This window comes from Euprymna scolopes, chromosome 21 (assembly GCF_053919585.1).
Source record: "Euprymna scolopes isolate OS-2025 chromosome 21, ASM5391958v1, whole genome shotgun sequence".
NCBI classification, from domain to species: domain Eukaryota; kingdom Metazoa; phylum Mollusca; class Cephalopoda; order Sepiida; family Sepiolidae; genus Euprymna; species Euprymna scolopes.
Window position 1 is genome coordinate 115,862,358 of NC_136502.1, and position 144,179 is coordinate 116,006,536.

At 32.8% G+C, this 144,179-nt stretch overlaps 5 protein-coding genes across 8 annotated transcripts in view; 3 read left to right on the forward strand and 2 right to left on the reverse strand.

The window, feature by feature from the left end:
- Positions 1 to 17,111: 17,111 nt before the first annotated feature.
- On the reverse strand, positions 17,112 to 31,337 carry LOC145242672 (uncharacterized). 2 transcript variants are annotated; one of them, XM_080105803.1, is made up of 2 exons: positions 31,069 to 31,337; positions 17,112 to 18,658 (listed from the first exon to the last, which is right to left on the reverse strand). In XM_080105803.1, the coding sequence occupies exon 2, from the start codon at positions 18,578 to 18,580 to the stop codon at positions 17,246 to 17,248; it is 1,335 nt and encodes a 444-aa protein (XP_079961929.1). In that variant the 5' UTR covers positions 18,581 to 18,658; positions 31,069 to 31,337; the 3' UTR covers positions 17,112 to 17,245. The 2 variants fall into 2 exon arrangements, with proteins under 2 accessions (XP_079961929.1, XP_079961928.1); XM_080105802.1 differs by lacking the exon at positions 31,069 to 31,337 and adding an exon at positions 25,627 to 25,947.
- Positions 31,338 to 31,472: 135 nt separating this feature from the next.
- On the forward strand, positions 31,473 to 69,522 carry LOC145242670 (uncharacterized). The gene is made up of 2 exons (XM_080105798.1): positions 31,473 to 31,611; positions 66,643 to 69,522. The coding sequence occupies exon 2, from the start codon at positions 66,772 to 66,774 to the stop codon at positions 69,406 to 69,408; it is 2,637 nt and encodes an 878-aa protein (XP_079961924.1). The 5' UTR covers positions 31,473 to 31,611; positions 66,643 to 66,771; the 3' UTR covers positions 69,409 to 69,522.
- Positions 69,523 to 112,780: 43,258 nt separating this feature from the next.
- Positions 112,781 to 113,332, forward strand: LOC145242881 (uncharacterized). Its single transcript, XM_080105991.1, has one exon. It carries the CDS (start codon positions 112,781 to 112,783, stop codon positions 113,330 to 113,332), a length of 552 nt encoding a protein of 183 aa, XP_079962117.1.
- A 3,684-nt stretch (positions 113,333 to 117,016) lies between these two features.
- LOC145242675 (uncharacterized) overlaps positions 117,017 to 144,179 on the forward strand; it is a 98,368-nt gene continuing 71,205 nt past the window's right edge. For 2 of the 3 annotated variants that reach the window (XR_013862801.1, XR_013862800.1), the window contains exon 1: positions 117,017 to 117,667. Coding sequence is in view for 1 of the 3 variants with exons in the window: in XM_080105805.1 (XP_079961931.1) it covers positions 120,467 to 121,186 (720 nt within the window). In the remaining 2 variants the exon portion in view is untranslated. Of the gene's footprint in view, positions 117,668 to 119,651; positions 125,609 to 144,179 lie in introns of those variants that run through there. The other variant, XM_080105805.1, reaches the window with a different exon arrangement.
- The window catches only part of LOC145242673 (uncharacterized), a 24,330-nt gene continuing 7,919 nt past the window's right edge, over positions 127,769 to 144,179 (reverse strand). Inside the window, exon 2 of the mRNA XM_080105804.1 lies at positions 127,769 to 132,779. Within this exon, the coding sequence (XP_079961930.1) occupies positions 129,579 to 132,686 (3,108 nt within the window). The 5' untranslated portion in view covers positions 132,687 to 132,779 and the 3' untranslated portion in view covers positions 127,769 to 129,578. The remainder of the gene's footprint in view (positions 132,780 to 144,179) is intronic.

Sequence of the window (144,179 nt, forward strand, 5' to 3'; positions counted from 1 at the left end):
TTTTGGTAATTCCCTAGATTCAAGGAAAACCTTAGAGGCCGTCGTGATAAGACAATCAGGGAGATGAAAGAGGCTGTGACAAGGATTACTGACATGCTCGGTCAAGAGGACTTCCATGAGGCCTTCCGGAAGTTGTTGGAATGGTACAACAAGTGCATTGCAGCCGGAGGAGATTACTTCGAAGGAGACTAGAGTTTCATGTGTGTACTATCGATAAAAGTGCCCAGAGGAAAAAAAGTCCGGAAACTTATTGCAAACACCTTGTACAAGCAAAATTCAATCCTGTCACTGCAAAAGTCCTCAGATACTGGAAAACTTTCTGCTTCAATAACTTTTTTTTAAGCGCTTGTATTTGGAATTCCCTCCCTGCTCCCTGGATTGTACCAACATGCAGAAATTTAAATGCAATGTCAACAAACATTTCGCTCCACAATTCTTTACTAAAGATGTTGCCTATAAATCTGCCTCACAATAACAGTATCCCTTTGCACTTTCACTGGCAATATGTGATACTTTGCATAAATCATAAGATTTGCTCTATCTAGAAAAGATATTGAGCACTTTATGCCTAATGTCTCTATGTATTATTTGGATCACTGTTCTCATCTTGGGTTTTATTTTTATGATGTTTTGAACAATGTAATCTGCAAACGTCCTCAGATTCATCTTGTCCAAATTCTCACATTTCAGTTGATGTAATTTCCAACCTTTTTTTCGGATGTGCCCTATCGAATTGGCAATGCACCTGGAGAAGGTCAGAGATTATATTGGCCAAAACGTTGTGACAATAACAGCCAACATAAGAACACACTCGAAATAATCCAAATTAACAATCCTCTATATATATATTATTCCTTAATTGGAATTCATTTTTTTTGAGATGAGCATTATATGTTAATTTATTTTTATTTCGGACTATTAGTCTCATCTTTATTAGTTGTTTTTTTTGTCTTTTTTTTTATTGGTTTGTTTATTCACAACGTTTCGGCCAACTATTCCTCTGGCCTTCATCAGGTGGTAACCGCGACGGATAGGAACTTCGAATCTCCTAACTGCATTCTCAGCCATCACTGCCATCCGTAGTTGTTGTCGTCTCACCACATTTTAACCAATTAACCTCTGCCATGCAGCAACAACAATTGAAGATTCAACGTCTCTATCAACTGCGCCACAGGGCCCGTGGTGCAATTGATAGAGACGTTGAATCTCTACGGTTCCAGATGTGCATTGTCTGAAGATAGCGGTTTCAATCCCACCCAAAGCGTGCCAGAGGTTAATTGGTCAAAATGTGGTGAGACGACAACAACTACGGATGGCAGTGATGGCTGAGAATGCAGTTAGGAGATTCAAAGTTCCTATCCGTCGCGGTTACCACCTGATGAAGGCCAGAGGAACAGTTGGCCGAAACATTGTGAATAAACAAACCAATAATAAAAAAGAAAACAATAAAAAAAACAACTAATAAAGATGAGACTAATAGTCCGAAATAAAAATAAATTAACTTAACAATCCTCGTCTGAAAAATTGCAAAACGTAAAATGTCTCCATGTTTCACATTTGCTTATCGTCTTTTATCAAAACTCTCTTCAAATAAATACGAGAATAATATTTACTATCGCAACAGTAGAAGAAACTCGCTTATAAAGCGAGCGATCAACAGAAGATATTGTTGTTTTGAAGAAACGGCTTATCATGTAGACTTGTATGTAATCTTGTTTAGCAGCTGGTGTTCACTTGTGGAGTATTTCATTTCAATCTCCGTATAATATCAGGTCATCAGAAGAGAATATGAGGAGTCATGGAGACAGAATGTATGAAAGGTAGAAATAAAAAAAAAAAAAACAATAAACTACAGAAATAAAAACCAAACGTTTGATTTTTATTTTGCTTGTTTTCCATTTCTATCTTTCGTACATTCTGTCTTTACGATTTTTTATCTGATTATATATCATTCATTTTAAATTCATTTTATTTTCATAAAATTAATTAGGGTTATATATGTCTAAAGAAGCTTTGAATAAAAAACTGCAAAAATAAAAATAAAGAATGCAGTTTAGATTCCCAGAAGGAAAAAAAAAATTAATTTTAACCTATTGCAGACTAAGCGCCTACATAATCCGATTTCTAAAAAGTTTATAATGACCAAAGACAATTCATTTATATAAGGATGAAAAAAGAAAGGCATTAACTAAAATTGTTAAATAGAAATAGACTTAACATTTGCATAAGCCGATTTCGCAAAAATCTTCAATTTTAAAACAGAATTTAACTACATAAGGATGAAAAGAGAAAACCTTAACTAAAATTTTGTAAATAGAAAATGGGGATCATCAGCCTCTTACCATGTAGTTGTTTTGGAGATTGAAATATATATATATATTAGCAGGTCGCCCAGCATTGCCCGGTCATAAAATATACTTAAATATGATATTTTGCTTAATGCAGATTTCATACATATTATTATACTAGCCGAGGTACCTGGCATTGCAGAGGTGTGTAGTAAGGAACACATAGGGTGGAGAGAGGTATTAAAAAAAAAAGTCGTAGTAAGTAGGCAGGCGCGAATCCGTAACGCAAAGGAGGAAAATAAGGTGAAAAAAAACTACCATCTTAGCTGATGCGTCCATTGCGAAACTGGAAGTCACAAGCGTTGGAATTAAGAGTAGTCAATCAAAAGGAGACGATGACTTATGAAAATGTCGACAAATAAAAACGACCCTTCCTTGTAGAAAACTGCCCAGTTGAGGGTGAAGGAATTAATGTTTTTGACCAATTTTTTTATATTTGTCATCCGAAAGACTATTCACTTTTGAATTAATTTATATTTAAGATGCAGTTTTCGTAAAAATATATGAAAGGAAATATGTTTTTTTTAAGTGTCCACCTCCCTCCATATTTCATTTTACGAAATGTGAACAAAATATATTAGAATTGAGCAAAATTTCAAAAATAATAAAATTGAAAGAGTTAAAAAAAAAAAAAAAATTTAATATTTGTTTTTTTTTTTTCACTTGAATTTGTAAACAGATTCAATATCATCATGTTTTCTTTTAAAAAAAAAACGTTATTTCTCAATCTCTTCTTCTCTTCTCTGTCTGTCTCTCTCTCTCTCTCTCTCTCTATATATATATATATATATATATATATATATATATTAGTCCTCGCGCAAAAGCGCAGGACACAAAATGTTTTAAATAATAATAATAGAATAACAATAATAACAAAGTCTTTCGCTAGCGAGGACTACTATTGAGCGTAGCCAGTTATACACTCCTTTTGAAATTTTCATCGCTATTTTTCTCGTTATGTACTGAATATTTTTAATGAAACCTACATGAAATATTTTCCTTATCAAATTGTAAAGATTTTCTATTCTGAAAAAAGTTTTAAAAAATTTAATCTAAAAAAGTTATTTGAAAGTTTTTGTTAAAAAAATTCAGATTTTCTTATTATTCAGACATTTATGACAAAGACGGAGTTGCAAAAAAGAGTGTGGCATGAGGAGAATTACGAACTGAAACAGAGAGAATATTCAGACCTGTAATAATGCAAAGAGGACGTTGCAAAAATGAGATGTGGTGTGAGGAGAAATACAATCTGAAATAGAGAGGCGGAGAGTTTTTATAAATACATACAAAAGCACATTCATCTTTTTTTAAATCCAAATTAATAAATTAAATAAAATATAATCTTAAAAAGATACGATACAAGTTAGAAAAGCATTTCATCCAAGGCATGAAAATTGTTAAACAAAATGTTTTTACTATAGGCTTTAAAAATAAAGGTACAAGATTCAATTTGAAATTTATTTATCTTCAAAGTGCACTTTTATACATTTTACAAAGTAAGGTATTAAATTTTTATACCTTACTTTGTAAAATTTATAAACATGCACTTTGAAGATAAATAAATTTCAAATTGAATCTTGTACCTTTATTTTTAAAGCCTATAGTAAAAACATTTTGTTTAACAATTTTCATGCCTTGGATGAAATGCTTTTCTAACTTGTATATATATATATATATATATCGAACTCATTTTTTCTCGTCTGAGTTTGACCTTAATAGGATTAAAAATTGAGACATTACATGCAAATCTATTACACACAAGCTGCAGCACAATATCTGAGGTGTGTTATAGGCATATTAGCTTTCGATAACGTCGCTGATCGTAGATTCCTATATTTCATCTGGTGAGAATTTGTTGCAAAAATCGCTTAGGATCAATGGAAGTAGTAAACTCTTCTCTCGCTATTAGATTCCTCCTTCCACCACCACCCATTTACACCGGACTTGACCATTCACAGTAGAAAATTACGAGAAAACACCAGTTTGCGTTCATAGTTGCTTAAAAAAAGTGGATTGGCATACAGCTATTCTAATGGTTACTTATTCCATTTTCTTTTCTTTTCTTTTTTTTTTTTTACATTTTTTTTCTTTATTTATTATTCTTTTTCTTTTACTACCTAATCCAATGGATACTTATGCCATCTTTCCCTTTTTTGGTTTTTATTTTATTGTTTTTCTTTTTCTCATTATCGTTTACAGTTTACACAGAGAAAATCGCGTTCATTAAAAAAAATAAATGAAACGAACTAACCATGGATTCCATGTTTTACAACAAACTCTTACAGTCGACAACTACTACTTGCGTATCCAACTGTATTTATGCAACGTTCCTTTCTTTTCCACCATGGAGTTTTATTTTCTCTGTTTAATGAGTTTTTTTTTTTTTTCTTTACCAACTGCGACTGATTTACAGTCAGGCACAGATCGGGCAACACCGGCAATCATTGATGTCACCATCGACGGTTCTTCATATGTTCATACGATTACTCCACTTTATAGTTTCCTTATTTTATTAATTTTCTTTTTCCCTTCAGTTATGTTTACAGTTATTTTTAAGGAGATACTCGACTTTATATTTTTCTTATTTTAGTTATATTTCTTTCCGTCGGCTATGTTCACAGTTACTTTTAAGGTGATACTAAGGTGGAGGGGTGAATTCTTATTAGATTAGTTACTTATTCATTATTTATTTTCTTAACTGGAAAGCTACTATGACAGCGATAAATACTGTCTGTAACCGATATTTATAATCTAAGAAACGAAACGAATTGGAAAATAAACACAAAAAAAAAAAAAAAAAACTACGGGTAAATATTTGGCAAAAACAAAACAAACAAAAAAAAAATCCGAAAAATTACATACTAAAACATATTGGAATTTTACAAGGTAGGTTGCTTCAAGTTTCTTTTTGGAGTCTATTTGCATTGGGATTTTTTTGTTTTGTTTTTTACAAGTACTCTGCGTCTGTTACGATGCTGCTCGGCTGACACCCATGATTGCCAATCTCGCCCGATCCGTGCTTGATGGGAGTTCACTTTCAGTTTTGGTTCACAGTTTTTGCCGGGGAAGGGGGGGGGGGGGAATACAGCTAGGCATCGTTCGCGATGCAATCACTGCGAACGTCCGATTGGAATATCCCCTTTAAATGGGAAGCTGGTTTCCACCCCCATCATCTTCAGGAAGCCAAAACTGACCCGCATTGAAACAAAGTAAACAAGCGCCAAAAGACTGCCCCCGCAGTAATTTTTAAAAAATGACACGTCATCGTAACGACCCCGCGATGACCTCATTAAGCGGCCAACTGTCAATCAAACCTTGGGACTTTTTAACCCTTAATTTAATACGCTTCTCAATTCCTAGGTGGTTGCCCATTTTTCCCCTTTCATTTCCACCTTCGCGTCAAGGCTTCGGGTTTCAATCCGATGTTCCTACTAAAACTTTCATTTTTTCTTTTAACGTTTTTTTTTTAACACACATACCTACAAACACACGGGCAACGCCGGGTACCCACCGCTAGTATAAAATATAATCAGTTAAATTAAAAAAAAATGTTCTCAAAAGTAATTAATTTTTAAAAGATTTAAATTCAATAATTCCAAATGATCAGTTTTAAACAAAGAATTTAAAATAAGGGATTACAAATTTTAGAAAATATTTGAATATAAAATAAAAATGATTGGCATCTGTAAAATATTGAAATCAACATCAATCAAAAAAATATATTAATTGTAAAAATATGATTCATTTTACACAAGTGATTTCAGTTTTTAACAACTTTTTGACCCTCAATGTATAGAAACCCATAACGGATAATTTATATGTTAGCATAGCGTAAAATTTATTAATACGTTTGAATTTACATATTTATTGTATTGGAAAAAATATTAGCCCAGCAGACAAATAAATACATAAATATTTTAAAATAATGTGTATGTTTTAATAAATGTAATATTTGTGTAAATATTGAAATCTAACAAAAAACAATAACAAAAAGACATCACCTCCACTGTTCATTTTTAGTGCTTTTGACTATCCGTCATTTTTACACAATTTAATTTACACACAGAATGATGATGTCACCAATTTTGCATAAAAAAACTTGGTGATTATACACAAAAGAAATGGAAGTCTCCAATCTACACAATTATATGTGAATACTGAAGAAAACTGGAGTGAGGGTGGGCATATCATCTGTGATGTAGTAGAAATACTCCTTTAAAAATGTACTCTTTCTGCTTCTCATAAAATCTGTCCTCATCTATTGTTCTAAACATTTTCTCATACCTGAGGCTATTCTCTATCTCTACAAATCTGCTATCAAACCATTTACGGAGTATTGATGTCATATTAGGCCTGGTGAATCCCTGTCCCATTTGAGGGTTCTTGATATGGTGCAGAAACGTACATGTAATTTAGTTGAACCCACTCTTTTTTCTTCCCTGCAACCTAACAGACGTAATATTGCTTTTTTATAAATACTATTATTGCATGTGCCCCTCAGAATTGTCTGCTTTATTCTTTGCTTCCTTTGTTCCAGCTCGTTTGACTCATTGATCTAGTGGTCTCCATCAATTCGCTGTTTTAATATCTCATAGTAATAAAACTTCTTATTCCAGCAGCTTCTAACGACTGCAAGGTTGTGGAACTCTCTTCTTGCTCCCTGTTTTCCTTCTTCCTATAACCTTGGTCTTTTCAAAACTAACATCCATAGGTATCTCCTGTCTGTACGATAATCCTCTTTCGTTCCTGTTAGTTTCTTACATCAAGTGGTTTTATGCCTTGTCTTAAGCAATTTCCATATGAAACAAATTCAAACCAAAGGAACAAAGGGAAATAATCCATTTTTAATCTTATCGATTTATTCCCCTTTCTATCATTACATTTATCATTAAAAAATCTCTAAATCAAATTGTCATCACTTTTTGTGTCAGTGTTTTTCTCGCCTCTACATGACTTACATATTTTTATTTTTATTATGAAAGAATTACTTATTGGAATCAAAAATTCAAAATGAAATTAAAAAAAAAAAAATATATGACATTAAAGTATAGTACATTCCAATTTTTCGTAAACAAGTCAGCAATTTTCGTCTTTTCATAATAGTTAAAAAAAATTTTTTTAAATTATTTCATGGCCCTTTAAAAATTCCTCCCATAATATAAAACCCATTATTTATTTTTTTTTTTTTTTTGGGGGGGGGGTATCTCATGGGAGCAAAAAATTCAAAGATAAAATCTTTTGAAAACATTTAATTTATTACAAAAACGTGTTTAAAAACGGGAAGAAACAATGGCATGAATAAAGAGGTTTTTATGTTATGTTGATTAATCGGACTATTATTCTCATCTTGGGTGTTATTAGCATGTTTCAGTTGCTGCAACCTCCTTTGGGTTTCGAAAAATGTTTCTTTTTTTTTTTTTTACTAAGGAAAAGAGGGTTGGCTCTGCATTATAAGAATTCGAACCGTGGGTTTGAGGGTGGGTTTGTAGATCATAAGGAAGGTTCAATCTTCAGGGGTCATTAAGATATTTTTAAAGGTTTTCCTATGACTCAATTTTTCGGGATATCTATACTAATTGTGAATATTAGTGAAAAAAGGTTTTACGAAACAGAGGATCGATCCCCACGCATATATATTTTTTAAACTCAAAGCGGGGATGGGGGGGGCAACTCTAAAGAAAAAAGAGTTTTTTGTTTTTGTGAAGTTACCTCCCTTGGGCTGGGCATATGTCATGTTTTCTTTTTCTGTGATTTTGTGATTAGGGGCGTCCAAGTGCAGTTTACTTCGAATTCTTGTAATGCAGAGCCAACTCTCTTTTCCTTAGTAAAAAAAAAAAAGAAAAGAAGCATGTTTTCAACACCCGAGAAGGTCGCAGGTTGTAGCGACCGAAATGTTCTGCTAATAACACCCAAGATGAGAATAATAGTCCGATTAATCAACACAAGCATTCACACCTCATCTCAAAAATTCAGAATTGCATTAAAGAGGTTTTTGTGTCTAAATGTTTTAGATGACGATTGGCAATTCTTATTGCTGTTGCTGCTGGCTCATTATTAGTATCTGGCCAAAATATTATTGAAATCGATGATGAGTATATATATCAGCACAGATCTCCCTGATTGGCACACTAATTACCCCAAATTTATAAGAGAAAAGTGGCAACGACCAGACATTGTTCTGTCGTCGAGAACAAGAAAAAGACTGATCTCGATTGAATTGACAATACATTATGAGAGCCAAGTAGCAAAACAACATCAATACAAAATACAGAAATATGAACATCCAAAAAGAGCTGAAGGTTATTTTGTAATCCTTTGAGCTGTTGAGATTAGAGCAAGGGGTTTCCTTTCTTTCTGTATCAACTTTTAAGCAAGCTTGAAATTAAAGGCTGAAAAAGAGTTGGTCATTAAACACCTCATAGAGATAACCAAACAATGTGGCTCTGGGCAAAAAGGAATACCACATGATGAAAGAGTAGCAGTTCTTTGTGAGAAGATTTATTTATTTCAGTTTTTATTTTTATTTATTTATTGTTTTTATTTTTATTTATTTATTGTTTTTATTTATTTATTGTTTTCTTATTGTTTTTTAATTTATTTCTTTATTTTATTTGTTCATTTTTGGTTCCCCGACAAAAGGAGGGTGGACCTGTAAATTCACCCTTATCCATTCGTTTATCCGCGCTTTTCTCAATAACTGCGACTTGGAATTTTTTGAAATTTTGCATAAAAATTAAACATGGTACGAGTAAAAAAAAGTAACAGAACGGATTTTCCGGGAAAACTCTGGTTCCCCCCCCCCCCAGGGGTGCTTTTCGGGTTAAAATGGCCAAAATTGACACTTTTGTGCTTATTAAAAAAAAGATTGATACCTTGGATTTTTATAACACTTTCTGAAAAATGTAACTAACTGATTTCTATATAATTTTGTTTGTCTATACTTCACGATAACTCTTGGGTTTGCTCCAGGGGCTCTTTTAGGGCTAATAAAAACACTCCATTTTTGGGACTATTTTTCCATATTTGTCCAAATATTTCCGTGTATGTCTATTTGGCATTTTTGCATAGTGCTGAACTCAAATTTAAATATGTTAACGCCTTGGGGACCGTTGGGGCTAAATGGGGGGAGAGGATTATGAACTTCGTCATTACTTACATCATTAACAAAATTGGAAGTTATATTACGAACCCGTTACAGCAGAAGTAAAAACCTGTAGTTCGTAACGTATTAATAGCGCACTATCTTTATCTGCATATTCTAGTCATGCTTTAAAGAGTTAATATCAATACAATACTATTTGGTCCCCCGACAAAAGGAGGGTGGACCTGTGAATTCACATTTGTCCGTTCGTCCGTTTGTCTGATCGCGCATTTCTCAATAACTATGTTTAGGAATGTTTTGAAATTTTGCACAAACATTAAACATGAAATGAGTAAAAAGTAACATAACGGATTTTCCAGGAATACTCTGGTTGCCCCCCCCCCCAGGGGTGCTTTACGGGTTAAAATGGCTAAAATTTACACTTTTTGTGCTTATTAAAAAAAAAAAGAAAAATGATGCCTTGGATTTTTATAAAACTTTATGAAAAGTTGTAACTAACTGATTTCTATATAATTTTGTTTGTCTATACTTCACGATAATTCTTGGGTTTGCTCCAGGGGCTCTTTTAGGGCTAATAAAAACACTCCATTTTTGGGACTATTTTACCATATTTGTCCAAAATTTTCTGTGTATGTCTATTTAGCATTTTTACATGGTGCTGGACTCAAATTTAAATATGTTAGGGTTAGGGTTAGGGTTAAGGTTATGTTAACGCCTTGGGAACTTTTGGGGCTAAATGGGGGGGGGGCAAATGATGGACTTAGTCATTTCTTTTTTTGCATGGTGCAGAACTCAAATTTACATATGTTAAGGCCTAAAAGTGCATCGCCTGTTCATTTAACATCCCCTGGGGACTTTTGGGGCTAAATGGGTGGAGGGGGAGGCAAATGCTGAACTTAGTCATTTTTTTATGCCTCGTTCACTGTGCATTCACGGGGGACCATGCATGCTTCACTTGTTCTTTTTTGTTTCCTTATGAACGCGTCTTAATGAATACGTTAGATACAGCCGCTAAACATTAAAAACGACACATGAAATGCTAAGCTATTTACCGAAATGGGAAAAACTAAATTATTAAACATCCAACTTTTTTTTCTATTGAACAGTTCATTTAAATGCTATTCAGATAATGGGGCCTCACATAAGCGAGGGAGGTCGATAATGCAGAAAAGCTGTTGAGAAGGCTGCGAAATAGTGCATAATCTCTAATGACCCAAGATGACTTTCACGAAAAACACTTGTCTAGTTGTAACTACTATCAATAATTTCCCCCACTCTTTATCTGTGCCTAAGCCTAAACGTAGATTCCATGAACAAAGCTTCTTTCTTAGAACTGGAGGCTGAAATGAAATAACCCCCAAGTGAAAAAAGACGATAAACACAAAGAAAGGCTCTGAAACGGTCCGTATTCTCTCCTTATGACCCAACATTAACTGGAAGCCAAAATGAAATACTTCACAAGTGAAAACAGTTGAAAAACATTAAATTATATACAAGCCTACAAGGTAAGCTGCTTCTTTCAAAACATAATATCTTCTGTTGTCCATTTGCTTCATAGTGATTTTCTGCTACTGTTCCAGTAGCAAATTTTATTTTATTCATCTTAGGTGTTATTCACACAGCATTTCAGTCAATGTAACCTCTGATTTTTTTGAGAATCTGTATGGAATTTCAAGCCAAACTCTTTATTTAACCCATAAGGGGTAACATGCTCTGATTCCGTCAGCCATGACAAGGTAGAAGTCCTAAATAATTGCAATTGTATTTTGAGTGTTGCCAGTACTGGGGATTGAACCTTCAACTTTCAGAAGAGTGAAATTTACAACTGAATGTTTTAAGTACTTTATCCACAGCCATAGGCGACACTCAAAATATAATTTTGAATTACTTGAGACTTCTACCAACTCATGGCTGATGAAACGAGAGCATGCTACCCCCATGGATTAAATAAAGGGTTTCACTTGAAATTCCATGCAGATTCCTAACTTTGATAGAAAGATTCTCAAGTTTGAAAAGATACGCCTGAAGTTCGGAAATTACATTGACCAAAACCGAATAACTATAAAGAAGAGAAGTCCGAACATTTCAAGTAATATGAAAACTGTTTTTTAGAAAGAAATTTGTAACATTTATTAAATTATTATAAAATATTGTATAACACTAGCAAGAAACTTCATCTTTTTCTCAATACTTTTGCATGCACTCTCATTAATATTGATCTTTTTGTTTTTTTAACCAATAAAATAAGGAAAATTTCCAATTAGTATTTCAATGTTTTTATTTCCATTTATCCCAGTGTTCGACTATTTCATTAGCCATCTTCAAAGAATTATATATTAATAATAATTATCAATAACAGCAATAATAATGATAATAATAATAGTCAATAAAATGGTTTTATAAAATAGGATCAAAACATGGTCGCATTTAAATATTTTATTGTTGATGATAGCAGGTATTTTAAATTTTTTCTAGAAAGTTTAATTCATTTATCGTCTTTTTTCTGCATTTATGGAAATAAGAAAATATTAAAAAATGAAAAATTAATAAAAATAAAAACCATAATTTTTTGATTGTTGAAATGAAACTCAACATTGTGTATGTGTGGGTATGTATATATATATATATATATATATATATATATATATATATATATATATATATGAATGTTAAAAATAAAAAAATAACCAAAAATTTAGCCAAACCTCAAATTTATTTCAACCTAATAGGGCCTATTCAATTGAGTAAGCTGTTCAAGGTTTGTCGCTCAAGATTTTTGTCCGGCTATGCATTGAGCTCTCCCACTTAAGATTTCCTACAGAAACTGCTCTATCCTTTATGGGCATAACATTCCAATATATATATATATATATAAATGAATTTATTTGATTGGGATTGTCTTATAAATATTGATGCTAATATTTATATGGGCTTTAATTTTACAGTATTATACAAGCTGTAATCTGAAACTATTTCAAACTATCATATATATATATATATATATATAATTTAACTGAAATTGTGTGCCCAAATTTTAGATTAGCATCGACTATTCGAACTACTGTTTTCATTTTGGATGTTATTCTCTCCCAACACTATGGCCAATGTAAACTCTACTTTCTTCAGTTGCATTGTGGGAATTTTTATGGAATTTTGAACTGAGCCCTTTATTTAATCCACAGGGATAGATTATTCTCATTCTGTCAGCCATGATCAGATAGAAGACTTTTTATTATATTCATAATGTCGTCTGTAGTGAGGATTGAACCTTCAACCTAACCTCACGACAAACAATATTAACATAATAAAAGTTACTCATGGCTGATGGAATGAGAATAATTTCCCGTGGATTCAATAAAAGTTCACTTCAACAAACTAATAAATTAATTTGCACTGGTTCAGTAAATGATATATAATGTTTGCAATGTTTCTAACTGTTTTGTTGTGTTTTTGATTATTTTGTAGTTTGTGTGTCACGCTTACATCTGGGTCATTTGTTATGTATTTTCATTTCTTGTAATAAATAATTTAACCAAGAATTCTTCAAAAGTTTTGGTTTCGATTATAGCTGATGGCACTCAAGCCATTTAATTTTTTTATAAATAATTTTGCTAAGAATTCTTCATAATTTTGGTTTCGGTTTCGATTATAGCTAATGGCACTCCAATAATCTATTATTTAAAAAGAATTTTATCAAGAATTCTTCTTAAGTCTTGATTTTGAATTTAGCTGATGGCACCTTAGTAATCTATTTTTTTATAAATAATTTTATTAAGAATTCTTCATAAGTTTTGGTTTTGGTTTAGATTATAGCTGAAGGAACTAAAGTTATATATATATATATATATATATATATATATATATATATATATATATATATATAGGTTTTATTTTTTATTACAGTATCTTTCTGTTAAGTTACAGTAAAAGTCTGAGGAAGCTACAGACGGCCAAAAAACGGCAAGGTAGCTGAAACAATAATGTAACTTAACAGAAAGATACGGTAATAAAAATAAAACGCATATTTGCTCTTCAATAGTATTGAGCATTTTCTTCAGTTTTTATTAATTAACATTTATAATATATATATATATATATATATATATATATATATATATATATATATATATATATTCATAAGTTTGGGATTTGGTTTCATTTCAAGCTGATGAACCCAAGTCATTTAGATATATTTTTTTTATTTTTGAAATCGCAACTTTATAATATATAAAAATCGATAGAACATTAAATCCATAATAATATATACACAATCTGCAAGAATTAAAATTTCATATTTAAGCATATTTTATGACCTGGCTCTGCCGGGCGTCTATGCTAACTTAGATAAATACTTTCACAATTTTAACAAAATAGCTACAATAATATCAGAATATCTCCTTTTATACTGAACATCTACAGAATGCCAACATCAATATATTATATATGAATCAGTCCCCTGTGGAATGTCCACAGGTCCTGCTAGTTTTGATATTATTTGTTTTATGTTTCTAGTGTAAGATGTGTTTAATAAAATCAAAACTACAAATTATTATTATTTTTTTTTTGTATTCTGAGATGACAATTAATAATTCATATTATTTGGATTCTTGAGACTATATTGTTCTTATCTTAAATGTTATTTTAACGTTTCGATCAATATAACCTTTGATCTTTTTCAGGTTTATCTTGTTGAATTTAGGAATCTTTCTATCAAACTTGTGAATCTACATAAAGTTTCAAACAGAACCTTTTATTTAATCCACAGAGGTAGCATGCTCTCATTCCGTAAGCCATGGCCAGGTAGAAGTCCTAAATAATTAAAAATTGTCTTTTGAGTATCGCCCGGACAGAGGATAGGACTATACTAGAATTATTTGCAAGGACCCGTGGCATAATGGATAAAGTACTTGATAAAATTCAGTTGTAAATGGCACTCTTCTGGAGAATTTATTTTATTTAATTATTAAGACATGTTTTTGTTGTTTTTTTTTTTTGTTTTTTTACGACGTTTCAGCCAATTATTCCTCACGCCTTCGTCAGGTTAAAAAAAAAACAACTAGAGGATGAGGTTAATAGTCGAAATAATTAAATAAAATAAATTATACAAATTTATTCATCTCCAAAATGATTCCAAATCAATTCAATAATACTCTTCTGGAAGTTGAAAGTTTAATCCCCAGCGCAGTCAATACTCAGAATACAATTATGAATTACTTAGGACTTTTATCAGAAATGTAGAGCATGCTACCAACATGAATTCAATAAAGGTCTCCATTTGAAATTCCATGCAAATTCCAGAGTTTAACACTCAAAGAAATTCAATGCCTGAAACGTTGTAAAAATACGACTCAAGATAAGAACAGTAGTCTGAATAATCGAAATAATACAAATGATTAATAAGTTTAATATTCATGATCTCGCGTTGAAACCAAGCACGTGGTGATGACACCAAATAGGTTCGATTTAAAAGTTGTCTTTTTTTTATAATTGTTAATTCTAGGTAAACCTATTTTCTGGAGCAATTTAATTGTTTCTTACGTTTTAAAAAGACGTCATACTTTCATTGCGTCCATCTTTTTTCTTTTGTTATCATCATTTTATGCTTTAGATAGACACAAGCGAATTAAAAAAAAAATTGTTTCTTGAAAGTAGTACATCTGCCAGCTGCAATGATGTCAAACATGTCAGCCCTTGCACCACGACATGCTATAAAAGCCATTTCATTCTGCAAGGCGCATACTTTAATCAAGACAATCCTGACAATCTTCAGAAGAAACAAAATGAAACTAAGGCCAATAACTCTAGAAGTCTCCATTGTTACTGGAATAAAAATGAGTTATTTTTACATCTTAACCAACAGATTCCAGTTCAATTGTTGAGCTAATCAAATGGGGAGTCAAAAATGTACTGCCAAACCAATTTATTATGGCTAATTTATATCTGAGTTGAAAATGACTAAAGATTCAGATGATGTGAATTCTGGTTACTAGGTTCTTTTATAAGAAGTGGTTCTTGCCCAAAATTTCCCCAATACAAAAAAAATATTAAAGAAAAATCAGTATGATGTACGTACCCGTGCTAAAACGAAAATATCATATTCCAAAAATCGTGTAAATTGATTAAGTAGTTTTATATTTATATAAAAAAAAATCATTTTGAAGTGAGTAACAGGAATTCATAGAGGTTATAACATAAATCTCATTTGGATCATTGAGTTATCTCCCTTTGTTTCTATTGGGGGAGGAATTGTTTTCAAAATGGTGGACAAGCCAGCTACTTTTCTGTTACTAATAAAATTTTATTTTTTTATTCAAGCTACTTGATCAATTTGCATCATTCATGAGCTATGATATTTTTGTTTCATCATATGGAGTTTTATTTATTTGTGTTTTTTTTAATATAGGGAGAATTCTTGACAAGAAGCGAAGACGCTATAAAGGTACTAACGCTTTCATTATAACATTTGGCATAATGTTTAGGATGTTTGTTGCTTATCTGAGAGACTGGATTTCAATACTTGGTGTAGTCGAATCAGATTTAAAAAAAAAAAAAAGCTCTGCATTATGATAGGAGAATCAAGGGTAAGTGGAGTAATCCAGGAAAAATAGTGACACCCTCCCCTACACCTCAGTGTAGAAGCTAATGAACAGAGAGAAACTGTGGCTGATCCATTTATTTTAATTTTATATCGTATGTTTTATAGTAAAACATTTAATTTGGAATTTTATTATTTTTACCATTTTAAATGAAATTTAATTCTATCTGGTGTACATGCTCAACCATATATACAGCATAATAACATTGACACACCGGTTCTCATTAGATTATTCAAGTTAAGCAATACTGAACCTGGTCAGCACCAGATGGGTGCACACTGTCATCACCTTGCAAGAACTGCAAAAATCTAATATGATCATCTCAAATGGAGACATACACGCGACTTGGGAGCTGTTTGTGAATTTGTTACTTCCTTGACACTTTCTCCCTTGGAGGAAGCTGGTTCAACCCGTCTAGGATGAATGCTGCTTTGATTCATTACATGTTCAACCAAATATCTTTGTACTATGTAAAAACAGAAAGAAATTTTTTGTTCCTGCCATTTTATAAAACATTTTTTGGTTATAGTCAGTTAACGTGCTTCCTAATTTCCGGTGTAGTGCTACCGGAAGTGGTGACAATTCAGATCAGTTCCTTTGTTATTTTTCTCTGACGACTATATCTTCCCTGTGCATGTACTTTTTTTTTGTTTTTGTTTTTTCCAATTTTCCTTTTTTTATTTTTACACTCTTATAAACATATATTCATTATATAAGTTGAATTAAATGCTTTTATTTTATAAAATTTAAAAAAAAAAAAAACTTATTTTTATAATTTTGTAAACATATTTCTTATAAAATTTCAAATAAAATATAAACTTTTTATTTTTTTGATTTTGTTAATAAAGTGCAAAAAAAGACTAATTGTGTTATATTTATCCGTATAATTTTGTTAATTTTATTGTATATTTTTTATGATGTCATTTTATATAATTTATTTCAATAAATCGCTTCACAATAGAAATACTGAAGAACAATAAAAGCGAAGGAACTTATTTGCCTTGTTATTGCTACCGGTAGTGCCTACGCCGGAAATTAGGAAGTATGTTAGCTGACTATAACCCATTTTTTTTTTTTTTTTTTTACCAATTTGAAAAAAAATAAATTCGGATATTTCCTTCCCGCAGTATTTTTCAATCTCGTTTTTTTTTTGTTTCGTCCAAAGGGATACTAAAGAAATAACAAACAGTTGTAAAAACCTATAACAACCAAAGTTGCTGATTACTAATTGTTGGATAATCTTCCGTGATCTTGCTGGACGTTGCGGCAAGAGCAACCATGTTACTGATAGGAACAGTGCCAGGGCTAGGGCAAGGGCTGGAGGTACTCGTGGGGTCACTCTCAGGACTTCTGGACGTCATCATTGTCTCCCCCTCATTCTTGACTCCAGTACTGCTGGTGACATCACCACCAATGACACCATGCGCTGACTTTTTATGGCGTTTCAGCTTGTTTGTTTGCGCAAACATCTCCCCACAGAATTCACAATGGTATGGACGTTCATTTGTGTGCATCCGTCGATGGACATCAAGTGTGTTTTTCCGTACAAATTTCTGCGCGCAGAAGTCGCATTCAAATGGTTTCTCCCCTGTATGAGAACGTTTGTGGATCTCGACGTAGTCCCGTTGCGCGAATTGCTTCAAGCAAACATCGCAGCTGAATTGCTTCTTTCGCGAATGCGTACGGCGATGGATCTGTAACTTGTCGCGCTGCGCAAATTGCTTCGAGCACACGTCGCAGTGAAATGGTTTCTCTCCAGTATGGATGCGACGGTGAATCTGTAATGTGTCGCGACGTGCAAATTTCTGGATGCAAAAGTCACACTGAAACGGCTTATCACCTGTATGTGATCGTTTGTGGATTGCTAAATAATGTCGTTGCGCAAACGGTCGCAGGCAGATATCACAATGATAATAAACCTTGCCAAACTGGTGGGATATCATTGGAGCTTTAGATTTGCTACCAGTCCCCATTGCCGAAGATATCGATGTTGTTGCTGTTGTTGTTGTTGTTGAATTTGACGGGTGAGAATTCTGCCGATGATCAGCAGCGTGATTGTTTTTTGTCACAACTGTAGTTATTTGGTCCGACATTTGGCTTTGGGGATGCTCTCTTTGATAGCCAGTCTCATTGTCATTAGTACATCCCTGGAAAGATTTTGGATGGATTTCTGCCATTGGGGTGTTTGTGTTAATATGTGTTGTATTATGTTTGGGGTTTGAGATATTATCATGGCCGGTTGGTGTGAAAATATGATTTGCATAAAGTTCAGCTGTGTTGTGTGATGTGGTCGGACTTGAACTGCAGACAGATGTAACATTATCTGAGACATGCAATTGTGAGTCAGTATGGGAAACAGCAGTTGTAATAGTAGAGGTAGGTGGTCCAGCTTGTGGTGGGTTTTGACTAGTAGTCACATAACACAGTTGACCAAATTGGTTTGTGCCATACATTTTACTGGAAGGAAAAATGGTTTCATTCGGCTGAATTAATTTGGAAGGAAACTGGTTATTATTGTTGGTGTATTCTTCCATAATACAACTTCATTAAATCATCAAATTCAAAGCGTTCGTCTGTTACTGCATGCTCTCTGTTTCAGTTTGACAAAGTTTCTGTTAATAAAAGAAACAAAATATTAGTTTACGAATAGATTTTTTTTGTGATTTTTATCTTTCGTGGTTTGTCCACTTTTTAATTTGACTTTCTCAATATAATTTGTTATATTTTTTCCTTGGGAGTCACCACTTATCAAGGCCTGAAGGCCACTCGAGTATAAAGGTTAATAAATGTAAGGTGGTAGTGTAGTAATCGTTAATAGCGTAAATTGGGTAGAATTTAATTATTTATGGGGACGGCTCAACAACAATTTGATTACATTGGATTTGAAGGCTACCATGCTGTATTTAACCGGGAAGCAAATTTTCTGATATCAATGTGTGCAGAACAAGACTCTGATGATATGGTCACCTTGAAAGAATGGATGAGAATTTTTGGTAAAGTAGCTATAAAACAATTGAGGTAACCGGTTCAATTCGCAGGAAAAGGCCAAGGAAATCCTTGGAGGAAGTGATAAGGATGGACTAGAGAAAGAGGGATTAATAAAAACCCAGCCAGAGTTAGGGTTAGTTTGAAAGTCAATTTCTAAAAGCCGTCCAAAACATGCCAGCATGGAAAATGGCCGTTAAATCGAATATGATGATAATCAATTTTAAACTTGGTATATTTTGTGATTTCTATATCTATATTCAGAATGTTCAAATATTTTTGGATTATAATAGTGATATTTGCTTATTATCATCAATGAAAGTGTTACTAACTGGTGATGAAGGAAATTTTTCCCGAAATATTATACAATACAGAAGTTAATACAACTATGCTGATCCAAGTAAGAATACAATGCAAGTATAAAATATGAAAAAAAAAAATTGTATTAATAAAGGTGAATCTGCATAGCTTTTTCTACCATTTTATCTTGATTTGCTTCAGTTTGTGTCAATCTGTTACATCTCTGCCTTCTATAAATTAAATTAAATATAATTTATTATAAAAAATATACTCAGAAAATACCAGCTGCAAACAAACTATACCAGATGAGTGTTTTAAATAAGATTGTTTTTTTTTTTTTACTAAAACATTTGTAACATAGTGTATATGAGCGCATGGAAAAATAGCAGCAGCAGTGAAGGATAGCTGGTTTGTGAAGAGATTAGCAGCAGCAACAGTAGCCGAAAAATGCGCATATGCAACTTAGGAAGTGTGCGCAAGAAGAAGAAAAATAAAAAAAAAAGGAGAAAATAATTGCCCAACATGATCGAGGGAAGCAAGGTGCATGTTGAAGAAAATGGACGTGTAAAGTCAAGGACAAGAAATAGCCGGCGTGGGGTTTGAGAAGAAAAATGTACACCGGGCGAGATGACTTTTAAGTTCTATTTTTATTTATTTTTATATTTTTACATAGGCATCACCACATATCAAGGCCAAGAGGTCACTCGAGGATAAGGGTTAAAGAGTGTACAGCAGAAATTGGACAATATAGTAATCGTTAATAATGGAAATTCGGCAAATTTGTTAACTTATATGGAACGGCTTATCAAAAACTTGTTTACATTATACTTGAAGACAACCATATTGTAGTCAGCTGGAAAGTAGGAAAACGGAAGACAATTCCATACGCGTGCAGTTCTAAGAAAGAAACTTTGCTCATGGAATCTACGTTTAGGTTTAGGCACAGATAAAGAGTGTGGGAAATTATTGATAGTGTTTTCTGCTCGACGGGTGTTTCTTGTGAAAGTTTGGCAAAGGGGGATCATAGATTGGAGCTCAGCCGAGCACTTGCTTGTGGTGTCGAGATGAGAGAATAATGGTAATAAATGCTTATGTTCAAAAAGAAAAAAATGCCGACCTGGATTTTTATTTCTTTCGTTTGTTGCCACATTAGATATTGTTTAAAAGAAATTAATTTTTTTTTTTTTTTTTTAAATAATAACTCCAAAGTGATTATAATAAATAGTATACACTGGTTCTCAGCCAGAGATTCATAGTTTTATGGCATTCTAGTAAGCAAAATAATAGATTGAATTTCTTTTTTCTTCTTAAGATTTATTTATTACTTATATTTGCAAAAGCATTCATCCTGTTCGGTTGGAGCAGGCTTCTTTTTTAAATTGTACGGCATCACAAATCATTGCAGTTCAAACATAGCAGTGAGGTTGCAAGAGACATTTTTTTTTTTAGACTGTTTGAGTTTTCCAGTTATTTAAATTATAAATTGACAAATTTTCATATAATTTGCGTGCTTGGATAAATCTTCAGTCTCTCTCTCTTTCTCTTTCTCAGCTCTTCAAAGACGATGGCTATCATTCTGAAAGTGCCTAAAATAGAACAAAACCACAATTATTACAGCATCATTAGCTATTCTACATAAAATAATATTAATATGAAGTTCATAGTTTGTACTTGAGATGGGGAGGGAGCTCGGAGCATGAATTAAATAAAATAAAATATTTCTGGATTGTAGGTTTTCCTATCACTTAATATAGTATGACATCATGAAAAACATTTAGTATTTAATTTTATTATTATTATCAGGTCTAAATAGATAAATAATTTTATTATTATTATCAGGTCTAAATAGATAAATAATTTTATTATTATTATCAGGTCTAAATAGATAAATAATTTTATTATTATAGATAAATAATTAATGAGATAGATTGTCAGTTGAATAATGAAGAATATTATGAGAGGATTGGAAATGATGAATGGAATGCACACAATTTGATTACTTATGAGAGCAGTTCTTGATTTGCCATCCCCTTGAGTAATTTGATTTACCAAATTTCCACTATCGACGATTGCTACAATATTGTCTAATTGACTATCATAAACTTATTAACCCTTATCCTCGAGTGGCCTCCAGGCCTTGATTAGAGGTGATTCCATTGCAAAAAAAAAAAAAAGTTTATGGCAAGTATTTGTTGGCATTGGACTTGAAGATGGCCATGTCGTAGCTTACATGGAAGCAATCCTGTGACAATGTGTTCCACGGATGGGTAGTTCTTAGAAATTCTGTTCATGGAATAGCGTTTGATACAGGGGTTATCTACATATATATTTGCTTATTTGTTAACCTATGTAATGTACGAGGGGGCATTCCAAGAGTAATGCCTCCTATTTTTTTATTCTGCCCAAATGTATCAGAGGGGATTGCAAATTGTATTGTTATGATGACTGAACTTATGCATTCTTTAGCTGAAAGTTTCATCTTTCTGTTGCAGATATTGACAATGTGAAATATCTGTCATGGAGGTGCATCAAAAACAGAAATGCATCATTGAATTTCTGGCAAAAGTGCATTGAGAATGGTGGTGACTATGTAGAAAAATAAATTCTGGAGCACAAAAGGTCGCTCGTTTTAACGATATCACTCCAATCTTCGTAGTTCTTTAACTTTTTTAGAAAAAAACAAAAAACGTCTTTACTTTTGGAATGATCCTCATACTTATACCTGCACTAAAAATCATTGCACCAATTTTTATAAGATTTGGAGCAAGGACTCCATGTAAATTTTAAATGTACTGTAAAATACATGTCATATATATGTTCATTTTACATGCTGACATGTTTTTTTGTTTTTTTATTGCCTCTTCACCCCAAACAAGGTATAGTGCCACTTTGATGTAGGGGCCACTATCTAGGACATGATTTGCAGTAATACTATGTAGAGAGTTGAGCAGCAAGATGTCTGCTTATATTACACTTGCACTTCTGCATGCCAGTACAGTCAGAAGGGAATTCCAAAGTCTAGCAGTCCTAGGGAAGAAACTATTAGAGTAGAAGGCTTTCTGGCATCTGGGGATCTCTACTTTGTAGGGGTGGGATTTTGCTACTTGTTGGGTTTGTTGAGGGTATTTACGTCGAGAAGGTCCAAGAGTTTGTAGTTCGTCAGAGCAACTATCATTCAAATACTTGTAAAACAGGCAGAGGGATGCAACATTTCGTCAACAAAGGTTGAAGCCTAGCTGACAATTCGGGACTTATTAGGTTGGCGACTTTTTTTTAACCCTGTCCAGGAGTGAGAGACTAGTAGCAGAGCGAATGGTGGCTTGGATACTCTCAGGCGTAACTTTCTAGCACGGTAGAGGGAGCCTACTTTCCTCACAGAGATTCAATGCCCCCTATCCACTGCGCCATGGGCCCCAAAGGGTGATCAAGGTAGGAAGATAACTAAAGGTCTGCAAATAAATATATAAATTACTCATCTCAAAGGATTTCATTAAAAAAATAATATATAATACGATTCCAGAGTCGGACAGTTTTTGTATTTAAAAGTCAACTAGAATACGAAGGGCTGGTCATGTATGAAGGGCTAGCCACGTCTGACCATGTATAAAAGGCTGGCCGCGTACGAAGGACTAGCCACGTTTGGCCATGTATGAAGGGCTAACCATGTTTGGCCATGTACGAAGGGCTAGCCACGTCTGGCCGTGTATGAAGGGCTAACCATGTCTGGCTGTGTACAAAAGATTAGCCAGGTCTGGCCATGTGCGAAGGGCTAGCCACGCCTGGCCGTGTGCGAAGGGCTAGCCATGCCTGGCCATGTGCGAAGGGCTAGCCACGCCTAGCCGTGTGCGAAGCGCTAGCCATGTCTGGCCATGGACAAAGTGTTAGCTGTGTCTGTCCATGTATGAAATACCAGGGATGTAAAGGCATGTGTTTATATGATATGAAATGATCATGAAGGTGTGTGGTTCCAAAATATAATTTGCATATGAGAGGAGTGGCTGCGATAAGAAGGATGAATTGTGAAAGAGTCGAGTGTTTGGCAGCGAAGAGAACACGTCCAAGTTTAGAAGTTGTACTAATAACGTGAATGTCGTGGGAGTGATGTCATGTCAATTTCTTTATAGACTATAAAATAAAAACTAATTTAATTTTAGCACCACTACTAAAATAAATTCAGAATATTTTTCTTTGCCATTCTATTCATACGAAATGGGTATTGGACTTTTTTTTTTTTAAATATAAAGTAATGAATTTTTACCATTGAACGGATGGTCACATTCAATGCTGCCAAGACCAAACTTGTTTCCTTCAATAATTACAAGAAACCTTCTCTACCACCAATAGCAATGGCCAAAGACTCTTTATCTGAAGGCCCTGTCGGTGGGGCATTAGAATACACTGACTGATCCCCTGCAGAGGGTAAAAGTCCCTCAATGGGGGTCCTGGATATGACCTTAAACTATATCCAGTGGTGAGGCCCCAGCTTGTGGGCTTTGGGGAGTGTGGAGCCACCCTTTAATTACCATTGCTCCTAGGTCCACTCTGACCCGGAGTGGTAGTACCTGTTAAGGTTCCAACTATGGGTTAAATAGAAACCGACTTGAAAACAACAAATATATTCTATTAAAAATTTTTTCTTCAAAATCTTTGGATTCGGCATTAAATAACCCGAAAAGGGTTGATATCCCGTAAAACAAAAACAACCAACCAACAATCTTTATCTGAAAGTACATCTTTTAAACTCCTCGACCTAACGTTCACAGGAAACATGAGTTGGAAAAATTACATTGAGAGCATTGCCAGGACCGCTGCAAAGAAGGTAAGTTCTCTCTACCATGCTAGAAAGTTACTAACGCCTGAAAGTATTCTGTACCTCTATAAGGCCACCATTCGCCCATGTATGGAGCATTGTTGTCATATTTGGGCTGGTGCATCTGCTGATAGTCTCTCACTCCTAGACAAGGTTCAAAAGAGAGTCGCCAATCTGATAAGTCCTGAACTGTCATCTAAGCTTCAGCCTCTGTCCCATCGACGAAATGTAGCATCCCTCTGCCTGTTCTACAAGTACTTTAACAGTGAATGCTGCGAACTGCAAGCACTTGTACCCTCTCGACGTAAATACCCTCGACAAACCCGACAGGCAGCTAAATCCCACCCCCACACAGTAGAGATCCCTAGCTTTCTACTCCAGTAGTTTCTTCCCCAGAACCGCTAGACTTTGGAATTCCATTCCAGGTCCCTGCTTCCCCAACTGTACTGATGTGCAGAAGTTCAAGTGTAACGCGAACCGACATCTTGCTGCCCAACTCCCCACATAGTACCCCTGTAGTAGCCCCCTACATCAAAGTGGCAATAATGTGCCTTGTTTATAGTGAAAATGTAATTTTAAAAAAAATGGAAATTTTGTTTATAAAGAATGAAAAACATAAATGAAAGTTTCATTTTTATAAACAAATTTTCGTTGCGTTCGTTTTCAACGTCTCAAATAAATAAAAATACTTTTTCAAAAAATAAAAAAAAAGACGTAATTGCGATTATTATTGGATCCGTTTTAAAATAACAGAAATTTAAGGTGGGACAAAAAAACTGTTTAAATATCTAATTTAATATCGATTATTCGGACATTTTTAAGAAAAAGGCAACAAAACAAAAAGGATGAAAAATTAAAAATATAACATATATATATATAAATTTTAATCGGATAATCATGAAGAATAACGTTTTATTATTTATTTATTTTTTTTTTAGCGAATTTGGGACATTGAAACCGTACAATGAAAATTTTGTCCAATAAATAATAAAAACACAAAAACCAATTTAATTTTAATTTTTTACGTCATTTGTTTTAAAAACGGGAAAATCAAAATTAATTTTGGTAAACACAGACATAAAAACCTTTTTAATTGTTAATCAATTTTGAAAATATTTATTGTCCGCATAAAAATTAAAGCAATTCTCTTTGTTTTTTTGTTTTTCTTATTTATTTTCTTATTTTACCTCAGGTTCCATTGTCTCAAATCAGAGAAATAAAATAAATAAAAATAAACCGGAGAAAGTTCCAGCTTTGGACATTCTTAAAAAAATTACGTCTTTTTTTTTTTTTTCCCCCCAACCATCAAAACAAAAGTAACACATTTAAAAATGTTTGTTTTAAAAACCATAACAAACACCGAACATAGGTCGACATGAAATGATAATAATTAATTTATACAGTGCTAATAATATAAAAAAATAAAATGAATTTTTAAAAGAAAATGAGATTATACGTAACAGCGTGGAAAAATGAGCTTTATACCTCGGATTTGTGCGAAATGACGGTCAAAAATGAGAAGGGGGGGGGGCTTCTTAATTTCGTGGTCATCCTAACTTTACAAGTACAGAAAACTCAGTTTTCAACTGTGAGGTCCTCACAAATAACTTCCATTCTATCAAACAATAAAAACAATCAGTAAATTACTTTCTTCTAAAAATAATTTCGTAATTTTACGTAATGTCATTTTAAGTGTGCGTGTATGAGGGGGGGGGGCTACAAAGGAACCGGTATTCAAGTTATAATTTCCCTGGCAGTTGAAAGATCCGGCTTTCGTTGCTTCGAAATAAAAGTCAACCTGGAAACATACACACACACACACGTGTGTGTGTGTGTGTGACCCAAAGACACTATTTCGCTGTATCACAGCTCTCCAGTGCGGCTAGACTAGCACCCACCCCAAGTCAGAGATTGAACCTTCAACCATGCTACGCATACGCATTGAGCTCTTCCACAACAGAATTGCTTCTGAAATTGCTTTAGTCTTTATGAACTGATACTCTCTCTCTCTCTCTCTCTCTCTCTCTCTCTCTACAAACTTAGTCACTTGTTCTAAACATGTCCCAATAACTCTGATTACTAAACTCGACTAATAACCATTTTCATACTGAGTTTTACTAATTTGATTTTCCGCTCCAAACTATTTTTTTTTTATATATTTAAAGATTTCCAGAATGTAATCGCCTAAAAAGGTAAAATCTTTTCAGGGGCAATAATCTGCAATAATACTAATTTATTACCTACTAATAAAATCTAAACTAATTTTGGTGCTTCTCACACTATCGCTGAAACTGGAGACGCCATTTTAATTCGAGCACCTGTCGATTAGAATCAGAGGGACAGGGACATATCAGTATTTTAAACTATGGCCGAAGTTAGAAATGAATAAAAAAATTACTAGATAAAATTCCGGAAAAGACTATGAAAAAAAGTAAATAAAGAAAGTGAAAGAGAACATATATCCATAATTGTTTATTTGGAAATGTTTCGATTTAATTAATGAAAACGGGAAAGATCTCATTTAAATGAAATCTCTTTTAGGTTAATTTATTCTTTCCGGAAGCAATCGTTCCCCAGTTTAATTTTTTTGTTATTTATTTCATGCTTCGGCCATAGTTTAAAATAATGATTTCTCCCTTGAATTTTACCAGCAGGTGTGCGAAATAAAATGGCGTCTCCAGTTTCGGCCATAAAGTGTAGAAGTACCCTAATTTTATATATATTTATGTTTACTTCGCAAGTTTCTCCAGTGTTTCCCGGAAATGAACGAGAACCATGCATAGTCCTACTCCAAACTCTCAACTTTACAAAAAAAAAAAAAAAAAAAAAAAAAATTATATATATATATATATATATATAATAAAAATTACAATTAAATTTACCAAAATAATCCAAGATGGTAAAATTAAAGTATAAATATTAAAGAATTAATATTTATAAAATTATCTCAGCCAGATGTAAAAGCTCGATAAAACCAAATAGGAAATAGAGATTATAATATGAGCAAACAGTTAATAAAATATGTTAAAAAAACACTTTGAAATGAGTTAAAAACATATTTAATCTGAAAAGGAAACATTAGATAAATGGATAGTCCTTAATCTGCGGAGTTTCGAAGAAATACTTTCCTTCTCATCAGAGGGTAGGAATTAGCAAAATGCGGGATCAGATTTTGCATGCAGAAGTATTTGATGAAACAACAAGTAAGTCAAAGATCTTACTTGAAAACAAAAAGTGAAGCAGAGGGAATATGGTAAAGAAAAAGGTGATTACACATAAATGGATAGTCTGGTGGAAGATAAAAAATCCAGTGACGGTCAAATCCAAATGTAAAACTTCAAGAAAGTTAAAAGAATTTCCATTTGTACAAGTAAAATCCAAGGAAATCCCATAATTGGAAGAAGATGGTCTATAATAATCCAAAGGCAGAAATCCATGGAATAATTCACAAAAATGTGTACAAGGAAAAAAGAAAAGATTCCAATAATATTAATAAAAGAAAAATAAGATATGCTTTTTACTCTACTTCTGAGACATAAATATAAATAAGAAAGATCAGGGAAGAGAAAGAGGAGAGAAAAAATATGATGATAAAGTTAAATATAAAATATAAAATAAAGGGAAACAAAAGTCAAAATGACCCAGACAGGAAATGTTAAAGGCGCGAAAAAAATATAAATATATAGGGCAAAATAATATAGGTCAACTGAAATGTACAAGTCATCACTTAAAAAAATGTCAGCAAGGGTTGTTAGACGACACTGAATGGAAAACAAATGGAAAATAAATAAATTAATTAATAAATAAATAGAAAATAAATAATAAAAAAAGAATAAATAAATAAATAAAGATAAAAAATAATAAAAAATAAAATATAAAATCAAAAAATAGAATAAAAATTATTTAAGGGGAGAGGATAGCCGGTATCTGCAAATTCAGGAAAAAGCAAGAAAAAAAAAAGTAAGTAAATGCATATAGTAAAATATAAGTAAATATACATACAAGATATGAAAGTGTGGGTAGATTGATATATTAGATAGATATGAAAGTTTAAAGAATAAAACAGAAAATGCAGATAAAAAACCGGCCATGCAAAGAAGAGATAAAGAATTAAAATAAAAGATTATTACATTATAAAGTATTAAAAAGTATGTTGAAAAACGATAAAGTTAAAGAAAAATCTTTATATCTATATAAAGGGTAAAAGTAATAACTATGTAATTTCAAAATTGCCATAATTAAATTTGGACTTATGTTTACAGAAAGAGATCAGTTCATTTTTAGAATTTATTATATTGTTACTTTGAGGGGAAGTAATTATAGTTATAGCTTCGGTTGTGCAGAGGCGACATGACTTAGAGCCTGGAGTATAAGACTTAACTTTTTTTTATGATAGTCCATTTGATTGAGAAGGATTTCCTTGGATTTTACTTGTACAAATGGAAATTCTTTTAACTTTCTTGAAGTTTTACATTTGGATTTTACCATCACTGGATTTTTTATCTTCTACCAGACTATCCATTCATGTGTAATCACCTTTTACTTCACCACATTCCCTCTGCTTCACTTTTTTTTGTTTTCAAGTAAGATCTTTAACTTACTTGTTGTTTCATCAAATACTTCTGTATGCAAAATCTGATCCCACATTTTGCTAATTCCTACCCTCTGATGAGAAGGAAAGTATTTCTTCGAAACTCCGCGGATTAAGGACTATCCATTTATCTAGTGTTTCCTTTTCATTTAACATATTTTATTAACTGTTTGCTCATATATATATATATATGTATTAAAAACAATATATATTTGTTTTTAAAATATGATATAATCTATTATATATATTAAAAACAATATATATTTGTTTTTAAAATATATAATCTATTATATATAAAAAAAAAAGTGAACATGTATGTGTGCGTTTGTCTGTGTACATTTTCATACGCAATAACTCTGTCAATTTTCAGCCTACAGACTCAAAATTTGATATATAGGGTACTGAGATTTGGGAAAATCTTTGTAATCTGTTTTCGGCCAGAAATTTGTCTGTTAAGGGGTCAAAGTTCAACGATTTGACTTTTGAGAACTCTACCAAACTCCTTCGCCAATTTTGTATCTAAACATTTGAAATTTTAGATATATGTTCCTTGAACATGGATCTAACTTAATAACTTGATTTGGCCCCAAAACAAATGTTAAGGGGTCATAATAGGGGTCAAAGTTAAAAAAAATTGACCGCTTTTTATTTTTTATTTTTTTGCTCAACATACACCTCCAAACACCCGGGCAATGCCGGGCTAAAATGCTAGTCTATTATATATCTATAAAAGTGAAAGTGTGTGTGTGTGTGTGTGTACATTTCCATACGCAATAACTCTCTCAATTTTAAGTCTACAGACTCGAAATTTGGTATACAGAGTACTGAGATTTGGGAAAATCGATGTGATTGGATTTCGACCAGAAATTTGGTGATTAAGGGGTCAAAGTTCAACGATTTGACTTTTGAGAATTCTACCAAACCCCTCCGACAATTTTGTATCTAAACATTTGAAATTTTAGATATAGGTTCCTTGGACATGGATCTAACTTTATAACGTGATTTGATCCCAAAACAATAACTGTTAAGGGGTCATAATAGGGGTCAAATTTTAAAAATTGACTGCTTTTTTTTTTTTTTTGCTCAACACACGCCTCCAAATACCCGGGCAACGCCGGACTGAAATGCTAGTATAATAATTATATATATATATATATATATATATATATATATATATATATATATAGGTATTTATAAAATATATATGACGATTAAGCTACACTGAATATTCCGCGTTTCATCCATTCTAGGATTCCTCAGGCTTATGCGCTAGAGTGAATGGTGTGCGGAATATTCAGTGTAGCTTAATCGCCATATATATTTTATAACTTACTAACTAGCTTTACCTACGTATTGGGCACTTTAGAAGTAAATACTTAAAGTTTACGCATAAATTTATACTTTTGTATATCAATTTTATGTGAGTAAATGAAGTAATTATATATATATATATTTACTTCATTTACAACGAGGATGTTAAATAGTGCTCAATAAAAAGAGCAAAATATTATTTATCATTTGGGGTAAACTGTTTACTCCCAAATAATATATATATATATATATATATATATATATATATATATATATATATATATATATATATATATATATATATAATTTCTTATATGAAGTAAATTATTATTTGTATTTCCTTAGTTTTCAATGGATGTCAGGGCGCAAATCTGTACCTCACTTGGATCAAAATTGAGTAATGTAATATATATATATATATATATATATATATATATATATATATATACACACACACACACACACACACACATACAAAACCCCTAGAGTTTGAACAGATAAAAACAGATTCTAAATATCCAGAGTTATTCTTCAGTCAAAATTGTCAAATGAATTAAAAATATCACTGGGTTATCTCCCTTGTGTTTACATGTGTTTCAAGAAATAAAAAAAAAAAAAAAAAAAAAAAAAAGAACTTGTTTAACAAAATAGTAGCAAGCATTCTGGGGGGAAGCCAGAGAGAAGGATATATTCAGCATTCTCATTTATTCATTCTTTTTTCTCATGGGGGTTTGATTACTTTCATTTTCCTCGTCCCTGATTTGTTTTGTTTTGTTTAATCCCATTGTTATTTCTTAAAAAAAAAACAAAAAAAACTAAAATATTTCCTTAAAAACAAGAAAGGATCTTGTTTTACTTAATTAAAAAAAAAAAAATCCAGCATTAGTTATTTATTATAGAATACAATATTTGTATAGGCCAGTCTTTTTTTAAAAGAGAAAAGAACACGTCTTTTGTTTTCCTACGGTTTTTCTTGTCCTGTGTCCACGGCGGATCTTGTCTGATCCGTACGTTTCCGAACTTACCTTCTCTCTTTCTCGCGGAAAAACAACATCAGAAAAATCAGTGCAAGAAGAAAGGACTATGGCGAAAGTGAAAAACAGATTCAGGTTATTGGAAGCAGCTGCAAGAAAAACCTCACGTCCTTTTTCTGGCCTTCTCTCTTGCGTGAACACTTATTCAACATCGAACATTCAAACATCACGAAGAATAACAACAAACAATGCTATCTTTAACAATAGTAACAAAAACACTCGAGGACCCATCATCGTCATGGAGTCACCTCGATTATTGTAAAAAAGAAAAGACAAAAAGATTTTGTGTGTGTGTGTGCTTTCGTAGAAGTTTTCATACCATTTTCATTAAAAAAAAAAAAAAATAATAATAATAAAATAAAGAAATAGAAAATTGAAATTTATTAAAAGTAGAATATTTTTCAGCCAGTAACTCACAAACATTTCGACAGTTGTTGGATACTCCCCCGCTTAAGTTTTGTAATATCTGGATAATCGAGTTAAAAAAAGGCCTGTTTTTCGGGTTTTCAACTGGACACTCTTTTTTTCAAAACGGTAAGTGTATTTTACACACACACACACACACACACACACACACATAAAGAAAATTAAAATTGGAAGTTGAGCTTTCACCGAGCTTTTTTATTCGGCTGGGATTAAATTATATATCTATCTATATATATATATCTATATATCTATCTATATATATATATATATATATATATATATATATATATATATATATATATATATATATATATACTGGTATTTATATTAGATTAAAGTTTATCATTGCATATATCAAGTAAACACTACATCTTTTTGATTTCATTACTAATGTATATATATATATGTATATATATATATATTACAGTACTTTTTACCAAAACCTGGTTATAGTCATATGGAATCCGATTATGTAAGATTTATAAGTGTATCTTGTGTGGTTTCTGAGTTTTAGCCGGACGCATAGACGTATATGCGCGTGTGTGGATGTTATATATATATATATATATATATATATATATATATATATATATATATATATATATATATATATATATATACACACACACACGCACACCCATACGCTATTGTCTACCTTTACCTTACATATCCATGATATAATTGGTTTTAATTAAAAATTGAATTTTTTAAGAAAGACATTTTGTGATGAAAAAATTGAATTAATTTTAGTTAAATCAATAAAAAAAAATATTGTGAACTTAAAATCGATAATTATGATTTTTTTACGTAATTGATTTTGAAATCTTAAATTAAAATTATGAATTTGGATTTTCAATTATTAGACAAACGGCGGGGAGGGGGGAGCAATCTTTTATTTTTACCATTGAACAAAATGTTTCGTTTCGGTAATTTATTTATAAACTTTCTAGAATTAAGTAATTTTTAAAAAAAAAACGAAATTTAAATGATTAAATTTTTTTTTTTTGATTATCAAAATTAAATAAAATCTCAATTGTTAGGGTAAAAAATAAACATTGTCATTTGTTCACATTCACAATGAACTTTTATATTGTTTTTTTTTTTTTTTTTTTGCTAATGAGATAATAAAGATTTAATTTATAAGATTTAAACATTTTATTTATTTTTATTTCTATGTACCCGGTTTTGCCCGGGTGGAGAGTTTAGAAAAAAGTAATTAATAATAAAAAGTCCTGTTTGCAATTTTCTTAAGATTTTTTTTTTTTTTACCCAATTTCATTTTTTAGTGTTTATTAAATATTTAACTAAATAAAAACATAATTTCATGTGTATTTATTAAAGTTACTAGAGACTATAAACAGAAACACACACGCTATTTTGTTTGATAGTTTAAATAGGTGTCCAAGAAGAGACTTAGTTGCATAATAATTAAAAAAAAAAAACGCCATTATTTAAATTTTGTATTGTAAATAATTATATTATTGCAGAATTTGATTAAATTCCCACCTAAATGCAGATAATCGCATTGTTTTAAATAATTTCGATTATTTTAATTTTTAATTTGTTTCTTATTTATTTAGGGAGAAGGGAGCCGAGAAATTTGACATTTCCCTATAATCTCGTGTTTTTAAGCCACGCCTCCTTTTACTCTTATTCAAATTATATATATATATATATATATATATATATATATATATATATATATATATATATATTTAATCGGTTGAACATTTTTTTTAAATAAAGTAAAAATATTGGGCTTTATTATTATTATTATTATTATTATTATTATTATTATTATTATTTTATGTAAGTGTTTTTAAAATTTTGCCTACGTGCATTTTTCTTTAAGATCTGTCGTCCTATATGAAAATTTGATTTACAATTCTTAAATTAAATTACAATTTTAAATGTCCTAACAAAATAAAATATTCATAAAAATGTCGATTATCTTCCTAAGAGGATTTTTTTCTTTTTGCATATTTTTTAACCAAGTTTTAAAATTTAGATAAATCTTCCACCGGTTAATTTGTTACTTAAAAGTCCTTTTAAAACAAAACACAATATTAAGTTTATTTAACAAGAATTAATAGTTATTTATTTATTTATTTATTTTTTTTGTAATATTTATACTTTGTTTCGCTATTTACAATTGTACTTTTTAAAGTTACGAACAAACAGTGGACAAAAAGAAAAAAACAAAAAAAAAAACATTTGGGACGCTAAAAACGTACACAGTCCATTTTACACAATAAGCGCGAAAAATTTCCCATTAAAATTTCTTCGTTTCATTCTTAACATTTATTTATTTTTTATTCGTTGTAGATCAAGAAATTTAAAACTACCAGCTGTTAAAAAAAGAAAAACGTTTTTAAAAGCTTTGAAACAAGTTTTAATGTTATTTCAGTGTGCACAGTTAAACTGCTATTACAATTTTTTTCTCTTGTATAAAACAAAATCAGGAATAGAAAACGTGGTCAAAAAAACATATAACAAATAAATGTTACCAAAAAGCAAGTTACGTTTGTATTACATAGATTCGAAAAAGTTTTTTAAAAAATAAATAATAAATGTTATCAAAGACAAGATAAGTTACTTTTCTAACTGGATAATTTTTTAGTGTTTTTATTCAATGTTAAATGTTTATTCAGTTCGAAAAACGTAGCGTTTACCATTAAAAATGGCGCCGGGGTTTGTATTACTGTACACATAGATTCGAAAAAGTTATCAAAACAAATATATAACAAATAACTGTTATCAAAGGCAAGATAAGTTACTTTTCTACCTAACTGGATAATTTTTTAAACATATTTATTCAGCTAGAAAAGCAGTGTTTACCGATGTATTGGAAAATTAAAAATGGCGCCGGACTCTCTGTTGAACACGGTAAGTTTGGGAAAATGAGTTAAAAAATAAAAAAGAACTATACAAAATACTGTTAGAAACTTACTCAATATATGTTACCGTGACATAGGCTGACATATATTCGATGGATTTGTGGGTTTGTATTACTGTACACATAGATTCGAAAAAGTTGTCAAAAACAAATATATAACAAATAAATGTTATCAAAGGCAAGATAAGTTACTTTTCTACCAAACTGGATATATTTTTCGTGTTTTTGTTCAATGTAACATGTTTATTCAACTCGATAAGCATACAGTGTTTACCGATGTATTGGAAAATTCAAAATGGCACCCTACTCTCTCTTTAACAGGGTAAGTTCGGGAAAAGGTGATATAAATAATAAACTAGACAAAATACTGTTAGAAATTCGCTCATTATATGTTACCGTGACATAAGTTGACATATAATCGGTGGTTTTTTAATAGTTTTTTGTCTGGTTCATTATTTATAACACCTTTTCCCAAACTTACCGTGTTAAAGAGAGAGTCGGGCGCCATTTTGAATTTTCCAATACATCAGTAAACACTGTATGTTTTTCGAACTGAATAAACATGTTATATTGAATAAAAACACGAAAAATATATCCAGTTTGGTAGAAAAGTAACTTATCTTGCCTTTGATAACATTTATTTATTATATATTTGTTTTTTGACCACTTTTTCGAATCTATGTGTACACAGTATACAACCCCCCACATTCTAAAATTCCACAATTTACACTTTTGCCCGCTTTTTTTTACTTTAATCTCATCGATTACAAACTTAACTTTCAGATTAATAAAAAAAAGTTTTTTTGTTATTTTAATTTTTTATGACTGTCGAGGATTAGTTTTCAATTATAACGTTGTACTAAACTGAACACCTACTTTGTGGCCATCTCTCTCACGTGACCGGTGAATATTTCCGTCTAAAAAGGGGGTTGGAGTAAATTTTTACTTTCCAACTTTTGCAAGTTTTTGAGTATGCTGAAAATGAATATCACAGTAATGTTCTATTTTAGAGACGGAAAAATTTCCAAAAATATTCAATTCAAACAAAAATTTGAATACAAAGCTTAATTGTATAAAGAAAAAAAACACGTTTTGGGGTTTATGAGTAAAAACATCCGATAATTCAACGGGTCACACTTTCAGCATTTGATACAAATAATATTTCTGTTTACTTTAAATTAACGGGTTTGTATTACTGTACACATAGATTCGAAAAAGTTGTCAAAAAAACAAATATATAACAAATAAATGTTATAAAAGGCAAGATAAGTTACTTTTCCACCAAACTGGATATAATTTTCGTGTTTTTATTCAATATAACATGTTTATTCAGCTCGAAAAACATGCAGTGTTTACCGATGTATTGGAAAATTCAAAATGGCGGCCGACTATCTCTTAAACACGGTAAGTTCGGGAAAAGGTGTTATAAATAATAAACTAGACAAAATACTGTTAAAAATTCGCTCAATATATATTACCGTGACATAGGTTGACATATATTCGGTGTTTTTTTAATAGTATTTTGTCTAGTTTATTATTTATAGCACCTTTTCTCAAACTTACCGTGTTTAAGAGATAGTCGGCCGCCATTTTGAATTGTCCAATACATCGGTAAACACTGCATGTTTTTCGAGCTGAATAAATATGTTACAATTGTTACATTGAATAAAAACACAAAAATATATCCAGTTTGGTAGAAAAGTAACTTATCTTGCCTTTGATAATATTTATTTGTTATATATTTGTTTTTTGACAACTTTTTCGAATCTATGTGTACAGTAATACATCCCCCCCCCCCAAAAAAAAAGGACGGTGGGGGGGGGGTCACAATTTCTTGTACTTGGGATTCTTTTAAACGAGGCGGCGGGGTTGAAACAGATAGAGGGAGGGGGGAGGGTAAAGAAATTTCCCCCTTTTTTTTTTAGACGGGAATATTCACCGGTCACGTGAGAAAGATGGTCACAAAATAGGTATTCAATTTAGTAGAATGTTATAATTGAAAACTGATCCCCGATGGTACAAGTCATCATTTCTTTTATGTGAGAGTTAAGTTTGTAATCGATGTAACGTGAAAAAGAAGGAAGGAAGCGTAAATTGCGGAATTTAGAAGTGTGAGCCATTTCCTAAACACCCGCCTATATTTGTTTTTGTTGTTTTTAACCACTTTTCGTTTTGTTGTCTATACTTTAAAATACCAAAGTCATATTTCCGCCTGTGTGTATATGCATATGACCCAAACTAAAATTCGGAAATTACAAAAGCTTTTCTTTAAAATCTGACATCAGATTCCGTATGACACCGACGAGTTGATTTTGATAAAACAATACTGGGTTCTCCTGGTTCTTTTGTCTCCCAGTTTTTCGTCTGCTAAAATTTTAATCGCATGATTACTGTGTAGCAGCGACAAATGGGATTGAGATGTCAGCGCCCTTGAGGATGGGCTCCGACATGCCAAATGTGCTTGGGCAACCCCTTCGGCATTCTCAGCTAAGGGCATTTCAGTCGCTTAGCAAACCCTATCCTTAAAAGAGAGAATGCAAAGCCTGGGAGGGTGACCACCTAGAACTGCACAGAACTAGTATTACATTGCAATCAACAGCGACCAGGTAATTACAGGAATGGTCTAATCTCTGTTGATTTTGGAGGCCGCCCCAGCTATTTATTTTTAATTTAATTTTTCTATTTACTTATTTTTGGTAAATTTTTACTTGGTTTCCACCTTAACATTTTCCTTTAAAATGGTGACTTATACAGGTTTCAGGTATGCTGAAAACGAATATCGCATTTAAATTTTATGCAAATAAGTAGTTTTCCGGATATTAAACAATGTAATTCTTTATGTTATAAGCAGGGGGGAAATTCAAAAGGCAAGCAGTTTGAGTAACTCAGCTATTGTAAGAGCGGAAAGTTTTCCGCCATTTGGTGATCTCTACAGTGAAATGGTGGAATTTTGCTGATTGTCCAGTTGGACAGGTGTATTTACGTGCTGCAAGTTCATTAGATGATATTTGTTAAAGGGGCGCAATGTTGCTGTGATAGGATATGGGTTGGAGTTTCATAGACAGTATAGGACCTTAGAGACTTCTTTTTGGACTCTGCCTAAAGGAGATGCTAGTGGTTGGTGCACCAGCCCAGATGTGACAACAACACTCCCAACATGAGCAAATGGAGGCATTGTAAAGATGTTGGATAGTGGCATATGAGATAAGTTATCTAATTCGATAATGGGAGACTACCTTCTTTACAGCAGACTTGTCAGTATCTTCCATGTATTTATTTCAATTCGTGTTGTTTCTAAACAACACTGAAATTAGGTCATTCAGTCAGCCACTGATGATTTTTCTTTCTTGCCATTCGATTAAAATCAGTATTTACTCACAAGATTAAACATGGTGCCAGTTTGAATGTGGAAGGAAATCAGCTCCCCCAGCAGAGGTAAGAAATAGCTGATAATGGATCTGTCGTAATTCTCCGATAGGGGGCATCTTAAACAACAGGCAAAATAAAAAGGTGGGGTTCAGGACAAACCCCATGCTGCTAGAATACTGCCACGGTAAACCTCGGCTGACAATTTTATTTTATTTTATGTTTGGGTTTGTTACTGTACACATAGATTCGAAAAAGTTGTCAAAAAACAAATATAGAACAAATAAATGTTATCAAAGACAAGATAAGTTACTTTTCTACCTAACTGGATATGTTTTTAGTGTTTTTATTCAATGTAACATGTTTATTCAGCTCGAAAAACATACAGTGTTTACCGATGTATTGAAAAATTAATTTTTTTACAAACACTTCCAACCTCCCCATTTTAAGAACAGATTTTAGAATAAACACCCCAACCTTGAAAGCCGTTCTTAACATGGGGAGGTTGGGGGTGCTTATACTATGCTGGGTACTGTTGTAAAAAAGGCCATTCTGCATTATGCGGCCAAGCACCATTGTTAGGGGGCAATAACTCCAAATTTTTCTTTGTCAAATAAATAACAAACAAGATTTTTTTTCAAACATAAATTTGAAAACGAAAACATTTATTGTATAAAAATGTATCAAAATATAATTGTAAAGACATTTATTGAAAAGTCTGCGTTAGAAAATATAATTTTAACAAAAGAATTTTGGGCATTTTTGTAATTAAAGCAAAATAGTTTTTTTTTTTTTTAACAAATAAATAATTTTGATGAAATATTATTCCAAATTAAAGCAACAGATTTTTATAAAATAAATAGTTTTTTTTGAGCAAATAAATAATTTTCATGAAATATTATTCCAAATTAAAGCAACATTGGATTTTTTTTTTTTTTTTTCCAAAACATTTTTTGAATTGAAGTAACAAATAATTTTAATCAAACATTTATCATCCCCTATTCTTTGACAGAAAAGCACCACCTGGCGACACTTTAGTGAAACACCAAAAAACATGGCGCTTGGCTGCATAATGCAGAAGTGCCGTAAAAAATACCAAAAAAAGGATATTTGTAAAAAAGCAGAAAACAAATTAATATTTTGACACAAGTACACTTTAACTCTTCAGAAATATTTTTTTCATTTTCGGAAGAGTTATACTAGCAAAAATGGAAGACAATCCAAAATTAATGCTTGTTTTGATGTTTTCTAACCAAACTTTACTAATAATTCAAAATAAGTTCAATAAAATAACAAAGTATCACAACAGATAATGAGACATTTATTTAATTTATTTATGAAATAGATACTTCCATTTTTAATAGATACGACTTTCCGACATTGTTGTACCAGACATATCCACCTGCACTTGTCAATGTTGTTGGTTTTCACGTCCATCCTGTCCGTGCCACATTCATAAAACTCTGCAGAAGACACTAACAGTGAGATTAAAATGCTAGGCATTCTGGCATATATCTCAAAGCATATAGTGCTTGCATTACTTCCCCTGATTTCTAGATGGTGATAGTTGATTTGGCATCCCTGACGAAATATCGTCCGGCCCTCTTGCAGGTTGGATAAACCAAAATATGAGGAAAATACTGGGACATATTTGGGAATACACTGCCTTTAAGAATGTAATTTGAAATTGATGTAATTATTGTAAATGAATTTTTAAAAAACAATTATTGTTAAAGAACAAATAAACAAAATATGACTTCTTACTATCAGCCAGTTCTTACTATTGCAAGGTTGGGACATATTTGGGAATACACTGTCTTTAAGAATGTCATTTGAAATTGATGTAATTATTGTAAATGAATTTTTAAAAAACAATTATTGTTAAAGAACAAATAAACAAAAATATGACTTCTTACCATCAGCCAGTTCTTACTATTGCAAGGTTGGGACATATTTGGGAATACACTGCCTTTAAGAATGTCATTTGAAATTGATGTAATTATTGTAAATGAATTTTTAAAAAACAATTATTGTTAAAGAACAAATAAGCAAAAATATGACTTCTTACCATCAGCCAGTTCTTACTATTGCAAGGTTGATTTTGTTTATCAGATTCTTTATTCTTTCATCTTGGTTTAGTCACGTAAACACACAAAAATAAATAATCTTTATATTTCTGAATTTTTTAAATGAAGATTAGTAATTTAGATTATTTTTCTTATCTTGAGCATTATCCTAACATTCTGTACGACATAATCACGTTGACACACCAGATAGAAATTCAAATATATATCAAATAAATGTTACCAAAGGCAAAATAAATTACTCTTCTCCTTACTTGGATAAGCCCAAAAATAAACTGAGTTATTGGGTGAATTTTGATCAGTATTTTTGTTTCTTTTTTTAACTTTTCCCCTATTATTGATGCTCTGAAGACGGCGTTTTCGTCGGCCATCTTGATTACCGATTTAACTTACACGCTCGACACTACTTGTTTTTCAAACCAAATGAAAGCTTTAAATTCTGTGAAAACACAAAACTTATCCAGGTAAGTAAAAAAGTAACTTATCTAACCTTTGGTAACATTTATTTGTTATATATTTAAATTCTTTTACGATTTTTTACTTTCTTTATTTGTTCATACCCAATTTTTCTTATGTTTTTGATTTTTTTTAATTGACGCTTGATAATTTGTATTTGTTCTCATCTTGAGTGTTATTCTGACAACATCTCCATCAATGTAACCTCCGACCTTTTTAAGGTGTGTCTTATTGAACAATGCAATCTTTCTGTCAAACTCTGGAATTTGCACAGAATTTTAAATGAAACTCTTTATTCAATCAGCAAGGGGTAGCATGTTCTTGTTCCATCAGCCATAACTGAGTCGAAATGTTAAGTAATTTGCAAACGTATTAGTATCACCCGCACTGAGTATTGAACCTTCAACTTCCAGAAGAGTGTCACTTTAAAAATTATTTATTATGCCATGGATAGAACTAAATTTTATTTAGTACTTTATCTGTTTGTTTTTTTTTTTTTTTTGTTTTTTACATGGAAGTCACCATTTATCAAGGCCCGGAAGCCACTTGGGGATAAGAGTTATTGCGTGTACAGTAATCAATGGGATAGTACCGTAGTAATCGTTAGTATTGGAGATTTGATAAAGTGTCTTACTTAAAAAGGCGGTTTATCAGGTATTTGTTTATGTTGGACTTGAAGAAATCTAAGTTGTAGTCAGGTGAGAAACAGGCAAACGGAAGAGAGTTCCACTGGCATGCACTTCTGAGAAAGAAGCTTTGTTCATAGAATCTATGTTTTGATTTAGGCACAGATAAAGAGTGGGGAAAATTACTGACAGTGGTTTCAGCTAGACGAGTGTTTTTTGTGAAAGATTGAAAATAACGATAAAACAAAGACAGGTTGCAACGTCCCTCCTGTGGGAGAGAGATTGCAGAGAAGAGAAAAGGGCATCTCCCACTAAGCCACAAAGTTATGTCACAGATGGAGTCATTGTCGACCCAAAGAACTTGTGGTGTAACGGATAAAGTACTAAGTATGTTCATTCCCAAGTGATATTCTTCTGAAGGTAGTTTGAATAATACAATGTTTTGTTACAAAGTGACAAAACAATGTTTGGATTATTTGGATGATAGAGTATACATGTATCTCTTACATATCTTGACGTATGAAAATGTGTTGCTCAAAATGCTGTACACATTCTTTATACTTGTCCTAAGATGGGTGTTCTAGTAGTAGTGCATATATATATATATATATATATATATATATATTATACTATACTATATATATATATATATATATATATAATATATTATACTATATATATATATATATATATAATATATTATACTATATATATATATATATATAATATATTATACTATATATATATATATATATAATATATTATACTATATATATATATATAATATATTATACTATATATATATATATATATAATATATTATACTATATATATATATATATATAATATATTATACTATATATATATATATATATAATATACTATATATATATATATATAATATATTATACTATATATATATATATATAATATATTATACTATATATATATATATATATAATATATTATACTATATATATATATATATATAATATATTATACGATATATATATATATATATATAATATATTATACTATATATATATATATATATATAATATATTATACTATATATATATATATATATATAATATATTATACTATATATAATATATTATACTATATATATATATATATATATATATATATATAATATATTATACTATATATATATATATATATATATATATATATATATAATATATATATATATATAATTGTTATTACTATAATAATTTTTAAATGCCTACTCACACTAGTGTTCCATCCTTTCGGGAATCATCAGTGCACAGTGTCACGATTACTGCCATCTTATAAGTTATTCCTTTAATTATAATGACATTTATAATTCTTGACAGTATCTGTTTCGTAGCACAAAATCAATCACTTAATTATTATATCAATTAGTGAATCTATTTTTCCCTGAACTCTTCAGAAGAAATAGCAACAATCAATCCATCAAAAGGAAATAAAATGCGTTTTTACATAATTAAAATTCGAAAATTGGAAGAGAAGCTGCAAATACCTTATAATATGTTTCCATTACGCCATTTTGAATTTAGAAATAAAGTCATTAAAACCCATCTATTCGTACTAACAAATTCTATTAATTTAGGTATATTCTGCTAGAAATGTTCTATTGATTTATTATTTATGAATTAATGCATCCATTATTTATTATTTATGAATTAATGCATCCATATTTATTATTTATGAATTAATATATCCAAATTTATTATTTATGAATTAATACATCCATATTTACACAAACAACAATAATTATAATATATTACACATGTTTGCATATATTAAACTAAAAAAAAAAATGATATAATTATACTATAAATTATATAAATTATACTGTAATAATTTTTAAATACTTACAGACACTAGTGTTTCATCCTTTCGGGAATCATCAGTGCACAGTGTCACGATTACTGCCGGTCAGGAGATTCGAACCTGGTCACGAAGTCATCTCTAACCCAATTAGCAAGAAACAAACCCACATGGCCAACTTTAACCACGAGAAATATCTTTGAAATTTTAACATTTACTTTTAAATGTCGAGACGTCAAGGCGGATTTAATTGTTGATTTGTATGCGGTTGAAAAATCCTAAACATGTGATGAAGCCAGTACCTCACTGAGGACGCACCTCAGAGCATCTTCAAGATTTTCAAGCATTAAAATTTGTATTCTTGATTTTATTATATCTAGTATTTGTCGGATCCTTTATATCAAATTTGGGCAATTTGACAAAGATTTGATGATGAGTTTTAAACATGACGTACATCGGCAAGTTCATGTGTGTATATGGACGTAGTACACAGTATTTATACTGGGCAGGTTGAACTGGTTTCCTCTAAAGGAGGAAATGTAAATGGAATATTAAATTTACAAGCTGTTCCCAGTCGCATATGTATCTCAGTCACAGGAGTTGATTACATAAGGATTTTCAGTTCAGCGATGTTTCAACATCCTCGTATATACAGTGCCAAAAGGTCACCCGTCTGGTATTGATCAGGCTCAATGTTGCTTAACTTCGGTGATCTAGTGAGAACTAGGGTCAATGAGATTATACTGTATACACCTAGTACAAGTATTTATGATGGCCTGAGAATATTTATGGTTTTTGAGATAAGTTTTTATATATATATATATATATATATATATATATATTTTACTCCTGTTCATCCCTAAGAAAACTTGGACGTAAGGGGTTACTATTTGGGGCCATGCCTAGGAAAGATTAACAAGATGTTGGTTTACATTACATTTAAACTTCTGCATATCAGTACAGTCAGGGAATCAGGTAACAGGAATGAAATTCCAAAGTTTAGCTCTTCAAGGGAAGAAATGATTAGAGTAGAAAGCTTTCTGGCATTTAAGGACCTCAACAGTGAAGAGGTGTGTTGTTGTTGTAGGGGGTATGTACGTCAAGGGGGCACAAGTGCAACGAGTTCATCAGAACACATTCCATTAAAATATTTGTAAAACAGGCACAGAGATGTAACATTGCAGTGATGGGACCAGGGTTGGAGCTTAGTTGACAAAGTGGGACCTAAGACTGAAGACTCTTTTTGGGCCCAATCCAAGAGGGAGAGACTAGTGGTATATACACCAGCCCATAAGTAGTAACAATACTCCATGCATGGATAAATGAGTATTAATGAGTATCACTTAAGTAAGCATGAAATAAATGAGTATTAATGAGTATCACTTAAATATAATGTGCCACAGCTGAGATGTAAGGCCACCTTGGTCATAGAACCCCAGGAAGAGTAAGAGGGATGATGCTTTGGATTGTATAAATTAAAATAGTGTATTTTACTTACATATATGTTGTTGAAGACTGTATTTAAAAACTAGGAACAAATTGTTTACTTCTTGTTTCTGAATTTTTGAGATGAGGGTTGGTTATTCGTATTACTCGGATTCATCGGCCTATTGTTCTCATCTTGAGTGTGATGAAAAAGAAACGAAAATCACACTCAAGATGAGAACAGTAGTCTGATGAATCCAAATAATCATAATTTCTTATTATTCTGTTCTATTCTTCATATTTCTCTTTCATTTTTCAATGAATAAACAATTTATCTACTCTCCATTAAAAAAAAAAAGCGGGGGTGGGGGGTACAAGGGACTTATTAGTATCTACTTAGTGTAAGTCCGGTGCTCGCTCAATTATCAATTCAGGACGCTTTTGAAGATAATCTCCCCTCCCATATTAATGGGTGGATGTTTTTGGTGTTATCTATCTCGAGTTTGAATCATTCGAGCTTCACCTCATAATTAAAATCCAATAATGAATTTTTATCAATTTGTGAAGTCGGCTTAATAATTTACATTTGAGTTTAGATAATTATTCAAGGTTTTAATTTGGGAGGTTCTCGTTTTCATAGGTGACTTTTTTTTTCTTTCCATTTTACATGTAACAAGACAATATTGGATAATAGCATATTTGACAAAAATTTCAGAACAAAAAAAAAACAAAAAAAAATAAAGCAAGACAAGATAGGTAAAATTTAGTTACGAGTTTTTAAGTCAAAGCTGTAATAAGAAAACAGCAGTAATTCGCACAAATTAGGTTCAAAAGTTAGATAGAAACATTTTTTAACCTATAGCTATATATACCTATACATGTATATAGCTATATATACCTATACATGTATATAGCTATATATACCTATACATGTATATAGCTATATATACCTATACATGTATATAGCTATATATACCTATACATGTATATAGCTATATATACCTATACATGTATATAGCTATATATACCTATACAGGTATATAGCTATATATACCTATACATGTATATAGCTATATATACCTATACATGTATATAGCTATATATACCTATACATGTATATAGCTATATATACCTATACATGTATATAGCTACGGATAAGCAGTGATATCATCAAGCCGTTTTCTGGCGAGGGAGATGTTGTAACGTGGCTGAAAAAAGTGAGACTTGTCGCACAACTTCAGCAGGTGGATAATGCAGCGAGTCTGCTACCTTTATATCTGGAAGGTGATGCACTGGCCCTCTACATGGAAATGGAGGAGGACAATCAAAAGAAGATAGACCAGATTGAGGCCCGATTAAAAGAGGCATTTACTGACAACACGTTTGCAGCATATAGAAAAATAACTATGGTCAGATGGGCTGGCGAACGTGTGGATGTTTACGCCAACAAAATCAGGCAGTTGCTAGAAATGCAAGGTGAAGGATCAGGCGACTCAAGAAGGCAGCACATATGCTCAAAAAATAAAAATTACTAATGTTAAAGGCTAGTAATCTAAGTTGATTTTTACTTTATTATTACTTGTATTGATCGGACTATTGCTCTCATCTTGAGTGTTATTTGTGCAACGTTTCGGTCAGATTGTCTTGGCCGTCTTTAGACATAGTGGTTGCGGTTTGGAAAAGAGAAAAGTTACTGGCTCCATAAATGTTTTCATATTCTATGAGCTAGTATCTATTTTATGATTTTAGTTTCGAATTTTAAAAATTTGGTGATGGAAGGGAGATAATCCCCTATCGATTTTTATTAGAATTGCCTCCCTTTTGTCAATCAATTTTTTTACAAATTTTAAGCTAAAACCATAACTCGAAGAATATGAAAATATCTACGGCGCCAGTAACTTTTCTCTTTTCTTTTCCAAACAACAACCAACATGCCTGAAGACGGCCGAAGGACAATTCAACCGAATTTGCATAAATAACACTCAAGATGAGAACAATACTCCGATCCATACAAGTAATATAAACAATCAACCCTCATCTCAAAAATTCAAAACATTTAGTTACATATATGAAATCAAATGTATGAAAACGGTCTGTTGCTCCTGCTGCTTTTTCAAGTATTGTAAAACCTTTTTCAACCTTATGTTCTGGTGATGGTGAGCGACTTGTTTTGTATGTCAACCTTGTAATGACCCTTTCCTTCCTGATTGCACTCTTGAAGGACTTACTTTTTGGCTAGTCTATTTGAAGTCAAGGGATTGAATGATAGTGAGGTTTCTTTCTGGCCTGGTTTATCTTGCGAGTGATTCTAGCTTCCGCTTTCATTTTATTATTGTGATTAGCTCTTTACTGCAATTGGCTTCATGTCTTGTCTGAAGCATGTTCAATAATAAAAAACCAATATCGCAAGTAACTTCTATAAATTCTTTTCTCATTTGCGGATACTATAAATTCTAAAGTGAATTTTTCACAGTCACATAGTCGCGATGGAAAACATACACACATCTTTTGGATATTATATTACAAGGGGTGTTCCAAAAGTAATGCCTCCTATTTTTATTTCGCCCAAATGGATCAGAGGGGATTACAAATTGCATTGTTATGATGACTGAACTTATGCATTCATGACCTGAAAGATTCATTTCTCTATTGCAAAATCTAACTGTTCCTTCTTTAATTGGACTATTTTTATTTTTGATACTTATCAAAGACATTCCGATACAAAACCTATTTAAGTGAAATTTCAAAAAAACTCTGCCCAGTCATTTCGGGGTCTATAGAGAAAGAACTCACATACACACAGTGCATTTTATTTATAAGTAGAGATTGAGATTCTAGTTTTCTGACGATATTATGTACCAGAGTTTGGTTAAAGAAAATGAATTAGATTTTGCTTTTCCAAAATTTCAATAAAATTATACATAACTTGATCGTAAAAATGAAAAATGTCTTAAGTTGAATCATTTGAAAAATCACAAAAAACAAGCTTCTATCTTTCCATCATTAATGCTCTGATCCCCATCTGATATCAATCGAAATGAATAGCTCTCATCTTGGGGAGGCTCCATGTTTTGACAAGCTGAATTTTACTCCCGATCTGAGATGGAACATGTACATCAAATCCATTGCCAACGTTGCTGCAAAAACCGTGGCATCATTCTACCGCTCCAGTAGATATCTCACTGCTGATGCAATTCTTTACCTGTATAAGACAAGTATGTCCAAGGATGGAGTACTATTGCCACTCAAACAAATTCACCGGTTTGCAAACTTAAACTGCTTAAGGAGTAGATAGGTTCTGCCTATTGCCCGGCTTCCATACTCCTTCTTTGCCTATTAGTCAAGCGCAGAGACACTATCTCAGTGATTCGACAGAAACACCCAGCGGTAGATCTTGTTTCCTGTCTAGGGCAACGAACGCCGTTTTTCCCCATTCCCAGCACACCCCACCCCTAAAACTGGACATTTGGGAGTGCTTGAGTATGATATATGCCTGAGCAATTAGATTGGGTTGACCTTCTTCTAATGGGTTGAGGGTTCCGGATTGATAGTTCCTGGCTGCTGTTCCCGACTGGTAGTACAGGTCCCCTAACTCTTTGGTAGCGCTTGGAGCAGCTGCTCCATCAACAGTTGAGTAATATCGGGTTGTTTGTAGTGCCATGATGCGCATGGAAAGGGACCCTGCACTCATCCCCGGTGGGCTTTCCTGAGGCCACAATCCTAATTGGAGAAAGGTCAGCTGATGGTCTACTTGTGATGCATGTCTGATGCTCTGCATAACCTCTTGTTTAGCTCCCCCTTACTTAAACCGAAACTCTTTTAAAAAAAATATGACGACAGTACAATCTAAAAATAAGCTTAAACCAGGCTTAAGGACACATAAATTCAACTTGCCTCCTCCCTTGAGGCTTGCATTCACAAATATCCGTGGGCTTAGAACTAATTTAGCTGATGTTGAAGCATTTCTTTTAACAAATACCCCGGATATCTTAGCACTAAGTGAGACTAACCTACACTCCTCCATCCCCTCTAACCACTTTAACATGCCTAGATATCTCCCACTCTACCGTAAGGACTCTGACAGACACATGCATGGACTTGGAGTTTACATTCATAATACCCTCCCCCTGACTAGAGAAACAAACCTAGAAACAGATGATCAAGCCTTTATGTGCTTTAGACTAAACATGCAACACAATATTAGCTACTATTATTTTCTCTACCGCTCTCTCTTGACTCAGGACTGCACCATAATAAACAAACTAGCGCACCAATACATGTATTTGGTGACTTTAATGTCCACCACAAAAACTGGCTTGGATTCTCTACTTACACAGATGCAGCGGGCAGCACAACTCATAGCTTCACTATATCTCACTCCCTATCACAAATTGTTACGTTTCCAACCCATTTCCCTAACCAGGAAGAACAACACGCTTCACTTCTAGATCTGTTTTTGACCACAGTTCCCGATGGCTGCATAACGAAGGCCCACAGCCCACTCGGGAACGCTGATCATGCAGTGATAATGGTTGAAATTGCCCTAAACTCTAGAGCCAAAACTGAAGAGCCAGTGCTCAAAACAACAAGATATTATAAAAAGGCTGACTGGGAAGCCATCAGGGAACTAATCAGAGATGCCCCATGGAGAAATATTTTTTCTCTCCCTGCTGAACAGTGTGCAAACGAGACCACTGACTGGTTCAAAACTGCAATTGAAGCGCATGTTCCCATGCGAAAATTTTATAGTAAGCCCCACTCTCCCCAATGGTTTATGTCGACTTGCGCAACTGCCATTGCTCAAAAGCAGCATGCATACCGTAGGTTTAACCGACATAAGTCCAGTTCAAACAGACTGAAGTATATAGAAGCTAGAAATAACGTTAAGAAAGAAATAGCGACAGCTAAGAATGAATTTACGGAAACCACTAAAAAGCACATCGAAGCACAAAAACTAGGAACTCGAGACTTCTGCAAAATCTACAACAGTGTAGTAAATAATGGACACTCAACAATTCCCCCACTAACCAACAATCACGAGGTTGTCTCCTCAGCAACCGACAAGGCTAACATGCTTGCCAGTCGGTTTGCCTCAAACTCCACACTGGACCCTTCCAACCACCCCCTACCTGACTTTCCTATGCGGACAGACGCCATGCTAGACGATCTGAAAACCACCCCTGCTCAGGTGCATGCTATCATAAAAAACCTTGACACTTCAAAAGCATGTGGACCCGATCTTATCCTAGCTGTGCTATTAAAAAAGTGCTCAGCCGAAGTAGCTCCAGTTCTCCCAAACTCTACAACAAATGCCTTAATGAAGCTTGCTTTTTGGGTTGTTGGAAAACTGCTTCTGTTGCACCAGTATTCAAGAATTCTGGCGAAAGGACTGACCCATTAAATTATCGCCCCATTAGCCTCCTCCCACTTTTTGCCAAAATATTTGAGACCGTAATTAACCATTCTCTAGTCCATCACCTTACAGATGCTAAACTTCTGACTGACAAACAATATGGATTTAGACAAGCCCGTTCCACAGCAGACATCCTAACTGTAATCTCTGAACGTATATACCATTCACTGGACAAAGCGGGGGAGGGCAGAGCGGTAGCTCTAGATATATCTAAGGCTTTTGACAGGGTATGGCATGAGGGTCTCCTCAGGAAAATTAGATCATACGGTATCACTGGTAGAATACTTTACATAATTAAATCCTTCTTAGATAAGAGAAAAATCCAGGTTGTCCTCGACGGTCGTACATCTAAAAAATATGATATAAATGCGGGGGTGCCCCAGGGTTCTATCCTTGGACCTCTATTGTTCCTGATATTCATAAATGACCTCCCCGACAAAATTGCCTCTGAGATGGGTATATATGCTGATGACACTACACTCTATGGCAGGCACGACAGGAAGACGAATGAACACATTTCTAAAGAAATGGCAGAAACACTAGAGGAAGACCTTCAATCTGGTGGAATGGGGACAAAAGTGGTTGGTCGCATTCAATGCTGCCAAGACTAAACTAATTTCATTCAATAATTACAAGAAACCCTCTCTACCACCTATAGCAATGGCCAACAACTCTTTATCTGAGAGTACATCTTTCAAACTCCTTGTTCACAGGAAACATGAGTTGGAACAATTACATTGAAGGCATTGCCAGGGCGGCTGCAAGAAAGGTAGGCTCTCTCTACCGTGCTAGACAACTACTAACACCCGAAAGTATCCTGTACCTCTATAAGGCCACCATTCGTCCATGTATGGAGTATTGCTGTCACATCTGGGCTGGTGCATCTGCTACTAGTTTCTCGCTCCTTGACAAGGTTCAAAAGAGAGTCGCAAACCTGATAGGCCCTGAACTGGCATCTAAGCTTCAGAAATGTTGCATCCCTCTGCCTTTTTTACAAGTATTTTAGTGGTGAATGCTCTGACGAACTGCAATCACTTGTGCCCCCACAACATGAGCACCCTCGACAAACCCGACAGGCTGCTAAATCCCACCCCCACACTGTAGAGATCCCTAGATGTAAAAGATCTTTTTACTCCAATAGTTTCTTCCCCAGAATCGCTAGACTCTGGAATTCCATTCCAGGTCCCTGCTTCCCCAACAGTACTGACATGCAGAAGTTCAAGTGTAACGTGAACCGACATCTTGCTGCCCAAATCCCTACATAGTACCCCAGTAGTTGTTGCCCCTGATAGTAGCCCCCTACACCAAAGTGGCAATTTGCCTTGTTTGGGGTGAAAATGTAATTAAAAAAAAAAAAAAAAAAAAAAAATCTGGGCAGAGGCTGCTAGAAGAACCTCAACATTAAGAATACTATTTTAGAATAATGATGATGCTTAATAATAATAATAAGCATTAATCAGTAACTTGGATGCTGCAATAGTAGTAACACAAACCGGGAACCAAAAAAACCGAAACTGCAAAATACTAAACCCCCTCCCCCTACGTGAGAATTCCTAGTGGGTGAATAATATAGATTAATCACTGAAGAAAAAACACCAAAATTTCTTGACTTAATAAAATGAAATGTGACATAATTCATTCTGTTCTGTAAAAGAAACAAAAATAAATTATGAAAGATTATTCTTGCTCAATTTTTAAGCCAATTGTGGTTTCAGCCTGTTCTTATTGAAGATTTTATTCCTTTTTTTGATTGGCTGATGATATTGCAGTCAAATGCGATGGCTGGTCCAATAAATGAAGCTGATTATTAGTGTTTTCAGAAGTAGAAGTCCAATAGTTTCAGATTTGAAGATGGCATCCGAAATTACTTATATACTTTTAATGAAATCTCTTACCAAGACGTTTTCTGGTGTTCTTTTATGCCTTACAAATTGGAGTAGATTAATCTGAAAACTGACAAAGAAGATATATTTTGCATAGGAAGAGGATTTATGTACTGTTTGTCGTCTGTTAAATAATAAGAATTAAACAAAAAAACTGTGCAATTTTAGTAAATCTTAGAGTACATTTATTCATACACTTCTATCTCCATTAAAACCAATGAAAGTTTTTGTTTGATAAAAGGTAAACATTGAATTACCAATTATTTTTTCTTAACTCCATTAAAAAAAAAAAATCAATTTGGGAATCTAAAGTAGGACAACTCATGGAGTGAATGTGGTATTATGGTGATTGATATATTTCTAGTTAAGAGTAGGAAAGACAATTTGAAGTATTTGAGACCAAGGATGACCAACAACACCCAATATCCCCACACTTTTGATTGGCTTTGGGCCTAATTTGTACAAATTGTAATTATATTTTGCACAAATAAATATTTCAGAGTGTAGTATCTGTGACAAGGATAACTATAGACACTCCTCTTCCCCAAGACTTTTGAATGACGTGATTTTGTATTTTTCAGAAATAAATAAATTTTTCAAAGTGTAGTAAAAAATGATTTATTATGTATATATTTATTATATAAAAAAAAAACGATTTGTTAACCTTAAGTAAAATGAACCTTGGAGTGAATGTGGTATTATGGTGATTGAGGAATAGCTTAGATAACTATAAGATAAAGTGACAAGGATGACTATACACCCCACTTCTCCATACTTTTGAATGGTGCTGTGGTTAATTTGTTCTTTGATCATGGTAAATTTTCATAAATAAATAAATTTTTCAAAGTTGTGAGGCTATTTTTTTTTTTTTTTTATTGGTGGGAGTAGGGTAGTTATACTCGGATTACTTCTCCATCTTGAAATTAGACATGCAATACAAATCTCTGCCAGTCTCACACACTCTAAATTTTTTTTATGTAGAATCTAGTCCACCTTTCACTGGTAATTAGGTCAAAATTTTACCAAACTCTTCAGGAGCCAAAAATTGATAATGTGTCACAATACCAGAATTTTAACTTATCTAACATATAAAATTATCTTGAGGGATTTTAGAGTCACATCCAAATAACATTTCAACTGATGAACCAAACTTTGTTTCTGGTTAGTCAATTTTCATTTGTTATTGTTGTACTATATTATAACAACACATTGTATTCTGTTACAATTTATTAATAAAATTAGTTTGTACAGTCCAGACGACTTGTTATATGAAATGTTTTTAATTAATCATCTAAAAATCTAAAAAATAATCAACAAGAACTATAACTCTTTTTATTTGAAGAATAGAACAGGAGTCGTTTACAACTAAAATTTTATTTCTTTTTCTTTATAAGTTTAAGAATGTAACGTATTAAATTAAAATGACTTCACTGAAAATTGGACATCGCCACATCAGTATAGATACTACTAGGATAAAACTGGCACAATTTCTATAATAATATCAGGTTGAAAAGAAATTTCTTGTGGTTTTAACTTTTAAATTCAGATGAACATATCTCAGCTCAAACAAAAATTTATTTATAGAAATAAGCACCATCAGAATCAACACACTTTTGCCAACGCAAAACAAGTGTATTCATGCCAATAATGTGAAAGTTTTGCGTTTTGGTGGCGATGAAGTTGTTGAAGGTATTTTTGGTTGGTTGGTTGTTTTTGTTTTACGGCATATCAACCCTTTTCGGGTTATTTAATGCCGAATCCAAATATTTGGAAAAAAAAAAAATTTTAATAGAATATATTTGTTGTTTTCACGTCGGTTTCTATTTAACCCATAGTTGGGACCCTAACAGGTACTACCACTCCAGGTCAGAGTGGACCTGGGAGCAATGGTAATTAAAGGGTGGCTCCACACTCCCCAAAGCCCACAAGCTGGGGCCTCACCACTGGATATAGTTTAAGGTCATATCCAGGACCCCCATTGAGGGACTTTTACCCTCTGCAGGGGGGCAGTCGGCGTATTCTAATGCCCCACCGACAGGGCCAGAAGGTATTTTTGATATCGCTTAGGTTTTTGAAGCATTTCTCACTCAGAAAGTTGTTGAGATGTTTGAAAAACTGGTAATTAGTAGGTGAGAGGCTTGGAGGCTGATAAGGCAGAGTTTTGTAGCTCAATTCGTTTAACTTCTGCAGGGTCAGTTTAGCAACGTGCAGACGGGTATTGTCATTGAGGAGAATCGAGCATCTTCTGTTGACTAATGCTGGGTGTTGTTGTCGAAGTTTCTGATGCATTTCATCCATTTGTTGACAGTACTTCACTGTTGTAATTGTTTTGCCTGCATTCAAAAATCTAATGGATGAGACCACTCGCAGACCACCAAACAATCAGCATGACCTTCTTTTGGTGTAACTCTAGCTTCATGAAGTGTCGTAGAGCTTCGTTGGTATCTAATTACTGAGCTGAGCATCGCCAGTTGTCGTAAAGAACCTAATTTTCATCACAAGTCACAACCCAGTCGAGAAACAAGTCGTTCTTGTTGCGTAAAAGAAGAGAAGATGACACTTTGAGGCACCCATTTATCAAGTTGTTTTGTCTTTCCAATCTCGCAAGTGATTGGAAATCGTATGTGTTATGTCTGATTCAGAAGTAAGTTCTCAAACAGTTGTGCATGAATTGGCCTCGACCAAGACTTTTAATTGATTGTTGTCAACATCCGATGGCCAACTACGACACTCATCATCTTCAAGACTCTTGTTGCCACCACAAAATTTCTTAAACCACCATTGTGTTGTGTGCTCAATAGTGGTTCCTGAGCCAAATACTTTGTTAATATCGCGACCTGTTTCAGCAGGTTTTTGGCCTAGTTTGAATTGAAATAAGAAAATTGTGCGAATTTGCTTTTTTTTTTTTCTATTTTGTATTTAAAGTTCTGAAAAGAGGACATGATTGTTTTAAAACGATTGTAACTTAAACGATTAGATAGAGCAAAAAACACTCTTTAAAACGATGTATTAATTGAAGTTATTATAACAACAATTTATTTGAAAATACATCATCTATAATATAAATGTCACTTGTCTGTTTAAATGTATGTATGTATGTTTGTATCTCTCGCAAAAACTTTCGACAGAGGTGATGGATTTTCACGAGATTGGTATCATTTTGAAGCTCGACCCTTCGGACGACAACCCTCAACTAGTCACTTTTCTACAGCGAGGGTTCATTTTTTTTTTTTTTTACCGATATTTTCGAAAGTCATCCCTTCTTTTCGATTGTCTAGCCTTAATTTAAACATACATCATTTCTAGTTTAGCGCTGGGCGCAACAACTAATGTGTCACATTTCTTTTTCACTTTCTTTTCCTCCTTCGTGGTATGGGTTCGAGCCTGCCTTCCTGCTACCACATTTTTCTCTTTTTTTTTGCTCAACCAACACCCTTACACACACCTCCACTTTCTTTTCCACTTTTGCATCATGGGTTCGAGCCTGCCTGCCTGCCTACTAGTACAACTTTTTTTTTTTTTTTTTTTGCTCAACACACACCTGCAGACACCCGAGCAATGCAATGCCGAGCACCTAGGCTAGTTCGAAATCAAAATTAAAAATTATGCAAGAACCTTCTTGTCAACGTAATACAATTGCTAAATAGCCGCATATCTATTGCATACCATCCAGGCTTCTGAATAATTTCACTGACAGGGCTTTGTTAGCCAGTGGAATGCAGTTTTCAGACACATACATGCACACATATTGCACATTGGCGACTATTCTTGAACCAGACAGAAAACAAACGATAATAGAGAAAGAAGAAAAATGAGAGAGAAAGAGAATTGGAATTAAAATAACACAGTTGAGTCAAAGATCCAGTCATAAGAGAGGGAGGGCAGACTACACAGTAGGTAAAGAAACAAATAAAAAACACCTAAACAAAATAAAGAATTTGAACTGTAATATGTTAATATATGTAAAATCAATATTAATTTTTTTTAATTTTCATAGCATAAAAATTTTCTCTGGCTTTCACATTGAACATAACATATTCTAAAAGATTTAATATTGAAAAATTGTGAAGCAGTAATATTTTTGATGTCACTTTTAGCAAATGTCTAATTCTTGGAATTTATGATGGTGTTTAAGTAACATTGATACTGACTTGCTGCCCACCTCAGCAAGATGTGACATAAGGTCAGAAAGTGACAGCCAGCGATCTTAAAGAAGGGGTACTCTGGCCTAGCAAAAACTGCCTGAGTATTGCCATCGGCATTTACTGGTAGGGGTGCCTCAGGCTACAAGAAATAAACTTGCCCTATTGAAAGCTGGCTGGCAAGGCCTGGGAGGGTGGACCTCCTAGGTAATACCAGGCGGCATACCTAGTTCTAGCTGATTGTTGAGAATGGATTCTTGAGTGGTACTTTCTACTTATGTCTCCATGCAACCGAAGTGGCGAGCAGACCAACCCTGCAACAGGAAAAATAATGAGAGAGTATATTAAGTTTAAGAATCAAACAGCCACACAATTATCATTTGTGTCTTTTTGAAAAAGGGCAACGGACCTCTTTGCAAGAAAATGTATATTTAGAAGGAGTGAGTCCCATCTTTTGAAATCAAAATTTTATAAGGTTAAATTTGAAAACTTTAGAAAACCAACGAATGCTGTATAATTTTTTATGAAATGCAAAAAAGTTTTTCATTTATTTTCATTTTATTTTTTACGGCTTTTAGTGACATTCAACCTAATCATAGAAGAAAACTAATTTTGCTATTTTTTTAAACAAAATTATAAAGTCTTCTTCTATAATTGGCGTGGATGCCACCAAAAGTTTGAGAAAAAAAAAATAAGCATTGATTTTTCATTTAATAAAAAATTATACATCATTACTAGTATACTCTACTATGTAAAAGGCTAGATGTCTGTCTGTCTCCATATTTTCAAACTCTATCTTCTCCGAAACTAAAAGTCGCAAAGTGGCCTCAAATGATTGGATTTTTTACGGGCCGTTTTTTTAAGGGTCTTTAGCTGGTTAAAATAGTTTTTAAGGGGTCAAAAATGGGTCAAAATTGAAAAAAAATTATTATATATTTTGTACATTTATTTATTTATTTTTTTTTTAATTTTTAATCAATTCATATGCGTGTCACGTTGGTACAGTGGTAACGTCACCAGCTTTGAATGCTACAGTTTTGCTTCCGGTTTCGATTCTAGCTGATGGCATCCAAATATCTTTTTTTTACTTTTGAAATCACGACTCTACAATAATATATACAAAATGTGGACAAATTAAAATATCATATTTATGACTGGACAAAGCTGAGTGCCCCCCTCCACTAGTCTATATAAATAAAATAGTAGATGTATGTATGTATGCGTGTCTGTGTGAAAATATTTAACCAATAAACTCTTAAACAACTGGTCACATAACACTGAAATTAACAGGAAGTAATCATACACCAAGAATGGTTTATAATGAGTAAAATCTTTGTTTGGATGGATAAATAATGCGTACAGACGGCAAATGAAAATGTAAAATGTTCCTTTCAACTTGCCGACATATATTTCTTTTACTTTTGCACATGCACAAATTCATTCATAGCTTGAAGTAGTTTAATTTTAAAAATTTTTTATCTCTGTCGAGAACTCAAATTGTAGGGAATGCAGCTGGAGCGCTAAATGTTTTGGTTTCAATTCTAGCGGATGGCACCCAAGTCCTTTTTTTTTTTTAATAATTTTTGAAATCACTACTATATATTGGGTAAATATAATATTCAATAGAGAATTGGCTCTGTAATCTATATATATAGAGAAACGAAGATGTATGTATGTGTGTCTGCTAAAAACTTTCGACAGACACGACGAAAATTCACAAACTCGTTATCATATTGAAGCCCTATCCTTTGCTCGAAAAATATCGAAAAATTGGCCAAAAACGTTCATTTTTTTCACCCCCGAAATCGACAATTTTCGTCAGGGGGAGGGGTCAACAAAAACAGTCTTCTCGTGACGACGAGCGGTTCTACGCATGCGGCAGATGACGTCATGACCTGATTTACTTTAAATAGTTGAAAAACTGAACAAATTTCATGTATGTCGCATTAGGTCATTTGATTAGCGCGTTGGTTCATTATCTAAACGTTTTGGGTTCAAATCGTGGTGTGAAATGTCTTTTCTTTTTTTTTTTTCGATTTTTTAAATTTAAATATTGAACCAATGTTATTTAAGCCATTTTTCACGTAACGTTTGTTTTTTTTTACTTCGCTTATCCACCCCCGACCACACACCCAAAAACACCCGGGTACCCACTGATTTTTAAATTTTAATATCGAAACAGGCTTATTTAATCCATTTTCTACGTGTTCGTTTGTCTGTTTTCATCGTTCGTTTGCCTTATGTTAGTTTTTTTGTGTTTTTTTTAATGTTTTGATTACCCCCCCCCTCCTTCGCTTAATTAAAACGTTGTTTTCTTTTTTTACTTCGCTTATAACAAACAAACCTGGTCATTGACGTCGTTGTCAATTTGGTTCTTACTTAAATAAATTCAAACATCTTTCTTTCACTAACTCATTCTGGCTGGCCGATTTTATTTTCAAACTTTGCCTCAGGGCTTCGGGTTCGATCTTAAACCCTCCCCCCTCCCCCCGGTTTCTTTTTTTTATTTAACACCACACACACCTACAAACACCCGGGCAATGCCGGGTACCGTCGCTAGTCTATAATATAAAAGCGAAAATGTGTGTATGTATGTTCGCTGTTTGTGTATGTCCAAGAAAGGCTTTTTTCAGAGAAGCGGTCGGTCGGCTTGCAACTTCTTAAAACTTTTTATATCACATAGAAATTATAATATTTTCGAGTTAACAACAGAGCTCGCCTGTCTATTTAATTTGCTCGACTTCGGGAAGATAAATATTTAATATTTGTTGCTCGCCGCATGTGGATTAGTCTTTTTCCTATAATAAAAGCGACACTAATTCTGGCGGTATTTTCTGTCTATCGGCGGAAATGTCCGAAAGCAATCAGATTTGATCAATGTGGAAATATTTTCCTTATATCAAACAATTGCTATTCAAATTCGACAAGGGGAGCTGGTCCCCCCCCCCAACATCTTGGGAAAATAAAAATAAAAAAAGCGTTCCCGCACTAAATGAAATACTATCCCGCAGCCAAAGTTGACCTCATTAAGTCATTAAAACGTGCACCTGTCAAATCTAAGTAATTAAATAAATTCAAACGTGTTTCCATTAAGTATCGCGCGGTGGCCCAATGGTTAACGTCACAGGGTTTTTTCACATTTTCATTTCCAACTTCGCCTCAAGGGTTCGGGTTCGATCCTCATACTCACCTACCAAAACTTTTTTTTTTTAACCCCCCCCCCCCGAGTTTTGATTTACCCAAAACCACACACACCTCCAAACACCTGGGCAACGCCGGGTAACCTCCGCTAGTCTATTATATAAATCTCACCTGTCTGTTTAAATGTATGTATATATGTATGTATGTCTGCCTAAATCTTTCAACAGAGGCAGCAGATTTTCACGAGATAGGTATCCTTTTGAAGCTCGACCCTTCGAACGACAAATATCGAAAACTTGGCCCAAAACATTTCTTCCTTCACCCTCAATTGGGCAGTTTTCTACAGGGAAAGTCGGTTTTTTCACTGACATCTTTTGCAAGTCATTCAAAACTTGCATAAACGACTTCGCATAAAAGGCATTTTTTCGGCCGGCCGTGATGTCACAACCACGATAGCCTCATTGTTAAGAGCGTTTGTTTTTTTTTTTTTTTTTTTTTTTTTCTCACCTCTTTTTCCTCTGGCATGTTACGGGTTTGAGCCAACTTACTACTCCTATTTTTATTTATTTATTTTTTTCGCGCTCGCAATTTTCCTTTTATTTATTCATTTATTTTATTTTTTTGCTGCCTACTACTTTTTTTTTTTCTCAACACACACCTCTAAACACCCGGGCAACGCCGGGCATCTAAGCTAGTAATAAATATGAAATCTGCATGAATATATATAACTAATGGATCAATTTATGTGATTTTTAGAATATGATATTTCCGTTTTGTCATAGGTATATACATCATACACATTTTGGAGCAGGGTGAATATTTGTGTTAAATTGATTTTGATTGGTGTTTTCTAAAGTACTGTTGTCTGAACTTGTCGGAGGGATGTCATGATGATCACCATTATTAAGGTTATTGGGTAGATTACTATTATTGTAAGTTGGAGAATTTGTTGATTTTTATATATGATCAGGCAAGGTTGGGCGTGTATCCCCCTTAGTCTTTAATAAATTCTTCTAAAAAATGGGCCAAAATATGGATCTCATCATTTTAGGAAATTTGGTAATTTCTGCACAATTAATTTATTTTTAAATTAAAGTTACACTCATAAAATTTGGTATTCTTATGTAAAATTATGCATTTTTTCTGATTATGTTTAATGTATCTCTTTACCATGAATAATTAAGACGTGTAAAATTAAAAATTGTGAATCTCAATTCATGAACTTAATTTTGTAAATAGGAAGAGTCTTTATCATGCCATTCTTTAAAAAAAGATCAAAGAGGATCCAAGATCCATCTTCAAATAAGAAACAAGAATATTTTTCAAAATAAAAATGAGACAACAATTTTTAAACCTGGAAAGTTAGCAAGGATTTTTTTTTTTTTTTTTTTTAAGAGAATAATTTTTTTTATTAAATAATTTAATAAAAAATAATTGAATTATGTTTCTTAATTTTTGAGAGAATTATTGATTATTGGTATTATTTGGTTTCTTCAGACGACTGTTCTCCTCTGGAAGTGTTATTTTCACTGCATTTCAGTTGATGTAACCTCCAACCTTCTTCAGGTGTTTCTTGTCAAACTCAGGAATATTTCTGACAAACTCAGAAATCTGCACGGAATTTCAAACAACACTTTATTTAATACACAGAAATAACATGCTTTCATTCCGTCATCCATCTTAAGAAGAAGGTCAGATGTTACATCGACTGAAACGTTGCGACAATAACACTCAAGATGAGACCAGTAGTCCGAATAATGCAAATAATATGAAAAAGAAATAAAATTCAACAATTCAAGGCAATTACAACTTTTAAAGCATCCACATTATGGAAAAGTGTTTTTAGTTTTCAGAATAGTTTTAATATGTATTAAAAAAAATGAAAAACAAGGAAAGAGAGAGAGAGAGAGAGAGAGAGAGAGAGAGAGCAAACAGTGATACTAAAAAAATGTTCTTGTCGAACTCGGGAATCTTTAACGTGACCCTTTATTTAATCCATAGAGGTAGCATGCTCTTGTTCCCTCAGCCATGACTGGGTAGAAGTCCTAAGCAATTTGCAATTGTATTTTAAGTGTCGCCTGCACTGGAAACTGAACCTTCAACCTCCAGAAGAGTGTAATTTACAACTGAGTTTACCAAGTATTTTGGCCACTTCGCAACAGGGTCTTTGTAATATGTATTAAAAAATGAAAAACAAGGAGAGAGAGAGAGAGAGAGAGAGAGAGAGCAAACAGTGATACTAAAAAAATATTCTGTTGTTTGTGTTCAATGTTTTTATTTTACTTTTTATTCAGAATTTAACAAAATATCACGTTTTAAAGAAACGTGCATTCTATTAAAAATTATTAATAGTTTACATAAAATAATGTTGAAACTATTAAAAATATTAATAGTTTGCATAATGTTGAAACTATTAAAAATTATTAACAGTTTACATAAAAATTTAAAACTATTAAAAATTGTTAATAGTTTACATAAAATAATATTTAAACTATTAAAAATTATTGACAGTTTACATAAAAATTTTAAACTATTAAAAATTATTAAGTTTACATAAAAATAATTTGGAAACTATTAAAAATTATTAACAGTTTACATAAATGTTAGCATGGCAGACAGTCTCTTATTTTAAATGCATGGATGCATTTAAAATAAGATATGTCTATTCAATTTGCTCGGTTACCAATGGAAAAGCTGTTTCAAATAATAGTACGACAGACTGACTAACAGAGTATCTTTTAGAGATGGGTGGATGCATTTAAAAAAAAAATGAATTCAATTTCCAAAAGGTTCATCATTCTCAAATAATATGTAATTTAAAAAAAGATATTTTGTTTTTTTCGATGAGACGAAATTTCTACAATATTCAACCTAAATTTACCCATGTGCATTTTAATCAAAATATGATTATAAAATCTAAAAATTTAAAAAAAAGTTTCCAATTCTGTTATCATCAATTTTCATTATTTTTTTTTTTCCTTTTTAACTTGGACGATAAAAATATTCAGTGTATAAAGTCACACAAAATTAACATCATTGCAATGCTTTTTTTATCTATTTTCATCTATACACCTGCGACGATATACAGTCATATTAGATCCTCTGCATCGGTACAGTGTTTACTGTACCAATGATCTCTTTTCACATTGTGTTCTGCAGTCCTGAATGTACTGCCTCAGTATTGTGTCAATGAACTTTTATCATTATAATATTTTCGGAGTTCTGTATTGGTTATCATGATATTCCTAAGTTTTATACATTCCCTAATTAGCTTAGAAGCCTCTGTCTATTGCTAACGGTTTATGGCCATCTATATATATAAAAGCGAAAATGTATGTATGTTTGTGTGCCTGCTAGAAACTTTCGACAGACACAACAAAAATTCACAAACTCTGTATCATATCGAAGCCCCATCCTTCGCTCGAAAAATTGGCCAAAAACGTTCATTTTTTACCCCGAAATCGAGAATTTTCAATGGGGGGGGGTCAACAAAAACGGTCTTCTCGTGACAACGAGCGGTTCTACGCATGCGCCAGATGACATCATGACCTTATTTACTTTAAATAGTTGAAAAACTGAACAAATTTCCTGTGTGTTATGAGTAAGTTGCTGGAATCCATATTAAATAGAGAAATAGTCAACCACCTCAGCAGGAATAACCTTCTTAGTGACACACAATATGGTTTCCGCTTTGCAAGATCTACCGCAGATGTGCTGACGGTTATATCCCACAGGATTAGTGAATCTCTTGACAAAGGCTTCCTTTCTAGGGCAATTGCTCTTGACATATCAAAGGCCTTCAACAAGGTATGGCATAAGGGTCTACTTCACAAGATTTCCAGCTACGGTATAACTGGAAATGTTTTCTCAATCATTAAATCATTTCTCTCCGATAGGCTCATAAGAGTAGTGGTTGATGGACAAAAATCGGAGGCCTGCAATATAAATGCTGGAGTCCTTCAGGGGTCAATCCTGGGCCCAACTCTCTTCCTGATCTACATCAATGACCTCCCTAAACACATACTTAAATCATTCGTTGACATCTATACTGATGACACGACCATCTACGGCAACACATCAAAGGCTGTAAATGACAAAGTTCTCTCTGATTCTCTCTCCTCTGATTTCGAGCGCGTGCTTCAGTGGGGGAAGATGTGGCTGGTTACCTTTAATGCATCTAAAACCAAACTCCTATCCTTACATCATCAACGCTTTGATCCCCATCTGGCATCAATTGTGATGGATGGCTCTCGTCTGGGTGAGGCCCCGTGTTTTGACAAGCTTCTGGGTTTGACCTTTACTCCTGATCTGAAATGGAACATGTACATCAAGTCTGTTGCCAAGGTCGCTGGAAAGATGGTGGGATCCTTCTACCGCTCCAGAAGATATCTCACTACTGATGCAATTCTCTATCTATATAAAAGCCAAGTACGTACAAGGATGGAATACTGTTGCCATATCTGGGCAGGAGCTGCTAAAAACAGCCTATCCTGCCTTGACAGAGTACAAAATAGACTTTGTGACTTAGTGGGGGATGCCCTTTTCTCTACCCTGCAACCTCTCTCCCACAGAAGAGATGTTGCGAGCCTATCCTTTCGTTATTTCCATGGCAGGTGCTCATCTGAACTCCAATCTCTGGTCCCCCCTCGCCAATCTTTCAGGAAAAACACCCGTCTAGCTGAATCCACTGTGAAAAATTTCCCCCACTCTATATCTGCGCCTAAATCAAAACGCGGATTCCATGAACAAAGCTTCTTTCTTAGAACTGCACGCCTGTGGAACTCTGTTCCGTCTGCCTGCTTCCCACCAGACTACAACTTGGATGTGTTCAAGTCCAATGTTAACAAATTCCTAATGAACCGCCCCCTTAAGTAAACACTTCATCAAACCTCCACACTAACGTAATGTACTTGTAATAACCCTTATCCCTGAGTGGCTTCCGGGCCTTGATAAGTGGTGATCACTGTGTAAAAAATAAAAAAAAAATGTACGTCGCGTTAGCTCAGTCGATTAGCGCGTTGGTTCATTATCTAAACGTTTTGGGTTCGAATCGTGGTGTGAGATGTCTTTTTTCTTTCTTTTTTTTCGATTTTTTAAATTTATATATTGAACCAGTGTTATTTAAGCCATTTTTCACGTAACGTTCGTTTTTCTGTTGTTTTTTTTTTTTACTTCGCTTATCCACCCCCGACCACACACCCAAAAACACCCGGGTACCCACCGATTTTTTAAATTTTAATATCGAAACAGGCTTATTTAAACCATTTTTCACGTGTTCGTTTGTCTGTTTTCATCGTTCATTTGCCTTACGTTAGTTTTTTTTGTGTTTTTTTTTCCCCGCTTAAGTTTTAACGTTGTTTTCTTTTTTTACTTTGCTTATAACAAACAAACCTGGTCATTGACATCGTTGTCGTCACGCTCGACGACTTCTGTGCGCGCACCTGTCAATTTGGTTCTTACTTAAATAAATTCAAATATCTTTCACTAATTCATTCTGGCTGGCCGATTTTATTTTCAAACTTCGCCTCAGGGCTTCGGGTTCGATCTTACACCCTCCCCCTCCCCCCGGTTTCTTTTTTATTTAACACCACACACACCTACAAACACCTGGGCAACGCCAGATACCCCTGCTAGTGTATAATATAGATCTCATCTTTTCTGTTTAGATGTATGCATGTATGTATGTCTCGCAAAAACTTACGACAGAGGCAATGGATTTTCACAAGATCAGTATCATTTTGAAGCTCGACCCATCAGACGACAAATATCGAAAAATTGGCTAAACACATTAATTCCTTCACCCTCAACTGGAGAGGTAGCAAAAAAATCATTCCTTCATGACAATTTAGCCAAACCCGCAAAAGACGTTCTTTCTTGAATTAGTTTAAATATAAAAAAAAACAACCTAATTTCGCTCACTCGGTCATAGACCAGTCGTTATAGTAGCAGCATCATTATCTTAAGATTGCACGTTCGATCCAAGATATCAGATATATTTTTTTTTGTTTTTTAAAGTTTTAATATTGAAACAGGGTTATTTATGCCATTTTTTTTGTTTGTTTTTATGTTTTATTTTTCCATCACGTTCGCTGTTTTTTTTGTTTTTGTTTTTCTGATTTTAAAAAAAAAGTGATAATATCATTCATAATATTTAAACAGCGTTGTTACGTTCACTTATTCTTTATTTTCCATTTTGTTTCGATTTACCCTCCCCCCTCCCCACACACACTTCATCACACCTGGGCAACGCCGGGTAGCCCCACTAGTGGCTTAATAAAGTAAAAATATATATATATATATATATATATATATTTATAATTATTCAGAATAAATAGGAAATATATTTTACTATACCGTATTTTTTGTCTTGCCTACAATAAAATTTCTATATTTGAAATTTAACATTTCAAATCACAAATTTTAAATTTTAAATTAAATTATGATATATATATATATATATATATATATATATATATATACATACATATATATATAAATGCGATAGTGTGTGTGTTATTTTGTGTCACACTTACGTCTTCCATTTCTTGTAATAAATAATTTTACCAATAAGTATCTTCATAAGTTTTGGTTTCAGTTTTGATTACAGCTGATGGCACTCAAGTCATCTATTTGTTTTATAAATAATTTTACTAAGAATTTTTCATAAGTTTTGGTTTTGGTTTCGATTATAGCTGAAGAAAATCGAGTTCCTATTTACAATGCCTCCCCACGGGACAGAGTTAGACACCAGGGTCGTTTTTTAACGTGGAGAAAAGGAACAAAAATTAAAAATTGTCTCAGTCGTGAAGGACTTCTCCTCCACTGACAGAGAACAAGAAATTGAAGTGTAGCATCTGAAGAACAGATACTACACTGTGATCTCGGCCCAAGCCAGAAAGTTGAAGAAACTCAAGTTATATATATATATATATATATTTTTTTTTTCTTCATAAGTTTTGGTTTCAGTTTCGATTCAAGCTAATGCATCCATGTCATGGATTTATTTTGTATTTCAGAAATAGGTTATTGCAAAATGAGCAAAGATATCCTAATTTAATATTTTCATAATGCATAGTTATATTCAATTTTTATATGGCTTTCACAAAACAGATATTCAATTAACACGCATTCGCTTTATTTGTATATATAAAGAAATAAAATAAGTGAAACAAAAATGTCTGTTTTGATATGGAAGCAATTAAATTTTGAAACTATAACAGTTTACATAAAATAATGTTGAAACTATGAAAAATTATTAACAGTTTACATAAAAATTTAAAACTATTAAAAATCATTAACAGTTTACATAATAATTTAAAACTATTAAAAATTATTAACAGTTTACATAAAAATAATGTTGAAACTATTAAAAATTATTAACAGTTTACATAAATGTTAGCATGGCAGACAGTCTCTTATTTTAAATGCATGGATGCATTTAAAATAAGATATGTCCATTCAATTTGCCCGGTTACCAATGAAAATGCTGTTTTTTGGGTTTTTTTTTGCTTCCATCGCATTTCTTTTGTTGTAATTTTTAGATGGTTTTTACCTTCAGCATTTTGACGATCTTTCGACTTGTCTCTTTTAATATTTTCATTTCTCCTTTTTTTCTTTCTCTTCCTTTCTTTTTTTTATCTCATCTTCTTTTTTGTTTCTGTTTTTTTTAATCTTTTATGTGATTATATTTTTTCTCATTTCCTCAATATTTCCAAAATATATAATTGTTTTAAAAATTGACCCATAAATAAGACAGATATGTTTTTTTAAATACATCAAGTTTGAAATCTGCTTGTAAAACCACTTTATATGTTTGAATATTTATATGTATTTATGAATTTAACTATATATTTTTTCTTTTTTCTTTTCAGATACTACTGCACATTGTCTGCCTAATGTCTCCTCATCTACTACCAGACTCTTTAGTTAACAAAGAAATATTCCAGTCTAGCTCTGTACCCTCAGACTCCAGCCTAAGATTCCGCTTCCGCCAATGAAAAATGTACCCAGCCCAATTTGTCTACACAGCTGCTAACCCTTACAATATAGATACGCATGCCTTCTATCAGAACGAACATCTTCACAGTTCCACTTCATCTTCTTCAAAGCCGCACCACCTCAGAAATAACAGTGATGGCGCTAACAGTGGTAACATCTCGGAGGAGAAGATTCACAGATGTGAAGTATGCAGAAACTGCTTTCCGCAGCGTGCTGCACTTGTGAACCATCTCTGTCCAGCAGCAGCAGCAGTGTCCTCCGCATCTGCATCCATCTCTTTGCCTTTATCCATACCTGCTATACCCCCTCCTTTATCAGTTCCAATAATTGGAGGATCAGCATCCCAGGTCAATTCCTCATCATCGTCATCATCACTTCACCTGCCATCTTCTGGAATTGATATTTCAAAGGCGTTGGCCAAAGAAAAGACTTTTGTGTGTTCGTATTGTAATAAGGCGTTCGCGCAGCAGATATTTCTGCGTAACCACGAGCGTACTCATACGGGTGTGAAACCTTTTATTTGCAACACTTGCGGCAAAGCGTTCACATTGCTTGTCAACTTGAAAAGCCATCAAAGGGTCCATACTGGTGAGAAGCCATTTCACTGCCACGTTTGCTCGAAATCGTTCAGCCAACAAGGCAACTTAAAGATTCATATGCGAACACACTCTGGGGAGAAACCTTATAATTGCGATCAGTGCGATAAGTGCTTCACGCAAAAGACCAACCTGGATAGCCACCACAGAGTTCACACGGGGGACCTTTTCACGTGCCAGACGTGCTCCAAATCGTTCACGCTGGAGATCAACTTGCGCAACCATGAACGCGTGCATACGGGTGAGCGTCCGTTTGTGTGCACGTACTGCAACCGGCAGTTCTCACAGCAGAGTGCACTGCGGAATCATGAACGGTTGCATACTGGGGTTAAACCCTACCATTGCACCTACTGCACAAAGTCGTTCAGCCAGCAGGGGACGTTGAAGGCGCATCTGTGTTCGCACACGGGCGAGAAACGTTATCATTGCGATGAGTGCGACCGGGCTTTCTCGCAGAGAACGAACTTAGACAGCCACAAACGGATCCACACCGGCGACTTATTCAAATGCACGACCTGCTCGAAGGCGTTTACGCTCGAGATCAACCTGCGTAATCATGAACGCGTTCACACGGGTGAAAGACCGTTTGCATGTAGCTTTTGTAGTTCTCGATTCTCCCAGCAGAGTGCGCTTAACAATCATGAACGCCTTCATACTGGGGTTAAGCCCTATCATTGCACATTCTGTTCAAAATCGTTCAGCCAACAGGGAACGCTTAAGGCTCACCTGTGCTCCCATACAGGTGAGAAGCGCTTCGAATGCGACCAGTGCGACCGCAGATTCTCACAGAAGACTAACCTTGACAGCCACAAGCGGATCCACACTGGGGACCTTTTCAAATGCACGACGTGTCCGAAAGCATTCACGCTTGAGATAAATCTACGAAATCACGAACGTATACACACTGGGATAAAACCGTACAAGTGTACGTTCTGTCCGAAAGCGTTCTGCCAACAGACGGAGCTGAAATCTCATTTAAGAACACATACAGGTGAAAAGCCCTTTCACTGTAAATATTGTCCAAAAGCTTTCAGTCAACAAAGCAACTTAAAGATCCATGAACGTATCCATACTGGCGAAAAGCCATACCGATGTGACGAATGCTCGAAATCTTTCAGCCAGCGCGCAAACCTGGAAAACCACAGGCGACTGCATTCCGGCGACCTCTTTAAGTGCTCATTGTGCAACAAGTCGTTCACGCAGCTGGTCAATCTGCGTACGCACGAGCGGGTGCACTCTGGGGAGAAACCGTATCGTTGCAACACTTGCAATAAAATGTTCAGCCAGCTGAGCAACTTGTATGCACATGAACGCGTACACACCGGTATAAAACCTTTCTCTTGCGATATCTGTCCGAAATCATTTGCCCAGCGTACCACTCTTATCAACCACAAACGATCGCATGCTGCTAAAGCGCACAATGCATCCCTAATGCTAGGGAAACAAATGTCACCGGACAGCATGAGCATGCATCTCAGTAACATCCCAGGCACAATTGGTAATAGTAACACCACAGGCAGCAGCTTGAACTGCAATATCAAAGTCCCTTTAGCAAACCTCAGTGATCGAGGATCACTAAGTATGAATTCGGGTAGCGGTGGGACAAACAACAGCAGCAACCGAGATATGTCGGCATCAGAATGCAAACAGAAAACTGACGAAAGTGGAGAATGCTTGATGAATTCTTCTCAGACCTCCTCATCCCATAATCAGCATCCTCATCATATTAACCCACTTCATATTCCCACCCCATCAGGCAGGCTTCCACTTTCGACCATGTCTTCACCACCATCATCATCATCCCCACCAAACATACCGACCACTTCACCATGGCTGAGTTCAGCAAACTTGAATGAAATGTCGCAGCGCTGGGAAAATAATTATTTGTGGCCACGGGCATTTCCCATGGCCCCTATTCCCACGACAAACTGGGCAAATATGCCCAGTGTTTTCCCCTGCACACGAGTGGGCCACCCGTCGCCACCCAGAAACAATTCAGCATCAAGTAAAACCCGGACTGAACCTCATCAGAATGCAAAATAGTAATCTTGCAGATGAAAACCCGATTTCATTCACTTTTATCAAAAAAGATGCAATTGTGATTTTTATTCAGTTTTTCCAACTATTTTAGTTTTATTAATATACAAACTTTTATTTATTTTTTTATTTTTTATTTATTTTTTTTTTTTTTTATTTTTTTTTTTATTTTTTTTTTTTTATTTTTTTTTTTAATTTATTTTTTTTTATTTTTTATTTTTTTTTATTTTTTATTTTTATTTATTTTTTTTATTTTTTTTTATTTTTTATTTTTTTTATTTTTTTATTTTTTTTTATTTTTTTTATTTTTTATTTTTATTTATTTTTTTTATTTTTTTTTATTTTTTATTTTTATTTATTTTTTTTTATTTTTTATTTTTTTTAATTTTTTATTTTTATTTATTTTTTTTATTTTTTATTTTTATTTATTTTTATTCAGTTTTTCCAACTATTTTAGTTTTATTAATATACAAACTTTTATTTATTTTTTCCCCCATCAAATTTTTATCTAATTAGACGAAGCCTGGCATAAAGTTATACATGAGCATAGGATCCAATTTTCTAAGCAACTTGTTTTTTGTTTTTTTTAATATTTGAAATTGATTTTCCATAAAACTGACCAGAACACGTTTTTTAATATAAGTTTTTAAATAGATTTGTTTTTAGAATTGGTAAACCGAAAACTATGCATCAGATCGTTTTAAAAATACAAGATAAAATCTAATTCAGACTTTAAAATACATGCCAAAATACTTCCATCAAAGATAAGTTTCAGTCATTAGGAATGTAATTTAACTAAGGAAATTGTTATAAGGCTATTTTAAACGGTGTGTGATTCACTTAATGGATACCATCAAAGGATATGTAATTAGTTATATCGAGTTCAATTACCTCTGTTCCAAAATCATAATAAATTAATTAGTTTATGAGTCAATGCTATACATAAGAATGTTATATATATATATATATATATATATATATATATATATATATATAATTTATGTATTTATTTTTGGTATTTACTTTGGCAGTTCTTGATACCTAAGTAGAGCTAAGTTTTTAAAATAATATGGCAACTAAGCTACACAAAATTAAAAAAAAAATTTTTTTTATTACATTTTCACCCCAAACAAGGCACATTGCCACTTTGGTGTAGGAGGCTACTATCAGAGGCAACAGCTACTAGGGTACTGTGTAGGGAGTTGGGCAGCAAGATGTTGGTTCACGTTACACTTGAACTTCTGCATATCGGTACAGTTGGGGAAGCACGGACTCAGAATAGAATTCCAAAGTCTAGCGGTTCTGGGGAAGAAACTACTGGAGTAGAAAACTCTTTTACATCTAGGGATCTCTACTGTGTGGGGATGGGATTTAGCTGCCTGTCCGGTTTGTCGAGGCTGTTTATGTCGTGGGGGCACAAGTGTTTGCAGTTCGTCAGAGCATTTACCATTAAAATACTTGTAGAACAGGCAGAGGGATGCAATGGGACAGAGGCTGAAGCTTAAATGACAGTTCAGGACCTATCAGATTGGCGACTCTCTTTTGAACCTTGTCTAGGAGCGAGAGACTAGTAGCAGATGCATCAGCCCAAATATGACAATACTCCATACATGGGCGAATGGTGGCCTTATAGAGGTACACGATACTTTCAGGTGTTAGTAGTTTTCTAGCACGATAAAGAGAGCCTACCTTCTTCGCTACGGTCCTGGTAATGCTGTCAATGTAATTGTTCCAACTCCTGTTTCCTGTGAACATTAGGCCGAGGAGCTTAAACGATGTACTTTCAGATAAAGAGTCATTGGCCATTGCTATTGGTGGTAGAGAAGGTTTCTTGTAATTATTGAAAAATTGTTTCAACCTTGTGAGGATTCATAAGACTATTTCCTCTGTGTGTGTGTGTGTGTGTGTGTGTGTGTGTGTGTGTGTGTGTGTGTGTGCGTATATATATATATATATATATATATATATATATATATGGGTACAACTGCAACACAAAAAGTACTACCACTATATACACTCTTTTAAGTTAGACCTAAGTAGCATTTAAGCTGGCATATCAAACTCTTATTCTGACTAGTCAATTCTTATTTATTATTGTTGTACCATGCTATGATTTATTTTTTAAACTTATCTTATCCCATCTGGAAAACTATTAATATGGAAACATTTTTCAATTATGCCCAAAAAATCAATATCAGCAAAGAGAATTAGTTATATTTCATAAAGTTTTATTTGTTTTTCTACAAATAAGTTTTAAAAACATGCAAACAGATAAAAACCGAAACTAAAATTACTTCATTACATATTAGACAATGCTAGATATATACGACTAGTATAAATATTATATATGATTAATTTCATATTTGTAATTTCTTTTAATGCATTAACCTGCAAAATTTATTGTATATTTTGCAAATCTCTTTCCTCTGATGAAAAGAATTGCATTTTTCAAAACTCCACGGAATAAGGTCTTTCAAGTTTATTTGTACTCCTTGTCGGGTAATTAAAATTTTGTATACCTTCTCTATAGGTTTATAATGTTTTTTGGAAAATTTGAATAAATTTTCAATAGTAAGATTTTTCTATTATATATATATATATATATATATATATATATATATATATATATATATATATATATATAGAGAGAGAGAGAGAGAGGGTGTTCCACAAATTATGAACACATTTGGACGTTAAATATTAAAAAAAACTATTAAGGATATAAAAAGCATGCTGATATATAATCATTAATATTAAAGTTGAACTCGATAAATTTAGTCTGCAACTACTGTAATTTCATTTAACATATATACTTCAGTAAATATAAAGTCTTGAAATTTGTCCCAAACTTCTAGAATACCCTATATATATATATATATATATATATATATATATATATATATATATATATACCTGTCCCAGTACGGGTAAAATTAATTCTCCAAAACGAACAATTTTGCACCAATTTTACATTCCCTTAGGATGATTAAAATCAAAATATAATGCTATTCAACCTTATATCTAGACTCCTTATTCTTATTTTAATGAAAATCCATTACATGATTTTAGAAAATGTCTAATATTTAAGGCTAAAGCTTAAGGGGTCTTAAATATTGAAATTAAAGAAATTTTCATAATTGCTATCCAATGACTGGATCCAATTCACTTCAAATCTGCTATATTTAAATTTTCAAATAAAAAGTTTTACCCATATTATAACTTAAAGAAACTGAATTTATCTTTAGCAGTGCAGTTTGAAAATTGATAATGATTGGTTAATTAGTTTAGAAGTGAATTTTGTACATACAAATATATAAGCATATACACATATGTAATTTTATATAAATAGTTATATCAAATGTGTATATTTAAACATATACATATAGAGTTAAATCAAATGTGTATATTTAAGCAGTTTCTCGTTCAGATTTGATTGAACAAAATATACAACTTTTACTCACTATTAATTCTTTTATTCTGTAATTCTTTTATTCTGTAATTCTGGGATGTGCTTTAAGATGAAGATTAAAGTCTTTAACAGAAAAGCACTAAAATTATATACAAATTTAGTAATTTAAATTCATTTAAGAATTAGCTTCAGACCAAAAGAAAAATGTCAAAAAATAAGGCTTTTTTCTTTTTTTTTTTTTTTTTTTCAAAGCCAAAAATTTACTCAAGGATATAGGTAATGAGTTTCAGCTGGTTGGAGAGACAACATCATTATGATCGGTAATGATGAATATTGGGCAGAATTTCATTATTTAAGAGGACAGCTCAATAAGAGCTTGTTTACATTAGTCCTAGCAACTTTCGATTGTTTCATTCCTGTCCTCAGTCAGTTGAACATCTTCTGCTACATCCACTTCTGCTTCTGAACCACTAGAGACTTCCTTAAGGTATTTTAGCCATCAGCTGTGTTTTTTTTTTTTTTTTCTCTCTCGACACCAAAGCCAACAATCTCCGCCATTGTTAAGATGACACGTTTCCTGTTGACTGAGATGTGTCTCTGGGCCTGTGCAATTCTAGGAGGTCCACACTCCCAAATTTTGCCTCCTCTCTAAGAAGGGTTTAGTTTTTTGCGAATCCCCTGGGACATCTCTACCAGGGAATACTGACGGGGCTGCCTAAGCATTTTTAGCAGGATAGAGTACGCTTCATCTAGAGTACTGGCTTTTCAAATCCCATCTGACCCTTGTGTCATATCATCCCACCATGAGTTGGAGATAAATAACTTTTGGGGATACAGGGGGGGGGCATACTAGTAAATGGGTTAGGGGGCATTCTCAATTCCTTTGGTTCACAACTGCAATCTGGTCTTTTCCCCGAGATGTTTTTACTGACTTAACATGACTGAGAAAGCTTTTCCTAGACTTCAGCTGTTCATTCATGTCCATGAAAGAGATGGCATTCATCACTGATAGCCATTGTGATATCTACTTCCTGTTTCACATCTCATATTTGAATTACTAAGAACAATTACACAAATAATAAGAAGAAACAGATATAGTTTTAAGCAAATGTCGACATAACCATGGAAGACATTTCAAAGCATAAATTAAATTCAGTGCAGATTTTATTTATATTAACCTGTTTTACTCTTAAAAACAAAGTACGAAAGTTTTTATTTGATATTCCATGTCATTTCATATATCTAGTTTGTCACAATTAACTTTTCTTCAGTTCCTCCACTTGGGATTGAACTCACAATCTCTAAGTAGCATTAATCAGAATAACTTTTGGTGCACATTTAGAACTAGCAGGGAGACCCAACGTTGCCCATAGTTGAATAATGATCAACGAATGTTTCACATTCTCATATTTTTATTGTCATTGAAATCAGTGAAATCGCCCATTTTTCAAGCAAATCAATTGATTGCCTGCTCTAGTTAAGGACCCATCGCAGTGCACCAGGAGAAAGCTTCACATGCCTCTCACAGTGACTTAATCCACAATACATTTTACTCTACATTGCACTGTAGAGAACCTACTGTTGAGTTTATAAAATTATTTTTTATATATAATGGCTTGAATTAAAGTTTATTATGCCAAAGTTAAGTATCATGCTCTGAACTTTCACAAGAAACACTCGTCTAGCTGAAAACACTATCAATAATTCCCCCCAGTCTTTATCTATGCTTAAACCTAAACGTAAATTCCATGAACAAAGCTTTCTTTCTTAGAACTGCACGCCTGTGGAATTGTCTTCCTGCTTTCCAGCTGACTGCAACTTGGATGTCTTCAAGTCCAACATAGGCAGATTCCTGATGAACCGACCCCTTAAGAAAGACACTTTATCAAATCTCCAATACTAACGATTGCTGCGGTGCTGTCCCATTGATTGCTGTACACGCAATAACTCTTATCCCCGAGTGGCTTCCGGGCCTTGATAAGCGGTGACTTCCATGTAAAAAAAAAAAACAAGTTCTTGATGAGCTGTTCCACTTAAGTTAACAAATTTACCAAATTTCTATTACTAACGATTACTATATTGTCCAATTGACTACTGTACACTCTTAACCCTTATCCTCGAGTGGTCTCTGAGCCTTGATAAGTGGTTATGCCTATGTAAAAAAAAAAAAAAAACATTCATTTTGAATGCTCCCCCGTCATATCAAAGAACCTACAGTTGATTTTTTTATGCTGCTTGTGCAGTGATAATAGCTTGAATTTAAGTTTAAAATGAAAAAGTCAAGTATCATGGTGCAATTGTGCTTTAAACAGAAACATGTCCCTATCATATCAAAGAACCTACCGTTGATTTTGGCTTGTGTGGTAATAAAACTTCTCAAATCCATTTGTGATGTTAGGCTGTGTAAGGTGTTAACTTTGATCAAAATCGCCTGTTCCTTCTTTCATCAAATTATTTTGATTATCACTACTTATCGAAGACATTCCAATACAAAACCTATCTAAGAACACTGCCAGGCACATAAATTTCATAAAAATCGGTCAAGCCATTTTCAAGTCCATAAGAAGAGAACTCACATGAACACACACACAAAGTTCCTTTTATATTTATGTAGAGAACATTACACATTTAAAAAACAAAAGTACTGAAAAACCCTTATTGTGTACATACTACTCATGGAACGAAGATGTCATATTCCCAAAATCACGTAAATTAATCAAGTAGTTGTCTTTTTATTTAAGAAAATAAAATTTTACGATTTTTAGTGATTAAGTATTTTGGCAGTCATTGATAATCTCTTCTAGAGAAATAGATAAATCTCATTAGTCGAATTGAGTTGTCTGCCCTTGGATTTTAATGCATCCTAAAAAAAATAGTTACTGGCTACTTTCCTATCTGACACATAAAATTTAATTTTCTTAAATAAAAAAAAACTACTTGATCAATTTACATGATTTTTAGAATATGGTATTTTCATTGCGTGACAGTTGCATACATCATAAAGATTTTTCTGCAACATATTTTTCAAAATAAGTGTAATTCTAAATAAGCAGCTAATCTATATAAATAAAACAGTTGATGTATGTACGTGCATGTGTCTGACTGTGTGTAAATATTTATCCGATAAACTCTTAAACTACTGGTCACATGACACTGAAATTAACAGGGAATAATAACCATACACCAAGTATCGCTTATAACAAGTTTGTTTGGATGGATAACACGTACAGAAATATGTCAGCAAGTTGAAATGCAAAATGTTCATTCCAACTTTCCAACATATTTCTATTTCTTTTACGCATGCGCAAATTTATTCATAGCTTGAAGTGGTTTTATTTCAAATCTTTTTCATCTATCTACTGATAGCTTAAACAGTAGGGAACACGGCTGGAGTGCTAAATGTCTTGGTTTTGATTCTAGCTGATGAATCGAGTCAATTTTTTAAAAACTTTTGGAATCAGTATTATATATTAGGTACAATATAATATTTAATTTGATTCTGTAATAATAACTATGAAATCTGCATGAATTAAAATATGTTTACGCATATTTTACGACTGGGCAAGACTGGGTATCCCTGCTAGTTTCTCGTCTGAGCTCCAATCTCTCGCCCCCCCCCCTGCCAATCTTTCACGAGAAACACCCGTCTGGCTGAAACTACTGTCAATAATTTTCCATTCTTTATCTGTGCCTAAATCCAAACGTAGATTCCATGAGCAGAGCTTCTTTCTCAGAAGTGCACGATTGTGGAACTCTCTTCCGTTCGCCTGTTTCCCATCTGACTGCAACTTGGATGTCTTCAAATCCAACATAAACAAATTCCTGACAAACCGCCCCCTTAAGTAAGACACTCTATCAAATCTCCAATACTAATGATTACTACAATACTATCTCATTGATTACTGTACACGCAATAACCCTTATCCCTGAGTGGCTTCCAGGCCTTGATAAGTGGTGACCCCCATGTAAAAAAATAAAGTTTATCTCCTTTTGAGTATGTGTCTAGTCAGATAATCTATGATACTTATATCAGTCTGTTATATGCTGATATTTTAATTAATTAGTTCAGTGCTCGCATAGATTGGTGATCTTTTAAATCAACGCATTTCAGGTGAAACATTATTATGTATGTGTCATGTCAAAATTAGTATAAATTCAAAAAATTGATTCAGTAGAAAAATAATTACAGTGTAAAAATAAAAGTTAGTGAGTTCAGCGATTTATAGTTTTATATTTTAATGTTGGACAGTTCGCAAGATCCATGGGAAGGTAACTGCAATTGATAATTTGACTAAATAAATGCGTACCACCATTTTTAAACTCAACATCTGGAAGCATAATTACGGTTGATTTTTTTTTTTTTTTTTAATTTAAAATACTTCTAGTATATCATTTATTGTATCATTTTTTTTTTTTGTAATGTTTGTTAATTTATACTAATTTTGACATGGCACGTAAGTATGTGATAATGTTTTCACCTGAAATGCGATTACCAATTTACATGATGTCTTGTTGAAGGTGAAATAACAGTGAAAATAAAAAAGTGTTTACTTACCCTTAAAAAATTCTTATTCATCAATTATCAAAATCTTTTTCTTTTTTGCTATTAACCCTTCATGCTTTTTACATAATGCTAAATTTCTAATATTTAAACAACTCTACTCTCTTACGTTCAAGCATGTGATTACAAAACTGCAAACCATAAGTATATCTCAAAGAAAACAAAAACAGTTTGCAGACTAAATTTTACTTGATACAGCAATATGGTTTGCATTGAAAGAATGTCGGACATTGTACTAAAAAAACTATGCTTAATCAAAAAAGTGGTTTAATATTTGAATTGAATTGTTTAGAAAATAGGTGCTTGCTAATATGCAGTTGACAGATCGATTTTTTATTTTAATATGTTGTTTTAACCAAAAACAGTTTTACATACTTAATTGTCATGCCGAAAATAGTAATATATCCAAAAATTACGAAAAATCATTGAGTAGAAATTTATTTCTAGTTAAAAGTAATTTTTATGAAAAATTGGGTAAAATCATATTTTCCTTAGGCATTATAAAGTAGGCAGTAGGAGTCTACATGCAGAGGACATAACTCCAAAACGAATATTTTAAATTACTTGTGTCATAGCTGCAATATTTATTGTATATAGCGATAGACATTTTTTTCTAAAAACAATAGCAGTTGTAAAAGATAAATATTCGTAATTTTTTTTATATATTACTATTTTCGACGTCACAATTAAATACATAATATTGTTTTTGCTTAAAACGAGTTTTTTAAAAAAAATCGTTTTGTCGACTTTACCTTAACAAGCGCCAGAAAATATGTTCAAAATTGATAACAATTCTGAATTCTTAAACATCATTTTCTAATACATCAGTGGGATTGGTTCAAAAAACAAATGTGTGATATGATTGGTTGATAATAAAACTGAATGCACAAAAGTAATTGGCTAATAATTCATTCATTTATTGCGTCATAATTGATTCATAAAAAAAAGAAAAAACAATACAATTAAAAACCTATTTACACACAAAAGTCATTGGTTATTTTTCAATGAATACTCATTCATTAATCAATCTACAATAGAAACTAATATATATAACATTTTTATTTATTATTTTTAAAACAGTAATCTACATACGCGCGTGTTTCACGGTAACTACCTCTCATCAGCGTAGCTCGACTATTTCTACAGCTACGCTGATGAGAGGTAGTTACCTCGAAACATGCATGTACGTAGATTACTGTTTTAAAAATAATGAATAAAAATATTATATACGTCCAAACAAATTATGGGCGACTTTCTAAGTAAATAAAAGATGAGCTTCAAGGCGAAGCCACTATTAACCGTATTTATCGATTGAAAAAAAACAACAAATATATATATATATATATATATATATGCTTGTTTCCTTTGATAATATGAACAATCAATACATAATTGGCCATTATAATTCATACAATAGATCGAAAATGTTGATTCGATAATCTCACTGACCAATCAGTTTTTACAAATAATGGCTATGTAAATAAAGAACGGAGTCATACTCTTGAGAACTTTATTATTTTTTTAAATTCTAGTATAATTAAATAAGGCAAACATTTTTAAAATCTTGTTGCTGACAATTAAAAAAAAAAAAACAATATTGTAATCAAAAAAATTTTTTGAATGAAGAAAGTGAATTAATAAAAAAAAAATATTGAAAATTTTAAATCAATTTCTAATAACAATGAAAAAAAAAAGATTTCACTGAATCTCCATTGAAGCGGTTTGTTTAAAATTGCATATTAATCACAGAATTTCTAATATGTTTTTTTTTTTAGATTGGATTTCTAATAAAATGGTTAGGGTTTTTTTTTTTTGTGTTTTTTTTTTTTAAATAAAATCGTTGAATCTTTATTGTCCCTGTCTTGAAAAAGACTCATTTTCTAATAAATGTCAACGTTTGACCAATAACATTTGACTTGATCGTTTATCCCTGCTTCACAAACTATATTTTATCCATTATCTCCTGCCACAAGCAGACACAGACACAGCTGATTTCTAATATATAGCTTACTACCTTCAATAAACAATTGTATGAAAAAATGCACAAGGTAGTAGACCATTTCTAATAAAACACCATTCATTGGTTGTTAGCGGACAACTTACAAATAACTGGCATTAAAAAAAGTAGCAAGAATTCTTTTTGAATTCACTGACCAAATTCTGATTACTGCTGACCTTTACATAATTTAGGCCCTCCTGGTCACTTGGCCTTACTTTCTTGCAAAAAAAAAAAAAAAGCAACACTTCTGTACTGAATCATTCTCAAATCATGAAAAACAGAAAAAAATTGAGTTTATTATTATTATTATTATTTTTATTTTTATTTTTTTTTAATGTATGTTTGTCCGTCCGGTGTATGTATTTTATTTTATAGATATATATTTTTTTTTAATTTAAAAAAAAAAAAAAAAAGGAAAAATGTTTTTTGTCAACATGTCCATTGTCTTTATATTTCTATCTCAAAGTGGTGGAAAGCCAGAAATCAAGATTGTTTTTCTTGTTTGTATTTTTATTACCAAAGAATGAATGAGGAAATTTTTTTTCATTTAAAAAAAATTTCTCCTCTTTTAGCTGATGGCATTTGCTGATTTGGCATTGGCTGCTAGAACAGTGTTTGTCTGTCCGTCCAGTGTATGTGGATGTTCCATGGAAATATAGACCAAAAGCATTAGGTTTTAAATAAGTTACTAGACGTTATCTCCGTTTATATATATATATATATATATATATATATATATATATATATATATATGAAAAGAATGCAATAATTATTTTTAACAGTGATCTAATTATGTTTAAACTTTTAAAAACATCCAATTGGATCAGTCTCACTTAATAATTGAAAGATTATGAAGTATTTTTGTGAGATAAAGTAATAATAATAATAATATATACATATATATGGAATCAGTGGATAAATATGTAAACAAACTAGTTAAAATTACACTAATACATCTCAAAAGCTGGCTGATATTTCAGTTGTAAATCTGACCTTAATCTTAAGTTATTTTATTTACGTCCTTTCCAGGATATCAGGTTTGGGTGTTATGAATGAAAGTGTTTCTGTGGAGCAAACTGGATTCGAACGTGTGGTTAACTGCTTAGCCACAGTCACCCCAAAGTTATTATAAAGATGGATACATTAGTTAAACAATATATATATATACCCAAGTTAATATTTTCCAGAGGTGAAGCAATGGGCTTCACTTTTATTGCCTGAAGAGATCTCTAGTTACTTGTAACTGCCTGACTGAAACATGCTCATGAATATGTAGCAACATATTAATACTTATATAAAACAAATAAAATGTGTGTGTGTGTGTGTGTATATATATATATATATATAGATATATATAGATATAAAAGAAATAATGAAGTCAAAGGGAATAAAATGTTTACCCGATGCAAGCAAGAATAAACTTCAATCTAATATAAATACCAGTATTTATATATAGATATTTTAATCCCAACCAAATAAAAAAGTTCAATACAAACACAATAGAGAATAGAAGTTATTATAAGAGAAAGAAAATTAAAACTGTAATCTAAAATTTACAATTAAATTTATTGTTTGACTAAATACTCCAAAAAACAATTTTCAAAGTCTTTATTCTGCAGAGTTTCAAAGAATGCTATTCTTCTCATCAGAGGAAGCTGTGAAATAAGGACTATGAAAATTGTTTTTTGCAGCATTCAGTCGAATTTAATTGTAAATTTTAACTTACAGTTTTAATTTCTTTTCTCATATATATAAATAAAAGATGTAAATTCAAAAAAAAGAACTTTATTACATTATCAAATTAATTAAGGAAAAGGGAAAAAAATCAGCTCATTACATATTGGACTATTATTTAACTTCCTGGATGCTACTTCATGGAATTTACTTGGAAAATCCAATAAAGTTTGGACCTTTTTTCTATTTTCTTATTTATCTCTCTCAATACTTTTTATATTTGTTTTTGCTTTTCTATACATTTCTCCCCCTATATTTTTCACTACTCCCTTTTATTTGTCCCCATTTTTGTAACTACTTTTTTAACATCTTTCCTACTGCTATATACTTACAGCCTTTTTCTAGCTTTTTTTTCAAAACAAATATCTTTAAGCCAGTGTTTTTGTAAATGTATATTCCTGGCTTTTCTCTTTTTCTGATGAGAACCATTTAGTTTCGAAATGCCATGACCTTAAGAGGTTCTTGTTTTCCTTTTCCTTATTTATTTGATGATATAATAAAGTTTTATTTCACTTTGAATTCTCATCTTTTATTTCTGATACTAATTGCTCCACTTAACTTTGTAGAGCTTTCACTACCTTAATAGGCGTTTTTTGCTTAACAGTTATTTGTATCTATAAAAACTAAGTTACTGAACTAATTCAATTGCAGAGTTATCTCGGTTGAGATTAAATTCTTATACATCCTTTACTTAAATGTAATTTTATTAATAGGGATGTTTTTTTAGAAACATACATACATACATATATATATATATATATATATATATTTATATATATATATATATATATATATATATATATATATATATATACTTCGGAATAGTTTTTATTTAACAATCAGTGGTTATGTAAACGTGAGATTGTTGGTTTACAAAATATTACTGGCAGTAATCTTCTGATAAATGTATTATTTTCACTTTGACTTTCCATGTCTCACTGACTTTAGCAAATAGGGTGCATACCTTTATAACTATTTGCTAATATTTTCACTCCCCTGATGAGATGGTAGACATCGAAACCCTATAGGTTAAGGAGATAAACTTTCTAAAACATTCTTTGTCTTGCTTAGAATAATAAAAATTCTTTGATATGAAACTCAACCACTTCATTTCATTTCAAGGAGAGTTTTTTGAAATTCATTGAATTACAATTTAATATATATATATATATATATATATATATATAAGAGTGATATGGTTGATTATTTGTTCTTAGAGTATGGTTAAAATATTTGAAATCATAATTAATATGGTTTGAACTTTTGAAATGCACACACACACACACATATATATATATTATTATTATTATTTCATAGATCCACATGAGATGTTATAAGGTGATATATTTTATGTATCGATTTTCAGTATTTACTTCAACTAAGTAGTAAGTTATGAAAATATATATTTTGTCAGGTTAAAATGCACAAAATTTATGTTACACAACGTTTTTATGCATACAAGTGGTGTTTAGTTAACCAATCAGATTCATTGCTATTCCTTCTCACAGATTAGTGTTTCCATTAGTCAATAAATAAAAACATCTATTAATTCGACACATTCAAGAAAAAAAGGGTGCATCATCCCTATACAAAACAGAACAAAAGAAGAAGTAAAAGTCAGCGAAACCCTTATTGTAGAGAAGTCGTGCAATTGGGTAATGAAAACATTAAACTGTAGAAGGGAATAACAATGAAGCTTAACTAGCTAGACTAAATACCAGGAGTACATATATATATATATGTAAACCCAGTAACACAAAATTGATGCATTTTAGTCTGACAATCCCCTATGAGGATGAAACGCAGAAACTTCTGTGTAGCTTGAAGGCCATAAATATATTGTCATAACTTTATAAAAAAAAATGGCTTCTTTCAGTCTTGACAGACTATGGATACCCACTATAAGGGTGCCTGCGTGTAAACTTTTTTGTGGCAAGAGTTGCGCAATCTTCAACCAGACCTCTCCTGAGTCGGCATTGTTTATTTCAATTGGCAAGTAGAAATTCAAGATGACTGGAAACAATGCTGAGATAAGCAGAGAGCACATACAGTGCCTAGTGTTCCCAAATGGCCACCCATCGGGTACTGGCCAGGCTCATCGTTAACTTCAGTGATCTGATGAAAACTGGTGTGTGAATATGATTATGCCACATGTCATAATTTACTATCTATATCTCTCTCTCTATATATATATATATATATTATAATTTTGCAATAACCAAGACAACAATATATTATGACATGTTTATGATAAAATGTATTTCAGTAGTGTTACAATCGTTTTATAACCATTTGCAGACATCTTATGATAAACCTGTTGTCATTGTCTTGATTGTTGCAAAATTATAATGTATATACTTGATTATTAATGCTGATAATCGTTGAGCTTAATTAACTGGGTCAATTAATATTAACTTTGGTTTAATTGGTATAGGAATATTACTGCAATTAAAAAAGTAAATTTTGGTTAAAAATTATAAATTACACACACACACACACGTGTGTGTATGTATATATATATATATATATATATATATATATATATATATATATATATATATATATATATATATATATATAATCAAGTGTCTTGTGTAGGAAAATTAAACCAAAGTGCTCTATTGTAAAATGAGAGCAGAATATTGAGAATCAATAATACACATATACATATATATTCAGAATTTAAGATGCCAATCAATTGACTTACCTGATGTTGATACATCGTTATTGATTCTAATACTATTTTTTTTTTTTATGTCTGTCTTTCCTCATCCAACATTTACGCATTTTTTTTTTTTTTTTTTTTTTTTTTTTTTTTTTTTTCAATCCAAAAAACCTGAAGTGGATAAATAATATAAAATTATTTTCTTGGTTGAAAAAAAATATCAATTTCTGTGTGTTAATTAAAGTAAAATTTATTTTATTATTTTTTTATTTTTTTTTGTGTGAAAAATTTTTTTTTTTTTTTTTTTTTTTTTTAAAAACATGTGTATCATCATTACTGTTATTATCATCTGTTTTATTTTTTTGTTTGTTTTCATTAAATGGATTTTCGTATTGTAATTTGTAACAATTTCATTTTGTTTTAGAATCTCATATCATTGTAAGCTAATGCACGAAACAACATGAATTCCTCAATCACTGACAATCATGTCGTAAACATTTCTAATATAAATTTATCACTTTATCTGTATGTGTGTGTGTGAAAGAGAGAATATATATATATATACATGTGTGTGTGTGAATGATCAGATATAGTATTTTATTTATTTTATTATAATTTCTGAAGATGACTACAGATAGTCACATGCTTGAAATATTAAAGAATAAAAACAGAGTCAATACAACATGTGACGTCAACCAATTTTTATTCATTTTACAGCCTGACTTATAAAGTTAATCAGACGTTTTGAAAAAAATTTATGTATAAATTAGATATAAAATATATCATTCAACAAAATCTGAAGAAACAACCCAATTATACACCCACGCTCACATATATATTATATATACACATATATATGTGATTATAAAAACATATTTTTTATGTATATGTTCAATACTTTTTTTTTTTTTTTCAAATTGCTACAATACGGTTCAATAAAATTGAATTTATACTTTCAAAGCATTTGGCTTTGGAATGTTTACTTGCGAGATATATATATATATATATATATATATATGTATAATGAAATCAAAGGGATGTACTGTTTAACTGATATATGCAATGGTAAACTTTAAACTAATATAAATAACTGTATTTATATATATATAGAAAATTTAATCCCAACCGAATAAAAAAGCTCAATATGCAATAGAGAGTAGAGCTTCAACTTGCAGTTTTAATTTTCTCTCTCTTATATATATATATTATGAATAATGACTGGGAAAAATGTGGAATGGGCTTTATTGAATTCATGACATTTCAATATGTGTACTTTTTTTAATGAAACTAAAATATCATATGAGCTGAATAAAATCTATTTTGTATTAGATTTTCCAGTCATTATTTATAACAGACTGCTTAATATTTTCCCACTTTTTCATACATAAGGGATAGACATTTACAATGAGAAGACATTAATAAAACAAATAATAATAACTAAAAGCATGTGACTGTTTCAACACAAAAATATGTGAAAAAAAAAAGTTTCTAACATAAAAATTACAGTCAGGCAGTGATTAAATGGTGGTTACTTAATATTATAATATAAAAAAAAAATCCCAGCAAAAATTAAAAGAAAAAGAAATTTGGTTTTGAAATTTTAAGTCGTCTGCATCTGCTCAACTCCAGATGTACATCTATCTGGAATCCATTTTTTTTTTTTTTCTTTCTCCATTTTAGAAATAAAAGTTGTCACTCCCCGAGGAAGTTTCCATAGAACAGAATACCAAAGACAATCTCCGAAATTTTGCCTGTCTCTCACACACACACATACAATGCAGCAGTTTATATTCATATGCACCTTTTTTAATCATTTTCAAATTAATGTCTGACTTTTTTTTTACATGAACCTTCAGGTTCAATACTGGTTTAATATTTCCAAAGTTTTCATTAATTTAAATAAGGATTCATTTCAGAGCAAATGTTAGACTTTTTGTTTATTGGAATCCTTTGAGATGAGTAATTTGTATATTTTTTTATTTATTTGCGGACGGTTATCCTCATCTTTATAGTTGTTGTTTCACAACGTTTCGGCGCAGTTGAATCTCTGCGGTTCCAGCTAAGCATTGTCTTAAAATAGCGGTTTCAATCCTACTCAAAGCTAGCCTGAAGATTAGTTGGCCAAAAACGTGGTGCGACAACAACAGCTATGGAAGGCAGTAATTACTGAGGATACAGTTTAGACTCAACATTCCTATCCTTCGCGGTTAACCACCTGACGAAGGCATAAGGAATAGTTGGCCAAAATGTCATGAAACAACTATTAAGATAAGTATAATAGTCCGCAAATAAATAAATGTTAGACTTATTAAGCATTAAATTTTAGATTTCTGGCTACATAACTGATTCAAGTTTGAAAAGCATTTTACAACTTGAAGTACATTTCCTGTTCAATATTTTTAACATTATTTGTGAAATTTCAAATTATTTTTTTTGTGTCATCACATATTTGAAATTTGTCGAAATTCAATGATTTCTATTTTTGTTTTCAAGTATTTTTTTTTAATGTGTTTATAAGTTTTATTTCAATATAATTTTAAAGCAAGGTTGAAACAATTTTGTTTTAACTTAAAATTTTGATGTTTAAAAATTTTATAAAAACTATATAAAACACATCTTTATATGAATTTTTTCTTTTTTAAGGAAGGGGGTAAGTTTAGTTATTCTGTTAGCTATATTAAACGATTTACAAATTTGTAAAATTAAAGCCATTCTTATTATCTACATGCCTACCTATGTCAAACTTTGAAAGAAATTGAATAGTTGTTGATTAAAAAATTTAATGGATTTTGAATGTTGCCTTGTTTGGTATGAAACGAACATAACTAAAAAACAGAATCTGATATTCTCTGAGCATTTTCCTAGAAAAACACAAATTTCAAAGGTTTTAGTATAACTAACCTTAATTATAATCAAAAACCCTGAATTCTTTTGCTTTTGTTGAGTGAATCAAAATTGTGCCTAAGGATTATTTGGTCTGTATTCATTCTATCTGCAAGATAGTAGGTTGTAACCCTTACACTCAAAGCAACAAGGATCAGTGGTTGCATATGAAGTCAGGGAAGGTTTTGCCCAGAGCACAATTAACGTCTGTGTGCCCAACATACTTTCTTTTTTTTTTTTTTTAATCATACTATACCTAGAGACAGAAATACCCAGAGGATATCAGATCCTTTTTTGTTTTTTAGTCATGTTCACCCCAAACCAAACAAGGCATATTGCCACTTGGATGTAATGGACTACTATTTGAGACCATGTTTAAAGGAAATGAGCAAGATGTTGGTTTACATTACATTTAAACTTCAGCATGTCAGGAAAACAGGTAACAGGAAGAGAATTCTAAAGTTTAGTAGTTTGAGGAAAGAACCTATTTTAGTAGAAGGCTTTCCGGCATCTAGGGACCTCTACAGTGAAGGGGTGGGATTTTGTTGCTAAATGCTAAACAGATTTGTTGGGGGGTACAAGTGCGATGAGATCCTGATGTTACATTGTCGCGTATGCATTTATTAGTAGGTATGGCCAAATTTTTTGTACATTTCTTTTTTTTTATCTTCATCGCAAAAATAAAGCTAAAATTCATAAAATAACAAGTGATGGCAACCTTCTGTCTAAGGAGACATTAGCGTTCTGCATCTCGTCTGATGTACTGCAGCATTTGCTGTGGCTATAAAATCGAAGCTGGAGTTACCTCTCTAGATGCAGGCCTCAACAGGCAATAAGGAGACCTAGGTTTGCCCAGTTACCCGGGTCTCCCTCTTGGCATTGCAGACAAACTCTGATAGAAAGGCAAGCCAATATGGTCGGGGTCAATGCAGCTGCAGGAGTTGTCGGAAAAGTGTTGCAGTGCTTCACCATCCACAATCCATCTATCAAGACTCCAAACCGGATGTTTTTTCAGGGTTTACTCCCTTAGCCTTTGCCGTTCTCAAAACATCCACAAGGCAGTGGAACTATTTGTGCCCATAACTGGTGAAAATATTTCCAATTTTGACAAAAATAACGGAGATCCTCATTGTAGTTATGATTGTATCGAAATAAAAGCAAAATCCTTAAGTGATTCTTCTTAAAAAGAAGCGGACAAAAGACAAGCAAATTCCGTTATGGTGAAGAATTGAAAATATTTCTAATAACGCGAAAGTAAAACTTATCTTGAGGGTTAAAACATGTAAATGATGAGGGGGGGGGGGGAGAAAATAAGGAGGAGTAACTCACTTGTTGATATATATATATATACATGCATACAAGAATAAGAATGAGGGTGTTATATCAGTTGACAGAAAGAAAGGAAGATAATATTAAATATTCATATTTAATTAAAAATAGTTTACAAAATGTATTTTCCTTTATTGATTACATTTAAGTTATACTGATGGTTGTCTCTTAATGAGGTTATAAAAAATTTGATAGAAATCCATAATAGCAGGGTTTTACGAACAAATTTATCTTTAGTTGACCTTTAACAACTAAATATTTTCGTTTACTAGCCAATTAGAAAAGTTACCATTCAAACCCATATGATTTTTGGAATATGATGTCTTTGTTCCATGATGAATAAATACCTCAAAGATTTTTTTAAATTTTTTTAAATAAGTAATTCTTAATATGCACTTTTCCAATTTTCTCAAATCAACTGTTTAAGTAAAATTTTGTTTGGAGAAAAATGACAAAATACTACCTAAAATAATGATAATCAAGTAAAAAATGGAATTTACCAAACATTTTTATTAGAAGAGAATCCAGTTAATGTTCAGATATTTAATATTCTTCAAAAGAATGTTTTTGAGTACATCTAACATGGAAGAGGATAATCTGTTTGCATTTATAAATATTTTCTAACTTGACATTTTTCAACTGGGGAAAATGTCCTATCATCAACCAGTGTCAATGTTATGTCACTGTGTAGGTACCTCCATCTTGTCCCCTTTGTCAGTCTCAGGAGACAATAGATACCTTCTGTAAGAGTGCCTGCAGGAAGAAATCTACTGTGAAACAAAGGTTGTGCAATCTCCAACTGCACATCCTGAATCAGAATTGCTTCAGTCTAGTGCCAACGATAAGTCAAGGATAACTGAAAACAAATTCAGGATAAGCAGAGAAAGACTAGTGTAAATTAGGAGTTTTCCATCTCTTAGATTGGTTGTACAACCAAGGATTGAGTTTTTTTTTTGTTTTTTTTTTTACTTATATTTACCCCAAGCAATGGAAATTGCCACTGAAAGGTAAAGGGTTACTGTGAATTAAACGGACATTCTGGGTAGGGGGTTGAGCAGTGGGATGTTTGTTTGCATTACAGTTACATTTGTGCATATTAGTACAGTTGGAGAAGCAGGATAGAGGGAAGGGATTCCAAAGTTTAGCAGTTCAAAGGATGAAACTATTAAGAGTAGAAAGCTTTCCAACATCTTGAGACTTCTACAGTAAATAAGATGGGATTTGTTGTTTGTCGAGTTCGTCGGGATATTTATGTCAAGCAGTACTAATACTATGAGTATAATCTACCTCACAATGTAATTCATAGCTGGAGTAGGAGAGTCATACTCATATTAATGGAAGTTATATAGTAGTCCCGAATAAAAACAAAAAACAAACCTGGCATGCAATCACTACAACACACCACTTGTGTTTGTGTAGGGACGTGCATAATGAAAATGGTTTGAATTTTTTTTATGATAATTAAAATAATCAGATTTGTGAAAATATTTTTTTAAAGTATTTTTTTTTTTTACTATTAATTTGGTAATGTCTTTTTTTTTACTATTAATTTGGTAATGTCTTTTTTTTACTATTAATTTGGTAATGTCTTTTTTTTTTTTTACTATTAATTTGGTAATGTCATTTTTTTTTTACTATTAATTTGGTAATGTCTTTTTTTTACTATTAATTTGGTAATGTCTTTTTTTTACTATTAATTTGGTAATGTCTTTTTTTACTATTAATTTGGTAATGTCTTTACAAAACAACCAATTTTGTTTAGATTCATTACCGTGTTGCCGAAAATAGATTGATACAAAAGTTGTTGTTTTTTTTTGTTTTTTTATGGAAACTTTCAAAATTATTTGTACTTTTCGTATTATTTTGATTATTCGGACAACTGTTTTTATTTTCAGTGTCATTCGCATTTCGGTTGATGTAACTCCCAACCTTCTTCGGGTGCACCTTGTTTAACTCAGGGAATTTGTACGGAATTTTGAATGGAACCCTTTATTTAATCTCGACAACTGTAGCATGCCATTGTTTCGTCAGCCATGACTAGATAAAAGTCTTAAGTAATTGACAATTTTATTCTTCATATCCGTCATGGCTGATAGAACAAGAACATGCTATCTCTGTGGATCAAGTAAAAAGTTTCATTCAAAATTCTGTACAGATTCCTGAGTTCGACAAAATACACTTGAAGAAGGTCGGAGGTTATCTCAACCGAAACGTTATGAGAATAACACCCAAGATGAGAACAGTAGTCCAAATAATGCAAATAATCCTCATCTCAAAAATTCAGAAACATAATTTGTATTTTTTATTAATTTTTAAAAAATGTTGGTTTTTATACTGATCTCTGTAATATTAAAATGTAAAAATGATTAAGAATGCTGTCTGTAAACATATTTAAAAAAAAACAGACTTCTTTCTTAGAATTACGTGTCAAAATATTCACTAAATTAAAGGTTAAAAAGAAGAACTGGTATTCTAAAAATGCGTCCATTCTGTCCACACATTTATGGAATCATCATGAATCGCATCTTCCGCTTGCGAACTCACATGACTTGTTTTTCGCTTTTACTTTCGAACCAGGGCAAGTTGGTTGATGGGCATCCAACTGTTGAGAGATGTCCAATCAAAAACCATTCTCTTTCCACCTTTCTCTTGTCTTCCCTCTGCCTCTTTTGCCTTCTAACATACCCTCAAAACATAACTTTGACAGACCATTGGTTGATCATTTGACATGACCAAAAAGTTTAAGGGTTTTACTTTCGATTTTATCAAATAGAGGGGTTAGGGAAGTAGTTTGATGGAGGGTTGATATTTTGTTTTGTTTTTTTTTCTTCAATTAGGCGATGTCCAGTAATGAAACGTATTATGTGATTTTACAACACTAGTTGTTTAGTTCATGTGATACAATTATGAAAATGCGATTTCAAATGTCAGCATGGCAGACAGTCTCTTATTTTAAATGCATGGATGCATTTAAAATAAGATGCGTCCATTCAATTTGTGTAATTAGCAATGAAAATGCTGTTTCAAATAATAGCATGACAGACCAAGAAACAAAATATCTTGTGGAGATGGGTGGATGCATTTAAAAAAAAAAAATGAATAAAATTTCCAGAAGGTTCATCATTATTTCTACCATACTCAAAGAATATGTAATTAAAAAAACAAAAAAAAAAACCATCTTTTGGGATGAGAGTCTTAAAGCAGGAAAAAAAATCCAATCTGAAGAAAAAAAAAATGTATTTGAAAAGAAATTAAGGACAAAAAAGACAAACAAATTTTAAATCTTTTTGTTTTTCTTTAAAATGACAAAAAAAGAAATGTTGTTGAATCAAAAATGTTTGTTATTTTTCATGATCATAAACAAACTCAAATCAATTCAATAAAAAAAAAAAACTTGCTTTTGTCAGTTGTCACAATGTATACAAAAGGAAGCAACATTGTTGACACCATTTCTAATAATACAATTCTAATAATAATAATCTCATGTTTTCTCATCAAAAACATTCATTTGTTCCGTGTTATTATTCAATGTTTATTTTAAATTGGGATCTCCGGTAGCAAATTTCTCCCTGGTTTTTAATTTTGCTTTATTTTTTTTTTTTTTCTGCTCACTTGTCCCTATTCCTAATTCGTAAAACGTGAGCCGACATTCAGTGGACTTGTATTTTTATCTCCTAAAACGGTCATTAACAATATTTTTTTTTTATGTTTAACATATTTTAACCTGATATAAATTATTGCACACTAAAAATAATGAAATTAAAACAAAAAAATCATTTTTTTTATTTCTGATTATTTAATCAGGTAAAAATTCCAGTTTTTACTTGATTACTAAATTTAAAAAAGCTTCTTTTTTTTTCACAGTATTTTACAGTTAAATTCAGTTTTTACGATATATTTGTTTATAAAATTGTTAGGTAATTTGCGAAAATAACTTTTTAAATAAAAAAAAAGATAGAAAAATGCTGGCTTGCTGCTATGAATTTCGGAATAGGAGCACATGAACAAGAAAAGCAAACGTAAAAATCAAGGAGACATCTGCTATAGGAGATTCCAAAATTGATTTAAATGTTCAATTGCAGTTGTGGCTGTTGAAAAACTAACAGTTTTGAATCCAACTTAATTTTAAAAAAAAAAAAAAAAAATCAAAAATACAGAAAAATATTTTTGATATATGTACTTGTCATGGAACGAAGATACTGTATTCCAAAAATCATGTAAATTGATCACATGGTTTTACTAAAAAAATAAAATTTTATAAGTATCTGAAAAGCTACTGTCTCGCCTTCCGTTATGAAAAAAAATGTCAAGAATCATAAGATAACTCAAGATAAATTCATAACGAGATTTATGTTATCAATTGATGTTCAATGCATCCATTCAGTCTCAAAAGACAATGGATACCCTCTGTAAGGGTAGCTGCACAAACAATTGTGAGTTAAGGGTTGTACAATCTCCAACCACATGTCTCCTGAATTGACACTACTTGAGTCCAGTGACAAGGAGATGTGCTTAGATGACTAGAAACAATGTCAAGATAAGTGGAGAGAACATACAGCACTTGAAATCCCCAAATGGTCACAAATATTAGTACTAACCAATATTAGTACTAACCAATATTAGTACTAACCAATATTAGTACTAACCAGGCTTAATGTTGCTTAATTTATGTTATAATCTTGGTGAATTCGCATTAATCGCTTAAAAATGATTTTCTTTTTAAAAAATATTTACTTAATCAATTTAACTGATTTCTGGAATATGACATTTTCGTTCTGTGATATGAAGATTTTTTTCTATATACTTTTTTTTTAATTAAGTGTAATTCTAAATAAGCACCAAACATACGTTTTAGTGGGAGTTTAACCATTTATGACCTAAATTATGATGTAGATGGTTTAAAAAATATTTATTGCTAATTTTAGTTAGTTCAATCGTTTATGACCTAAATTATGATGTAGACGGTTTAAAAAATATTGCTAATGTTAGTTAGTTTAACCGTTTATGACCTAAATTATGATGTAGAAGGTTTACAAAATATTTGTTGCTAATTTTAGTTAGTTTAACTGTTTATGACCTAAATTATGATGTAGACGGTTTAAAAAATATTTATTGCTAATTTTAGTTAGTTTAACCGTTTATGACCTAAATTATGATATAGATGGTTTAATAAATATTTATTGTTGATTTTAATTAGTTTAAAGGGTAATCATACTATGATTGTCTTCAAACTGCAAAAATTATAAAGTTCAATAGTTAAACTACCACTGAAAATATTTGCATTTCATAAAGTTGATTATTATCCATAGTATTTGAAAACTGTATGTTTATGACAACAAGCAAAATCCTCCACTTTCTGAGACAGATGGCGGCATACTGAATGTAAACAATACACAGTTGCAATCTAGAGGTACCTGACATCTACCCAGTTTCTGAACTAATACGTACAAGGCGTGTTTGAATCAATTCCCACTTTATTTATGCCATTATATTCATTTATTTATGACTGAATGAATTAGTTCAACCAGGTCATAAAGAGTTAACTGATAATAGCAACTAACAAGATCCTTGTATTGCTTATTTGTTGTATAAGGGTCGTTCCAAATGCAAAGCCCTCTATTTTATTTTTATTCAAAAAGTTAAAGAGCTATGTAGATGGGAGTGCTACCATTAAAAAGAGCGACTTTTTATTCCAGAATTTATATTTTACATTGATACTACCGTTCTCAATGCATTTTTACCAGGAATTCAATAATTCTTCCTCGCTTCTGACGCACGCCTATGACAGGAATTACTTTCTTATAGTCTCACACCGTCAATATCTGCAACAAAGAGATGAAATTTTCAGGTCACAATGCATAAGTTCAGTCATCATGACAATGCAATTTGCAATCACCTCTGATCCGTTTGGGTACAATAAAAAAAATAGCTGACCATATCTGGAAAGAAAAGGAAAACCATCTACCATTATGGGACGAAGTAAAAATTAGACAGAGAGGAACGGTGGAGAGTAAGACGACTGAAAGAAGCAGCACATATGCTGGGGAATAACCAACTGCTAAATAGACCTAGTATAGAATTCAATACGATATGGGAACCAGTCATTATAAACAATAGATAATATATGCAAGTAATAAAAAAAAAAAAACGCTTAGTATATATAAGTAATAAAAAAAAAATAATGCTTAATATATATAAGTAATAAGTATAAAGATAGATATACAATAATATATAATAATAAGTTGTGATAAAATGGTGATATTTACAACTAGAAATACAAAAGTAGGTTTAAGGCTCCTAAAATACGTACTAGAATTATCCGCAAGGACCCGTGGCGCAATGGTTAGAATACTGGGAAAAATCAATTGTAAAAGTGATATTAGGTTGAAGGTTCAATCCTCAGTGTGGCCGACTGAAATATACATTTGCGAATTACTTAGGACCTCTATCCAGTCACGGCTGATGGAACAAGAGCACACTACCCCCGTGAAGTAAATAAAGGTTCCGCTCGAAATTCCATCCAATTCCCAAGTTTAACAGAAACATTCCCGAGTTCGACAAGAAAAAGGTCAGAGGTTATATCGACCGAAACGCTGTGAAAATCACACTCAAGATGAGAACAGTAGTCCGATGAATAATAGTACAAAAAAAGTAGGAGGCATTATTTTTTTTATTTTTACACGGTGGTCACCACTTATCAAGGCCCGGAAGCCATTCAGGGATAAGGGTCATTGCAAGTACAGTACGTTAGTGTGGAGATTTAATGAAGTGTTTACTTAAGGGGGTGGTTCATCAGGAATTTGTTTACGTTGGACTTGAAGACATCCAGGTTGTAGTCACGTGGGAAGCAGGCAGACGGAACAGTTCCACGGGCGTGCAGTTCTAAGAAAGAAGCTTTGTTCATGGAATCTACGTTTTGATTTAGGCACAGATAAAGAGTGGGGAAAATTTTTGACAGTGGATTCAGCTAGACGGATGTTTTTTGTGAAAGATTGGCGAGGGGGGGACCAGAGATTGGAGTTCAGACGAGCACCTGCCATGGAAATAACGATAAAACAAAGATAGGCTCGCAACGTCTCTTCTGTGGGAGAGAGGTTGCAGGGAAGAGAAAAGGCGTCCCCCCACTAAGCCACAAAGTCTATTTTGTACTCTGTCAAGGCAGGATAGGCTGTTTTTAGCAGCTCCTGCCCAGATATGGCAGCAGTATTCCATCCTTGGACGTACTTGGCTTTTATTTTTGGAACGCCTCTCATATATTCCTGCTGTGCTTAAAGATATTTACATTCTATAAACGTGCGATATTGCATCAGCTTGATGCAAAAAATATAAAAGCATATAGTGCTCAAACAAATCTGTTTTTATCCTATTTAAGAAAATAATTTAATTTAAAAAAATTTAATCCACCAAAGTGCATTTCCATTTTTCTGTAAACCACTAGACTGTTCTAATCGTTTGTTAAAATAAATAAATGAATTACTTTATGATCCTTCAAGCATTTAAACTTTTGAATAATAAGTTATTTTTGGTTTTAAGATTCAAAGCAAACCCTCATGTGTTGAAAGCAATATTGTAAGCTTATTTACATCCAATAATTTTATAAACAGATTAAAACATCATCTTAATTAAATTAGTTATAATTAGTTATAATTTTACATTCGATTAATAATTGGATGACCATTCATTCTATATTAATCTGATGATTCTATGTCTGGCATTGGTTTCCTTGATATGTCCATATTTAGAATTATTTCTAGAAAAACATTGGGTACTTACAGGAGGCGTAACGTTGCAGTTACAAACAAACAAAAAGAAATAAATAAAAATCCGGGTCGACATTTTTTCTTTTTTAACAAAAGTTTTTATAACACGTTACTCTCCCATCTCGACATCACTTAAAAAATCTCTCACTGGCATATGTTCATCTAGCCTGGCTCACGTTTCTCTTCCGACCACATGTTGGCCACAGCCGGTCCATTCTCATCTTTGACCTTACATGTTCATTTTCTTAGCCATTCACTTTTCTTCTCTCACTAGCATATAATGTCCTTTTTTCCCCCTTTTTTTGTTGCATCAACTCGTGCACACATCCTAATTTGCATACGCACGTTTTTCGGCTATTGCTGCTAATCTCTTTGCAAGCCAGCCATCCTTTGCTGCTGCTGCTATTTCCCCACACGTTCATAAGCACTATGTTACAGAGGGACCACATGAAAGTTGCCAACATTCTAAGTGAAAGTGTTTCTGTGAAACCAACTGCATTTGAACTTGGCATATCCAGGTTATCAGTTCGTGTCATTAACCACTGAGCCACTATCCCCTCCTAATGATCAAATGATGTTACAATAATCTAATATATAAAAAAAAGCTATATGTCTGTCTCTATATTTTCAAACTCTTTCTCATCTGAAACTAAAAGTCACATAGCGGCACTGGGAGCCTCAAATGATTATATTTTTTTATGGACCTTTCACGGGTCTTTAGCAGATTAAAATAGTTTTTAAGGGGTCAAAATTTAAAAAATCGTTATACATTTTGTACATTCATCTTAGTTTATTTTTAATCAGTTCATATGCATGTCACTTTGGTAAGGTGGTAACATTACCAGCTTGGAATGCTAAAGTTTCAGTTTCAATTCTAACTGATGGCACCCAAACACTTTTGTTTTACGACCAGGCAAAGCCGGGCGCTCCCTCCCTACTAGTTAAATTTAATTTTCAAATTCCTATTTAAAAAAAGGGAAAAAAGTATTTAAAAAGACAAAACTATAATGAAGTAAAACCTCACGGGCAATGCTGAAGATGTAGTTACTAGTGATTGTCTTTCTTTTAATGTTTCTATATTAATTTATTCATTAGAAAAAATCGTTTGAATTATTTTTTTAAAACAGCATTTTTTCTTTTAATAAATGCAAAAAATGTGAGGCATGACTTAAATTTAAAAAATAATCGACATTTCAATGTCATATTTACATTAAACTTAAATAACTGATTTCAGGATTTTAAAATTACTATTCTATTTTTAGACTTAAATTTAAAGAGGCAACAATGAAGTCTAAAGTACAAATATTTGCTATATCATTTTAGCTGAAAACGGTTTCTTGTTTTTTTTTGTGTGTGTGTTTGTTTTTTACTGTGAAACAAAAAGAGAATTCCAAACTCCAGCAATCTGAGAGAAGAAATTATTACGGCATCTAGGAACCTGAACAGTGAAGGGGTGAGATTTTGCTGCTTGTCAGGTTAGATTGAGGAGACACAACTACTGCAAGTTCATCAGAATACATTCCATTAAAATAATTGTAAAAAAAGAGCATAAGGATGCCACTGTTATTGTAATTCGCTATTTCCATGGCAGGTGCTCGTCTGAGCTCCAATCCCTCGTCCCCCCCTCGCCAATGTTTCACGAGAAACACCCGCCTGGCTGAAACTACTGTCAACAATTTTCCCCACTCTTTATCTGTGCCTAAATCCAAACGTAGATTCCATGAGCAAAGCTTCTTTCTTAGAACTGCACGCCAGTGGAACTCTGCCGCTTGCCTGTTTCTCACCTGACTACAACTTGGACGTCTTCAAGTCCAACATAAACAAACTCCTGACAAACCGCCCCCTTAAGTAAGACACTCTATCAAAACCCCCAATACTAATGATTACTACAATACTATCTCATTGATTACTGTACACGCAATAACCCTTATCCCTGAGTGGCCTTCGGACCTTGATAAGTGGTGACCTACATGTAAAAAAAAAAAAAAAAAAAAAATTCTAGTTCTCTCCCACTACAAGAACTTAGATACCAGGGGTCGGAAAGTGGGATTGAGAAGACAGCAACCCAGAGGAGGGGCACTCTGACCTGCAAAAAATGCTTGGACAGCTCCGTCGACATTTCCCGATGAGGGCACCTTAGAATATTAGCAATAAACTAGTTCCTTCTCAAAGATAGAAGGCAAAGCCTTAAAAGATAGACCTCCTAGCACTGCGCAGAACTAAACTTTCACCGCAAAATCAACACAGACCGGATCAATACAGGAATGTTCTAATTTCTGCTGATTTTGGGGGTCCAGGATAAAAATTCTTAGCTTCATTATTGTGTTATTGTTGTATGGACAAATCTAATTTATAAAACCTACTATGTCTGTCTGTCCACATATTTTCAAACTCTATCTTTTCAAAACTAAAAGTCACAGAGCAACGCTAGGTGCCTCAAATGATTGAGTTTTTATGGACCAATTTTTTATGGGTCTTTAGTCGGTTAAAATAGTTTTTAAGGGGCCAAAAAAAGGTCAAAATTGAAAAAATCGTTATACATTTTGTACATTCATTTTAGTTTATTTTCAATTTTTAATCAGTTCATGTGCGTGTCACGTTAGTACAGTGGTAACGTCACCAGCTTTGAATGCCACAGTTTTGTTTTCGGTTTTAATTTTAGCTAGGCACCCAAATACTTTTTTTTTTTTTTTACTTTTGAAATCACGGCTCTATAATAATATATAAAAAATCTGGGCAAATTAAAAATATCATATTTAAGATAAAATAAACTTGTATAACATTTAATATTCAATTACAAGTTTTGCTGAACAGATAAGGAAAGGTGGTTGAAGATGTGTAAATATATGAAAATTCTTTCTTAGAACGGCACGCTTATGGAACTCTGTTCCGTTTTCCTACTTTCCAACTCACTACAATATGATCGTCTTCAAGTCCAACGTAAATAAATTCTTAATGAATCCTCCCCTCAAGTAATCCAATTTATCAAATTTCCACTACTAACAATTCTTTTTTTATTCCATTTTCACCCCAAATAAGGTAAAGGTCCACTTTGAAGTAGGGGGCTACTATCAGGGACATAAGTTGCAGGGATACTATGTAGGGAGTTGAGCAGCAAGATATCTGTTTATATTACACTTGAACTTCTGAATGTCAGAACAGTTGGAAAAGCAGGAACTCGGAAAGGAGTTTCAAAGTCTAACACTTCTGGAGAAGAAACTATTAGATTAGAAGGCTTTCTTACATCTAGGAATCTCCACTGTGTAAGGGTGGGATTTTGCTGTTTGTCGGGAGTATTTACGTCGAGGGGTACAAGGATTTGTAGCTCATTGAAGCATTCATCATTAAAATACTTGTAGAATAGGCAGAGGAACGCAACATTATATTGATGGGACAGAGATTGAAACTTAGATGACAGTTCAGGATCTATCAAGTTGGCAACTCTCTTCTGAACCCTGTCCAAGAGCGAAAGACTAGTAGCAGATGCACCAGCCCAAATGTGACAACAGTACTCCATACATGGGCGAATGGTGGCCTCGTAGAGATACAGGATACTTTCAGGTGTAAGTAGCTTTCTAGCACGGTAGAGAGAGCCCACCTTCTTTGCAGCAGCCTTGGCAATGCTCTCAATGTATTTGTTCCAGCTTATGTTCCTTGTGAACGTTAAGACTCTCCCCAATGGTTTACTTCGACTTGCGCAACTGCCATTGCTCAAAGGCAGCATGCATTCCGCAGGTTTAACCGACATAAGTCCAGTTCAAACAGACAGAAGTATATAGAAGCTAGAAGTAACGTTAAGAAAGAAATAGCGACAGCTAAGAGGGAATTTACGGAAACCACTAAAAAACGCATCGAAGCACAAAAACTAGGAACTCGTGACTTCTGGAAAATCTACAACAGTGTAGTAAATAATGGGCAATCAACAATTCCCCCACTAATCAACAATCACGAGGTTCTTTGCTCAGCAACCGAGAAGGCTAACATGCTTGCCAGTCGGTTTGCCTCAAACTCCACACTGGACCCTCTAAACCACCCCCTACCTCAATTTCCTATGCGGACAGACGCCACGCTAGACGATCTGAAAATCACCCCTGCTCAGGTGCATGCTATCATAAAAAACTTGACACTTCCAAAGCATGTGGACCCGACCTCATCCCAGCTGTGCTATTAAAAAAGTGCTCAGCCGAAGTAGCTCCAGTTCTCTCCAAACTCTACAACAAATGCCTTAATGAAGCTTGCTTTCCGAGCTGTTGGAAAACTGCTTCTGTGGTACCAGTATTCAAGAATTCTGGCGAAAGAACTGACCCATTAAATTATCGCCCTATTAGCCTCCTCCCACTTTTTGCCAAAATATTTGAAACCTTAATTAACCATGCTCTAGTCCAGCACCTTACAGATGCTAAACTTCTGACCGACCATCAATATGGATTTAGACAAGCCCGTTCCACGGCAGACATCCTCACTTTAATCTCTGAACGCATATACCATTCACTGGACAAAGCGGGAGAGGGCAGAGCGGTAGCTCTAGATATATCTAAGGCTTTTGACAGAGTATGGCATGAGGGTCTCCTCAGGAAGATTAGATCTTACGGTATCACTGGTAGAATACTTAACATAATTAAATCCTTCTTAGATAAGAGAAAAATCCAGGTTGTCCTCGACGGTCGTACATCTAAACAATATGATATAAATGCGGGAGTGCCCCAGGGATCTATCCTTGGACCTCTGCTGTTCCTGATATTCATAAATGACCTCCCCGACAAAATTGCCTCTGAGATGGGTATATATGCTGATGACACCACACTCTATAGCAGGCACGACAGGAAAACAAATGAACATATATCTAAAGTAATGGCAGAAACACTAGAGGATGACCTCCAATCAGTAGTGGAATGGGGACAAAAATGGATGGTAACGTTCAATGCCACCAAGACAAAACTGGTTTCATTCAATAATTACAAGAAACCTTCTCTACCACCTATAGCAATGGCCAACGACTCTTTATCTGAGAGTACGTCTCTCAAGCTCCTTGGCCTAACGTTCACAGGAAACATGAGTTGGAACAATTACATCGAGGGCATTGCCAGGGCCGCTGGAAAGAAGGTGGACTCTCTCTACCGTGCTAGAAAACTTCTAACACCCGAAAGTATCCTGTACCTCTATTCGCCCATGTATGGAGTATTGCTGTCATATTTGGGCCGGTGCATCGGCTACTAGTCTCTCGCTCCTTGACAGGGTTCAAAAGAGAGTCGCCAATCTGATAGGCCCTAAACTGGCATCTAAACTTCAGCCTCTGTCCCATCGTCGAAACGTTGCATCCCTCTGCCTGTTCTACAAGTATTATAATGGTGAATGCTCTGAAGAACTGCAAGCACTAGTGCCCCCACGACGTGAACACCCTCGACAGACCCGACAAGCTGCAAAATCCCACCCCCACACTGTAGAGATCCCTAGATGTAAAAGATCTTTCTACTCCAGTAGTTTCTTCCCCAGAACTGCTAGACTTTGGAATTCCATTCCAGGTCACTGCTTCCCCAACTGTACTGACATGCATAAGTTCAAGTGCAACGTGAACCAACATCTCGCTGCCCTAATCCCTACATAGTACCCCAGTAGATGTTTCCCCTGATAGTAGCCCCCTACACCAAAGTGGCAATGTGCCTTGTTTGGGGTGAAAATGTAATAAAAAAAAAAAAAAAAAGTTTGAAAGAAGTACTTTCAGATAATGTATCTTTAGTCATAACTATTGGTGGTTGAGAAAGTTTCTTGTAATTATTGAAGGAAACAAGTTTAATCTTGGCTGCATTGAATGTGACCATCCACTTTTATCCCCATTTGACCACAGATTTGAGGTCATCCTCTAATGTTTTTGCCATTTCCTTAAATATGTGTTCATTTGTTTTTTCCTCGTGCCTGTTATAGAGTGTGGTGTCATCAGCAAATATACCCATCTCAGAAACAATTTTATCAGAGAGATCATTTATGAATATTAGGAATAATAAAGGTCCAAAGATCAACCCCTGAGGTACTCCCACATTTATGTAATATTGTTTAAATGTATGACCATCGAGGACAACCTGAATTCTTCTCTTATTTAAGAAATATCTAATTATGTTAAGTACTCATCCACTGACGCCGTAAGATCTGATTTTCCTGAGAAGACAATCGTGCAAAACTCTACCAAAGGCCTTAGATATATTGAGGGCTCTACAACATTTTCCCAGTGACTATTGTACACTCATTAACCCTTATTCGTGCGTGGCCTCCGGGTCTTGATAAGTGGTGACTCCTTTGTAAAAAAAAAACAAAAAAAAAACACTAGGAAAAACGAATACTAAGCAAAAAATCTAATGTCCAATGACAATGCAGAAAGTACAAGAGTTAGGGGGACAAAATAAAAGTGTGAATAAACAGAAAAAAAGTTATTTAAATCTTTCAAGAATGGTAAAATGTCATCCAGAGTAAATATGAATAATGTTGTTTGGTTGATTGAACATTGTCTGAAAGACAGTTGACTCAATCATTAAGGTTTAAAGAGGACACTGAGAAGCAGAATGGTTTTCAGACATAGTTCAACTATTTTTTATTATTTAACTTTAGGTTAGTTTTATAAATCAAGGGAGCTAATTCCGTCCTGAAGCTAACACTTGGTTTCATTATGATTTGGATTTATATCCGAGGACTCTTTTAAGAATAGACGGTGTTCGCTTTATGGCTGCTATCTGTATTTCATGCCAGCTTGGTCTTCCAGGGATTGTTTCTAAGTATTTCTTAAGATTTATTTTCATTATGTCAGTTGCTCCTATCACAACCGGTATAATGTTCAATTCTCTAAAGAATCTAAATTGTCGTTTTTATATCATTCTTATGAGACCATAATTATTTGGGACAGTAACATCGATAATGAGTGCAGTTCAATCAGTTTGGAAGTTGCAGTGATAAGAGATGGTTTCTTCTGAATTTATGATCACATATAGGAGGGGAGGGGGGACACAAGAGTATTAAGTCATTTACACTAGCACGCTTTAGCATTATAACCACTTATTTCCAAATGAGATACCTTTGAAAATTATAGAAATTATGACGATAATTTTGCACACAAAAAATTAATTATCTTTTTTTTTTCTTTTTTTCTTTTTTAATGAAACCACTAAACTGTAATTGAATTGATTTATGTAATTGCAATTTTGGTATTTTCTTTTAATGAAATAGAGACATATCTGAAAATTATTACTTTTCTTTCGTTTTGAAAACAAAATGTTCAGTGCTACTGATTTAAAGCCGTAATATTATTCATTATTTCCAAATACCAACATACATAAAAAAAAAATACAAAAGATAGGAATAAAAATATCGAAATTTTGTGTAATAAAAGAAAAGAAAAAAAAAACTTTATTTGGTCAAAATAAAAAAAATCAACAAAAAATAAATACTTCCATGCAAAAACAAACAAGAATATTTTTTAATACAGAAAAAAAGTGCAAATTTGACTTTTTTGTCTTAGAAATTATTGTTTCAACGTTTTGTAATACATGCAGTGACCAAATTGCGGCAATCATTGCAAAAGCATTAAATTTCACGAACTGTTATTCATACTTTGGCTGCTAGCTATTCCTCCTATATGCAGCTACTTAGTGATCCTATCAGACCGGGCGGGGGGGGGGGCATTGTTTTATAATGAAAGCTCTTTCATGACTTCAAAGCAAATAGCAGAACATTTACTCGACATGATCTTCAATCTAAATCACTCGCCAGTCAATAAGAGGGTAGACAGAAAGATCAAAAGCACAAATTAATTATATTTTGTCAGGCCGTGTCATATGCATGTAAGAAAGCCTTGCATGCTTCCCAACAGACTGTCTTTTCTTATCACACTCTCTCTTTGATTCATGTGATGTCGCATCCATTTCTAGTACATTTCTACTGCCAAAACAACTTTCTGTAATAATGGATCTGCGGCTGCAGCTTCCTGGATCATCTCTGAAGTGACGGTAGCGATCCCACTGTGGAAACAAGCACAGAGACAACTTCAGGTTCCACAAATATAGCATTGATGACTGTGTCTTCCACTGCTTTTTGATGAGAAGAGATGAGTCCGGATAATACATCTGCCTGACCAATTTTGCTGTCTGTTGGTACTTTATACAAAAGTCGTAATCTAAAAGCATAGTTTCCAATCTTTGTAAGTCGTTTGCTGTATAAACTGGAATTCCTTTTCTGGAATCAAAAATACTTATCAAGTTTGTGAGAGTAAAATGCCAGTCATATAGGATTTTGTGAAATTTCTTTACTGTGTAGATAATTGCTAGAGCTTCTTTCTCAATCTGGCTATACTTTAATTCAGTAGGCGTCAACAACTTTGATGCATGTGCAATGGCTTTTTTGCTTCCATCAAGAAAAAAATGTGATATTACTGCTCTGACTACATAGTCTGAAACATCCGTCACAACAGTAATGTCTAATGATGGATTGTAGTATGTCAGCAATAGATCAGAACCAAAAAATGTTTTGATTTTCTCAAATAAGTCTTTGCATGTGCTTGACCAGTTCCATTTGGTATCTTTTTGCAAAAGATTATTCAGAGGCTGCCGTAACTTGTGTAGTTCAGGTAAAAAGGAACAACAATAACTTACAAGATGCAGAAAGGATTGTAGTATTGCAACAATAATATCATCAATGGAAGGCGGTTAAATTGAAATAATCCCTTGTGGGTGTTAATAGTGAGAAGACTTTGGAATCTTCATCAACTTTCATTTGTAGATATGCATCTGCAAGGTCCAGTTTTGCAAAACAAGTTCCACCGTTGAGTTTTGAGAACAGATCTTCTGGCATGGGTAGAGGATACTGATGTGTCTCCAGTCTACTATTTAGCCCTGCGTTGAAATCCACGCATGGGCGTACTTTTCCGTTAGCCTTCTTCACAATGGCAATAGGTACTGCCCAGAATGAGTAATTTGTAGGTTGGATTACTCTTTCTTCTAGGCAATGTAATTTTTTTTCTAAAAGCTGCATATGGTACCGGACACTTTGGTTTGGAGACTGGCTTTGAATCTGCCTTCAGTTTTAAAATCGCTTTAACTTTAGAACAGTATCCAAGACCCTCTTGAAAAACATTGCTGAACTTTTCCTTAAGTATATTCTTAAAACATGTTTTAGCATTTGCTGCAGCATTAATATTGAACGAATTGAAAATTGAGTTTAGAGGAATATTGAAAATATCAAATTCTTCAATAAAATCCAAACCAAGAATATTCAGGGTTGATGCATCAGAAACATAGCACACATCTGAATTTTTTTTTCCTTTAAAAGAGACATTGCATGTCAACTCACCAGTTGTATCTTGTTTCCTGATGAGTTGTCTTCTTAAGAGCTAATTTTCCCAACAACTCCCATGTTGGGTGTGAAATTAAAGTGATATCCGAAGTGGTATTGAACTGAAAGTTCACTGGTTTGTTGTTTATCTCAACAAGTATATATTTTCTCTGGCTTCAAAATTTATGTTGAAAATGGCAAAAATTGAATTTGAAGTGGCTTTCCTGGCGTCTTTCTGTGGTTTTTATCTCTTAGCTATGCAGTAATCATCTTGGAAGTGTTGCAGCTATTTTTACCACAAAATCCGTCCTTGTATCCATGACGTGAACAATGTTGACATGTGTGTCTTTTAAATGGGCAAAAATGAGCATGGTGCATCTCCTCACACGACCAACAGGGTATTGGGGGGGGGAGCTCCTTTCTATTTTCAGTCGAGGATTTCTCTACCGATTTGATATTGTTTGAAACCGATGGGCTTTGTTGTTGCATCATTTTAGATTGATTAGTTGTTGACATTCTGTGATTAGAATTTGTACTGTCATTTCATTGTCTTTTCAAAGTTTAAATTAAACTGTTTAAAAATTCTTCTTGCTGGTTTTGTAATATTCTTTCAATAAATTTGGATTTATGACGTAAATAACTCCGCTTTTTTCTTTTTGTTTCTGTTTGTTCGCAAAAAAAATGTTTTTTTTTATTTTTGTGTGTCACAGAAAAAAAGAATTTATTGTGGAAAAAGGTTTTTTCTCCGTGTGTTCAGAAAAAAATTGTTGTGGAAAAGATTTTTTTTCGTGTGTTCATAAAAAAATTATTTTGGAAACGATTTTTTTCTCCGTTTGTGCAAAAAAGAATTCTCTGACAAAATTTTTTTTTTTTAGACATGTACGTTTTTTTGTTTGGAGATCTGTTATTTAATTGAATCTCATCCTCGTCTTCAAATTTTGTTGTGTTCAGAGAAATTGTGATATCAGGATCATTGGATAGCATAGAACAAGTAGATAAACTCATTGTCTTTTAAAACACAATTTATTCGTGGCAGAAACATTCAATTAATTACAGATGATATTGAATGTCCAGCGATGTTCGCTATGTTGCTTTTCTCTTTCTGGAACTATCTAGTCTTTTCAAATATCTATAAGGGTCGATAACTCTTACTTTCTTTATTTAGAATTATTCTCCCTTTTATTGCTATAACAGTCAAGAAAGTGGCTATTCAAGCAAAAGCGATAACTTGCACCTTTAACTATAAAATTATGATAATAGTGTAGCAAATTGTTGTTTCACAAACAGATTCACTATATACGTTCAAATGGAAATAACTCAACTGCAATTATTTCAAGTTTTAAAATAAACGCTAGATCTAAAGGAACACTGTTTTGCCTACACAAACATATGGCAGAATGTTCATTGCATGCTTTATTCCAAAGTCATGTGAATTCTACAGGGACTAATTTTGTCTTCTCGCATATGGGTAGAGTAAACAAGCCAGGAGCATTGCAATTTTGATTATAAATACGCTGGAAAAATCAGATCAGTTTGGTGAGAAACATCTGTCCTCCTAACTCCATCACGAGATATAAAAATTACTTACCAGGAAATGTGCATGCTAAGATGATTCACGCCAATGGATTTCTATTTATGCAAGTAGCAATGAATGACTTACTCTAAATCTTTCTCTTTTATCCAAACATCAGGATTTATACATAGCCATCTACATCAAAACATTTCTAAGCCTGTCCTATAAAAAATATAATGGATTTTAATTCCATATTGATGAAAATCAACCTTCCTAATTTCGTAATAGATTACCAGTCAAAAGATAATTAATACTCCACATCATTAATAAAAAAAAAACTATTGCGTTAAATGAAAGTATTTGTTAATATATATAAATGCTGTGTTCGAGTTGTTATTTGTTGGTGTTGTTCTTGAGTGTTGCATTTTATTTTTATATTATAAGGGAATCTATAATGTTTCAATGAATATTTAAATGTCATCGATAAATTTAATTGGAATTCATTATTAAAATGAGTATTATTTATTAATTTATTTTATTGCAGACTATTATCCTCATCTTTCTTAGATGTTGTTTTATAACATTTTGGCCAACTATTCCCTCTGGCCTTCATCAAGTGGTAACCGCGACGGGATAGGAACTCCGAATCTCCTAACTGCATTCTCAGCAATTACTGCCATCCATAGTTGTTGTCATCTCTTACAGTTCCAGGTGAGAATTGTCTGAAGATAGCAGTTTCAATCCTACCCAAAGCCGCTTACTTGGCCAAAAACGTGGCCAAAAACAACAACTATGGATGGCAGTAATTGCTGAGAATGCAGTTAGGAGATTCGGAATTTCTATCTGGTCGAGGTTACCACCTGACGAAAGCCAGAGGAATAGTTGGCTGAAACGTTGTGAAACAGCGTCTAAGAAAGATGAGGATAATAGTCATTGATAATATTCTTTGTTATATAAGGACTAGATCCGTGCAAAATGAATGCTGAAGCTCAAAATGTACAAACATGCATTAATTAATTACTTATAAATTACATTTAAAAAGAACAAAAGAAAACAACACGATTCGATTTATAGTAAAACTCAAATTTATCCAATATAAATAAAACATGAATGTTTGAAGCAGAAGAAAATCAAATGTTGCAAAACATGAAACATGAATTTAGGCAATAAACAAGCATTAATTTATTGAACAATCAACTTAAAATTAAACGATAAATATTTTTTTAAAAATAAAACGAACAGCATTATATATATATTTAGTATTGGACATTTTTCATTGAGTAACGTATACCACAACACAATAACAAAAGACAAAGTAATTATTTCTTCCAGGACACGCTGATCTATCTAGGATATTGAGCACTTTTATAATCTCATATCATCCCCACTTCCAACAATGATTTAATGGAATAATGTCATAACCGAAAATAACCCTCAACCCTCTACTTGAATAAAAAGGAGGCATGAATTATGAGAGAATTGTCTAATTTAAACATTCACCAATCCATGTGATGATAATCTCAAGTAATCCCCAAATAAACACCATAATTGTAAGAGGTATGTCGTCATAACTGGAAGTAAACCCTAGCCTATCACCCCCCCCCCCATCGACAAAAAAAGAAGATAATGTCTAGGAGAATTGTCTTATTTAAACATTCACCAATCCATGTGATGATAATCTCAAGTTGTCCCAAACTTAAGAGCATAATTTGAACAGGAATGATATTATCACCGGAAGTTACCCCCTCTTCTCTGCTTATACTGTAATAAACATGAGAAAATAATGTCTGGGAAGATTGTTTCATTTAAGCACTCACCAATGTATGTGAGGATAATCGCCAGTTGTCCCCCACTTTGAAGAAAAATGACGCCATCACTGGAAGGTACCCCTCTGCTTATCATCCCCTACTCGAAAAAAAAAAAGGAGATAATAACTGGGAGGATTGTCTCATTTAAGCATTCACCAATCCATGTGAGGATAATCTTCATTTGTCCCCCACTTTACGCCATAATTTAAAGAGGGATGATGTCATCACCGGAAGGTACACCCAATGCCTATCGCCCCTCCACTACACGAATAAAGAGGAGGAGATAATATCTGGGAGGATTGTCTCATTTAAACATTCACCAATCCATTTGAGAATAATCTAAAGTTGTCCCCCACTTTACACCATAATTTGAAGAGGAATGACGTCACCACCAGAAGGTACACCTTATGCCTATCACCCACTACACGAATAACGAGGAGGAGATAATGCCTAGGACGATTGTCTCATTTAAGCACTCACCAATCCATGTGAGGATAATCTCCAGTTGTCCTCCACTTTACACCATAATTTTAAGAGGAATAACGTCATTATCAGAAGTAAACCCAGCGCCTTTCAGTCCACCCCTTTACTCGAATAATAAATTATCAAAACTGCCCGCAATGCATGCGATGATAATTTCACGTCATCCCCACCCACACCATGTAAAGAGAAATATCGCTGAATGACTCAGCAGTTTTTCCTGATTACTACATAAATACAAAGGCTTAATAGTAAACAACCTGTATGAATGAATTGAATTTGCCCATGCGCACAAATACAAACATGGTGGCTTGTTTGAATGAATAATTTGGAGATTCTGTACGCATTATCCATGCATGTAAACAAAGAATTTACTAGCTATAAACCATCCTTGGTGCATGAATATTATTTTCTGAGAATTTCAGTGTTATGTAACCAGTAATTTAAGAGTTGACCTGTTAGATAGGCAAGAAAATAAATCTATACATGTTAGAAAAAGAAATGAAAACATAGATGATGCAGACAATCTCATATTGTCAGGAGAAGAAATTGCTATCCCCCAAAATGAGGTGCAAACAATTGTAAACACAAATGTTTGCTTAAAAAAACATCGTGTGTAATGGATGGTTTCTCCTGAAAATGTACAAATGGTATGTGCCACCAAAAGATCTTGACTGAACAACAAGTCTTGAAAAAAAAAAACTAAATAAATAAAATAAATAAATAAACAAGAAAAAAAAATACGGTTACAAAAAAGAAAAGAAAACAAAACAAAACAAAAAGTTTTGTACTTACGCCTAACAATTATACGAATAAAAAATCTTTTCTTAGAGAAAAAAACAAAAAACAAACTTTCTGTTGATAAATATTTTGAAAAAAAAAAAAAATTAAATTCTAAAATGAAATAAATATTTTTCAAGGTAAGTTTTTTTTTTTTGATTATTTGTATTTTTTTCCGTTTTTTTTTTTTTTGCTAATGCACTTACTGATCCGCGCTATTTTTTTTAAATAGTATTTCCAAGTTTAATAAAAGTTTTCTGATATGTTTTTTCGGTGCTTCTACACTTTATTGCCGAAATTGGAGACGCCATTTTATTTCACGCACCTGCTCTCCAAATTTAGGGGAGAACATTATATTGGCCGAAGCATGAAATAAATAACAAAAAATTAAACTTCCGGAAAGAACTATTAAAAAAAGTAAATAAAGTGAAAGAGAACATATAACGTAATTATTTAATTGGAAATGTTTCGATTTAATTCATGAGAACGGGAAAGTTTTTCATGGGACATTTTTTTTTTATTATTAAAAACAGAAAATGAAATGACATATAATGGTTTAAACTGGGCGAGCGCCATTTGAAAACAAAACCAAAACATTTATTGTATAAAAATTTATCAAAATATAATTGGAAAAACATTTATTGAAAAATTTGCGTAAAAAATATAATTTATAAAACAATTGGTAAAAGTATACAAACACCGTGACAGCGAATTAACCCTACCCCTAACCCTAACCCTAACCCCTAACCCTAACCCTAAACCTAACCCTAACCCTAAACCTAACCCTAACCCTAACCCTAACCCTAAACCTAACCCTAAACCCTAACCTTAATCCTAACCCTAACGCTGTCACGGTGTTTGTATAATAATACCAAACAATTTTGTAATGAAAGCAACATTTATAAAATAGGTTGTTTTTTTTTTTTCGAACAAATAATTTTAAACATTTTTTTTTAATTAAAGCAACTTTGAAAAGTCAACAACAAATTAACTTAAATGATTGTTTTTTTTTTTCTTTTTTTAACGGGTAGGTGGGTTTTTTCTTAAATTTATTTTTTGTTTTAACTGCAATCGTTTTCCAGTTTAATTTTTTATTTATTTCATGCTTCGGCCAGTCTCCCCTGGATTTGGAGAGCAGGTGCGTGAAATAAAATGGCGTCTCCAATTTTAGCAATAAAGTGTAGAAGCACCGTTTTTTCATTCAATTGTAAGGTTAAAGTACAGAATAGGTACAAAACACCCTCCCCATGTTAAGAATGGCTTTTTAAATAATAACGTTATTATTTCAGCACGGATCAATAAGTGCATGCATGAGTACCGTTTTTTTTTGTTTTTTTTTTTTTCATTAGTCTGCGTCTGTTACGACGCTACTCTGCTAACACCGATAATTGCCAGTCTCGCCCGATCCATGCTTGACGGGAATTCACGAGAATTCGGATCAAATTATGCAAGAGTATCTTTAATTTATTTGCAAGAAAAAAAATAAATATTTCGGTAAATATAGGGTTACGTAACAACAGAACACTCTAATTTATTTATTTTTTTTTAAAGGGTAATCGAGGTTGTTGACAACGAATCTGATACTCAAACCGACGGCAAATTTACAGTTTGCATGGTGTAGCGTCTAGCCCGGAACTAATTAAGCCCAGTTATACGTAAAGACACCACGGGACGGATCCGTATACAGATTTGCTGCGAGGTTTCCCGGAATTAACTCGTCCTACGTTTAACGGTGACAAAGTTAAACACAATGTCACTCATCATATCCAAACAAGGGGACCCCGGGACCGCCTGTGAGCGCACGCCCGCGCAGACTTAAATCCGATCGTTTAAGGGCGGCTAAACAAGAATTTCAGCACATGTTGGATTTAGGCATTATTCGACCCTCTAATAGCAACTGGTCATCGCCACTCCACATGGTGCCAAAAAAATCAGCCGGCGAATGGCGCCCTTGTGGGGATTACCGCGCACTTAACAGTCGCACTACTCCGGACAATTACCCTATTCCGCATCTGCATGACTTTTCTAACTCGCTTCACGGAAAAACAGTGTTCTCCAAAATCGACCTTGTTCGCGCATACAACCAGATTCCCGTACACCCAGAGGATGTTTCTAAGACTGCGATCACAACTCCTTTCGGCCTTTTCGAATTCTTACGCATGCCCTTTGGATTATGTAATGCAGGGCAATCTTTTCAACGCTTTATCGACGCAGTTTTGCGAGGATTACCGTTTGTCTATGCATATATCGACGATCTCCTCGTGGCAAGTGCATCAGAACGTGAACACTTACGGATCACAAGCCGTTATCGCATGCTTTGCTTGCCAAGCCTGGAAAACACTCACCCAGTGAAGCTCGCCATTTGGATTTCATATCACAATTTACTGCGGATATCAAGTATATCAGAGGATAGGAGAACGTAGTTGCAGATGCATTGTCGAGAATGTACATCGATGCCATTCAAGCGATTGATGAGATCGACCTCCACCAGATCGCCATCGACCAACGGGATGACGAAGAACTAAATCGCTTACGTCACTCCGAAAATCTAACTTTCAAGCAAGTCCCAGTACCTTGTTCCAACGAGAAGATATGGTGCGATGTTTCAAATGGTAATGAGCGCCCCTATGTACCCCTTAAGCATAGGCGAGCTGTCTTCTTTCAATTACACAACTTGTCACATCCTGGCATTCATTCCACGCAGAAGCTGGTGACTTCTCGTTTCATCTGGACAGCCATTAACCGAGATGTTCGCGAATGGACCAAGAGTTGCGTCCCTTGCCAGAAATCGAAAGTACAGAGGCATATTGAAAGTCCCCTTGCTACCTTAGCAACCCCTGAGGCACGATTTCAACACATTCACATAGATTTAGTTTGTCCACTCCCACATTCGAGAAACTATACATACTTATTGACTTGCATCGACAGATTCTCTAGATGGCCTGAAGCCATCCCCATCGCAGATATTTCCGCAGAAACTGTTGCCCGAGCCCTGGTTACACATTGGATATCGCGTTATGGTGTGCCTCACACCATCACAACCGATAGGGGCAGACAATTCGATTCCTATCTTTTTTCTGAGTTGTCTCGCCTGCTGGGAAGCAAACACATAAGGACTACCTCGTACCACCGGGCAGCAAACGGCATGATCGAGCGTCCCGACCCTAACAGGTGGACAGAGTACCTCCCCTTCATTCTATTAGGCATCAGATCCACCATAAAAGCAGATATTGGCTTTACGCCCGCCGAAATGATTTACGGAACAACGCTGACTCTCCCTGGACAGATGGTCGCACCGACCACTCCTACACGCATGCCTGACCCAACAAGTTATACCTCTCGTGTGAGGGAATACTTGGCGAAACCTTTTAACGTTGCCCCGAGAACACAGAACACACGCACTCACGTCCCCAAAGACATACAATCGTGGACTCATGTGTTTGTTCGGAACAATGGAGGCACAGCTCGACTGCAAACACCGTATTCCGGTCCCTTTAAGGTATTGAAACGCTACTCAAAGTTCTTCAGTGTTGATCGCCTGAAGAAAGCTATTCTGGATGACGATGTGCTAGCACGCAAACGGACACAAAACACTGCAGTTCAGAACGGAAACTTCGATTCACCAGTAATTACAACTTCTACCAGATCGGGCAGATCAGTGCAACGTCCTCACCGATTTGCTGTGTATACCCAGTGACTTTTCCACTTTCTTTTGTTCGACATACTGTCTAGTAGGGGGGTATGTAGCGTCTACCCCGGAACTAATTTTGACAGTGACATTGAACATTCACCGTTTCCGGAGAGCTCCAAAAAAGACAAAAAAAAGCCGTGGCGCTAAATTCGATGAGTATCTTGCTCTCTTTTTGCTCGCGAATGCCGGAGGAGTAAGACGCGTTACTGCCACGCTCTCTGTCGCTCGTGCGCAACACACCCTGTGCCGGTTCCAATGGTGAAACCACACAAAAAAAAAGAAAAACATTCTTCTTATCTATTCACTCCGCTCCTTACCCGAACGGCTTTTCTAAAGAAAATTAATTTATCGTTTCTTTCCAACTTAACGCCAAAAACATTTGACCAGTCGGGAAGGATTTCTTCTTCTTTTTTTTTCGGATTCAAAATAAACACGAGTGTGATACACCAGGGCAAATAAATTTACACCTCTTATAACAAGCCAAGTCTGATTATTTGTTTTTAATTAATTTTTCTAAATATTTGTTTTCTTATTAATTTTTTTGAAAAATTAATTTTAAGTGAGCTGTTTGTTGTTTTGCCCAGCGAGCACCTCGCTTCACATGGTATTAACCCCTGAACCCACGAACTACTTTCCGCCATTTTTCAGCTTCTGTGCGGCAGCTTGCTTTACCTAGCAAACTGCCTTCTCACATGGCGTACCAATCTTCCGCGGAAAATTTAAAATTAGATGAAAAAGAAATAAAGCAAGAAAAGAAAAGCACACCAAATTGTGTGTGAGGGGGGGGGTTGTAATTTAATTTTTTTTTTTTTTTTCAGAACATAGAATTTTCTGCAGTTTAGATTATAGCACTTTTCGGGTGGAAAATTTAAAATTAGCTGAAAAAGAAATAAAACAAGAAAAGGAAAGCACTCCAAGTTGGGGAGGGGGGGGGTAATTTAATTTTTTTTTTTTTCCTGGAACATAGAATTTTCAAATTTTCAAAAAGTAACGCGCCAACATTTACCAATTAGAACACCATTTAACATTTTTCGAAGATTTTACTGTTTACATTGGAAGCGCGAGGGAGGGGGGGGGAGAGGCGGTTGTGGTGTTGGGGCGCGCACCCCCAATGTAAACAGTAAAATCTTCGAAAAATGTTAAATGGTGTTCTAAATGTCGGTGCGTTACTTACGGAAAAACGGTTAACTAAAATGCAGAAGATCTTATGTGACTTTATAGGTGCTTATGAGAAGCACCTATTAAGCCACATAAGATCTATACAATCCGCCTCCCGAAAAAAAAGAACGAAAAACATACAAATATTTGGTGCTGTTATAAACTGCATTAAAAACTACGTGTGACAAAAAAAAAAGTCCCAATTTGTTGTACTTTTCTTTAATTGTAAGTCATTAAGAAATGTCAGTCCGTAATTTTTTCCACCCAAAAAGTGCTTTAATGTACTTTTTGAAAATTTGAAAATTCTATGTTCCAGGAAAAAAAAAACCCAATTAAATTACCTCCCTCCTCCCCAACTTGGAGTGCTTTCCTTTTCTTGTTTTATTTCTTTTTCAGCTAATTTAAAATTTTCCGCGGAAGATTGGTACACCATGTGAGAAGGCAGTTTGCTAGGTGAAGCAAGACGTCGTTTATGCTGCAGCGCGCACGCACGTAGCGTAAACGGAAGCTGAAAAATGGCGGAAAGAAGTTTGAAGGTTCAGGGGTTAATACCATGTAAACGGTAAATTTGCCCCAGGTTTGAGTATCAGATTCGTTGTCAGCGACCTCGATTACCCCTAAAAAAAAACAAATTAGAGCGGTTGGTGTTCTGTTGTTACGTAACCCATATTTACCAATATTTCATTAAACTTACGGTACTCCTTAGGCGTTTAGTTCCATGGCGACCAACAGAAAAATTTAATGGGTAAATGTTTACTTTAACTACAACAGAACACCGACCAATAAAATTTGTTTTTTTTTTGCGGGGGGGGGGGTCGCTGACAACGAATCTGATATTCAACCTGTTGCGGACCAGGATATAATAATACCCTAACTCGCTACAAGAAAATAATGAAACGAATTGAATGAAGAAAACAAAGAACTCAAATGCTGGAATAAAATAAACATGTTTATTTCTTGTTGAGAAATGAAAGTCTTCGGCGTACACGTGTTCATTCAGCCGTTGGCAACTACGCGCGTGGAAATAAAGGGGGAATGCAATAGAGAAACGCGAAGTGGCAAGCCGTCTGTAGAAGGAAAGGGTTAAACTCAGTAGAGCGTCGCGCACATGTCTGTGTCGATGGGCCAAAACGAAGGGGAGATACAGTGAGAAAGTCAATCCAGTTCATGGAGAGAGAAAGGAGAGAAAGCGTATAAAGTATACTTGCGCTTGCCCCACATTACAGTAGCAGGAAAAGTGACGTTAGAGCACGTGGTCGGTTCGTCGATTAAGCAACTCGAACGCTGGTCCAGACGAAAAATGGAAGTTAACAGGGTTTGTTGACTTTTATACTGGAGTTAGTGTTCTGGGTGCGCATGTCTGGTTTTCACTTTAAAGGAAGTGACGTTTCGCATGTGTGCGTATATGTGTGTACATTAGCGTGTGTGTGTGTGCGCGCGTGGCTGTGTATATGCGTGCGTGTGTGTGTGTGCGTACGTGCGTGCGTACATGTGGGTGTGTATATGTGAGGGAAAACATGTTCAAACAAACCCCGTCGCAAATTTACCATTTGCATGGTATTAACCCCTAACCCTCGCACTATTTTGTGCCAACTCACCGCCATCGTTTATGCTATTCTTACATGATGCGTTTGCGCGCGCGACACCACCCGTCCCTCTGCCCCTCTACCGCCCTACCCCCCAATGTAAACAGAATTTTTGTAAAAAATTAAACAGTTCTTCTGCTCGGTGTATGTCGGCGCGTTAGTTACGGAAAAATGGTAAATTAAACTGCAGAAGCACCTGTTAAATGTTGTACAAGTTTTATAATTGAACCCCCCCCTCCAAAAATTTTTTTAAAAAAACGAAAAATAAAAATGCTTAAACTTAATTTTTTAGATCAATCAAAACTACGTAACACAGAAAAATGAACCACATTTCATTTTCGAAAACTTTCTTGTTATTTTGAATGTCTGCTAAAAAATTCTTCCGCGATGTGACAAGTCACCTTACTACGCACGTCCGCGAACGCATCATAAACGATGGCGGTGAGTTGGCACAAAATAGTGTGAGAGTTCAGGGGTTAATACCATGCAAGCGGTAAATTTGCGACGGGTTTGAATATCAGATTCGTTGTCAGCGACCCCCCCCCCCAAAAAAAAAATCAAAATATTATTGGTCGGTGTTTTGTTGTAGTTAAAGTAAACATTTACCTATTAAATTTTTCTGCTGGTCGCCGCGGAACTCAACGCCCAAGGAGTACCAAACTTACAGGGTCATGTTATATTTTTATTTATTGTATTTCATTTCCATATATATTTTTTTCATTTCGTAATTCATTATTTTTTTTTCGTAGCGTTTTAAAAATTGAGGAAGAACGTTCGGCTTTTTCCGGTTATTTCCGGCACCTTCCGTGCTTGCCAGAAAGCCAATATCATGAAATTACGGATCGTACAATGCATAAGTCAACTTTTTTGTTTGCTATCAATTGTTTGTTATTCAAAAATAAATATTTAATCAGGAAACTTACCTTACAAAGAATGTATTTTTTTCTTTATTTGAATTTAAATTTTCTAAAAGTTTCGTAAAAATTGTACAATAATTATTCAAAAATATCGTTTTCATTTTTCAATTAATTTTTCATCGAATTAGCTTCGTACTGACAGAAATTTTCAAAAATATTAGCCAGCGTTTGCACAAAATAATTAAAAAAAAAAAGTACTCGTGCATTTTTGGTACCATGCTGAAATAATAACGTTATTATTGTGAAAACCATTCTTAATATAAGGAGATGAGAGTGTTTTGTATTAACTATTCTGTGCTAATCCTTCGTCTTACAATTCGTGAAACTTGAATTTAACATGAAAAAAACTATTTAAAAATAGCGCGGTAAGTAAAATACATAAGCACACACAAAAAAAAAAAAAAAAAAAAACACCCGAAGTTTCGTTCGGCACTTTCCGGCGTAAATAGCCCGGATGATTCCGACGTTTAGAACGTTTTCGTTGGTTCTCGGTAATTTCCGTTATATCTCAAAACGCAGACGACAGTTAAGCAGACGTCATTGCACATGTTAACTTTTCGTATTGTTTTAAAAAAGAAAAATGGCTACTTCTTTCCCAGAACACATTTATAAAATACTTTGGTAAATTTGTTCCCCCTCTTCACCTAAGCAAAAAAGAGATAATAATTTTCCAGTAGCCGGTAAGAATTATTTATTTTTATTGACCTATCTTTACTTACTTAAACCATGTTTGTGTGTGTGTGTGTGTGTGTGTGTGTGTGTGTGTAACCATAGCAAGTTTTGGTGCATGTCCTGTTTAAAGCCATTTCATATTATTCATACTGACGTGCCATGTCGAAATTTGAATAAATTCCAAAAATTACGAAAAATGATCAAGTAAAATAAATTAATCACTACTCGTAAAAAAGAATTGATAGAATTATCGATTTCTACCATATGTTTTAAGATGGAAGAGTTGTGCGACCAATTCTGTGCGACAAACTGATCTCCCTTGACTTTAATTAAGGGTCCGATATTTTTAAATACAAGATGTCAGAACGTAAGACACGTAAGTTCGTAATAATGTTTTCACGTGAAATACGTTGATTTAAAACATCAGTAACCGTCGTTTACTCATAAAACGCCGAAATAAAAAAGTTAGCTGAAAATGTATAATCGTCATCTTTATAAGTGGAGAAAGCGGCTATCCAAGGAAAAACGATAACTTGTGCGTTTAACACAGTTAAAATTATGATACTTGTACAGTTTAATCAAGACATTAAAAAATGAAAATATCGAAAAAATATTATATTGTACGTATCCGTTTTGAACTGAAGATCTCCGAAAAAAATTTCACTTAATTTGATAGTTTTTTTTTTTTTTTTTTTTTTTTTTTACATCGCAAAAACACGTTTTTCTGAGAGCACATTGAAGGCAGACATCTTGGATTAAAAAAAAAAAAATTGTTTGAATTTTAGAAACGCCACGGGGAGATAACTCCAGTTAAAACGCCGACACCCCCTCCCCATCTTTAATACTAGCTTTTCTTCCTAAAAATCGAACCTTTTGCTCGGTATCATAACAAATTGTTTTTTTTTCACTGTAAAACAAAAACTACTTGATGAAATTAAGTGAAATTTTTTTTTTCCGGAGAACTTCATTCCATAACGGATACGTACAATTTAAACTTTTTTTTCGATATTTTCATTTTTAATGTCTTGATTAAACTGTACAAGTACCAAAATTATAAACAAATTATCGTTCTTCTAGCTCTTTCTCGGCTTATTTATAAAGATGGCGACTATATTTTTCCGACAGGGTTTTAATTTCGGTGTTTCACATCTACGGTGGAAGTTGAGATAATTTAGTGTTTTTTTTTGTTTTTTTATTTATCTTATCGTTTTGGAGTACTACTGCAGTTTATGGACTATGCTAAAATAATCACGTTATTATTTAGAAAGCCATTTTTAACATGGAGATAGAGTGTTTTGTAACTATTCTATATACGGTAAAACTTGAATTTAATTTGAAAAACAAATAGCATAGTCTATAGACTGTACAAGTACTATTTTGGTATTTTTTACAACCTAACCCAGCGTAGTATAACCCCCGCCCCCCCCCCAACATCCCCATGTTAAGAACGGGTTTCGGAGGTTTTCCTAGACCTTTTGTCAGTAACTTTTATTGGGTGGATTTCTACCAGTAATTTGTTTTATTATTTAAATAAATATGTTTATTCTCGCACAATTTTTTGATAAAAAATATTACTTATAAATATAATAAGAATATTCCTAAACATTTTTATCAAATAAATTCTTATTTACAGTCTTTCAGATATTTTGAATACCCCTAATAACGCTACTTTAATTATCTGAAAAAATCCAACTAAACATATGTTTGGAAAAAATTATATGTGATACATTCACAAAATAAAAAAAAATATTTATAAAAATAAAACAGTTTACGAATATTCTTCATTCATTTGTTTTTGTGAAAATGTGTTGTAAATAAATATTTTAAAAACATATCTGAATAAACATATCTATCTAAAAAAAAAAAAAAATTATGTGATACATTCATAAAAGTAAATAAACATATTCAAAACAATTTACGGATATTCTTATTTATCATAATTAAAGTCAATACTGAAATGAAACAAATAAGAATTTGTGCACCTTTTTTCAGCAGGGATGCGAAATTGACTGCCACCGTCTACTTCCTGTATACAAATGGCTCTAATGAGTGAGTATGTATCATTACCTAAAAGTTTGATGCTGGTACAGTTTGTGACCCATGCTGAAACTTTTTGTTGATATCTTCTGGCAGTTTACGTAAATTGCAAACGGAATAAATCCTAAAATTCTGGCATTTTCCAGACAGTCAAAGAATTAAAAAATGTAAAAAAGAAAAATGTTTTATGTTTTACCCTAACTCTTTTACCTTGACCCTGAAAAATCTAGCAGGGACATTTCCAAAGAAGATCGAATAACCCTACATGTGCTAAGAGTCATGTTTATTCACAGCACAGCATTTATATTTGCCTTCTACCATTCTCACAATGATATTTTTTAAGCTATTTTTGAGAGTATTGCTAAGCAAATTGATCATTTCTTGTTTGCTCATCCTGCAGCCAACATTCACGTCTGTGGAGATTTTAATGTTCACAATGTTGAATGGGTAGTTCACTTAAATAAAATGGATGATGAAGAGAGATTTTGTCATGATTTCTCTCTGACCTAAACTAATTGTTAACAAACTTACTCAGGTACCCAGTGCTGATGGACAATTTGCAAGTCTTTTAGATCTTTTTCGAACAACATGCCCTAAACTGTGCTCATCCTCAGTTTTGTCTCTGCTAGGATCTTCTGATCACTCGATTGTCTCAATAAAGATAAAAACAAAGTGTAACAAAACCCAAGTAGCCCTCTCAATTGAACAGTATATTGATACTTGCAGGCTGACTGGGACGGTTTCCGAACATTCATATCGGAACTACCTCTATGTTTAAAAACAATGTGTCTGATATAGCATCTGACTTAACTGATTGGGTAACTACCGGCATAGACAGTTACTTATCCTCCAAAATATTCCAACAGAAACCGAACAGTCAGCCTTGGTACACTCCTGAATGTGCTGCTACCATTGCACACAGAAACGACTACTTCAATTGCTTTAACTATAATAGACATTTTAAAACTAAAATCACATATGAGACTGCCAGCAATCACTGCAAAAGGATTATAGAAAACGCAAAAGTGTCATATGCTCTGTCCATCAAGTCCAAAGTAGAACAGAGGCTTGGTCCCCATGAATTTTGGCAAATAAAAAACAAGGTCCTAAATAGATACATGCCCACTATCCTGGCCATCATCAACAGGCCGGAGATGATTTTGTCAGTATTTGACATAGCCAAACTCTTTGCTGAGAACTTTGCAGCAAACTTAACCCTATGTAATCAGGCTCTCCTCCCTCCTGAATTTCCTTCCAAGACTGAAAATAATCTGAGTGACATTCACATATCTGTTTGTAATATTGTCACACTCATCACGAACCTTGATGCCAGCAAAACAACTGGTCCTGACGATATTAATTATAGTACTCAAAAAGCTGCAACAAGAACTAGCACCCATTCTTGCAAAGCTGTTGAATCAATGCATAGAGGAGAATTGCTTCCCAACACCTTGGAAAACCTCATTAGTTTGCCCAATATTTTAAAATAATGGGGATTGGAAATGAAAGACTTACATCAAATCTGTTGCTGAAAAAATGGTTGCATCATTTTACCACTCTGGAAGGTATTTAATTAACTGTATAAGAGCCAGATATGTCCTAAAATGGAGTACTGTTGCCAATATCTGGGCAGGAGCTGCTTAAAGCAGCCTATCCTGCCTGGACAAAGTTCAAAACCGGCTTCAAAACCTTGTAGGTGATGTTTTTTTTCTTTCCTGCAGCCTCTTTCCCACAGAGGAGATGTTGCGAGTTTCTCTACTCTATCACTATTTTCACGGTAAGTGCTCGTCTGAGCTTTAATCTATGATCCCCCTCCTTGCCAAACTTTCACAAAAAAACACTCATCTAACTACAACAACCATCAACAGTTCCCCCCACTCTCTCTCTATGACTAAATCTAAATAAAAATTACATCAACAAAGCTTCTTTCCTAGAACTCGTCACTTGTGGAATTTTGTTCCACTGGCCTGCTTTCCAGCTTACTACAATATGGTCATCTTGAAGTCCAATTTAAAAAAGTTTTTGTTGAGCCGCCCTCTAAATAATCTATTTCTACCTGATTTCCACCACTAACCATTAATACGCTGTTGTTTCAGTGACTTATTAATCCTTATCCTTGAGTGGCCCTTGGGCCTTAAGTATTAATTCCCATGAAAAAAAAATATAAAAATATTTTTCTTTATTCACTAATCCTAAAAAGCTAAAAAAATAAAACGTCTTTTTTGCTTTTAATTCTTACACTCAATGCTGTATCAGCACAAAAAAAACTATCAAAACATAACAAATAATTACTATGATTAAACAAACTTTTTCTTGTGAAAAAAAAAAAATAAATGGAAATAAAAATAAAACATTAATAAGTTCGTTTCATTATATTTTAGTAGTAAAAAAAATACTTTTGCTTAAAATTTGCCATTATGAAATGTAGCTAACTATTGTATTTGAACAAAATTTTATATTGAAATAAAAATGGGTACTTCTGGAGTTTTTGAACCTTGCTGAAATAATAACGCTATTATTTAGAAATCCATTCTTAACATGAAGAGGATTTTCATTAACTATTCTATACTTTCACTTACAATTTAATCAACAAAAGATACCATAAAATTGAATTGAACTTGAAAATTTTATCTAAAATTAGCATGGTCCCTAAACTACAAAAGTACCTAAAAACGTTTGGAAACAAAATTTGTAATTTGACTGTCCCCACACTTTTTTCTTCACTGCAACCTTTCCCTCACAGATGTGATGTACTAGTTCCAGTCTTTTATATAAATACTATTATGGCATGTGTTGCTCAGAATTGTCTACTCATTGGCCTTGACGTCTCCACAATTTGTTGTTTTAATACCTCATTGTAATATAACTTCTTATTCCAGTAGCTTTTTTTTCAAGAACTGCAAGGTTGTGGAACTCTTTTCCTGCTAAATGTTTTCCTTCTAGTTACAGCCTTGGTTTTTTTCAAGACTAAGACTAATAGGCATCTCCTGTCTTTGCAATAATCATCTTTCATTCTTGTTAGCTCCTTACATTAAGTGGCTTCACACCAAGTCTTGAGCAAGTTCCATAAAAACAAACAAAAATAAAACATTTTAAAACAAAAAAAATCATACAAAGTGGCTTGAATAGCGATTCATAGTCATCATCAGCTGCAATTAGTCGTACATTCCTTTGGTCGTACATATTTAGTAAAACCCTGCACAAATGCCATAAATTGTATTTTTTTTTTTCACTTGGGAGTCACTACTTATCAAAGCCCAAAGTCCACTCGAGGATAAGGGTTAATGAATGTAAGGTGGTAGTGTAGTAATCGTTAATGGTGCAGATTGGGTAGAATTTTGTTATTTATAGGGACGGCTCAACAAGAACTTTTTTACATTGGATTTGAAGGCTACCATGTTAACTGGGAAGCAGAACAATGGAGGTGTTCCACAGGCGGACAGTTCTGGGAAAGAAACTTTATTCATGGAGTCTGTGTTGTATTCTAAAACTTTCAGCTGATAATTTTCATTTTATTTTTTCTGAGAGAGAAACGAGAAGAAAAAAACAAAAACTTATTTTGGACCATTTATTTTCATTTTTAGATGATACCAGAATTTATTAACAATGGTAATATAATGAAAACATTTGAAAGCTCAAGTTTATTTGTTTTTTATATTAAGCATTTTTTCTCTTTTTTTTTTTAAAGCTTAATTATCACTAATTGTCTTCAAAGACTATTTCATTAATAATCAATATCTACCTTATCGTTTTTGTAATTTTTGGATATGTTCATTACTGTGACATGACAGTTCAGTAGATAGCATTGGTTGTTTCACTTGAAATTCCATTTTTCAAATTTTGCTACAATAATGAAGAAGAACCAAAAAGAACATCATGCCAGTTCATCTAAATTAGATTGAGAAAAACCCAATTATTTTCTTTTTTTAAAATAATTAAAATTTATTAAATCCATTATTTCTGAACAACTTAAGTTTTTTCAATATTTTTTAATAATTAAATTTAGTTATAAAACCATGAATTTTATCATATTAAAAGCAGAATAATATAATTTTTAATAGAATTTAAAATTTTTCCCCCCAAAAAACATTCTTGAACCAATTTTTGTTGAAGACAAATATAAACTTTAAATATTTTTTTAAAGGTTTTTACATTAATTAAACTATTTTTTGTATGACTACATAAGATATAGGATGATTTGCTATAAGAATATGCAAAAATTTAGAAGATAAGTACCTGAATTTCAAATAATCCCATTTTTTATTACTAGTAAATATAGACAAATTGACAACACTGCCATGACAGATTATAAGATATGGAATTGCAGATGTGTCTTAATATTTATTTAAGAATTTCCATGAATATTAAAATTTTAATCTAACTAAATGGGCAAATACCATATTTTTGATAATTAAATTTAGTTATGACTCCATATGCCATATATGGTAAAATATGTTATTTTTAGCTTTAATTTCAAAGTAATATCAATTACTTCTTTTTTTTTAAAGCAAGAAATCCAGTAAAACTACTGTTAATTACTAAATATGATTCTAATTTTATGTGGATTTATCATTGAATTTAAAAATTATTTATTTTTTTCAGGTCTAAAAAAAAAAAAAAAAAAAAAAAAAAGATTGAAAGTTTTTTTTCTTGGTAAATATCTTTGGAGATTTTGGCAAACTTAAATTTTAATCTCAAAAGAATAGTTATTTACTTGCCTCTCCACAAGGGCAGAGTTAAGACACAAGGTCGGTTTTAAATGTGGGGAAAAATCCTGTTATCCCAAATGTGGCACAATGGATTGAAAAAGAAAACAATTGCCTCAGTCTTTAAGGATACGTTCTGCTTTTACAAGATATGTAAAAATTGTCGCTGATTTGATGCAGTTAACTATGAAAACTGAATATGAATAGAAGTTTTCATGGCATTCATGAACACCAACACAAAGTTTGAGATGAAAGTTGAGAAAAATAAAAAACATTTCTTTCATTCATTTAACATTAGATAAACAAGTACAGTAGCACAAAAAAATATATATAAATAAAAAAATAGCATTCCAATATTCATTTTGATTAAATATAGTTTAATTGAAGAATTCAAAATAGATTTTTTTGTAAACTTATATGGCAACCATGTTGAAATTGTAATTATTCTCTATACAGGATTGTTGTCTTAATAAAACCTAGTTAAGATAAGACAAAATAATTTTCATGTGTGAAAATTTGCTTCTACCAGTTTGCTATCTTTGCTATTATTCTCACATTGGCAATATCCTAATCATGTTTCTTGATTTTGGCCCAATATCTGTAATATTCTTCATCATTTGCCATTTTTGTACAGTTGAATTTAGGACCTCTGGACTAAATTAGTCAACTGCTACACCAAAAGGAACAGATGAGTTTAACAAGAACGTTTTTGACACCGCTTGAAATTTGATTATTCTATAGCAAATAGAAAATTCAAAATTATCTCCCTTTTATCTTTTTGAATTGTTTGGACTTGTTTTCATCTATTTTTTTTTTTTTTTTATCACACCATTTCGGCCGATCTAACCTCCGACCATCCTCAGGTGCATTCATACAATCCAAATAATACAAAAAATAATTGTCAAGCCTTATCTCAAAAATATACAATCATATAAAAAAAAAAAAACCCGGAATGGACCTGGATTTATAAAAAAAGAAATTGACTTGGCATTATTTTTCACTATTCACCAATAACATCTAGTGTGAATGCACCTGATGGTCGGAAGTTACAGCTGCCAAAACGTTGTGGAAAAACAACCAAGATGAGAACTATAGTCCAAACAATCCAAAAATATAATTATTAAGCCTCATCTCAAAAATATGCAAACATAAAAAATACAGAATAGATCCAGATTTATTAAAAAAAAAAAAAAAAAAAAAAAAAAAGGGGGAAATAGACCTTGTGCTATTTATTTTTCACCGTTCACTAATAACATCCAGTGTGAATGCACCTGATGATCAGAGGTTACATCAGTTGAAACAGTGTGGTAAAACAAAAACAACCAAGATGAGAACAATAGTCTAAACAATAAAAAAAATAATTATCAAGCCTCATCTCAAAAATATACAAACATCATATAAAAAAACCCGGAATGGACCTGGATTTATTAAAAAAAAAAAAATAGACTTGGTGCTATTTTTCATCATTAATCAATAACATCCAGTGTGAATGCACCTGAAGATGATCAGAAGTTACATTGGCCGAAACATTGTGAAAAAAAACAACCAATATGATAACAATAATCCAAACCATCCAAAAAATAATTATCAATCCTTATCTCAAAAATATACAAACATCTCCCTTTTACTTTTACATCAGATTCTTATAACGACATTCAAGTTCATATATATTCATCATATTTCTTGTAAAATAGACTAAGTGGTGTTTATCTTAAATATCTAAACTTCACTTTTAGGCATAAGTTCACGAGTGTAGCCATTTTGACTGCTGTATGAATTCTAAATCTCAAAGCTGAATTTAGAATAAGGTTCTTTGTTGTTTCTTTTGTAAATAAACAACTTCAGCTTCAACCATTTTGCAAGAGAAAGAGAATGTATGTAATTTACTTTTTATTTATTAGTAATAATATATATATATGTTTTATAGAGGACTAGAGGGGGTACCCGGCTTTGCCCGGGTGTTTAGGTGTGTGTGTGCTCAGGCGGGGGTAAATAAAAACAAAAGAAAAGCGAAGTAATCACCTGTTTAAATATTATAAAAAAAACGTTTAAACTTTAAAAAATCGAGAAAAAAAAAAAAAAAAAAAAAACTAACGTAAGGCAAACGAACAATGTGAAAATTTCTTAAAATCGGAAAAACAAAAACAAAACGCGAATGTGATGGAAAAAAACCCAGAAAAATGAACGTTAAAACTTTAAAAAATCTGAAAAAGAAAAAAAACATAGAACGTGAAAAATAGCTTAAATAACCGTTTCAATATTAAACCTTTAAAACTCGAAAAAAAAAAAAAAAAAAAAAAAAAAAGACATCTCACACCACAATTCGAACTCACAACCTTTAGATAAAGTGTGCAAAAAACCTGACACGTTACCCACTCGGCCAGCAATAAAGGGTAGCTGAAACACGTTTGAATTTATTTAAAAGTATTAAAAACAGAATTGACACGTGCCCACAATAAAAATTAACTCTGCTCCTTCTTTTTGATCTCATTAATGAGATCAAAAAGAAGGAGCAGAGTTAACTTTTAGTGCGGGGCAGCTTTTGGGTTTGTTTACCCAACTTTGGCTGGTTGTTTCCAAGATGTTGGGGAGGGGGAAACCAGCTCCCCATTGTTCAGATTGAATAGCAATTGTCTGATATAAGGAGTTTAGCCCCACATTGGTCAAAGCTGATTGCTTCTGGACGTTCCCCAGTGTGATTGCTGGGAAGAGCGCCTTAGCTTTGAATTAGTTTCGGTTTTATACAAAAAAGCTGAACGAACACAAAACGGGCTGAAATAGCAGTAATTTTGTAAAAATCGACGTAAATAAATCTAGACGCAATGCGCGTTCGCAAATCGTACATATTATGATCTAGGGTATATATAAACAGTTCTAAGCGATAGTAACCCTCCCGGGACTGTCGGCAAAAAAAGCCTTTTCGAGACATACAAAAAATGTGTGCACATTTGCCTTTTATATATATAGATGCCATTGTATATCTTTAAGCATATTCTTTGCAATGTGATTAATTTTAGAAATTGATGACAATAAAATAATATTTCTGTATTTTTATTTTATAATTTTAGATTTTAAAATAGGAATGAGGTTCATTGAAAAGTGTAAAAAATTTTAATTTTATTGAAACTGAAATATATATTTGTATAATTATTAAAAAAAAAAACAATTGTCTTTTGCTTTGTCAGGGAAATATTAGGTGAATACAGTATCTGGCATTAAAAAATATTTTCAAAAGTATTTAATAAAAAGACTAATTTTATACACAAACTTAATTTTAATTCAAAATTATTTTTAAAAAGTATGTAGACATATATTCAATGGTTGCATGTATGACACAAAAGAGGAATAAAAAAAAATGGATAAAAATTAGTTTTGATGTGAGATTTTATTTATACATTTTCATATAATACATATGGTGAAAAATAAATTTTGAAATGACAAATGAAAGAAAAAGTTCAGATAAGAAGTTGAAAAAGAGTTTATAAGTTTCATAAGAGAGAGAAATAGAAAACAATCCAACTGTCCAGTTCAGAATAGTGTATAATGGATGATATATATATTTACAGTAAATAATACAAGATGGGTATGATGGCTGGAATTTCTGGAAGATGAATTATTTCTTCTTTTAGTGATGTAGTAACAACAGAAATATCTTACTAGTGTTTTCAGAAAGAAATGAAGTATGTAATGCTGATACTATTTACGGAGAGTTTATTGTATCGTTTGGTTCAAAATATCTTTGCCACTTCATGCTGCATATTATTTGTATAAATGCTGATGCAGACGATAGGTTCAACTGATTTTTATTGAAGACATTTTACTTGTTTTGACCATTTTCAGAATTATATTTATCCTCTTTTCTTAGTTGAAAATACATTTTTTTTCTCTTTCACTAGTTGGCTGTTGTATGCAAACTAGCCCAAATGACTTCTTTTGTAGGAAATACTGTTAGCCATCTAATGTCAACGTTGAACCTACTGATTGATTGTTCTGAGAAATGGGAGACAACTCTGTCTACAGCTGCAGTTTGGAACCATTTAAGGTGGTGGGGTATGTGTCAGTTTCCATAATTGGTCAGTTTATGAGCTTAACAGCACACGTAGTAAGATCCATACAATGTGCATATCACATATGGGTAGAGTACAAAATGTTTCTAAGTCACCGGTTCCTTTGTCAAGAAGATTTTTTTTATTTTTCTTAAATGTAACATAAATGACAAAGCAACTAGGTTACAGGAAAAGTTTTCTTTGTTTAAAAAAAAAAATCTTCACTTTAAAACATATCTTTCCATACAGATTAGGATAATTGTGATTTACTCAGTGGTAATTAAAATCTTAAACCACATTTTAATTTTCAAAATTATTCAAGTTCACAAAATATGTATTCATTTGAATGTATGTGTTAATGTATGCCCTTACATACACATGCAAACAAACAATATCAAATGTTTAAATGGTCATTTTGATCTCCATATGTGTTATGCAATATTTTAAGAGTTTACTTAAAATTGTGTATTCATTTGTATGATTAAAAACTTTCTGTGCATGACTAAAAGTACAATTACTCATTTCTATATCAATATCCAAACTATAATTCTTTGGGTTTTACTCATGAATTTTGACCTAGCAAAAAAATAAATAAAAAATGTTTGCAAAAAAAAGAATATAAACCACTAACACAGATTTTTCCCTTTCACTTAAACATGAATAATATTTTTATCTTCAAGATAACTATTTAATTATAACTTTTTTAAGTAACTTATTATATCTTTGTCATTTTTAACAGCATTCATGTTTTTGTTTATAGAATCGTTTATCATATTTACTCCTATTTGTTATTATAACAAGATTTTATCTGTTCATGAATTGATATTATATTCACATTATTTTCCTAATAAACTGAACTAGCAATTTTTTGGGTACTTATGCAAAAAGGTGCCGTGCTATTGTTCTAAGTAGTATTTTCTAAGATAAATTCAAGTTTCATGGTATCTTGTTTATTAAACTGTTAGGTGAAAGTACAGAATAGTTACAAAACATCCTCCCCATGTTAAGAATGTGTTTCTAAATAAGAACATTATTATTTCAGCACGGTACAACTAGCAATTTGTTTTCTATGTAAAGATGCATGATAGCATGCAATAAAAATCATGTTAGGATTCAAAACTCTTTAATAATCATCGTGAGGAATGATTGCCAACAACACAGGAACACCGTGATCCTCCCCCCTGCGACATGCACATGTTTGACCGGTTGTTATTCTCTCGTTGATGACGAATCAGGTGGTCCTTACGAGAGAACGCAAAACCACATTGGTCACACTTGAACGGCCTTTCCCCAGTATGAGTTCGTTTGTGGACGGTCATGTGATACTTCTGAACAAAGCTTTTGCCACAAATGTCACAACAAAATGGCTTATCCTGGCAGTGCGAGTGCGAGGAGTGCTGGTGCCGGTCATAATGTCCGCCATTGGTAAAAGCTTTGCCACACACATCACAATCACATGGGTGGTTTGACCTCGATGCGTTGGTCCTTTCAAGGTAGGCCTTCATGCAGTCTTCGCAATCAAAATTCATGTTTTCCCTATCCTGGTAAGCATTCTGACAATGAGAAGGAGGTGGAGGAGGAGGAGGGGGCGGTGGCGGGGAGTGATGATATGAGTTATCATTTTGGTACATGGGAACGTTCTTTTTCCGGTTGTTAACCTCCCCATGAATTTTCAGATGGCGTGTAAGGTTTCCATTCGTTGAAAAGTTTGAGAAGCAGATGTAACAGCGGAAGTTTTCTTTGTTGTGCGGGGAATTCGACCTGCTGTTGTGCATTTGATTTTGATTGTGGTTCGGGCTGTACTTTTGGTGTTGATTGTAATTCTGGTGTTGATTGTAATTCTGGTGTTGATTGTAATTTTGATGCGGACTGTAGTTTTGGTGCGGACTGTAGTTTTGGTGCGGACTGTAGTTTTGGTGCGGACTGTAGTTTTGGTGCGGACTGTAGTTCTGATTCTTCTGATTATGATGATAGTTTTGATTCTTTTGATTTTGTTGGAAGTATTCTTCATGTATTTTCATGTGGCGTGTAAGGTTTCCATTTGTAGAGAAGGTCAATTTACAAATGTTGCATTGAAAAGACTCATTGTTATGACAAATAGGTGAGCTCATGTTTTGCATATACGAATCCTCATGAGTGCGGAAATGTCGAGTGAGGTCCCCATTGCGTGCAAATGTGCGGGCACACACATTGCACTTAAAGGGCTTATCCTCATGGCACATTGACATACTGTCATGGCCATGACCCATTGGCTCTTCATGGGTCCTCATGTGCCTCGTTAAATCACCTGGCCGCGAAAAGAGACGTTTGCAAACATGACAAATGATTGGCTCATCCTCCAGATAAGATCTCGAACTAGGTTGCTGCTGGTGTAAGAATTCCATGTGAACTTTCATATGCTCACTAAGTTCATTACCAGATCCAAACATGCAGTTACAAATATGGCACCGGTTATTCATATCCTCTTCAGGGCAATTCATTTGGCCACTATCACAATTCTGAATGCAAGTTTCCATGTGAGACTTCATATGTCGAGTGAGATCCATATTCCTAGAGAAAACTAACCCACAAAGATTGCATTTGAATGGATTATCATCCGAATTGCTTTGTTCAGCCACGTTGGACATATTCATTTCTTCATGCATTTTAAAATGTCGAGTCAGATCCCCATTTCTGTGAAATTCGCAACCGCATACGTTACACCTGAAACGGTTATTTTCATTTGGATGGTTTGTCGGGTTAGAGTGCTGATTCTGTGATTCCAATCGCTCATGAATTTTCATGTGCCTTGTCAGGTTGCCGTTTGTAGAGAAATTTGATTGACAGATGTGGCACTGGAACTGCTCCACATTCTGTTGATACGTTGGTTGTGACGGACTGTGGTTAGGCTGCATGAACGGCTCCTCGTGGATACGGAAATGTCGAGTTAAATCTCCGTTCCTCGAGAAGACACGCTGACAAATGTTACACTTGAACGGCTTCTCGTCAGGGTACATGATTGGCGAGTTGTAGCTTTCGAGTTGGGTTGGGTCCTCATGTGATCTCATATGTCTAGTCAAATCTCCGTTGCGAGAGAAAGTTCGCCCACAGAAAGTACACTTAAATGGTCTTTCACCTTCTTCGTAGATGGAGGAGACTTCATATTCTGGTTGGGTGGCTGGTACTTCATGCATTTGCATATGGCGTTGCAGGTTTACCCTTTGTGAAAATCCAACATTACAGATTTGACAATGGAAAGCAACTTTGCCGCCCTTGTTGGTCTTGCGATGAGTTCTTTTGTGCTGCTTTAGGTGATTCTTGCGTGTAAATGTCTTGCCGCACGCTTTGCACGTAAACACTTTTGTTTCTTTGTGAGTCAGTTTGTGCTTTTCTAAATCCAGAAATCCTGCAAATTCTTGCCCACATATCTGGCACCGGTGTGAACTTTCCATTGTTTGCACGCGGATCACAGCAGTACCTTCTTCTCCTTCACGTTCTAATTGTCGACAAATCTCTTCTTCCTGCTGTCTTCTAAGTTCAGCTTCTGCCTCTTCATTACTCATATTAATATTGTTCCCATCATCGTCATTATCATCGTCGTCGTCATCATCATCATCGTCATCGTCATCATCGTCGTCGTCCTCCTCCTCCTTGGTATCTTCAGCTGCGGTAGGCAGCATCATTGGAGGTGTAGACATGGGTGGCACAGACATGGGTGGGGTTGACATTGGAGGAGTTGGTGTCAACAGCATTTCCCTCTCTTCTCGTGCACGCGCTTCATTTTCTTGAGCCATAACACTAGTAAGTTCCTCATCTTCCACTGCTTCAGCCTCAGATTGCATATGCCTCGCTACCTCCTCACATCTTGCTTGACCATCGTCATCCTCAGCAAACCCAGCTGGATCACCAAGGCTCAGTGTTCCTTGTTCTGCTGAACTTGTTTCTACATGTTCTGCTGATACATCTTCATTCGGAGTCACATTTTCTTCTCCGACTGATGTTTGGTCAGTTTCAGCAGATTTCTCAGCTTCACGATGATCCAAGTCTGCCTTTTCTAACTCCACTCGGATACGGGACCGAGAACGGGTCTCTCTTTGGTTTACATTTCTAAGTCGCATACGGCCACTTTCAGCTTCTGGCTCCTGCTTAGCTTCCTCTGCATCAGGATTTTCTTCTTCTTCCTGACGGGCCAGTTTCTTAGCTGGTTGGCTGGTACTGGGATTGGGGTTGGAGGCCTTCCTCTTTCGGCGTCTCGGCATGTTTTATTGGTATGTAAACAGCAGCAAGAAATTAGTTTTATTTTTTATTTTTCTCAAATTCCCGATAAGAGTTCAGCATTTGACAAGAGAGTCCTGAAAGCAAATATAAAAAAATGTATTAGAAATTATGAAAAAAAAGCCGGGAAATTGGAAAACTACATATAAAAGAAATGGTCATGAATATCAGACATTTTGATATAACGAAACTTAAAATTAAGTAAACAAAATTACTATTAGTTGCAACAATAAATCTACTGTTTCAGTCTACAAAAACTTCATCAGGCAAAAACAGCCTCTGATGATGTCTTTTTAGACTGAAACATTAAATTTATAGTCACAACTAATGGGAATTTTGTTTTCTTAAATTGAATAAAATAATACCTTGCTATTTTTATTGAGCACTATCAAACAACTTCATGAAATTCAATCATTGTTATTTTGGATATTTCTAACCTTGAATCTTGCAGATTTGTTGTGTTCATTAATGCTGTTTGAACAGTTACAAAACTATATTTTCCCCTGCAGCCATAAATAAAATAGCAATGTGTGTTCAATTTATTGCATGCAATGAATCGCTTATGGAGGCAGGAATAAAATATATTTTTACATTCCTACACCTCCTTATCATTACTTGTTTCTTTTTCTTTTTTTTTTTCCTTCATTTTTTTCAGTTTCCCCCATCTAACTTTAGATTTTATGGTTTTCATTTTTTCAAACTCAAATAAAATCATTAACTAACGAATGAAACCTTTCCCCTTGTCTCCAGCTACATCATCATAAGCTTTCAAACAAAGTTTATCCTTGATTTTAATCTTTGTAAAAAGACATAAAAGTAGTGCACAAGTGTTCTAAGAATTCATTTTAGTCTTGGGATATATATATATATATATATATATATATACTAGCATGGGTGCCTGGCGTTGCCCGGGTGTTTGGAGGTGTATGCTGAGAAAAAAAAAAAAAAAAAGTCAATTTTTTTAAACTTTGACCCCTATTATGACCCTTTAACATTTATTGTTTTGGGCTCAAATCAAGTTATTGTTAGATCCATGTCCAAGGCACCTATATCTAAAATTTCAATTGTTTATACCCAAAATTGGTGGAGGAGTTTGGTAGAGTTCTCAAAGGTCAAATCGTTGAACTTTGACCCCTTAACAGCCAAATTTCTGGCCGAAAACCGATCACATAGATTTTCCAAAATCTCAGTGCCCTATATATTAAATTTCGAGTCTGTAGACTAAAAATTGACAGAGTTATTGCGTAGGGAAATGTACACACAGATAGACACACAGACATGTTCACTTTTATAGATATATAGATAGATAGACTAATAGATTAAACAAAAATATATACGTATACATAAATATATATGGAAACAATTTTATGTTTACTGTAAGCTTTTTACGCAAATATTATGCAAGTATAAATCAAGTAGAATATCTGCATGAATATAATTACACATAATAGTTAACTAAAGATGATTATCCCATAGGAAAACCGAAAAAACCAATAGGGAATTAATTAAAAAGATTGTTTAAAAGAATAGGGAATAGGGAATTAATTAAAAAAATTGTTTAAAAGAATATGCAAATTAGCTAGATCTTTTGCAGATGAATGCAATTCATCGACCCATATATTAGAAAATTGTATTTTCTTTTTAAATAGATAGAAAAGAGGGTTTTTAATATGAATATGAATACACACAAAAGAAAAACGAATTTATAGGAGTATAGATAGTAGATTTCTTATATTATTTTCTGCTTTGAAACAAAATTTAAGGCACCATTATTAAGAATATTTTTCTAGTACAATTCTTCACAAAATAGCAAAATTTCCATAGCTATTTAAATTTTCAGAATAAAAAAAAATATAAAAAAACAGTTCAACTACACATTATAAGAATATTAAAATCTAATCTGTAACAATATAAACATTTAGAATTAAAAAAAAAAAATTAAAAAGCATCAAAATAATTTTTGTCAATTCAAGACTTACATTCCTTGAATTAAATGTCAAAATAATGTTTAATTTTCTAATTATTAGCTGTATAAAAATCATTTTACATTAAAAATTACCTTTATTTTATGCTATATTAGATAGTTTTATAAAAATGTGGTTTTCATATTCTGCCTTTTTGGACATCACCTGTTTTAAAATCTTATTTCAGCTTTTAATGGGAGAAAAAGACAAAAAATATAAATACCTACAATCTTATAGAATATGTAATTGAAACGTGCCAATCAAATTTTTAAATATTTCATTTTAAAAAAATTTTCTTATTATTTTGTCCTAGCTGGGGGATGAGACATCCTACTGGATGCCAAACATTCATTCGCTATCTCATAGATTCCGATCAAGAGACCATTTTATAATTCTAACCGTCCCTTTAAGTGCAATTGTTTGAATCTCTCTTGCACTAGGTTCACTGGGTATATTTTGCAGGTAGTTTTAAAAATTCTTTTCATGAGTCCAGTTGCTCCTATAATTACTGGAATAATGGATATCTTAAGATTCCAGTTTCTTTTTGTGTCATACATAAAACTTTAGTATTTCGCCATCTTTTCCCTTTCAGTTCTATTTAAACCAACATTATTGGGAACACTAACTTCTACTAAGATTGTTTCTTTCTCTTTCTTATCTCATATCACTACGTCAAGTTTAATAGCTCTGTTTTCTAGATAAGCAGCTGTAGATATTGCATAGTGGATGGTGTATGACGTATTTCCAACTTTTCAAAAGTTTGCAGGTTGGTTGTTTTTGTTTTCCAGCATATCAACACTTTTCAGGTTATTTAATGCCGAATCCAGTGATAAAAAAAAATTTTTTTTAATAGAATATATATATATATATATATATTTTTTTTTTCAAGTTGGTTTCTATTTAACACATAGTTGGAACCCTAACAGGTACTACCACTCCGGGTCAGGGTGGCCCTGGGAGCAACAGCAATTAAGGGGTGGCTCCACACTTCCCAAAGCCCACAAGTTGGGGCCTTACCATCGGATATTGTTTAAGGTCATATCCAGGACCTCGAAAGGCTGCAGAATATCCTTGTAAGTTCATTCAATCGGTTTCTTCTGAACATCTTCTACATTTGATTTTGTATTTGTTGTAAAATTAGATTAATCTACGAGAAAAAAAAAATCTATTTGTTTGGTAGATTTAGCTTTTGTTCAAGAAATAAAATGACCATTTTCTTAATTTGAATTGAAATATATTTTGTTTGTACACATTTCAACATATGAATTATGGGATTAATGATAGAATGTTAATATCTGATCCAGTTCAATGATCTTCAATAAAAACAAGAACAGGTTTTAGAGTATTAAGTGAAATCTTTTAAAATGTTTTCAACATTTTAAATATACAATATTTTAATATTAACATTTTAATACTGAATTCAACTGTTTACACATTTAGTTAACATGTATCATGAAATGTCTTTAAAGTTTTATAAAAATGGAATACTTATTTGTTTATCAATAGCATTTCAAAACATTTAAAACTTAAAACTTGTAGGTATTTTGATTTTAACAATTTGTGTTTGTCGTTAGTAGAGGCTGACTTGAAACTTACACTTAAAGTTCAATTATAATAGTAAATATTCTAACATATTTGTAAACTTTATAATTATTTATTGATATTGAAAGGAAATAAAAATTTATATTAAAAAATCTATCATGAACTCAAACGGCCTGTAATAATCAAGACAAACATTGTGGCATAATTAACAAAGTATGTTACAGAAAGTATTAGTCTGATTTTGTGGCCATAATTGCCACAACACTTAGTCATAACTGTATTTATTGTGTTTTGGTGAGTCCATTTATTCTTGTAATAGGCAGATCAACTTATACCATAACACAATCAGACCTGAGCTAAAATATCTCATACATTTGATAAGATAAACTGCAAGGATTAATCCAGAGATAAAAGTAACTACCCTCACACTAATATTTCAATAATTAAAAATAGCTGTGATTTTATTTGTATTTTTGTCTAGTATGATCACAACATTATTTGACTATGATAAATAAAAACACGCCCATTAATGTGTATGTTTGTTGTAATAAAGAAATTTTAGGAAATCTCTTAAATATTTAAAAAGTTTGTATTTATGAAAATAAAAGATACTTGATTTGAAACGATGTCTTAGAATTTGCTAATTATGTTATAGATGGAAATATATTTAATTTAGGTTTGATTCAAGTAATGAAATAAAATCTACAGAATGATTAGTGTATCATATTTATTTTTTATCTCAAATATTATTGGAAAAGGATATTTTTTCACTGTCCATTTGTTTTCTGATTTTTCTGTCAAAATTGGTTCATGAGTTATTCACAAATTTATGTGACCCTGACCGAGCCAGATTTTTCAAAAGTAAAAAAAAAAAAAAAAAACTCTCAGAAGCTAAAATGCTTGAAAATGATAATTTTTTTTCAAATATCTAAAATTACTGTCATTTATTAGTTTTTACTCCAACCTTAGCCAAATACTTGTTTTACAGCAAGGATATTGAAAATGACCTTCAAATGGTAAAAAAGACAAAAACATTTCTGTTGCAAATATCTAAATTACACTTACTTTTTCCTAAAATTAACTAAAATGTCACCAATATTTATACTATTTAAGTAGTGGTCATAGCAGGAGGATCATACAAACTTTTATATGGTTTTAAATACAAGTTTCAAAAGTATAAAGATAAGACAAGGTCTTGGAATAATAAGTGTTGGTCATAAAACAAATATTTTTCTGTCTAGTTTGAGTGTTTTGTTTTACAGCATATCAATCCTTTTTCAATTATTTAAATGTTAATCCAATAATTTTAGAAAAAAGTTTTATGCTTAAAGTTATTTATATCTTTTAATATTTATTCATGGTTTGATTGTTTTTTAAAAGAAAAGTTTTTTTTTTTTTTTTGCTTTGCAGAACATGATTGAGTTTTGTAAAGGGGGGGAAAAACAATAACATCAATGTTGGTGCATTTAAGCCAGGAAGCCAATATCTTTAGACAACCTGATGTGGTAGCATCAGAACTTTTTTGTTTAAGATGAATTAATAAATCGTGTCACTCTAAATAAAGAATTATAATTTATAAAAATCAATGTGACTTCAAAATAATTAACCACAATTCCCTCTTTTTAAGGAAACTATTCAATGTGATTTCATAAATAGTCGGTGAATAACATGACATTTTGAATAGTAAAGGATACTTAGAAATTGTGTGTATATTAGTGTTGGGACAATTAATCGAAAAACAAAAAAATGGAACTTTTGGGTGTATTGGAATCAGAAAAATTCTATTTTCCCATGCAAAAAACGATACTTTTAATTGTCTTTTTTATTGGATTTTGTTTAAAGCAAAATATTCCACTGGCGGCAGTAATAATAAAATAATAATTATTTATCGATTTTAAACTAATAGTAAAACTAAAATCTATAGAACATCCCCAACAAGTGTATTTTTATGTTTAAGAAAATATTGCACATTTATCATGTATTTTTATTGTAATCAGAAATAAATAACTCTATTGTTAAATATTTAGAGATTTATAAAGAATCAGAATCGGAAATTGTATCAGAATCAAGAATTTAGTACAGATTTTGGAAAAATATTGGACTCGTCCCATCACTAGTGTATATGATAGAAAACTGAAATTATGTTAGTGTAAATAAAAAAATATTCAAAATAGATTCTGACATTTGGTGGTGGCCAAACACCGTTTTGAAACTGACTTTAAAATTCAATTGTTTGATTTCACAGATTAAAAAGTAAAATATGATTTAAGTGCTTAAATTAACTGCGCAACGTTGTTAGCATTATTACAGACTACAGACACCTTTATATTTTCTGCCAGTTTTGTAAGGAGAAAGCAGGAATAGAGAAAAAAGAATGTAATAAAGTGCAAAGAAAAAATTGATACAGAAAAATGTAAAAAAGAAGTTAGAATTAAATTTAAAAAGGGATTGTGTAGTGCTGTGGAGTTGGAATTACTAAAAATTGGCCAAGAGTCAGAAAAGAAAAAAACGTGATACACTATGAAAAAAAAAAAAAGATTATGATTCCTTGCCGTTGTAGAACATCAATAACAAAATTAGTTAAGAAAGGAGCAAAGTATGTATTGAAAGAAATTTGACAGATTTTTTACTGCAAATTTTTACTCAACTCATATTTTGATCTTTTCTTTATTAACATGATGGACTAAATCATCTAATAACAGGTTTACATGAAAGAATAAAAGTATATCTTTGATTTATATTCATATAATACTAAAGATCTATAGATCCTGCCTGCTAGTCTATCTCAGCGCATACTGAATGACTTCACAAAGAGATAACATTATCTGCTAAACAACTAAAAGATTCTTAATGACTCCACATTTATGTCAACCACTAAGAAATATTGAAGGAAAAACTTCTTTATGACGTCATAAATGAGAAAGAAAGATTTTCATCATTCATTAAAACAGAAACAACCTGTGATCCTTTGGGTCACAAGCTGTATATTGATAGTGACTGTGTGTGCATTATATATATATATATATATATAAAATAAAAATTACAATTAAATTTACCAAAATGATCCAAGATGGTAAAACTAAAGTATATTATAAATATTAAAGAATTCATATTTATAAAGTAATCTCAACCAGATGTAAAAGCCCGATAAAATCAAATAGGAGATAGAGCTTATAATAAGAGCAAATAATTAATAAAACATGTTAAAAAACACTTTGAAAAAGAGTTAAAAACATATTTAATCTGAAAAGGAGACACCTTAATAAATGGATAGTCCTTAATCCACGGAGTTTCGAAGAAATACTTTCCTTTTCATCAGAAGGTAGGAATTAGCAAAATGCGGGATTGGATTTTGCATACAGAATTACACTTTGTCTCGGCAGCCGTGTTAAACACATATCTTATTTTTCTTTTATTAATACTATTGGAATTTTTTCCCCCTTTTCCTTGTACATATTTGTGAATTATTCCACAGATTTCAGTCTTTTGGATTATTTTGGACCATCTTCCAATTACGCGATTTCCTTGGATTTTACTTGTGCGAATGGAAATTTAATTATCTTTCTTGGATTTACATTTTTGGACTTTACCGTCATTGGATAATTTACCTTTCACCTGACTATCCATTCACGTGAAATCACCTTTTCTTCACCATATTCCCTCTGCTTCACTTTTTGTTATCAAGTAAGATCTTTGACTTACTTGCAGTTTCATCAAATACTTTTGTATGCAAAATCCGATTCCGCATTTTGATAATTCCTACCCTCTGATGAGAAGAAAAGTATTTCTTCGAAACTCTGCGGATTAAGGACTATCCACTTATTAAGTGTCTCCTTTTCAGATTAAATATGTTTTTAACTCTTTTTCAAAGTGTTTTTTTAACGTGTTTTATTAACTATTTGCTCATATATATATATGAATAAAAAATTGGACTGTTCCTTATTGGATTTTTCGATAACCAATTTTTGACACTTATCAGGTGTATTCCAATAAAACCTATCAAAGAACATTTCCAGACACATAAAGTATGTTTGTATCAAATTTAATAAACAAAAATCAGCGCAGCCGTTTTTGAATCCATAGGGAACAAACTTACACGCACAAAGTGCATTTATATATATATATATATATATATATATATATATATATATATATATATAATAGAAAAAATCTTATTGAAAATTAATTCAAATTCTCAAAAAAATATTAAAAACCTGTAAAGAAAGTATACAGAATTTTTTAATTATCTGACAAGGAGTACAGATAAACTTGAAAGAGTGCAGAGTTTCGAAAAAATGCAATTCTTCTCATCAGGGGAAAGAGGTTTTGCAGATTAATGCATTAAAAGAAACTACAAAGATGAATTGAATCATATTTGCATAAATGTTTTTAACAGTTTGTAAAAGTTAATAAAGTTTCATAATTATTATGAAAGCACAAACAAGGGAAAAATAGAAGTATAAAAGGATATGGTAAAAATCTATTGAATAAGGAGAAGACATACCATCTAGACCGAAAAGGTCTACTTTATTTAAAAAATAACTTTTTCATTATTGAAATTAAAATTAATGAGACCATGTGGAAATTCCATTTTGCATTTAACTGTTTAATCAAAAAAAGTTTTTTGGAATAATAAAACGTTTGAAAAGTTCAAAATCACTATTTCTCGTTCCATAAAAACAATTGTCAGCTGCATATTTTATAAGTAAATAAAAAGAATGTTTCTTTTTAGAATTGTAACAATTCTTTTTAAAACAATATTCTGTTTTCTTACTGTAAAAATAATTGTCTTTTAATATTTTTTAAATCAATAAAATAATTTTTTTTGTAAAATTTGTTTTATTTGATGGGACAACAATTTGATTTTGGAACAATTCATTTTAAAATAGTTAAAGTTAATTTTTTTTTACCATAGCAAAATTAGATCAATCACCAGCTACCATCTTTGCTGACCTATTTTTTATGTGTGTGAAACGTACATACAAACATTAAATGTAGATGTTTATAAAATGAAAACAAAATGAGTGTATGTAATTCTTTCATTTTTGTAAAGCAAGAAAGAAATCAAAATTAATTGTATATAAAAAAAATGATTTGATGTGCATATTTAATATTTATAAATGTCGGTTTTTAACTGATTTGAAAAAAATAAGAAAATAAAAAAGTGGTACATTTTCATAATGAAAAAGTGTTTTAATGATAATACTAAAATCAAATTTCTTTGTTAAAATAAATAAAATAATTAAAAAAATATTTTTTAAACTAAAAACATTTTGTCTTTTACTGTTCCAATTATATGCTAAATAGCAATGAATAAAAGTTAAGATCAATTTTACCTTAGATAATTACAGGTAATCTTACTGAAATGTATACATGTACCTTATTGTCTTTGAGATGGATATATTTACTGACAACATCATGTTTTATACCAGCCATGTGGGAGAAAATGACCCCCAATTGGGTCATAAATAGATGGTAACAATTTATGCTACTAAGACAGAGCTGCTTTCCTCTAACCATTATAAAGACTCTTTTCAGACTGATTGCCATGGATAATAACAGTCTAGCTGAGAGGTCATATTTCAAACTTCTCAGTCTAACATTCACAACTAACATAGAAGACATTGCCAAGGTTGCTACACTAGGAAATTAAAACTGACAGAATCCTATATATCTGCAAAACCATCATTCACCCATGCATGGAATATTGTTGCCAGATATGGGTTGGTGCATCAAACACTAAACACTAGTCTCTTTATATTGGCCAGAGTTAAAAAAAAAAAAAATTTCTCAAATCTAATCGATCTCAAACTGTCAACTAAGCTCCAACCCCTGTCCCATTGCTGGAATATTGCATCTCCGTGCATGTTTTACAAGTACTTCAATGAAATGTGTTCTGATAAACTCGTAGCATTGGCGTCTCTTTGATGTAAATTACCCTGACGCGCAGCAAAATCCCAATTCTGATTTTAATCTTTTTAAGAGGACATAAAAGTGGTACAAAACTTTTGTTTATTGAATTAATTTTACCTGTCCTCATAATATTCTTTTGAAGGGTGTGTGTGAAAATGAGCACATTTTGTTAGGCTTACTTTATTATTTTCATTCATACCTTTAAAAAAGGAATGAATCCATATATATTCTCTTTTCAACTACAAATGAAACAGCAGGATAGATCAGACTCTCAAGCCTTGTTTGTTCAACTAATTCAAAAGAAGGAAAACTCTGAAATTATGCCAGTCTTTCTCTGCTTATTCCAGTGTTTTAATTGCATTGGACGTCTATTTGCCATTGGACTTAAGAGATGCCGAATCAGGAGAGGTGTGTGGTTGGAGATTGGGCAACATCTGCTTCACTATATATTTCCTGCACAGACACCCTTACAGGAGGTATCCATTGTCTTTAGAAACTGAAAACAGGCCAATAATATATGTGCATGTGTGTATTATACAGTACCTTAGACAGAATTTGAAACACAGCGAGCCCCACAATCAGTACCGGTGTCCACCACAACTTATGTGTGTATGTGTGTGCGTATATATACAATTTTGTAAAATAAATAGAATGTTCATTTATATATACTAATGCATTTAGTGTACATTTAAAACAATATCTACAAGCATTTAAATTAGTTTTATATAATTGTTGATTAAACCATCTCCCAATGCCTGCACGGATTACCTTTATTTGATCCGAATTATACAATTATATATATATATTTATATATATATAATCTAGAAAAGTGAAAATATGTGTGTGCCTGTGTGTGTACACTTTCCTACCAAAATAACTCTGTCAATTTCCAGTCTACAGACTCGAGATTTGACAAAGGGGTATTGAGATTTGAGAAAATCTTTTTAATCAGTTTTCGGCCAGAAATTTTTCTGTCAAGAGGTCAAAGTTCAACGATTTAACCTTTGAAAACTCTACCAAACTCGTCCGTCAATTTTGGGTGTAAACACTTAAAATTGTAAATGCAGAGTACTTGGACATGGATCAAAGTTTTTAATTTGATTTGAGCTCCAAAAATTAATTGTTAAGGGGCTAAAGTTGGGGTCAAAGTTTTAAAAAAAATTAACCCCTGCAGTCTCTAACAAATTACTCAGCAAATTTCTGGTCTAAACATTTGAAATTTTACATAAAGGGTATTCCGAGATAGGGCAAGCTCTGATCGGTTTGGGTCGAAAATGTGAGCTGCCAAGGGGTCAAAGTTCAAAAGATTTGACCTTTGCAATGTCTAGCAAACTACTCAGCCAATTTTCGGTTTAAACATTTGAAATTTATACATAACAGGTATTCAGACATGCGGCAAGCATTTTAATCAGTTCTGGGGCAAAAATTTGGCTGCCAAAAGGTCAAAGTTGAAAGAGTTGACCTTTGCAGATTCTACCGAATTCCTTCGCCAATGTTGGGTCTAAAGACTTGAAATTTAGATGTAGGTAACTTGGATATGGGTAAAACGTTTTATTTTAATTTGAGCCCAAAACAATAAATGTTAAGGGGTCAAAGTTAAAAAAAATTTGACCTCTGTAGTCTCTACTAACTTACTCAACCAATTTTTGATCTAAACATTTGAAATTTTACATAAAAGTATTCAGACATAGAGCAAGCTTTTTAAGTGGTTTTTGGTCGAGAATTTGGCTGTCAAGCAGTCAAAGTTCAAAAGATTTTACCTTTGCGGTCTCTAGCAAACTATTCAGATAATTTTGGGTTCAAACATTTGAAATTTTACATAAAGGGTATTCAGATATGCAGAATGCTTTTTAATCAGTTTTTGAGGGATAATTTGGCTGGCAAGAGGTCAAAGTTGAAAGTTGACCTTTGCAGACTCTACAAAACTTCATTTATTTTAGGTCTAAACACCTGAAATTTTAGATGTAGGTTACCTGGACATGAGTCAAACTTATTACTATATATATATATATATATATATATATATATATATATTCACATATTATGAACAATACATAG

Coding starts and splice junctions, on each gene's coding strand:
- LOC145242670 (XM_080105798.1), top strand. CDS start 66,772: ATGTACCCAGCCCAATTTGTCTACACAGCTGCTAACCCTTACAATATA.
- LOC145242881 (XM_080105991.1), top strand. CDS start 112,781: ATGATCGAGCGTCCCGACCCTAACAGGTGGACAGAGTACCTCCCCTTC.
- LOC145242672 (XM_080105803.1), bottom strand. CDS start 18,580: ATGGAAGAATACACCAACAATAATAACCAGTTTCCTTCCAAATTAATT.